General features: G+C 42.6%; 1 protein-coding gene across 3 annotated transcripts; it reads left to right on the top strand.

The window, feature by feature from the left end:
• Window positions 1-14,932: 14,932 nt before the first annotated feature.
• Window positions 14,933-88,402, top strand: SMC3 (structural maintenance of chromosomes 3). 3 transcript variants are annotated; one of them, XM_068357035.1, is made up of 26 exons: window positions 14,933-15,089; window positions 33,675-33,750; window positions 33,942-33,980; window positions 35,542-35,681; window positions 42,234-42,386; window positions 42,511-42,628; window positions 42,802-42,983; window positions 43,130-43,255; window positions 45,857-46,098; window positions 46,224-46,331; window positions 66,465-66,570; window positions 69,607-69,710; window positions 70,599-70,698; window positions 71,230-71,393; window positions 73,768-73,909; window positions 74,114-74,272; window positions 74,539-74,750; window positions 76,006-76,195; window positions 76,815-76,973; window positions 77,204-77,353; window positions 77,563-77,751; window positions 77,853-78,007; window positions 78,902-78,977; window positions 86,656-86,748; window positions 87,126-87,317; window positions 87,471-88,402. In XM_068357035.1, the coding sequence occupies exons 1-26, from the start codon at window positions 15,075-15,077 to the stop codon at window positions 87,681-87,683; spliced, it is 3,603 nt and encodes a 1,200-aa protein (XP_068213136.1). In that variant the 5' UTR covers window positions 14,933-15,074; the 3' UTR covers window positions 87,684-88,402. The 3 variants fall into 3 exon arrangements, with proteins under 3 accessions (XP_068213136.1, XP_068213135.1, XP_068213134.1); XM_068357034.1 differs by lacking the exon at window positions 69,607-69,710 and adding an exon at window positions 68,502-68,605 and having other exon boundaries at window positions 87,471-88,401; XM_068357033.1 differs by lacking the exons at window positions 66,465-66,570; window positions 69,607-69,710 and adding exons at window positions 67,612-67,717; window positions 68,502-68,605 and having other exon boundaries at window positions 87,471-88,400.
• The last annotated feature ends 55,777 nt before the right edge of the window (window positions 88,403-144,179 follow it).

The following is a 144,179-nucleotide window of genomic DNA, read 5'->3' on the forward strand; positions in this document are numbered from 1 at the left end:
GTTACAGGGGCCCTGAATCTCATAGTAGTCACCAAAAGAATATTTTGAAATTTAACTTGAATAAGATGTTTGTAGAAGATAAACGATTAAATCAATTGTTAGTTGAGTAAATAAAGCATGAGGTGAATTCTAGTATGTGCTTTTACTTGTTTCTGGATAAAATATAACCTTCACCTTGAGAAAAAAGCACTAGAATTGCGGCGGAAAGAAATCTTGGTGCTACTATAGTGTGAGGTCTACCGCCATATGTCGCCTACCCAGGTGGAGGGTGAGGTCTACCGCCTGACCAGCGTGAGACGGCCTTGCCCAGAGCCCTGCACCTAACCATCGAACATGTGAACTGCCCAAATCCATAAAAAGCGTGACCTGTCCACGTAACCTGCCCATATAAAAGGAAGCAAATGGAGCTCCTAAATATATTTTTAACAAACAATATTACTCCACCTCCTGCTGGTTGTCAGTATAAAATGTAAACCAAAGCCTGTGTTACATATGGCATCTGCTTTTTCATACCTTTACACCTCCATGATCACTTTAAAAGCAACGTTAACAATAAATACTGTACTTACATTTCAATAAAAAAATAATTCATGACTGTATGCTATAGTATCGGATATTACCTACCTTCGGAAATACCACATAGTCAACAATGGGAGAGCTACTCTGAAAATTTTATATTCACCTATTTTCAATTAGTTTTATACAGTATTTGTTAGAACAGTGATGTTAACATGTCTACTTCATAATTCTAAAATGGTAATGCTGAGGAAACATGCCTTTAAATACATTTTTAGTATCAAATGCATTAAAATACAATTAAATTAATAAACAGTTCCTTTCAATGACAGTTCAGAAATGCTGAATATCACAACAGTCAACCAATTCTTCATTACTTCTATTGCATTAAGAAGCTAACACATTCGCTCACAACCTTATAATTATAATAACATTGAATATTCTCATAACCTTTTAATAAAGAAAAATGAAAAGCATGAGTGTGTTATTCTCACAATATTTAATAAGAAAAATTAAGAGCATGAATGTAAGTTATTCTCACAATAATTAATAAGAAAAATTAAGAGCATGAATTTTAGAAAAATAACACTTAAATAAACCTGAAGAGATCTATGCCTCATATGGAGAACTGCAGTACAAAGAAAATGTGAGCACTAAGGGTTGTCTAGCAATCCTATCATATTATCAGTATATTTAATAAATAAACTTAAAAGTTAATAATAAATAATCTATCTGACTTTGAGTCTGTAGCTATATTATTTGATTTTTCACATATCTGACTAATTCGTATTTCATATCTTTCAGAAAAAGAAAAAAGAATCTGATCTCTGGAAGTACACAATTATTCTCCACTCCCTATTGCCCTAATGTTTAAATTAAGTGTTTATTGCTTAAACAAGTGCATGAAATGTGCTTTATCTATGAGGGACGAATAATTCAGCAGTAGACCTCACGCTATAGTACTAACGGGAGGTAGATCTTGAGTGTGGTAGACCTCACGCTATAGTAGCACCGAAATCTTGATGAGTATAAAGGATAAGGGAAAAAGCAAAAGTATATTTTTCATCGATGTACAGCTTACTCCTACCTACAATCTACTAAGGGTTAATAAAGAACCAATTCCTTCTTATACCGTATATTTTATATATCCCCACAATCTCTCTCTCTCTCTCTCTCTCTCTCTCTCTCTCTCTCTCGCACTGACATTAACTATAACTGAATTCAACTGAAATTAATATTAATGTCAGAATATGACTGTAGTCTATATCTAGAAGAAAAAACATATTCTACGCTCTTCCCCATTACTTTGACTTTGAAAAAAATATATTTTGATATGTAATTCTTCTTGACATTGATATAGAATGATTATTAATTATTTTGTGACTATTATAATGATGGTAATATAGAATGGTTATGACTGTATAGTAATCATCAAGAGAAGATCTATTCAAATCAAAGAATGTGAGGGAAATGCTCATAAAAAAAGTTCCGTCCTTTCCATGAAATATAACAACTGCAGAGTTGAAAGAAATAATATGCAAAAGATGAATGAAGTAATAATTCATCTCATCACTGACCATACTCCCCCCCCTCTCTCTCTCTCTCTCCATATATATATATATATATATATATATATATATATATATATATATATATATATATATATATATATATATATATATATATATATGTGTGTGTGTGTGTACTGAATTATTATTATTATTATTATTATTATTATTATTATTACTTACTAAGCTACAACCCTAGTTGGAAAAGCAGTATGCTATAAGCCCAGGGGCTCCAACAGGGAAAATAGCTCAGTGCGGAAAGGAAAAAAGGAAAATAAAATATTCTAAGAAGAGTAACAACAATAAATATCTCCTATATAAACTATAAAAACTTTAACAAAACAAGAGGAAGAGAAATAAGATAGGAGAGTGTGCTCGAGTGTACCCTCAAGCAAGAGAACTCTAACCCAAGACAGTGAAAGGCCATGGTACAGAGGCTATGGCACTACCCAAGACTAGAGAACAGTGGTTTGATTTTGGAGTGTCCTTCTCCTAGAAGAGCTGCTTACCATAGCTAAAGAGTCTCTTCTACCCTTACCAAGAGGAAAGTGGCACTGAACAATTACAGTGCAGTAACCCCTTGGGTAAAGAAGAATTGTTTGGTAATCTGTGTTGTCAGGTGTATGAGGATAGAGGAGAATATGTAAAGAATATGCCAGACTATTCAGTGTGTATGTAGGCAAAGGGAAAATGAACCGTAACCAGAGAGGAGGATCCAATGTAGTACTGTCTGGCCAGTCAAAAGACCCCATAACTCTCTAGCGGTAGTATCTCAACGGGTGGCTGGTGCCCTGGCCAACCTACTACCTATAAAATTGGCGAAGAAAACTCAATAGAACTGAGCTGATTTCCGCGATGTTGCACTTGAGCATGACAAACTATCCAGAAATTTTCAACAAAGGGCCATTTATGACATTACCCCTAAACACGTAACTTTTATGCATTCGCCACAAATAGTTTATCATTTCAAACTACCTATTGGTCGAGAATAAAAACATGAGGGGAATTTCTTTTTAAAATGGGTATGTATGACAGTATGAGTCAATACAATAAGAAAGTAAGCTTTAATCATTTGTCCATTGTAAGGAATAAGAATTCACATTGACCCTACTCTACATGTTTGTCGAGTTTAACAGTCAAAACTTTGTTTCTTGAAAACCCCAAGTTTACAGTCAAACTTTTTTCTTAAAAAGGAGGTGGTGTGACCTCCGCGACCCGGCCCCATGGATCCGATAGTGAGACTATTCAGTAAATATGTAGGCAAAGGGAAACTTAGCCGTACCTAGGAAGAAGGATTCAATGTAGTGCTGTCTGGCCAGTCAAAGGACCCAATAATTCTCTAGCAAACATAACAACTTCTAGTAGTGTTCGATCTATTGGAATCCTAACATGGATGATTCTATCTTTGATTGTCTTCTTACCATTATGGCTAAGATACAAGCAGAAAGGCCTCCTTTGTCTTTGCTGGTGATTCTAATGCTCACCATAGGGAGTGATTAAATTTTGTTTCTCCTACCGAAAAGTGCTTTAGACTTTGCCTCTAAATCATGCTGCGAGCAAATCATAAGTGAAGCCACTCACAGGTCTGGTGACTGCTTGGACCTGGTATACATAGACTCCCCTGGCGTTATAACAAGAAAGGTTAGGCCTCCAGTTGTGACTTGGGACATCTGATGTGTGTGTAGATTAAGTTTTATATGAAATCTCAAGCAGGCTGGAATGGGATTTTGCATGATCTTTTGGGCCTGAATTGGTCACAATTGTATAGTAGAGTTGATCCTCTAGTCTCTTTGAACGAGAATCTAGTCAACATAATTGACATGCGTACCCCTTCTCATGTACTAGGGTACTGAGTGAAGGACAAACCAAGGTTCAATGATGATTCAGACGTGCTTATTTGGTGAAGCAGGAGGCCTATCATCTTTGGAAGGGTAACAGATGAGATTTGACCCTGAATAACTATAGTCAGCTTACAGCTTTTTCTCTGAGAGTTTATGCTTCAACTGGAAAAGAATACAATTTAACCATAAAAAACCCTTTCTGGTACAACCCAGGAGCATAAGTGATGGACTACCCTTAAATATGCACTCATTGGTGTAGATGCAACAGTTCCTCCTTTACTTAAACTAGATGGCTCTGTCACTCACTGTTCAAAGGAAAAGGCAACCCTTTTGGCAGATGTGTTTGACAGCAAGCAGAGTAATGAGAAACTCGAACTTCCTCATTCCTGTTTTTCCGAGGCTAAAGTAACTAGTTTAGGTTTTCGATATCGTAAAATTAAAGCTCTGTTGATGGACCTTGATGCTAACTGAGATGCAGACCCAAATGGTAATTTCCCTTTTTTTTTTTCTTTTTTCATAAAGACTGCAGATTTCTTAGATCCAAAGTTATCTGTTAATTTGCGCAAGTTAGCAAAAAGGGGAGCTGTTAGGACTTGTTGGAGGATTGGTAATGGATAATGTTACTCCACTATGTAAATGTGCTTGCGGTAGCTCAAGTCCAACTGATAACCACCCACTTTCCACAACTCCCACATTATCTAAAGTTTTTTTAAAGTCTTTTGGCAAAACGTCTTAATAGGTTGGCTGAAGGTAATTATCTATTCCCTAGTTTGCAATTCGGTTTTCGTAAAGGCCTTGGAGCATGTGATTCCCTTCTTACAATCTCCTTGATTGTGGTCAGGAAATTCGTGATCGGCCTTGATTTTAGTGCTGCCTTTGACCGTGTTAATCATGACGCTATTGTTTTCAAACTCAAACAGTTGGGAGTGGGTTGGTCGTTTCTTAGCAACATTATTGAATTTCTAAGTAATAGATCGCAAAGAGTTGTTGTTGATTGGCACCATAGTGAGTATAGGAATGTGGTATCTGGTGTTCCTCAGGGTAGTGTTCTTGGCCCATTACTTTTCATACTATATACACATGACATGTGGTTTAGCCTAGAAAACAAGCTTGTTGCATATGCAGATGATGCTATTCTCTTTGCATCAATTCCATCTCCTGAATGTAGATCTGTGGTTCCTGAATCCCTTAATAGAGATCTAGCTAAAATAAGTGCATGGTGCAAATTATAGGGTATGAAGTTGAATCTTAAGTAAGTCAAGGACTGTGGCTCTTCAATATCTGGATCTCAGCATTGATAATGTTTAAGTTTATATGACTTTTATAATTTTAGGTGTGATTCCCGACAGGAAAATTACGTTTGAGAAATACATTGTCTGTGTCTTCTTCAATTGCACAAAAATTGAGTGTCTTTCAAGATTTCGGTGATCAATCTATTCTGAAGAAGTGTTCTAATTCTTTCATTTTACCTTGTTTCGAGTATTTTTCTCCTGTCTGGTCTTCAGCTGCTGATTCTCATCTTAATTTGTTGGACAGGAACTTACGGTCTATTAAATTTCTTATTCCTGATCTAGATATTAATCTCTGGCACCGTCGTTCAATTAGTTCATTATGCATGTTGCATTAGACTTTTTATAATTCTGACCATACTTTACATTCAGATCTTCCCAAACAGTTCCATCCTGTTTGTAATACTAGGTATGCAGTTAATTCTAATAGTCAGGCCTTCTCCATTATGAGGCTCAATATTACACAATACTCTAGAAGTTTTATTCCAGTTGTGGAATGATCTTCCTAATCGGTTAGTTGAATCAGTAGAACTTCAAAAGTTTAAAGTTGGAGGTAATGCTTTTATGTTGAACAGGCTTACATAAGTCCTTTTATAGTTTATATATCAAATATCTGTTTTAATGCTGTTAATGATTTTGAAATATTTTATTTTAATTTTTCAATACTTCTGATACCATTTATTCATTTACTTATTTCCTTCCCTCACTGGGCTATTTTTCCCTGTTGGAGCACTTGGGCTTATAACATCTTGCTTTTCCAACTAGGGTTGTAGCTTAGCTAATAATAATAATAATAATGAAAAAAAAAATAATATAATAATAATAATAGCAGTAGTATCTCAACGGGTGGCTGGTGCCCTAGCCAACCTACTACCTGTCACGTGCATTGGTTCACTGTTGTTAACAGCACTTATTCTAGTACTTTGGACATAGTTATATTTTGAAAAATTATCTTATACTATGATATATCATCATATCTTATGCCTATTGACGCAAAGGGCCACAGTTAGATTTCGCCAGTCGTCTCTATCTTGAGTTTTTAAATTGATACTTCTCCATTCATAATCTCTTATTTCAAGCTTCATAGTCTTCAGCCATGTAGGACCGAGTCTTCCAACTTTTCTAGTGCCTTGTGAAGGCCAGTTGAAAGTTTGGTGAACTGATCTCTCTTGTTGAGTGTGAAGAGCATGCCCAAACCATCTCCATCTATCCCTCATCAGGATCTCATCTGCATAAGGCACTCGAGTAATCTCTCTTTTAGTTTCATTTCTAATCCTGTCCTGCCATTTAACTCCCTATATTCTTCTGAGGGCTTTGCTCTCAAATCTACTAAATATGTTGGATAATGTTTCATTGTCATACCACAACTCCTGACCATACAGTAACACCGATTTAACTAAACTGATACATAACCTGATTTTTATATGTAATTTCAGGAGATTTGATTTACAAATTTTATTCAACCTAGCCATTGTCTGATTTGCTTTTTCAATCTTTCATTAAACTCAAACTAAATATCCTGTATTGGAGATAATAGTTCCTAAATATTTAAATGTCTCCACCTCATTAATCCTTTCTTCTTCCAATGATACTTAATCTTCCATTGCATATTCTGTTCTCATCATCTATCTTTCTTCTATTTATCTCCTGGCCCAGCCTCATGTGATAATTTTTGCATTGTGGTAAGCAAGCTTTGCAAGTCCTGGTGTGTTCTGCTAACAACGACAGCGTCATTAAAATACTCTAGATATGTTAAATTCCTGTTACTAGTCCAGTCCAGTCATTCTCCACCAACCCCAATTGTTCTATGCATTACAAAATTCACGAGGAGGATAAATAATATAGGTGACCACACATTCTCTTGCTCTACACCACTGTTCACTGGAAATTCATTTGATAGCACTCCACTAACATTAACTTTGCATTTGCTATACTTATAAACAAACTTAAACAAATTTACATATTTTAGAGGAACTCCATAATAAAGCAGGACTTTCCACAAAATTGGCCAGTGCACAATATCAAAGGCTTTTTCATAGTCCGCAAATGCCATCAGAGGGGGATTTCTATATTATACACGAGGAATACAGTTCACTATAAAGGGTAGGACTATAGCATAATAGAAATCTACAGTAGATACAAAACAAAAATATTTGTTAAGAAAAAATTACTAATTTACTAAAAGAAAAACTGTTTATATGTCTCTGAAAATAAATAGTAACGATTTCCATTTGTATTTGGCATATAAACAATGTACAAACGAGCTACAAGCGAGGGGTGTGCTCTACAACGTTCACAGTGTCACACACAGGTGACGTTCATAAGTCATGGTTCTCTATCTCCTCCCAAGTCTTGATCAGCTAGGAAGAGACTGATTAAGTTTGAACAGTAATTAACTGGGTCATTGAGTTTAAAATGGAAAATCTTCACTGAACAGCCTGATAGTTGTGTAAATCATACTGATAAATGAATGTAATGAGGATGGTAATATGACATCTAATCTAATAACAGGTTGATCAAACATTCTTCAAACTAGTCAAGTTACACAAAGCAATAATTACACTGATGAAAGTAATGCAATGTCTGATATAATATCAGGTCGATCGAGCATTCTACGACATTGGACATAGACATGTTAAGCATGAGATGAAAAATCATAGTCTTCATGCCATTTGGGCGTTTTGACAGTCCTGGATGGACGGCCCACGGCGAGACCAATTGGTGGTATGGGATTTGCTAGTCGGGGTGGAGCGGCTGGCGTTGAAGGTCTGACACGACTTGGTGTTGCTGGTGGGGGCAGTGGAGTTTGGTCGTTCGGCGTTGTGTGTATAAGCTGGCGAGTGTGGTTGACCAGCTTTACAGGCGTGAGTGGGGGAGGTTGATCGACTGATGTTGGGTAATGTCGGTCAGCCAGCAGTTGTGGTTGGTCAGCAGGCGGGTCCGGCGGTGTTGATACGTGTCGGTTAGTCTCCTTCGGCTTGGTCGGGGCCGCACTTGCGGGTGGTTGAAGGGGTAACCATAGGTTATATTTTGCGGCTCTGTCGGGGTCGTAACCGGTGTGAACTTTCTCAGGAATTTCCGATTGCGCAGCGATACTCGGCCTGAGCTATCAACCTTTACCACGTACTGGTCTTACTGCCTTACCTCGACGACTGTCCCGGTCCTGTCCCATTTGGTGGGATGTGGGGCAGTTAGATTCTGGATGCGAACATGGTCACCAACCCGTAGGGGTGGCAGACGGCGAGTGTGTTGTGACCAAGTGTCCATCATGCGGACATGGCGCTTGCGTAGGGCTTCTTCCCTGGATGTCAGGGTTTCGCGCCATGTGGTTTGGGGGTTGAACTTCCCAGGAAGGATAGGGATGAGATCGCGGATCGGGTGACCGAAGACGCACATGGCTGGGAGGATTCTTGTGACTGGGTCTGGAGTGTTCCTGTACTGGAGGACTGCTTTCTGAACGGCATCTGTGTCTAGGTCTCCATTTGTCCCCGTGTTGTTAGTAATCAGGCGCTTCATCGTTTTCACTCCGATTTCCGCTCGGCAATTGCTGTGTGGAAATGCTATTGATGACAGTCGGTGGTGGACACCCCAGTCTCTCAAGAACCCACGTGTTTCGGTTGCCGTGAATTCTGGCCCACCATCGCTGGCAAGTTCCTCAGGAATTCCGTACGTGACGAATGCACGGCGCAGGTTGTCAATTAGTCCTTTGGCACCACTGATAGACTTTGATATAAGTGGCCAGTTCGAGTATCGGTCCACAATTACCAGGTAGTGGGCGCCCTTGTGAGTGAAGTAGTCGGCACACATTGACTGGAATGGGTAAACAGGCAAGACGGGTGGGGTGGGGGGGCGGATGGTTGGGAGGGGGCCATGCGGTGGCAATCCTCATAGTTATCTCTAGTCGCCTGTATGTCTGCGGTAATGCCTGGCCAGTACACTGATGCCTCTGCACGAGCAGTCATCATGGAAACACCCTGATGTGCCAAATGTAATGCGGATAGGACACCCTGGCGCAAACACGTCGGGATGATAACACGATCTTTGAACAATGCGACACCGTCGAAGGTGATGAGCTTGTTCCGTAGGTGGTAGTACGCACGGAGGTGTTGTGGCATGTCATCTTTTGATGTCGGGAACCCATGTTCGATGAGCTCTGTGAGCGCGTGAAGGGCGGGATCGCTTGCTGTAGATTCCCGAACACGGTCCCAGGTGACCGCTGGAAGGGAATCTAGGGCTGTGAGGTATGCGGGCTCTTCAATTGTGCATGTGTCACAGTCCCTCATGCGTATGCCGGCAAGGATATCGTGGTGGACCGACGGTATGGAGTGGTTGCAGACTGATGCATTGTCGTCAGGGAGATACAGTTTTTCTGGGTTGGTGTCGCCTCTTGGATGACGTGAAATGGCATCAGCTGCTTTGTTGCGCATCCCTGGCACGTATACGATGAGGAAGCGGTAGCGCAGTGTCTTCTCCTTTAGGTTGCGCAGGCGGGGATTCGGGATGTCATCCAGGGATCGGTTCCCCAACACCTTTAATAGTGGCTTGTGATCTACCGCAATGACCAGGTTTGAGCAGCCGAGGACAAAGTAGCGTGATTTGTCAAGGGCATCGGCTACCGCCAGGGCTTCCCCCTCTATCGCGGCATACCTGGATTCGGCTGGGTGCGTGAAACGACTCCCGACTAGGGTCACCTTCCAACCTTCGCGGCAGCAGAATGGCTTGTCTGTTGGGCATTGGCAATGTTTTTGGAACAGCCAGAACCCGATGCCTTCTTTAGACCAATCGGTCGCAAGGCATGTCGGCTTGGTTTTGTCGAAGATGCGCACCCCGTTGGTAATTTTATCTACAATGGCCTCTTTAGATGCTTGGAATGCGCTTTCAAGATCGTTGGTCCACGTAAATGCCTTGTCGGGTTTCAGTAGCTCACGGAACGGGAGCATGCGCTCGGCCATACTGAAAGCATAAGACACTTGGTTTACTAGGCCAAACCACGATCGAGCGTCGGTAATGTTCTTCGGGCGTGGGAAGTCTGATATTGCCTGCAGGTATTTCGCACAAGGGCGTACACTGTCCATTGAGATGGTGAAGCCGGCGAATTCTACCTCGCGACAGCCAAACAAAAATTTGTCGGGATTGAGGGTGATGCCGTTTCTCCCGCAGACGTCGAGCCAAGTGACTGCCAGGTAGAAGCTTTCCTCAATAGTGTCGGCCCACAGTAATGTGTCATCAACGCATTTCGTCATGTCACGGACGTCGGCTACTATCTCATCAAATCGCCTTGAGTAGCCATCACCTGAAGCGGCATAGCCTTGTGGGGCGACACAGTATCGATATCTGCCCCAGGGTGCGATAAAGGTGGTCATGTGGCAGTCCTCCTTGTGCAGTGGTACACTGTGGTATCCATTCCAGGCATCGAACACTGGTTTTAGTTTCCCCGGTGGGACACAACGGGCCTGATGAAAGGGCGATTGGGTGTGGTGTGTTTCACAAGTGGCATGAGCATTGAGAGCCTGAAGGTCTACCGTCCTTCTAGGCTTCCCCGTCTTCTTGGCGCAGACTACCATTCTGTGGCACCATGTCACCGGCTCTCCTACGGGCACTGGCTCGATAACTCCCATTTTGACGTCTTGGTCCAGACCTGCTTTCACGGTTTCTTGCCAGTGTAACGCTACTGGAATGGGGGTGTGATGGGCAACGGGCTTAGCATCTGAGTCAACCAACAAGCGCATCGGTGGGCCCGCCACCATGGGGAGGGGCTGGTGGATGCACGTGTTGAATGTGCTGGAGGCATAAAGTTCCTTCAGGTATTGTTGAATGGCCTCCCTGTTACCTTCTGTGGCCGGCATGGGGATAGACGTAGGTTTAGGTGGGGGAGCCGTGCGCCGAGGACAATTGCATTGAGATGTCACGCCCTTGTCACATGTATCATTTTGCGGTGTACAATTGTGTGTGGTTGCCGCACTGCACGACATCTTACCCAGTGTGGGGAAATCCTTGGAGATTATGCCAAGATCGACACAGGCGCTGCGTGACAAGAACACTCTGTCGGTCGAATCCGTGACGTACACTATTTGCCGAGATTCGGTTTGCGGATCTCCGGCGTGTGTTCCGCAGAATCGGACGATGGCTGCCCCTAAGATACGGATATCTTGTTTATTCGCCGCCTTCATTCTCATCGAGACCGGGAGCAGGTCCGCGGTCGTCAGGCCCATCTGCTCGATAACGTTGACCCCGACCAGACAACTCTGGCAACCGGTGTCGGCCATGGCAGGGAGTGTTGCAGGTCTTGTGCGCTTGACCGGTCTGAATCCCAGGGCGAGGTAATCGCCTGCATGGATGCTGAGTCGGAGGTTTATGAACGGCTGCGGTTGGGAGTTCCGCCTGAGCCATCTGTCACACATGTTGTCATACAGGTGGTGATCTAGTGCTAGCAACTGTTCACCGTCGATCGTTCGGATATCTGACATGGCACACAACTCTACGAATGCTGCCGTCTGTTCGTCGCATGCGTCTGTGTTGGCAGATTCAGCCGCCGATTTACTCCGGCACATTCGCTCTATGTGGTTATCGCGATTACATTTGCGGCACTTTCTACTGTAAGCCGGGCACTCAGTCTTCCTGATTCGCCAGGGCGCATTCTTGCCATGGCCCTTCTCACCACAGTACCCGCAAACAGCTTGTCTGCCACCGTCACTTGCATCCGTCTGACGTGCATCACCCCTGTTTACTGCGTTTTGGCGTTTGATGCGGCGATAGGAGCTGGTGACAGCCTCCGCGCCATGACTGTAGGTTTCCAGCAATCGGGACGCAGACTGCTTACCAGACTCTTTCGCTTCGATGAACCTGATCGTTTCCTCCAACGACATCTCCTCCCGCTGGTCGCTAAGTAGATCCAGCTGGATGTCCTGGTCAGCGATACCTCCTGCAAGCACATCTTTGATCACGTCGTCCGCAAAGTTTACGCTTAGTCCACATATGCACCTCCTGACGTATTTGCATGTGTTTGCTTGGGCCTTCACGCGGGCGTGAAATGCCTGTATCAGTTCCTCGCGGCCCTGTCGCATGTTTGAGAGAGCCGCCCGCGCCACCATTGCGTTCTCCCCGCGCACCACGAGGGCTTTTATCGCACTAAGCACCGCATCCTCCGATTCGCCTACCAGGCTCCTCCCCGCGGCGCTGGTGATGTCCTTGCGTAGACTCTCCTCACAACATTCAAGGAGCTGTACCACAACATCATCGCCTTTGAGCCCGGTTCCCTTGCGGTATTCGCCCCAACGAGTTAGGAAATAGTCCCACTCCCCACTCATGCCGGCCGCTGATATTGTTGGGCGCTTAAGTTTTTCAACCTTGGTGCTTGGCAGGTGGTATTGAGCTACTGGGCCCTGGGCATGAGTCGTTGTGTGTGCGTTCAGGAGCGCTGCGGTAATGATGGGCTCTGTGGATGCCTCGGTTCGATAGGTGCATCCAGGCACTGGGCAGCCAATGCTTTGTGCGGCCATTTTGCTGCTTATCACTGTGAATTACCTACTAGGGAATTACTGACAGAGTGAATCACTTTAATCACTGTAAACCATTTGGATACTACTGACCTTTTGCGTCCTTTTTGCTGTATTCACGTTCTCCACAGGTTTGCGGGTTTGTTCATATCGTGGTGTAGGGACACACAATCAGGTAGATCTAGTAACAGACTTAACTTTAATACACAGCAACACTGTTCTTGACAATTCCCGGTTGCATTAGATTCAAGTCCGTTCACTTTTGTTATGGCCACGTTTAGCTTACCCTTGGCTGGCACTAGTCACCACATTATCACTCAGCTCGTTGCATCACTTACAATAATGTCTTTTAACAATGACTTCTCCCTCGGATCGTTTGTACATAAATAGGAACGATTTCTATTTGTATTTGGCATGTAAACAATGTACAAACGAGCTACAAGCGAGGGGTGTGCTCTACAACGTTCACAGTGTCACACACAGGTGACGTTCATAAGTCGTAAGTCATATTTTTTTCTTTAATGAAGGAAGAAAAAATAATATTTGATGATGAGCAAGGATGGATATTTTAGAGAATACTATATATAAAATTATGAAAAAACCAGAAGTACGTAATGTGTTGAATGCATGCCGATAACATAATTTTAATTCTTATTTGAGAAGAAAATTCCAAGCTAATAGTAAAATTATCTCTAATATGAAGACTGATTCGTTAATCCTTTGTTAGCCGGAAGGGATAGTTAATCTCCAACAAAATAACGGTGCTAAACTCTTGATCTATTCCCACTGCCATCTGTTCAGAATTAGTACCTTCATTAACAGAAACAATATTTTTGCTATTTGTTATATATTCTGTGTCTTCTCCCAATTTTACTTTACCATCTATCCTGCATTTCATAAATATGAAACCGAATAAAACTACCCTGTTGATTTTAAAGTTTTGTTTTTCTTCTTTTTACCCTTTTTCACTCAAAATTTCCCTAACACAGGGAAATTTTCCTCCATCTGGCCACATTATGACTATCAGGTTTAAGGCCTATCCATACACCAGAGCATTAGTAACCTCATTAACAGAACCAACTTTTTTACTATTTGTCATAGATTTTGTGGCTTATCCCATTTTTCTTTTACCATACATCGTGCTTTTCATAAATGTGAAACCGAATAAAATTTCCTGATCATTTTGAATTTTTGTCCTATTTTCCTAAAACGGGGAAATTTTGTTAGGCTTATAATTGATAGGGACCTATCGATATAGCATCGTCTGTTACTACCTAGCCTTACTACTACTACTAATAATAATAATAAATCGATAAAGTTATTTAATGCTAGCCGAAGATAGGAAGATTTCAGTCCGAACAAGGGAAAGGCCCGTCGCCAACAAGAATTGTTGGCTACAATACAACGCGAACGAAAGAACGAACCTGATTGATCATTTGGTTCCCAGTGACTGAGTCAGATGATAACAGACTGAGGTTAATGAATTAAGAATATATATGACCATCGGTAATGGCGCTGTACGCCTACTTTGTACTGTCATCAGATGGTTCGTTTTTAATTACCTATCCTGGTAAATGTCTAACAGATACTATCTACTGAGGTATTTAGATTGAAATTTACGTTAAACCACACCTAAATATTGGACAAATAAATTTATGTTCAGGTTCTTTTGTCACAAAGCTATTGATCTGCGATTTCCCGCCACTACTGCGCCATGGAACAAAATGGCTTCGAACCTGCATCATCCAGGTTCTCAATGGCAATGTTCTAATGGATTTACGGGGATGACACCATGAAGAAGACGCCCTTAGTGTATAATATAAACGGTTAACTATCCTATACGATATATCGTATTGTGCATTCTTAAAAAAATGATGGACAAAATTCAGGGTCTACATTATTGATCTATAAGAGAGTTGACCTCGTTGAAATTTACCAGCTTTTGGGTATAAAAGGAATCGAAATATATTATCAGCAAGATGAAAACGGCCTTCTGAAATAAGCTATCTCACGTAGAGAATTATCATGGAACGATAAAGATAGGCACCACAACCATTAAATTTCTTATCTTTATAATAATAAACTTTATTGGACTATAACTTTTTATTACCATGCAAGATTCACGTGGAATGAAAATGGATTTGATAGCATCAGTGACGTCAAAGTAATGATGCTCTTTTGTTTATAACAGAAAAAAGTCAGCCATATTGCTTCTCGTTTTCTATCCTTATAGATCGCGAGTGCATTAGAGCCGACCGTCGTAGGTCCGGCTTGTCTCCCAAAAATGTTATATATCACGTAACATTACTTGAATAATGCATCGAGAGTGTGAGAAAATGGTTATTAAATAAGTATAGAATCATCATGTATATCAGACAAGTGAGTATTTGCTGTGTTTTTTGTTTTTTTTCTTGACATTACCCTTGCCCTCTTGGGCTGTGGTCTGATCAGTCATGGAGGGAAAAGGGGTGGTGGGTGGGGTGGGGGTGATCGGAGAAGGCTTGTAGGGTGTTGATGGAAGTCTGAAAACTAGACGATTTCATCATTTCAGACTTTCCGTCATGGCTCACTATTTTGTAATGGGAATTACACGGCTCCAACGTCGTGTGTGAAAATAAACTCAAACTTGTAATCGGTGTACCCGTTAGTACCATTAATATGACATTTCGCTGATTATAATTTAGATATAATTTGAATTTTAGACAAATGATTTGTTTCGGTAATATGATTTTTCAACAAAACAACTCAAGATGACATATGTAAGTCATAATGGTCAGAAATTCAAAATGTACCATAAACCGTTGGGGGAATATGGCGTTCATGTAAGTGGCGGGAAGTTTTAGTGTAATTCTAATCCTTTGTTTTTTTGCAAATTGGATATTTTACTTGTCCTAGTATTTACGTATATATTAAACTAGCATATTTCCTTGTTTCCTGAAGTAAGAGTAATGATTGTCATTCTTAATAAACTAGTTTAAAATACCAAATTATAGAAATGAATATTCACCGACATTTTAAAGATCAAAATTTCATTTTTTCAATATGGTTGCACATTGCGTTTTTTGGTAATATATATATATATATATATATATATATATATATATATATATATATATATATATATATATATATATATATATATATATATATATATATATATATATTATATATATATAATATATATATATATATATATATATATATATATATATATATATATATATATATATATATATATATATATATATATATATATATATATATATATCTATACATACATACATATACCAAGGCACTTCCCCCAATTTTTTTTTGGGGGGGGGTTGGGGGGGTAGCCGACATCAAAAAATGAAACAAAAAAGGGGACCACCTCTCTCCACGTTCCTCCCAGCCTGACAAGAGACTTAACCGAATTCGGCTGGTACTGCTATATACTGTATATCTATATCTATTCTAAAGGTTTTAAAGAAAAAACAAAAGAAATATGCAGTCAAACAAATTTAGTGTTCAACTTGTTGGGAGCTTTGTTGATTGACTTATTATTATTAGAAGCTGGGCTATAACCCTAGTTGGAAAAGCAAAGATGCTATAAGCCTAAGGGCTCCAACAGGGAAAAATAGTCCTGTGATGAAAGGAAACAAGGAAGCAAATAAACTACAAGAGAAGAATAAACAATGGAAATAAAATATTTCAAGAACAGTAACAAAATTTCATAGATCCTTCACATTTAAACTATAAAAACTTCGGAGCCTATGTAGTTTGTTGGGACAGGCATGGGACCGCCAGAAATTAGAGTAAAAAATGTCAAACATTGGCTCTTTCAAGGGAATGATCAGAGAATGAAATTGTATTGAATTAACTTGTTTTGTGAATGCTTGTCCTAACAAACTTCATACTAGGACAGGGTCGCGATCGCTAGAAAATAGAGTAAAAAACGTCGCCAATTTAATTTTCACGAGGAGTTTAACAATGAAATCAATTCACTTTCTGTAAATGCTTGTCCCAACAAACTACATACTAGGACAGGGATGTGATTGCCAGAAAATAGTGGAAAACTTCAGCAATAGACTTTAACAACTAACCCAAACTTTCCCCCCAACCTAACGTTCATGTCATGTCTTTACTTTCTTAATCACCTAACGGGGGTTTAACGTCCCCGTGCGACCTCCCAAACACTGTCGCTATCATACAAACACCACAAACCCACCTAACCTAGTAGTTCCCAGATCACAATCCCTAGCCGGGGCAAGCCCCCAGACCCCCTTCCCAGGTCTCCTACACAATAAAAGCAATGGGCAGCCCTCTTAAGTTATATCTTGACCACTTTGTAATAGTTACTCATGATTACCATAATATTCTTAGTCTCTATAGTTGAAATCCTTGGGTTCTTAGCACCTTCAAGCTCTTCCAGGGTGGAGGATTAGGCGGAGGACTTGAATTTGCCCGACTAGTGGAAGGTCGGGCGTCACTTGCGGAAGAACGGCCGGTGGAGGACCGAATGTTACTGAGAGAGGTTGACTTGTTGAGGGCCGAAGGTTACTAGCGTTAGCGGGAGGACGGATTGTTGAGGGAGGAGATTCAGGAATTGGCAAGTGTGGGTAAATGCGCTTGACGAGCTGTAAAAATGCCCCGAACGGTCATAAGGATTTCTATATATTGCTTGCTGATACAGTAATCTGCGAAATAGCTGTTGCACAACTCTTTCTGGGTACCGAGTCTTGGTAGCAAGCTCCTTGTGAGAACCCGCCAATGTGATTCTATAGTGTTTATGTACGGTTGGGTTATTAGGATCAAACAAAGTTAACACTGATTAACTGTAAAATGAATAAAATCATAGTTTTGGCCTTGGCGTAGCCTTTCCAGCAATCGGAAATGATGGTGATCACTAGAAGAACATGCTTTTGGGGCGCCTAGATTGTTTGCACGCTACATTCCGCAACCACTTGGAAATAGGTCTCGCGTGTTTCCCGGTCAATGCCCCCAAAGACCCAGGTTCCTTCGACTCGCTGCCCTATGTTATACTTCCTCGTGCCGAACTCACTCATCCACTATTACAATGTGCTCTGGTCGGCCTATTTTCTTGTCTAAAATCAAAAACTGTTCACGCTTCTTGGCAAAAGCTATACCAGTCACCAAGAGTGTGAAAAGCAAGCTTTTCCCTCTTCACAGCAACGCTGTCTTGAGCCCAACGTTCAACCCAACATGTAAAGAGAATGACCTCGTGTTCTTCGAGGTGTGAGCTCGAAGATTGAGCCCTGCTTCATTATGGATTTTTTGTGACACTTGCGGTTTATTGGCCAGTGAGCGCATTGCAGCCATCACGTATAAGGGCAACATCAACTACTTTACACTTCACAGGGACCCCTAAAATCACGTAAGAGCCCTTCACGAAATAAAAAATAAAAAATTCTGGGGTAATTCGAGTTTATATCTAAAAATCTTATTGCCCTCAGTGCATGTAGCTGATCTTCATGAGTAATAAACTCAACAACATTGCTCAAAGAAGAAAAACTAAAGGGAACACGTCTGTACGGTAAATATGACACTTAAATTACTAGTGAAACTGGAATTTGCCATAAGTAATGGACTAGTGCTGGCTAGTTTGGTATTTTTGTCTATGATAAAAGGGGCCGAGGGCATAATAACTTATGTATCGGTCTATTAAAATGTGAAGTATTTTTTCACTCGCAAGTCCATTTTTTACATCTGAGAGACTGAAGGGGGCTTATTGCGTATGCTTGGTTTCTGTGTATTTATAATGTCTGTCAGGTGATTTTTTTTAAACCAATTAACAGCTTACAAGTACTTTTTCATAAGTTTTCCCAAATGTTCTACAACATACATTTTTTTTTTCATCTTCCCCTTCAGTTTCAACTTGACCACCATCACGTAAAGACCTCTCTAAGAGGTCTCAATTATGTCGGCAATTGATTATGATGGAAATGCTCTCCGTTCAATATAAAGCTATTGTTACACATACGAAATTAGAAATGTAACAGTGAAATAATGCCTCTAAGGTCCGATTCTGACTTAATTTTTAGGGAAGACCGGCACATTTTCTACTGCAAAGCTTCTGTAAAGACTGCCATGACAAAAAAAAAAAAAAAAAAAAAAAAAAGAAGAAGACTATCATAAGGTAAGGAATTATTTGTGATTTACTTTTTCATAATGTAAGTTTTTTTGTTATTTACTTTATTATAATGTAGAGATTTATTTACGATTTTTAGTTTGCGACCTGAGAAGTTGGGGTCTGGCTAGCGGTTGTGCCCTGGGAAGGGGGTCCCAGGTTGCTTGGGGTTGTAACCTGGGAACTACTAGGTTAGGTTAGATGGGTTTGTTTGTTTCTACACCCTTTTACAAATCTCAAAAGTGTTAAATCACGTTTTGGCCTGTTTTCAGCCACTTACATGAGCCATATATTTTTCCAACTGGTTATCTTGTGCTTATTTTGTATTTCTTATCATTATTATTGCTGCAAATCACACTTTTATGACATTTCCCAACCCCCAAAAAACCCCGGTTTCCCACTGTGTACACCATAATTGTCGATATATAAGGGGGTCCAAAAACTTATGAATGGGTGGTTTGCCCCAATAATCATGGTCAGAAATGCATAAAGCACAAAATAGCAAGTAGGTAAAATATATGGTTCATGTATTAGGCTAGAAATGAAAGTAACATATTTACCGTCCGTTACGGTGGTTCGCTTTGGATAGGCCGACCTCATTCAGGTCAATCTCAGGTCGCGGGGACATTAAAAATTTTGAATTCACGCGGCCAACAAAAGTAGGCCTACAAGCGCACAGAAACGTAAGGTTACTACGGGTGGGTTGTTTGACACTAGCTCAATTTGCCAAAAAAACCTTAACTAGATGTTGGCTAACCTAACCTTTGGTTATACATACATACATATATATATATATATACATACATACATATATATATATATATATATATATATATATATATATATATATATATATATATATATATATATACATATATATATACATATATATATATATGTATACACATATATATATATATATATATATATATATATATATATATATATATATATATATATATATATATATATATATACAGTATATATATATATATATATACATATGTATACGTATACATATGTATATATACACCTATATGTATAGACATGTACAGTATACATATATATATATATATATATATATATATATATATATATATATATATATATATATATATATATATATTTGTTCCAACACAGAGACTTACCTCAAAACACTTTCATAGGAGTTACCTGGAACCTCCTCTCAAACGACCAGTTTTGTGTAGTTTACCCTACTCCCGTTTTTTATAATGATAGGCCTAGCGGAGGAATACATGCCCTGAGGGCAATACCAAGCCAGGCCACGTTTCCTAGGTCGTAGTCTTCAGTAAGTTTTCTGGTCGCGTCGCGTTATCACACGACGCTCCTCTGCTCTCAGTGCGACCCTTTGTGTCTCGTGGCCATGTGGTTACCACATGGTCCGTTGTGCTCTGCCCGCGCGCTTGGTGCTTTTATATATATATATATATAATATATATATACATATATATAGATATATATACATATATATAGATATATATACATATATACATGGATATATATACATATACATAACAAATTAGTGTTCGGCATAATTTCAGGATGTGTCCCAACGAACTACAATCTTAACAAGGGTTTAAGAATGTTGATTGTTGGGATTAGTGAAAACATAAGTCTGAACATCAATAAATGTTCAAGCTTGCACCGCCAACTGATAGGCAAACGGGGCGCCGCTCAACTTTTGTTGTTACAGTCAGGCAGGAAGCAATGCTTGGGGTAACTTTAACGATCAATTAACTTGACAGCTGCTTCAGCGAACGACACATTCCAACAACTTTTCTCCTACCTAACAATTATGATGATTATTACAGCAGTATCAAATGCCTCTGTAAGATGTGTCCCAACCAACTACAAACTTAAATTAGGGGTAAGAATGTATATTGATGGGACAGCATTAAATCATAAAAATGAACGATTCTGAGCCTGGGACGACACGAGCTCCATCTATCGGGAAAGTTTGGATACTAGGCAGGAGCTACCCGTGACTTGCGTTCAGACCGGGCTGAACTTAGAAAATATTGCTGTGGCAAAGGTAAATTATAATATTCAGCTTGATAAAATAACTGAATATTGTGGTATATTGGATCATAGTAAAGAACATTTTCCCCATTAAGAAAATGATTTGACAAATAATAAGAAAGATATCCCCTGTCCTAACAAACTACATTCTACCCAAAACTTAAAAAAAAACAAGAGAACGAGGAACAAGGCAGAACAGCTTGCCTGAGTGTACCCGCAAGCAAGAGAACTCTGATCCATGACCGCGGAAGGTCATGGTACAGAGGCTATGGCGCTACCCAAGACTAGAGAACAATAGTTTGTTTTTGAAGTGTCTTCCTAGAAGAGCTGCTTGCCATACCTGAAGTCTTTTTTCTACCCTTACTAAGAGAAAAGTAACCTCTGAACGATTACAGTTCAGAAGTAAGTTAACTTCTGGAGTGAAGAAGAATTGTTTAGTAATCTTAGTGTTGTCAGGCATATGAGAATTGAGGAGAATATGGAAAGAATTGGCCAGACTATTCATTGTATGTGTAAGCAAAGACAGAAGGAGCTGTAACCAAAGAGAGTGGGATCCAATGTAGTACTGTCTGGCCTGTCAAAAGCCCCAATAACTCTTGCGGTAGTATCTCAACAGGTGGCTGGTGCCCTGGCCAACCTACTATCTATTCTGTATTTAGCACAAGCGCTGCTTTATATATGGAGAGATGAGATGGTAAATACAAACAAGGTTTGAATAATATGAATTTTAAGGATTTTTAATGACATGATTGAAATTACTATAAGGGGAAAGTCTACTTCTTAGGACCTTATAAGAAAAGTTCATTCGGCATTAAATGAAACTAGTAACAAATGTAATGAATTAGAAATATTTGATTGTTTATGCACATATGCAATTGTTGCTAGTCAGCTGCAAGACAAAGGCCTCAGACATGTCAATTCATGTCTGGGGTTTGGCCAGTTTTCATTGCCGCGCTGGCCAGTGCAGATTGGTGATTGTAAGCACAGCAGACAAACCTGTTTATGGGTGGCCCCGACTAGTACAGCCTTGCTGATCATGGCAATACACAAACAATCATCACATTATGGTATCTACACTCAAAATATATATATATATACATTATATATATATATATATATATATATATATATATATATATATTGCATATAAATATTTACTTACAGAAAAGCAAATACTATCAACAGACTTCTAGCGGATGTAAAAAACAGGAACACGGTAAATGAGTTCAAGAATATGTTAGACAAGTTCATAAAAACTAAATGCTCAAAGTAAATTTCTCTACTCAAGAGTAGTCTCCCCGGATGGACTTGAAAGTCTTTGAGGCATCCAAAATCCTTGTAACTCAATATCAGTTAAATAAAGCACTAAATTATTGTAACTCAAGTTTTCAAACCAGTTTCCTTTGGTGACGGATATAATGATGAAGGGAGAAGAGTTATACGACACTTGTGATAAATTTGGATATGTCTCTTATACATCGTGCCAATTGTTGAGCGATTTACTGTACTTGATATGAACATGCAATTTGCCATCTTCTCTCACTGCTTTCTTGTTTCTTGATAAAGTCTACTTTCATTTCCATTGAAGTGGCTTGCCATTTCTTTACTGTCACCACTAATCTTACTCTTCATTGCACTACCAGTAGCAGTCTCCTTATCAGCCTTAGTTAATGTTATTGTAATTTACGGAAATAAGGCAAAAATATGGAAGGTAATACACAGAAGCAGCTAAAATGATCACAATACCACAGACAATTGAAATTGAATAAAGCGAATCAGTGCTGAACGGCCTTGGGTGACGGCGGCAAATTTTGACGTCAGTTGGAAGTGGCGCTAACTTCAAAATTACAACTACTGAGTTTACAAACTTTTTTTTTATATATATATATATATACTTGTGGTAGTGTGCGTTCATAAATTGTATGGTTGTACCTTATGGACTGTCTATACTGTATTAGTTTGCTCGTATAAAAGTTGAAAAGCAAACGAAACAATTGTCTGAACCGGTTCATAACAAATTTGCTGTTTTTCCTTCGCCTGTATGTAGCCGTATGTGTTACTAACGAGACTATCATTCTCCTTTGCTTTATTACCTTACTGGACTCGGTTGGGATTAAAGGTTTAATCTGTCATTTTTAATCATCTGACTTACCCTAGTTATTATATATATATATATAGCTTACTTTCCTGACGTCACGGCAGAAATTTCAAAACTCGCGGCAATCGCCGTTTGGGTAGCCAGGTGTACCACCAGTGCGCCCTCTAGCCAGGTACCTGGAACCATTCCAGTCATTCCTCAGATCTTCCCTGCCGCCACACCGGCGACATCGTTGGACTTTTCACTCGCTGTTTTACTTGCAGTTATCTTGATGTATAATTTGGTTTTGGCTTTCGCTCGTTTGGATTTGCTTTTAGATTTTCTTGAACCACTATTGAATTTAGTTATTTTGACCCTTGCTTGTTTCATCTCTCTTTAAAATATTCAAAATGTCTGACTCTTCTTCAACTTATAGAAAGTGTGTGAGAGGTTGTAAGGCCCGGCTTGCTAAAGCCTCTATTGATCCCCACGCCATTTGTGTAAAATGTTGAGGTAAAGTTTGTGAGTTGGGTGATCGTTGCGATGAATGTGCTATTTTGTCTGAGAGTGAGTGGTTAGAATTTGACCGCTACACTCGTAAACTTGAGAGAGATAGGATTAGACGGAGTTTATCTCGTTCTTCTAGAGATTATTCCCCTTCCCGTGTCAACGAACGTAGTCCTTCCCCTGTAGTGGTAGTTCCAGATCCCACTACTGTTACTGCTGATGAACCAACTCTAAAGGACATGATGGTGGCCATTCAAGCCCTGGGCATGAAAGTTGAATCGCTTGCAGCGGACAGAACCCAGTTAATGTCAGATGTTAAACAATTAACAAGTGCTAGTGTCAGTGCTAAAAGTGCAGTGAATTTAATTAGTGCAGTGGAGGGTGCGTCTGCTCGGACCTGTCGTTCTCCTAGCCTTAGACCTCTTCCAAGCTCCCCAACCCCTGGGAGAAGGAATGTCGAACGGCGAAAGGAAACGAGAGGCGTTAGCGCCTGAGCAGACGTCCCCTTGAGCGTACCTGTTGACGCTTCACAGGGCGCTCACCCTCACCATGGGAAAGGTGAAGTGAAAGTGTTTTCATCATCTTCGGATGACGCAGCGCCCAGATGGAGCTGGTGTCACGCTTCCAGACCTCTGAAGAGGAAGATTGACTCTGTCGCTCAGCGTCGTATCATGACGCCGCAAGCTCCTGGTTGCAGTCATTGGAGCAGTCCGGAGTGTTTTCGTTCTGCTGAAGAAGGCTCTCCTGACAAGCGCCCTGTTTCGTCAGTAGGAGAAGGAAGGATGTCGGAAGCTGTCAAGCGTCCAGCCCAACCAGTTGCAGGACAGTTTTCTGAGACTGGCATGACCTTGGTACATGCTCCTTCACCTTCAGATTGGTTTTTGTCCTCTGGACGCGGAAGGATGTCTGAAGCTGTCAAGCGTCCAGCCCAACCAGTTGCAGGACAGTTTTCTGAAACTGGCATGACCTTGGTACATGCTCCTCCACCTTCAGATTGGTTCTTGTCCTCTGGACGCTCTGCGCGTTCCTTTAGCGACGTTGAAAGCGAGCTTGTGGTAGAAGTAACGTCTCCTGTTTTGCCACAAGAAGTTGACCCCAATTTTAGTATGCTGCAAGATATGCAGCAGAAACTCTCTTCTCTCATGCAAGTCTATCAGCCTGCGGACAACAAGAGAGTGGCTCGCCAAGACCCCGAGCGTCAGGAAGCTTCACACCTTGACGCCAAGCTTCAGAAGGCTATAAGTCGAGAGGTCCTTGACGACGGACAGCTTTCCAAGTGTCGAGAGCCTGGTAGTCATGACGCCGAGCGTCAAGCAGATAACGTGACTCCGAGCGGCGTAGTGAGGTACCTCCGCATTACGCCGAGCTTCAAGCAGTTAGACGCGATGCCGAGGGGCGTGATAAGGACCCTCCTGCTAAGCGTCGAGAGACTAATCCGCACGACACCGAGCGTCAAGCAGCCAGACTTGACGCCGAGCGTCAAGCAGTTAAGCGTGATGCCGAGCATCAAGCAGTGAGACTTACGCCGAGCGTCAAGGCGAGCGAGCGTCGAGATCGCAGACGCCTTAGTTCCGATCGTTATGATCACGAGCGGGTTCCGAGCGTCGAGCGTTGGGACAACGTGTCGCCAGACGTGATGACCTTGGACCCCTTGACGCCAGAAGTCAGGATCTTGAGGAGTTGACTCCTAGTAAACAAGACTTCTCTACCTCGGTTAGAGCCTTGTCTGAGGAAGGGATTGAGGATCATCTTTCCCCTACTGATCTTTTAGAGGTATTCTCGGAAGGAGAAGATCCTAAGGCCCTTCATCCTTCGGTTGACCTAAAGAAACTTATGAAAGTTTTTACTGAAGAGTTTCCGGTTTATTTTGTGCCTGCTGCTCCTCGTTCACCGCCTTCAGAATTTACGCTAGGGAAGGCGTCGAAGGAGTCTCTGTTTACAAAGATGGTTCTGTCTCAATCATCAAAGAGAGCTTTGAGGATGATGGGAGAGTGCATACAGTCCTAGAAGGACCAGGGAAAGACTGTTTTCTCTTTTCCCCCCGGCTAGATTGGCCTCCAGATCTAGTGTTTGGTACGAGACGGGAGGAGTTGTCGGCTTGGGAGTTCCTGCCTCTGCCCAAGGAGACTTTTCAAGTCTGGTAGACTTCTTGTCGGACGGCCATGAGAAGGACCAAAATTCTCTGGTCAACTTCAGAACTTATCATCTTCTCAAAGGCGTTTTCAGAGTCTTCGAGGTATTCATTTTCCTTGACTGGACTCAGGAGCCTTGGGGAAAAAGGTTTCTGCCTTGAAGGATGTTGACACATAGTCTCATCCACATTATGTCGTGCATGTGTTCTTTTCTGTCCATTGGGGTTACAACCTTTCAGAAGTCAGAATTGCTGTACGCACCTCTTTCTTCCTCTTTTTCCTCAAGAGTTGGTTAGAGAGGTTTCTTCTGCATTAACCCAAAAGGCCACACAGGATTTGGTGTTAAAGACAGCAAGGAAGGTTCTACCTACTTCCTTCACTAGCCGAAGGGAGAAGCTCCATTCCCTCAGTTTTCACAGCCCTTTCGAGGGAAAACTTTTAGTAGGGGTAGTTCCAGACCCGAGGGAAGGAGAAGAGGATCTAGACCAGGGCGAAGCAGAGTCCGACTGCATTCGCCTTCAGACAGCAGTAGGAGCCAGACTAAACAACTTCTGGCGAGCTTAGGAGAAAAGGGGAGCAGACCTTTGGTCTGTACAATTACTGAAGGAGGGATACAAAAAGGACCTCACGATGAAGACTATTTTTGGTCAGTCTGGCGACAGCTAAAAGAGTCGGTGAGATTCATGCTTTTAGTTAAAACGTTGGTTTTTCGAGATAACAAAGCTATCGGCTCATTGCAGTTAGGCTTTCTCGCCAAGAACGAACGCCCTTCTCAAGCTTGGCCCAAGGCTTTTGAGTTTCCGAACCTTTAGGACGTGGTTGGCAAGGAGTTGTAGAGGGTCTTGTGCCCAGTAAGACCCCTGAAGTTCTACCTGGACTGAATGAAAGAGTTGCGAGGCAAGGCGGAAGCTCTTTGGTGCTTGTTCCAGAAGCCCTCGTTACAGAGGTCGAAGAATGCACTTTCATTCTTCATCAGGCTCTTAATAAGAGAAACTCATGCACATTGCAGTAAGGCAGACCGCAAGCATTTAAAAGTCAAGACGCATGAAGTTAGAGCTGTAGCAACTTCGGTGGCCTTCAAGCAGAATAGATCGTTGCAGAGCATTATGGAAACCACCTTTTGGAGGAGTAAATCTATGTTCGCTTCACATTATTTAAAACTTGTCCAGACTCTTTATGAGGAATGCTTCACTCTGGGACCATTTGTAGCAGCGAGTGCAGTAGTGGGGGAAGGATCCACCACTGCATTCCCATAATCCTAATACCCTTTTCTTCTCTTGGAACTTTCGTATTTTTATGGTTGTTCGTGGAGATTGTGACAGTCTTCCACAATCATTGATTTTAGTCAGGTGGTCAATTTGTTCCTGGAGAGCGCCCAGAACAAGAGTATTGGAGGAGGTCCAGTCACATAGAGGTTTTTAGACTGATTTGACAGCTCCTAGAGGTCTTCAGCCCCCTGGGTGGATCGCTGGATCTCGTAAGGAAAGCGGACAGTGAAAGAATTTATTGAAGTCAGCTTCCTTATCAGGTACGAACCCTTAAGCTTGTTTTTTTAAATATGTAACTTCCTCGGTAGTTACATATATATACATGTATAGCTTAAATCCCGCGTTTCGTTGCGCGCACGGCAGAAATTCAAATTTCGCGGCAATCGCCGCCATGACAGTAGGTGGTCATACATGAGTGCCATCTCTCATAGGTTACTAGAACCATTCCCAACATTCCTCAGAAATTCCCTGTTGTTGATCGAGTCAACACCTAGGAAATCGTTTCGCTGATATATTACTTTTATTCTACAATTTGGTGAAGTACCTTTTGTCTGATTATTGTTAATGGCTTTCGCTGCCTTTCAACTATCGAAGATATTGGATCTTCCTTTTCACACGGAATAAGATAGTTTTTTGTTGGTCCAACTTGGACAGTTTAATTTAACTTGATTGTCAAGATGGCTCCTCTGTTGTTAAACTTTGTGTGTAGGGCTAGACTGGCTTTCAAGCTGCTACACAGTATGTAGCAGAGGGCATGTGTGTATTTGGTCTCTTTTCTATGTTCGTAAGATTGAAATGGATAGGATCAAGGAATTTTTTCCCCCTACTTTATCAACTATCGAACAACTCTTAAAGATATAATGGAAGGAAAAACATTTAAACATTAAAACATTATGACGTCACAATTATGTGACGTAAACTCTTAGCAGGGCGAGATCTGAATGCCTTGAAGGAAATCAGTCCGCCATCGTGATGACGTCACAATCCTGTAATCTACTTAGTATGACTTGCAAATATGTGAATTATTTTCTTTTTCTTGCAAGAAATGTTTAAAATATTAACTTACTAAGCATAAGTATTTTATTTTTTATAATAAGTATATATTTGTCCTATTAGTATATTTCCTTTAGTTAATTTTTGATTTATATAGATTTCACGAGCATAAGTACTCTTGTCGATCGTTATTGTTTCACAATACTTGTATCGTTATTTGATATTTCGATTTTGAGAATACTAATATTAATCATATAACCTATTGTATTTTCTGGCGAAAGAGTATAATCTCGCAACGGGCAGGTCTATTAAGATCTAATGTGAAATAGTTAAAAAGTGCTAGTGTTCAGTGGCACGTAAAATGACGCAGTGCAGTGGAGGGTGTGTTCGTTTGTGTCCGTCATACTCCTAGCCCGGGACCTTTTCCATGCTCCCCAACCCCTGGGAGAAGGAAAGTCGAAAGGCGAAGGGAGATGTTAGACCTTGATCAGGGAACGAACGTCCCCTCGAGCGATCCTGTTGATGTATCCCAGTACGCTCACCCTCGCCATTGGAAAGGCGAGGTAAAAGTGTTATCCTTGCCGTTGGTTGACGCGAGGCTGGCGTTTTACGTTTTCCCTTCCTGCTAGACAAGAGAGTTGCTCGTCATGGGACCGAGCATCGAGATCGCTCCCTCACAGCGATCTGGACGCGTTTCGGGAGGCGGCATACAGTAGATATTGTCGCTCCCTCACAGCATGCAAGACGCATGCCTGGCGCATACAGCATGCTGGACGCATGCGAGCGGGCCGCTTCCCCGCGTCAGGTTTGCGAACTTCATAGTTCCAAGCCATGATCTAGGGATCGTGGTTAATTAGCAGAAGTCAAGCCTCACGCTAAAGTGAGGATTGGCAATGTATTATCTGGGTACAGGTATGTTGATAGACACGACAATAGCAATAGTCTTCCTGTCAGATAATCACATCAACAGCCTCAGAAAGGTAGCTCAACTGTGCCTGCTTATTCAATAATTTCATGCTTGATAGTTGCAACGTCTTATAGAACCTCTTGTCACTGGAGAAGCTTCTTCCAGTGGTATGAGGCCGCTGACTCCCTGCAGTGTAACAAGAAGTGAGGGATGATCTATGATGGTGGCTAGACTAAAAGAACCTCACCAGGGGAGTCTCGCTTGACTGTTTACGGATACATCCAAAGAGGCATTGGATCGCATTCCTAAAGGACCCTGGCTCCCTCAGGATTCTAGTTCGAAGGCGAAAGGATCCTGCATATCAGTCAGTCTGAAATGTGAAGTGTTCCTAGCACTTCAGACTTTCCAACAGTTTGATAGGGCACTCAGTATCGTTGATGAGCAATGATACGACCATAATCGCCTTTGTCAACAAGCAGTCAGGTACTCTACTGCTACATGGCAAAGGAAGGATGTACATGTGCATACAACACTGCAGTAGAGCTGTCAGCAAAGTACATTCCAAGCAAGAGGAATGGACTAGCAGATTATATCTGCTGTCAGGGTTATGTAGTAGGAATAGAGTGGTCCTTAGATCCCTGCATGGAGGAAAGGCTTCTTGCACTTTGGGGTTCCCAACGATTGATGTTCACCACCTGGAACAAGAAGCTTCTAGTGTTCTGCTCTCCAGTCCCACACCTATTGGCAGCTATGGAGGATGCCATCCTGCATCTCATGGACAACCTAGACCCGACGCCTTTCCTCCCTTCTGCTTGCTACGTTTGATAATCAACTGGCAGTTAACCACCCTGAACATCAGGCTAACCCTGGTTGCCCCCAAGTGGCCACAAGCCAGTGGCTTCCCTGTCACTTCATTGGAGGAGACTATCTAGCATATCCCAGCAAAAGACTTTTCCAAAGGCTGTGCACAGGAGTGGTATGAATACTTGTGTAGATCCTCTGCAACTGTATATCGGGGAAAGTGGGCAGGCTTCTGAGATTAGTGTGGTATACAGGGTACTTTTGGGGTCTGAACCTCTGCAACTGATTGTTGATGTTTTGCTCTATCCTTGCTGATAGAAGCTCCCTAAGTCCCTGAGGTGAAAGATCGCGCGGCCTTGCGTCAAGTCTTCAGATTGACGGGATGAGGTCTCCTCGTAGTGGAAGTTGTCCAGGTTGATGAGGAGCTTCGAGCAGTCCCGTTCTAACCGCAAACTTGGACCCCGAGCTTGGGACATACGGAAGTTCTCTGCTCTTAAACGTGCTCTGTACAACCCTTGAAAAGATCATCAGACATTTGTCTGACAAGACTGGTCTTACTGGCTCTAGCTTGGGCGGCGAGAGTAGGCAAATTTCACGGCATATCATGTGCCATCAGTCATTCCAAGGGATGGAAGAATGTCTTGATGACTTTTTAGGTTTGATTCCTCCTTCATATCCTCTTCTAGATTCGATAAGCAATTGGGATGACCACCACCTCTGTGCTGTAATAGTGCTACCCTAAGAGAGCCTACTTCCTCAGAACAGAGCATATGATGATGTTCCTGAGCACTAATAGAGTGAAGAAGTCTCATCTCCAAGAACACAGTTTCTTTCGGTCTTCGAGAGCCATCAAGCTACCATACTCTGCTTCTTGGGAAGCCTCAAGTGATCCATCTAACATGTGAGCTTACAAAGTCAGGGGAGTTGGCTCCTCCCTTTGCATTCAGCAAGAACCTGTGTGACATGAGCTTAAGTGCTGAAGGCAGCAGCCTAGTCTCAGACAACCTTCACTGCCCACTATTTGAGGGAGTTTACATTCAAGCCCGTGGACAATCTCTTTGTGACGATTGATAGCTCATTAACAGGTGGTGTAGTAATCATAGCTCCCTCATAGCACAGTAAGTTTTTAGTCTTGGAATGGAGATGCAACGCAAGTCCAAGAATTGAAGGTAAGAATATCGGGCTGTTTTTCTTTTCTTCCCCTCCCTTAAGGTTATGGAGCTGGACCAAACGATTGATGACGATCGTTAGAATGTACAGTATACACACCCATTTCTCATATAGGGCATGTAATGCCTATACATTGATACTCATTAGAAGGATGTACAATAGATTCTTCCTAGACCATCCAATAACTTTTAACACCTGTGACATCCCTATGCTCAAGTAGTCAAGGTGGTCAGTGGCCTGCATTTTGCTCCTTTATGTGACCAAAGTACATTGATAATTCCCAGGTCAGTAAAACCAGTTAGTTGTGACATAGAATTCTCTTAATTAAAGGTTGAAGGTTTGTATTTATAGAAACCTCAGATTTTTTAATCTATTTGTTCCAACACGAAGTACTTACCTCGAACTACTTTCTTAAGAGTATCTGGGATCTCCTCCCATCCGACCAGAGTTTTGTGTAGCTTACTCTAAACCCATTTTCTATGAGGGGTAACCTCAGGCGGAGAGATACGCGCCCTGAGGCTAACCCTGGGTCAGAGAGCATGCTTGCTCAGGTCTCTACCTCCAGTAAGTTCTCTGGTCACTTCGCGATATCATCTCGCCGCTCTCCTTAATCCCAGTGTGACTTGTGTGTCCCCGACCCTTTGTGTCCCACGCGGTACCCACGTGGTTCCTTTGTGCTTTCTCTGTGCGTGCTTGTGTCTCGTAGTTCTTCTCCTTCATCATGGAGCATCCTTGCCATTGTCCTGGGCCTATGGCCGGCAAATCGTGTGGAGCGTTCCTCTCGAAACCCGAAGTTGACCCGCACTCCTTGTGTTCTTCGTGTCCGGAGTGCGAGTCGTGGAACGAGGTGCAGTTGGTGCGGTATAGCACCAAAAAGAAGAAGGCGACGAAGAAGTCGCATAAGAAGACCAACATCCCTTCCTCCCTTGCTTAGACGGGCGCCTCGTCGGTCCGAGCTTCTCTCCCAACCTCCCTAACCCAGAGTAGGGGACGAGTTAAGTCCGTTGCGGGGAAGAGGCCCGCGGCCCTTCCCCAAGAGTCTGATCTTCATGACAGTGGGGTTGTGGCGTAAGGGGCGGGAGTGTTTTCGGGAGATGGTGGCCTGGTGCCTGCAGGTCACGTCTCCTCTGATGACCCCATGTGAGGTAATAATGTTGCTAATTTCTCCCCAGCCCCTTGGGCGTGCATTTCAGATGGTTCAACAGCCGAGGGCAACGTCGAGAAGGAGCTTTCCCCGCCGTCGGACCCCACTGCGTGGGTTCCCCCTAAGACGCCCTTCAGGTCCCCGGTGAGGATGGAGGATGACTTTGGGACCTGGTCTCCCACGGGAGAGCCTCCTCGCTCCCCCCCAGCGCCGTCGGCCGTCTTCCCAGAGGTTTTTCTGCAGGCGTCGTTGTCCACGAAGCGTTGCAGGAATCCTCCTACATCACCGCGTGAGGCGAGGCCTTCGAAGAGGGCCTATAAGTTGAGGAAATACTTGAAAAGAACAGCACGACTCCAGTTGGGTTTTTGTTTCCACTGGCCTCGTGAAGAAGCCAGTCTTGAAGAGTACCATCTCCTTCTGGTTGCGGCAGGTCATCATCAGGGCCTACAGTAAGGCGGGAATCCCCCTGCCGGGGAAACCCAAGCCCCATGACATTAGGGGCCTGAGTACTACGTTGGCCTTTGAGAAAAATATGGCAGTGGGCCAGATCCTAAGGGCAGGCACCTGGGCCAACCAGTCTACCTTCACGGCTCACAAATATGAAGGACTATTCAAGAAGATCCCTGGACGGGTTCTCGATAGGTACCGTCGTTTCCGCGCTCCAAACGGTTTAAAGGTATAGCCTCAGTGATAACTGCTGGTAACAAGCACAAGAGACACAGGTTCGTTCCTTAAACCCCCTTGTACTTCTTTCCCCCTTTTTCCGCTTCAAGTGGGCTCTGTGAGAGCCCTGAGCTAGAGACGAGTACCTCAACAAGAGGAAGACATGTCCCCTAGTATTTCTTGCACAGGTGAGTTTCTTAGACACTAAGATGGGTTTTTGTGTAGTTTGCTCTCAATCGTTTTCTATGGGGTCAACACGACCTAGCCACTTTCTAGGTCTCTGGATATTCCTCAGCACGGTCTCAAGAACTTTTTAGGGCCACGCCCACCTCCTAAAGTATAAGTCTCCTAAGAAAGTAGTTCGAGGCAAGTACTTCGTGTTGGAACAAATCACAAATTTTAGGTAATTTGTTTTTTTCCTAACAGTACTTAGCTCGAACTACTTTCGGGTAATGGCCCATCCAGCCTTCCCTGAGTGTCCCCTGGTTTTCTTAGAGACCTTAGCAACCAGGACTTACTGGAGGTCGAGACCTGAGCAAGCATGCTCTCTGACCCGGGATTAGCCTCAGGGCGCGTATCACTCCGCCTGAGGTTACCCCTCATAGAAAAAGGGTTTAGGGTAAACTACACAAAACTGTTCGGATGGGAGGAGATCCCAGATATTCCTAAGAAAGTAGTTCGAGGTAAGTACTGTTAGGAAAAATACAAATTACCTAAAATTTGTGATTTTACTTAATCATACAAACCCCAGACCTTCAAGTTGTACTGCCCCTCCTCATCCACCCTAGAAATCCTAGGTTGAAGGTACAAAGTGAATGTGGTGCTACCTGTCCGGCAGCCAACTATGGTTACCTCGTTACAAGCTTAACAGGCGTTTCAGCAGCGCTGGTCTTATTCCTATTAAATGTTTCGAAGTGCCCTCTGAAAGGTTCAAGAATCCTGAACCTCAATATCTGAGTAGAAAGGTCTCCAGTGGTGTTTCTTTCGAGAATGTTCATTTTTGGGGACGACCATTAACATATGCATGGGAGGTCATATTTAATAAAGATTGTAGATTTTTCTTATGTCTGATATTTTTTGGTATAATTTTGTCAATATTGTTTCACATTGCTAATGTAGAAGTTTTTTTTTTCAGATTATCATTCAGGGATTCAAGAGTTACAGAGAACAGACTGTCATAGAGCCTTTTGATCCTCGCCATAATGTTGTGGGTGAGTACAAGATTTGAAGATTGATATATTGCTCATATTTGCTATTGAAGGTTTAAAGGTTACTTAATAGTTGTCCCAACCTCCTAACTTCTCTTGTCATACCATATGTAGGTTCCCCCCCGGTTGCATTTGGACACTGAATGACCTTCTAGGCCTTATATCAGTTCTTAAAGTTTTCTTGTTTCTTTCAGTTGGCAGGAATGGATCCGGGAAGAGTAACTTCTTTTATGGTGAGTACAGTTTTTATTTCATACATTTCACTTTTTTTTTTTTATTGCTTGTTTATAAACGTCTGATGAAATGGCCATTGATAATGTTTGCAGATTACACCAAAAGGGCCTTATTTTTTGGTTAAATTTGAGGACTGTTGAGGCTATTTTTTTACAAATCTGAAGTTTGGATCCTTGCTCTTTTTTTTGGGGGGGGGGGTGAGAGGGAGCTACATGGGATATGAAGAAAGGGTACTGATAGCCTTCATATATAGTACAATTTTATTTTCTTTTATCAAAGATATGCATGTTCCTACACTGATACGATTATGTCCTTTAAAAGGAGTATGCTTCCAGCAAAGTGTGATATGGCTGTTGAAACTTATAACAAGGTCGCTGGAGGGTAAGCTCAATCCACTCGAGAGGTCACGGAACTCCTACTGTTTTTAGTTATCAGATGATACAGATGTATTTTGGCACCTTCTTCTGATTGTGTTGTCCCCTTGGTTTCTCCCTCCATGGGGTTTGTTCTTGGTTTACATGATACATGGAAGTAAAACTTAAAGTTCCTTCTCGTTCTTTTCCTCATCTCTTGGTGTCTGCTGTAACATCAAGAAGAATAAAAAGTATGTAGAAGACTTCATCGAGAAAGTCAGGGAAGTCTGTTTCTCTCTTGTGGGAGAGATGATGCAGTACCAGGAACCTTCTTGTCTAAAGAGAGACGAGAGTTGTCCCATAGTTCGAAGAAACATTGGCACACATCTCAGGGAGATTTCGTTGCTCAGTATGGGTGTTCACACAACTATTACTGGTGCTCGGTCTCTACAGGGAGGAGTAAGTGCTAAAAGTTGTGCCTAAGCGGGGAGCAGTATAGTCCCTATGACTGATCTTGGACGATATCTCTTCCCCTTTTTCGTAAGAGACGGAAAGTGGTGCATGAAGGAAAGAAACTGGTATGCACATTCTGGGAAGAAATGTTTGCTTTACAACTCCGTCTCATACTGAATGTGATACCTAGATTGAATCTGCAAACATTGTTACTTCTCTGCTGATAAAGGTGTTTTCAAGAAGGATCTATAAGTTGGAGTTGTGTGCCTCTGATTGATTTCTTCTCACTTACTAAATGACTAAACAACTGCTCAAATACATCTTTATTATATGACAAAGTAATTAACTTTATTAGAAAATGAAACCTACTACTATCCAAGGTCACATGACATCCACTCCTCAACAATCAGGCCTACCAGCTTTTTTTTTTTCACCTCACAATATGTATCAAATAACATTGTCCAGTGTTTATACAGCACATTTTTTTTTAACCAATTTGGGAGCTATAGTAGATAGTTTGATTTTTTTTTTTTTTTTTTTTTTAGTATCTGCTTTGCAAAATATATAGATGGTCTGAGGATTTGCTTAGAGGCCCTTTTGTTGTGCACACATTGTTAATGTGTCTTATTAGTGAATATTCTGTGGAAAATTACTTTCTTTGTTAAATGTAACCGTTGCTAGTTTAGGCTAAGAATTTAGTTTATAAATTGTGAATTGTTTTTTCAAGGTATTAAAGAAGAACTTTCCATTCCAGCAATTCAGTTCGTGTTGAGCGATGAGTTCTCTCACTTGCGAGCTGAGCAGCGCCAGGCCCTTCTTCATGAAGGTACTGGACCAAGAGTTATCTCTGCTTTTGTGGAGATCATTTTTGACAACGTTGATGGCAGAATACCGGTAGGTGTTTTAGAACCTCAGTGTGTTTGTTTATGAAATTCATAGTGGTAGACCACCACCTCACTAAATTTTCCTGTTTGACTACTGTAACATGTAATAATAGGTCAAAGGAATATGTTGTTTAGAACTTACCTGGCAGTTATATAAATATAGCTATAGTCTCTGACATCCGGCATAATTTTTCAAAACTCGCGGTAACAGCCGTGTGGTGGTTGTGCGGTTAGGTGGTTAACAACCCTAACAGGGTGGTACCTGGAATCATTCCCGTTTTCTGTTCCTCAGATCATCTCTGCCGGTTGGACTGACAACATCGTTGGTCCGCCATTGGAGTTTTTCGTTTGCTTTTCCCTGTGTCACTGTACTGGACTTCTTTTTTGGTGACGTACATTTATTTGAGGGTTTGTCAATCGCATTTGTTATTCTTTAACTATTTGTTTGTTTATGATGACTGATAAACTTCATTTTCCTGTTTGTGTAAGTGAGGTATGCAAGGTGAGGTTACCGAAAGTTTCGGTAGACCCTCACACTTTGTTTGAAGTGCAGGGTTTTTGATTGTGCGCTTGATAATAGGTGCAAGGAATGTGAGGTTTTGAGCGAGAAAGAATAGTTAAGTATGAAACGCTATTTGTGTAAGTATGAGTTAGATAAAGCCAGGAGGGCTTTGAGATCTAAATCTAAATCTGCTAGTGACCTTAGTTTAGATCTTTCTTTTGATCCCTTAATTATTTCCTCTGTAGAAGTTGAACCTTCTCCTGAGGTAGTAACTCCTGCCCCTTCTATAGGAACTGTATCTACAAATGACCCTCGGTACGCCAGGATGGCGGCTGAGTTGAAGGCTATTTAAGACCAGCTTTCAGCCTTTAAAGGTAAGAGTGAGGGTGTAATTAGTGCTTGTGAAAGTGCAGTGGTGGCGGTGACTCATCGAACCTAGGTCTAGACCTCTACCAAGCTCCCAGGACCAAGGGAGAAGGTACGTCGACGGCCGCAAGGGAGTGAGAGGTACGCATCCTCGGTCAGCCGTCTCCTCAGGCAGTCCTGTTGCGTTTTCCCAGGCTGCTCATGACCGTCACGGAAAAGGCGTGTCGGAAGTGATGGAATCTTCCCCGAGCCCCTCACCTAGACGCAAATGGCAGTATGAAGCTTCGAGACCGACCAAGAGGAGGTGGAAACAAGCTGACCAGACCTGTTCTCGCTCTCCCTTATCGAGTAACCCGGAACCTTTTCCTTCCGAGAATGACTGGGACGCCGTTCCAACGAAGAGGTCAACGCCTAGAGATGGAAGGAAGGAAGATTCTCCTCTTCTTTTAAGTGACGAGAGACCCTTCTCCTGCGACCAGCGCTACTCGGCAGCCATCGCCTTCGGAAACGCAGGATCCAGCAGCAGTCGCAAAGTCTTTTATGAAAGTTATGCAGAAGCAGCTGTCTTCTCTGGTGCAAGCTTTTAGCCGCCCTTCCTCCCAGTCGAGTAGGCGTAAGGACGACATTTTACAGATTAAGAAATCGGCCTCTAAGAGGGAACGGAGTACCTCTCCCTTGCAGGACAAACTGTGTCACTCCTCTCCCTGGGAACTGGGGCGTGATTCATTCAAGTGCGCGGTACCGCGCTTCTTCTTCCTCGACACGCCGCCAGGACGCTTCCGTCTCTCGCTCGCGACGCCAGGACACTTCCAGAATGCCTCTCCAGGACGCTTCCGCTTCACAAAGCCAGGACGCATGTAGCTTTCGTCGCAAGGACACATCCCCGTCCCGCCTTAAGGACGCTTCTATCGCGCGACGGGACGCCTCCAGCGCACGGCGTCAGGACACATTCAGCCCTCTCCAACAGGACGCATCTGACGATTTGCTTTTCTCGGACGCAGACGAGCAATTGGAAACTGATGGGCTTGTTAAAGCAACCTCAGACTTAGTTCCTGCAGCCCAAAGAGAGACTGAGTTGGAAGTAGGGCAATATCTAGAGGATATCTCAGAGGATGAGGATAAGCCTGCTAATGCTCCTGCAGATTATAATGATCTCTCTCGCTCCCTCCTTGAGCTTTATGAGGAGGAGTTTCAACCTGCTGCTCCTCGTTCTCCTCAGTCGCAGTTTAGCAGGAAGAAGGCCAAAAAGTAGTCGGCTCTCATCAAAATGAAGCTGTCCATCTCTGCTAGGAAGGCTCTCGCTAGAGTGGATGACTGGCTGAAGTAGCGTAGGCAAGCGATCAAGACCACCTTCTCGTTTCCACCAGCTAGACTTGCGTCTAAGGCGGGCATGTGGTACGAGACTGGAGAAGCTCTAGGCCTGGGAGTGCCGGCCTGCCTCCCAGTGGGACTTCTCTGGCATTGTTGACTTCCAGAAGACATGCCCTTAACTCGGCGAAGGTAATGTGGTCTATGTCTGACCTTGACCACCTCGTCAAGGGAATTTTCTGAGCCTTCGAAGTCTTCAGTTTTTTGGACTGGTCTCTGGGTACGCTGGCCAGGAAAACAAAACGGTTGGAAGATACAGAAGACCTTACTAGTATTATGGCCTGCATGGACAACGCTCTTAGGGACGGGTGAAATGAGGTAGCTTCCCTGTTTTAAAGGAGAAGGCTCTTTTATGTTCCTTCACTTCTAGAGCAGTTATAGTCGCGCAGAAGGCCGAGCTCTTTTACGCCCCTCTCTCGGAGCACCTTTTTCCTGAGTCCCTTGTCAGGGACATTACCCTTTCGCTAGCGCAAAAGACCTGTCACGCTCTGCAAGGAAGCCTTTACAAGCGGTTCCTTCGTCATTGAAGAGAGAGGAGAGGAAGTTTCAGCAACCCTTTTGGGGTAGAGCTCCGACGAGAACAGACTTCAGGGGAAGAAGGCAGGAGACGGGCGGTAGAATGAATAGGGGTTCATTCAGGTCCCGCTCCAGGAGATGAAGCTCAAGTCCTCCAGACAGCGGTAGGAGCAAGACTGTCACTTTTTTGGCAGGCTTGGAAGAAGAGAGGGGCCAATTCCTGGTCCCCCTCGGTCATCAAGGAGGGATACAAGATCCCCCTCTTGAAGAAGCCTCTGCTTTCTAATACATCTCCATCCTTGGTGGCGCAGTACTCAGACGTCGGGAAACAAGAGGCTCTACTGGAATTGGTGAACCAGATGCTGGAGAAGGGAGCCATAGAGCCAGTTCTGGAACTATCTTCCCCAGGCTTCTGCAATCGCCTGTTTCTGGTATCCAAGAGCTCGGGTGGTTGGAGACCAGTTCTTGATGTCAGCGCTCTGAACTTCTTTGTGGAAAAGACAAAAATTTACCATGGAGACGACTCAGTTGGTGCTGGCAGCGGTACGTTCAGGAGACTGGATGGTGTGTGTGGATTTACAGGACGCTTACTTTCACATCCCCATCCATCTGACTTCGAGGAAGTTCCTAAGATTTATGATTCAGGGCAAGTGTTTCCTGTTCAAGGCTCTTTGTTTGTTTCGGCCTCAAGCACTGCTCCTCAAGTCTTCACCAGGGTAATGGCGAATGTGGCAGGATGGCTTCACCAAGAGGGGATAAGAGTATCTCTATCTCTGGACGACTGGTTGGTAAGATCCCGGTCGAAGGAGAATTGTCTGGAGGACCTACGCAAGACTTTTATGATGGCTCAGGAACTGGGTCTTGTCATCAACAAGAAGTCCCAGACCGAACCGAGTCAGACAATTCTTTATTTGGGGATAGTTCTGGACTCGGTTTGTTTTCGGGCTCCTCCCTCCCAAGAAAGGCAGATCAGGTGCCTCGGGAAGGTTCGGGAATTCTTGGAAAGACAGAAGTGCTCAGCGAGGGATTGGATGAGTTTGCTTGGAACCCTCTCCTCGCTCGAACAGTTTGTCTCTCTGGGAAGACTGCACCTCAGACCTCTTCAACACTTCCTATCAAGGGTGTGGGACCGGAAGATTCAGGAGGAGTCCTTTTCCTTCCTCATTCCAGCAGAAATCAAGTCATCTGATTTGGTGGCTGGATCCAGCTATTTTAGGGGAAGGAATCTCCCTGTTCAGGAAGAACCCAGACCTAGTGTTGTTCTCAGATGCTTCAGAGTCAGGATGGAGAGCAATACTGGGAAACAAGGAGGTCTCAGGCTCTTGGGGAAAGGAGCAAGCCGGGTGGCACATCAACTGGAAGGAGTTGATGGCCATTCTGTTAGGAGTGAAGGCCTTCAAAGACTCTGTGTCAGGGAGGATAGTGGAGGTCAATTCGGACAACACCACGGCTTTGGCTTACATTAGAAAGCAAGGGGGAACTCACTCTCTGTGTCTGTTCGAAACAGCAAAAGAGCTCCTTCTGTGGTCGAAGGAGAACAACGTAGAACTTCTAACAAGATTCGTGCAGGGACAGAAGAATGTAAGAGCAGACATGCTCAGCAGGAAAGGGCAAGTTCTTCCCACGGAGTGGACCCTCAACCGTCAGAGTCCGTGGAAGTTATGGGGGAGGCCTTTAATAGACTTCTTTGCCTCCAACCAAAACAAAAGGATTCCCAACTACTGCTCCCTAGTCCCGGATGAGGAGGCAATAGCAGTAGACGCCTTCTTGGTGGACTGGACGGGGATGGACACCTATGCGTTCCCCCCTTTCAAGATCATCAATCTGGTAGTCAGGAAATTCGCTCTCCTCGAATCAGGAAGAATGATCCTGGTAGCTCCATTCTGGCTAGCAAGAAGGTGTTGGACATGTTAGTGGACTTTCCAAGAAGCTTTCCTCCGAGTCCAAAGCTTCTCAAACAGCCCCACTTCGAGAGGTATCATCAAAACCCCTTTGCTCTACGACTGACTGCCTTCAGACTACCGAGAGGCTTTTCTGCGCAAGCTGCAAGAGCTATCGCCAAAGCGAGGAGGGTCTCTTCCCAGAGTCTACCAATCGAAGTGGGAAACCTTTAGAGCTTGGTGTAAGCAGCATAAAGTTTCCTCAACCACTACCTCTGTGAGCCAAATAGCGGATTTTTTTTTGTCCCTCAGACAAGACTCTAAACTGGCCATATCCACTAATAAAGGGTACAGGAGTATGCTTTCTACTGTCTGTATACACAGAGGCATAGACTTAACTCAGGATAAAGACTTGCAAGATCTCTTGAAGTCTTTTGAGACAACTAAGCAGGCTCAGTTAAGACCCCCAGCTTGGAATTTGGATGTGGTTCTGAGGTTCCTATGCAGCAAGAAATTCGAACCCATCTCACAAGCGTCCCTTAGACATGCTACTAAGAAAACCCTCTTCCTGCTGGCTCTGGCCACAGCAGAAAGGCTCAGCGAGGTTCACGCTATTGAGAAGCAGGTGGGCTTTAACCAGGATGGAGCAGTATGTGCGTTGAGGATCAACTTCCTCGCTAAGAACGAGAATCCATCTAAACCCTGGCCGAGGACGTTTGTGGTTCCTAACCTCACTAATGTAGTGGGTCAAGAGCAGGAGAGGCTCCTCTGCCCAGTTAGAGCCCTAAGGGCTTATTTATCTCGTACTAAGAATGTTAGAGGTGCATCCAATTCTTTTTGGTGCTCAGTGAAAGATCCACTAAAGCCCCTCTCAAAGAATGCATTGTCATTTTTCTTGAGGGAGACAATAAAAGAAGCTCACCTCTTGTGTGAGGAAGAGAACTTCGGTCTATTAAAAGTAAAAGTTCATGAGTTGAGAGCCATTTCTACTTCACTGGCATATCGCAAGAATACGTCGGTTAGATTATGGACGCAACGTTCCGGAGAAGCAACTCTGTATTCGCCTCTCATTACCTCAGAGAGGTAAAAGTTGATTATGAAAGGTGTTATACCTTGGGCCCATACTGCTTTTGTATTGGGCAAAGGAGTTACTACCTCCCCTCAACCTTAACTTTTGTATGCCTGTGTTTGGGTTTTGGTGTTTTTGGTTGTCTGAGGATTGACTGGTGGTACAGTGCCCTCAGTCTAGCTAGATAGTAATATCTATTCTGCAAGGTTAGGTGGTTAGTTTGAGTAAGGTTGCAGTTTTTAAAAAGGGGCAGAGGTAGTCCTGAAGTCTAGTCAAGTTGTTGGTCTCACCCCATTTGACAGACTTGATTGAGTTGTTTCAGCGTGACAGGTCCACACCTGGCTGACACTCCTAAGGGAAAGCGACTCAAGAGGCAGGAACCTTCGAAGTCAGCTACCTTAGCAGGTAAGGAATCAAGGTGTTTTATCCTACAACTTATTGTTGTTTTCCCAACGATGTTATCTGTCTGTCACCCTCCTCAAAATGTGTGAATCAGCTATATATATATAACTGCCAGGTAAGTCTATTCATAAAAATGGAGTTTTTATGATAAAACAGAGTTTTATGAATACTTACCTGGCAGTTATATATATATTTTAAGTCCCACCCTCCTCCCCCCAGGAGACAGGTGAGGCAAAGATGATCTGAGAAACAGAAAACGGGAATGATTCCAGGTACCACCCTGTAAGGGTTGTTAACCACTCAACCCCACAACCACCACATGGCGGTTGCTGCGAGTTTTGAAAAATTCTGCCGGACGTCAGAGACTATAGCTATATATATATATATATAACTTCCAGGTAAGTATTCATAAAACTTTGTTTAATCATAAAAACTCCATTTTTACATTAAAAATTTCAGATTGACAAAAATGAGGTCTGTCTTCGTCGTGTCATCGGTGCAAAGAAGGACCAGTACTTCCTTAACAGGAAGGCGGTCACTAAACTTGACGTGATGAATCTGCTAGAGTCTGCAGGATTTTCTCGATCAAATCCCTATTACATCGTCAAACAGGTAATTTTTAAGTTAGGTGGGGAAAAAAGTATTTACTTTAAAAATATAAATTTTTTGGTTTTCATAATCAGTCATGAATGGTTATGATGTATATTTTGATATTAATAGAATTTTGATCTCACAGGGTAAAATCAATCAAATGGCAACGGCCCCAGATTCTCAAAGACTTAAACTTCTGAGAGAGGTTGCTGGAACTCGTGTGTATGATGAAAGAAGAGAGGAGTCTAAAGTAATTTTAAAAGGTATTTATATTTGTATGATTATTATACATTTTTGGGAGCTAGTTACTTTAGCCCCACAATATCAGAATCACGCTTAAGTAATGCTTGTTGTTGGTTGTGGATCTATAAACAAATAATGCATGGGAATGTCAAATGGCAAAGCTTTTATGCTAATAAGAGGAAACACATTACAGAAACAGAAAGTAAAAGAGAGAAGATCGAAGAATTTTTAAGAACAATAGAAGATAGACTGCAGACTCTAGAAGAAGAAAAAGAAGAGCTTAAAGAATACCAAAAGTATGACAAGATGAGGCGAGCATTGGAATACACCATTCATGACCGGGAGCTGAAAGAAACTAGGAAAAAACTGGAGGATGTAAGTTTCAGTAAATTTTGTCGAGCGGTGTAATTGATGTTTTTTTTTTTTTTTACTTGCACATTACTGGGTTTTGGATAAAGAAATTTTTTGATACTACAAAATTTTTGCTTTTGGGAAAGTCATTGTATGTTGTACCATTACAGATGGATAACCAAAGAAAGAACTCGGGTGCTGAGCAAGAGAAGTTTAGGCAGCAGTTGCAGAAAGCTCAAGAATCAATCAAGACGTTTTCAAAAGAAATGAAAGATGTCAAGTCAAAAGTATCTCAGGTAAGTTTTGTCGTGTAAGCGATAGTTAAGTTGCTGCCATCTAACCAAATTAACTAATGTGTAGTATGCAGCAAAACTGGTGGTACTTTTTGTATTGGACGATCTTTGTTCTTGAGTTGTCACTTAGCATTAAATTTTATATTTTCCTATGTAAATGTGTTTGTATGAGGCAACGTTAGTTACTAATGTAAAATTTTATCATTTAAAAAACCATTTCATGCTAAAATAATATTTCAGAACAAAAAAAACGTTATGTAGTATGAATCCGTTTGCCACCGAGACTCCGTGATACTAGTCTTGGAACTGTCTGGCTAGGAGGAAACTGGGAAAGAGGGCATCAAGATGGAGGAAAAAATCAGCTAGCTCTATAGTGTAGTCATAACAATTTATGCAATTGACATGTAAGTTAATCTCAAGATGAAACTTACTATATAAATAAACCAAGTAATAGATAATGATTATTTGGATAATTGGTAGACCACTATAATTTGATAAAACTGATAGGTATAATTCTTTGAAATTCATTGGCCCATGTAAACAATAAAATACAAATTCCAGTAAAGCAATGAGACTAAAGACAATTTCATCTTTCAAAAGCTGTCATTATTTTCCTGGTAGAATGTTTAGGCAAACTAGGTAAAGAAAGTGAAACCTGTCGAAATATGTAATTGGGGGGGAGAGAGTAATATTTAGTGAGTCTAGGTTTATTCCATCTATAGATGTCAGCCACTCTAGTGCAAATATCTTCCTCACTCATAGACTTCCAAATTAAGCATTGGCTTATGGTGGCTTGTCTATCATTGAGAATGGAAAATTAAGACAATGAATGCTTGGTTATAATGTTATCTTCTGTGGTAGTGCAGCAGGGTTTCCCACCTACTGGGATGGTTTTTCCATCCTTCCCCTTCATTGTATTGTTTTAGCCATATATATAAGACTAGACATACTTTGGGACCAGTGTTGCCAAATGGCGGTATTGTGGGGCTAATGACGGGAAAGTAGGTCTACAGAGGGATCGCCATTATTTTAATTTCCGATTTATGCTTTACTCTGTTAAGCGGAAAATATTTCCACAGTTATCAAGGTTGAAAAACTTTTGGCATATAAATGTTTCATTTTTGTAATATGAAATGTTAATCCGTATTGTATTTGAACAAAACTAACAAAGTATATAAATTGTGGGTATATTTAGTTAATCTGGTAGAAGTTTAGATGATTTTTGCTAGTACAGCATTTAAAGGCCTTTTCCTTACCAGGCGGAATTCTTAGGCAGAACCAGTGGCAACACTGTTTGAGTCAGTGCCACGGCAATACAGAAAGTTGATATGTCTGGTTAGGCTCCACCCACAACTATATCTCAAATACATTCATTATGTACAATACATTACTATGGTGGCTAAAAAGTCAGATTCATTATGTATTAAGGTTTATTTCCTATATAAACTATAAAAAACTAGCAAAACAAGAAGAGAAATTAGATAGAATAGTGTGCCCGAGTGTGCCCTTAAGCAAGAGAACTAACCCAAGACAGTGGAAGACCATGGTACAGAGCCTATGGCATTACCCAACACTAGAGAACAATGGTTTGATTTTGGAGTGTCCTTCTCCTAGAAGAGCTGCTTACCATTGCTAAGGAGTCTCTTCTACCCTTACCAAGAGGAAAGTAGCCACTGAACAATTAGAGTGCAGTAGTTAACCCCTTGGGTGAAGAAGAATTGTTTGGTAATGTCAGTGTTGTCAGGTGTATGAGGACAGAGGAGAATCTGTAAAGAATAGGCCAGACTATTCGGTGTATGTGTAGGCAAAGGAAATGTGAACCGTAATCAGAGAGGAGGATCCAATGAACTACTGTCTGGTCAGTCAAAGGACCCCCATAACTGTAGTGGTAGTATCTCAATGGGTGGCTGGTGTACTCTCACCTTTTCAGACCTCCCTTTTCAAAATTCTTTACCATTATTATGTAATACAGAGCAATTGACATGAATTTATAATAAATAGGTTGTGTCAAGTACAATTTAGATTTGTACTAGAGTATCTTAAGCATTAAAAATACGATAATTGCTACTACTATTCTTCTTCTTTGTCTACATCTTTTCCCACTTTTATGTGGGGTCGATGTTTCTGGTCAGCTTTCTCCATCCACCTCTGTCCCACCATTGTTAATAGATATTGTGATTATCGGAGACCAGATCTCCAAAGTGCCGGATGAGCTTGAGTTGTGAATTTTATTGTTGGGGAAAAATTATGTTAAGGTCATTGCTTGGAGTATGTAATCCTGTAAAGTTTTAGTCAGCTCTAGGAATCATATCCAAAATACAGCATCCCACAATTATCATTCACGTGAATTGGTAAACTTGGGGAAATAATGTAGGAGCACCTGCTAGCTGCTTTAAAGTAACTAAGACTTGTCAATAGATTTTCTTTTTATATACGTGTCCCCTTTTTCTGCTTATCTATTTCTCATGTAAAAACATGATATTCATGCTGTTTAGTTTTTTTTAATAGTATAACTTTTTGTAGTATGCTACATTATCACAGATAGAGAAGCTAATTAATTTATGGGTAAATTAAAATTGGAAAAATAAAATTTCTTTTCCACAGGTGAAAGAGGAAAGGGATACCTATAACATGGAGCAACAACAGCTGCTGAAAGAAAAGAATAAATTGGAGTTCACCATCAAAGATCTCGCTGATGAGGTACTTGGAGACAATAAGTCAAAGGAAAGGGCAGAAAAGGAGTTACAGAAGTTGAGAACTACCATATCCCAGAAAGAAGGAGAATTAGAAGCTATCAAACCACAGTATGAAGAAATGAAGAGTCGAGAAGATGAAGCACAGCGCGAGTAAGTCTTTCTTTTGTAAAAATTTATATATTTTTTTTAACCAATGGTAATAGTAATACTTGGCTATAAGACGACTATTATACACGTATACATAGATACTGATATTGTTTACCATAATTGTTAAGGCTGTCGCTGAAAGATCAAAAGAGAAAGGAGTTGTATGCTAAACAAGGCCGAGGGAGCCAGTTTACCTCCAAAGAGCAGCGTGACCAGTGGATCCAAAAAGAATTGAGGTATGTATGGCTTTTTTTATTCTTTATTTTTTTTTTCATTTGGTAGAAAATTAGTCTATCAGTCATTTTTGTGTTATATATATTTTGAAGAAAAGTTGAAATTTTTGTTTTAAGGATGCAGATAACATAGTAGTACTTACTTTACTTTGAAGTTGTCAAGTTTGATATATTTTATTAGTTTTAAGTATTTTATAAATATCATGATCATCATTCACATCATCCTATAACATCTGTCAGGAAACATTCCCAACCACATGAAATAATGTAGCACCTTACTAACACTTGTTATGAGTTGATAACTAACAGTAGAAACTAGGCATACTGTGTTTGCCAGGTTGGTCATTTTCAGTGTTTTTTAAGTTTTATTTTTCTAAGTAGATTATTTGTTATTTATTTTCTTTAATTTTCCTTTTACTTTCGTGAGTAGATTTTTCTGTAATCTCGACCAATAAATTGTTACAAATGTTTTTTTCTACAATCTGGCAAACAGGTATACATTTTGCAAGTCTAGGTACTCTGCTGCTGCTGCTTTGTGCATTGCATGCTTTCCTTCTTTATCCCTGAGAAAGTCAACCTCTTATGGGATAGTTCTGTCTTTCCATGGCATTGCTCCTACTAGAGATCTTTTTTAAATTGATGTTTTGAAATTCCGTAATAGGTCCATGGGTATGCACAAAATAGTTACTTAAATGGTTTTGTATTTGAATTTTGTTGTAAGACACAGGTTTTGGGTGTTTTATATAGCAGTTGTATGTTGCCATTACATCTGTAGTTGCTTGTTGACATTTTTTCAGGTCTTACTACATTGAGCAGTAATGTTTGCATATGCCATAAATTAACATTGATTACGGTTGAAGTTAGAATTGGTATCAAGTTTGTTCTGTAATAACAAAGGGATTTGTTTTTTAGTAAATTAAAAAAAACATATATGGCTTATGAATTGATTTTCCAACCTTGAATTTATTGCAATTTTCTTATGTATGGATTCTTTGTCTCTCTAATATTTGTTGCCTAAATATTGCATGCTTTACATGTATGAGATGAGCAGCATTTTAATTTTTATAATTAAGGATAATGTACTGTAGGTCAGTTTAGTCGTTCATGTTGCATTAGTCATATATAAACTTCTTGTTCTATTTTCCTTATGCGATCTATTGTTGCCCTCTAATCCTTTCCCAAATCATCAGTTATTTTGTTGTGTATTACGAATGCTTATGTCTGAATGTGGTTATTATAGTCTAGTAACAGTACAAGCAAGTGTGAACATTGTGTAATAGAGGGATACATGGGTCATGTGCTACACTATTGTGTCCCTATTTTTGCAAGGTTGATATACTTTGAGGTCATTGGTTATTCTGGGTCAAGAACATTTTTCTTTGCCATATGTTAAAAAATAATGGAAGTAAATTTGTGATTAGTGAGTTTTATAAGTGTATAATAAAAGATATGCATGCTATCTATTGACCAGTTGTAAGGATAGGTGGTGATTAGTAAAACTGACCTTGGCAAAACAGTAAAAATGTTAACAAATGTAAACGAAGATTAATGCGAAAAGATTTGAGTAGAGAAAAGTTTTATAAATATGTACTGTAAGAGTACAAGTGCTGAAGACTAGTCATTAAGGATTTCTTGAACTCCCCTTCACTCACTCAAAATATTTACAGCATCTGGTCAAAATATGAAGGTGGGAATGTGAGAGCAAAGGTGAATTTAGGAACAATGATGGACAAGTAAAAGTTGAAGGGTTTATTCACTGATATTTGATACCTTAGGGCCTTTTAAGGTTACATTCTGACATTTTACTATGCATTTTAAATCAATTTAGCTTTCGATTTTTAGCAGATTTTTATTGCTAATTTGTTTTCATCATTATGAATTTATTTTTTTTCCTGCACAAACACAACCATCCTTTAATAGGAGTGTTTTCAGCTTGCTTGGAACTTGCTAGAATTTATAACGAGATATCGGTACTTTTGGCACGATGGCCAGGAAATCCTGCCCCCAGCTAGTACTCCGGTTGTACTCGTGGCACTGTCAACCTGATGTTTTTATCTAGTTTATGTTTACCAGTTTGTGCAAGGGAATTTAAGGAAGGCCAAACGTTTTGCGGTTTCCCTGACAACTGGAGCTGACTGATAGTTACTGTGTAACCTGCCAATATACACCTTTTGTTCATGTTAAGTTGCTGTTTACTTCCTCGCTATTGTTTGGGAGTGACAACGATGTCATCGTAACTAAGGAGTGAAACGGCATCATTGCATTATTATTTTTTAAATATCTAACTTCCCTGGTAGTTACATATTTATAGCTTTATCTCGTCGATTGGTCGCGCGCACGGCAGAAATTCCAAATTTGTGGCAATCGCCGATAGGTGGCCAGGTGATCATACCTGTGCTCCCTCTATCCAGATACCTGGAACAATTTCCATTAGTCCTCAGAAATTCCCTGCCTTCGTTCTAGCAACACGTTGGAAATTCGCTCTACTTTGTTTGGGTTTGCTTTAACTACAAATTGGTGAAGTACCCATTGGTGCTGCTCTTGATTCCCACACAGTATGTAGCAATGCAGAGGGCATGTGTGTACTTTTCTTTTTCTTTTGGAATATGATTGCTATGTACGTAAGCTTGAAAGGGATAGGATCAGGAATTTTTCCCCCTACTGTAAAAACTAACGAACCAACTCTTTAAGACATGATGGGGAAGGAAATCATTCCGCCAGCACTATGACGTCAATAATCGTGTGACGTAAACTCTACGAAGAATGACTTGCAAATATGTAAATTCTTTTCTTTTTCTTGCAAGGAATGTAAAGAAAATACTAACTCACAAAGCATAAGTATTTAATTTTTATAATGTAAGCAAAATATATTTTTAAGTAAATATTTGTCCTATTAGTATACTTTCTTTAGTTAATCATCGATCTATTATAGAGATTACACTGGCGTACAGTCAATTTACGCTACGTAGTACTCATGACGATCGTTACAGTTCCACAATACTTTGTATCGTTATTTAATATTTCGATATTGGGAATACTAATATTAATCGTATAGCCTATTGAATTCTCATTCTAGCCCTTGGCGAAAGATTAGAATCTCTCGCAGCGGGCAGGTCTAAATTATGGTCTGATGTGAAAGAGTTAAAAGTGCTAGTTTCAGTGCTTAAATCAGTGCAGTGGAGGGTGCGGCTGCTTGAACCTGTCGTTCTCCTAGCCCTGGACCTCTTCCATGCTTCCCAACCCCTAGGAGAAGGAATGTCGACAGGCGAAGGGAGGCGAGAGGCGTTAGCCCCTGAGCAGTCGTCCCTTCGAGCGTACCTGTTGACACTTCCCAGGACGCTCGCCCTCACCATGGGAAAGGCGAGGTAAAAGTGTTATCTTCGCCGTTGGATGACGCAGCTCACAGACGAGGCTGCCGTCTTACGTTTTTCCCTTCCTGCTAGAGAGGAAGAGAGTTTAGTGTCAAGGAGTTGGACTACTTCACGCCAAGCGTCGAGTAGTTGGTAGTCAGAACTGTGACTAGAAGTAAGAGCCTCAGATGTCATGAAACCGAGCGTCGAGATCGCGAACGTCATAGTCCTGAGCGTCAAGATCGCGAAGGTCCTATTTCCGAGCGTCTAGCGTTGGAACAACGTGACGCCAGGCATCATGATATTGGACTCCTTGTCGCCAGAAGTCAGGATAAGACTGGAGTTAGGACAGCGAGATGCGGACTCGCCGCAAATTGCAACGCTCATAGACGCTCCCTCGCAGCAAGCTGGACGCGTGACGGGAGGTGACAAGGATCGTGACGCTCCCTCGCAGCATGCTGGACGCATGCATGACGCACGCAAGTATGACGCTCCCTTGCAGCATGCTGGACGCATGCATGACGCACGCAAGTAGGACGAGGCTTGTGATTCCCCCACTCGTTCAACATTGGAAATCGCCAAGCCTTTTGAAGAGATCTCAGAGGAGGAGATGCAAGAAACTTCATGAGGCGAATCTGTAAAGATTACTTGTGGTATTGGCGGACTTATTTCCGAATGATTTTCAGCAGGCTGTTCCTCGGAGCCCGCCCTCGCAGTTTATGAAGGGTAGACCCCAGAATTCTTCCTCCTTCAAGAAGACGGTTTTAGCCAGATTTGTGAAGAGGGCTGTTTTCGGTGTTGAACGACTGGATTTTGAAGGAAAGGAACAGGGACGGAGAACCTTTTCCTTCCCCCCAACGAGATTGGCTTCTAGATCTAGCGTGTGGTACGAGACTGGGGAGGCTCTCGGCTTGGGAGTTCCTGCCTCTTCCCAAGGGGACTTTCTCCAGACTCGTAGACGCTCACGTAGAACAGCCATGACTGAGGCTAAAGTTATGTGGCCCACATCGGAAATAACCACTTGCTGAAAGGCGTCTTCAGCTTGATGGACTGGACTCTCAGAGCCCTCGCAGATGTTACGGACGAGAAGAACGAGATGCAAATGCTCCTTTTTGCCTGTCCCGATAAAGCTGTAAGGGACGGGACAGCCGAACTCACGGCCCTTTTCAGAGCAGGTATTAAGAAAAGAGCTATGCTGTTTCTTTCCTGTCATCAGGAGTGACTCTAGCTCTGAGAACAGAGCTCTTGTATGCTCCCTTGACCAAATACCTCTTCCCTTCAGAGCTAGTGAAGGACTTATCGGCAGCTCTTGCACACAAGCAATGAAAGATCTGATTACAAGGACTGCCAGGAAAGTTCTTCCGGCAAACTTTTTAGCCAGGAAGGAGAAGGAAGCTCCTCCCACGCGTCAGTCCTTTCATGGGAGATACCTTTCGAGAGGAAGCCAGAGAATGGCTGCTGGGGGGCAACCTCGTAAAACTTTAAACAGCAACCGAAACCCAAAAAGTGAACTCAACAACTTCCAGACGCAAGTGGGAGCCAGATTATCCCACTACTGGCAAGAGTGGAGCCAAAGGGTAGTAGACGATTGGACAGTCGAAATACTGAAGGAAGGATACAAATCCTCTTCCTAAGAAAGCCTCGTCTTTCGCCAGAGCCGTTAGAGTTGACAGCTACATACTCGGGGAGCAAAGCAGCAGCTCTTCAAGAGCAGGTAAACCAGATGCTGTCTAAAGCAGCAATAGAAGTGGTAGAGGACCCCTCGTCAGAGGGGTTTTACAACAGACTACTTCTGGTACCCAAGAACTCGGGGGATTGGAGACACGTTCTGGACGAAAGTCCACTGAACAAGTACGTGAGCAAAGTCAAGTATGCTATGGAGACATCTGCGTCAGTCCTATCAGGCTCCAGACAAGGAGACTGGATGGTGTCGATAGACCTGCAGGACGCGTATTTTCACGTCCCAATCCACCCGAACTACAGGAAATATCTGAAATTTGTACATCACGCAACAAATTTTCAGTTCAAAGCACTTTGTTTTGGACTAAGCATGGCCCCTTACGTTTTCACACGAGTGGTATCGAACCTAGCTCTCTGGATACATCTGGAAAGGGTACGAATATCGATGCACCTGGACGACTGGCTAATCAGAGCCAGGTTGCTAAAGTGTCTGGAGGATCTACAAGTGACTACATCTACGTCCACTTCAGTTCCATCTGTCAAGTTATTGGACAAGAGACCAAGACCTAGAGACGGGGATTCCGATCCCTCTGGGAATCAGGAATCAGTCAAGTTGGTGGGACGACCCCAACAAGCTACTAGAAGAAATGGCACATAAACGTGAAGGAACTGGTGGCCATTCATCTAGTGCGAATACACTTCCAGGAGGAGGTCCAAAACAAATTAGTACAGGTCAACGCAGACAACACCACAGCGTTGGCCTACATCAGGAAACGGTGGCACTCGTTCGGATTCCCTCCAGAGGCAGCAAAGATCTCCTGCTGTGGGCAAAAGTGAACAATATATCTCTGATAACCCGCTTCATAGAGGGAGAGAAGAATGTCAGAGCGGATTTTCTCAGCAGAGGCAGACAGGTTCTCACGACAGAATGGACCCTACATCACGAGGTGTGCAGCAGGCTTTGGAATCTGTGGGGAGAACCGTCAATAGACCTAGACCCCTTTGCGTCGCAGAGAACAAGAGGTTACCTGTTTACTGCTCTCCAGTCCCAGACCAGGAAGCAGTGGCAGTGGACGCCCCACTCATGGAGTGGGGTGTACTAGACACGTATGCCTTTCGCCCCATTCAGGATCCTAGACAGAGTCTTGAAGAAGTTCAGGGAGTCGAACAACGCCCGCATGACCATGATAGCTCCGTTTTTGGCCCATGAGACCCTGGTTCACAGAAGTGATGGAGTGGCTAGTAGACATCCCCAGATCGTTACCTTGTCGGAACGATCTACTAAGACAGTCACATCTAGAGAGATACCATCAAAATCTCCTCGCTCTCATCTAACTGCCTTTCGTCTATCGGAAAAGCTGGCAAGAGCGAAGGGCTTTTCGAGGGAAGCTACAAGAGCAATCGCGGGAGCGAGGAGGACATCCACAATCAAGGTGTACCAGTCAAAGTGAGGCGTGTTCAGGGAATGGTGCAGAGTTCACAACATTTCCTCTTCCAGTACCTCTCTACCTCAACTGGCAGATTTTCTGTTACACTTAAGAACCCAAGAGAAGCTAGCACTATCAACTATCAGGGGATACCGCAGCATGCTAGCTTCCTGCTTCCGTCACAGAGATATTGACGTGTCGGGAGACAAGGATCTCTCGGACCCCATAAGGTCCTTTGAGACAGTCAAGAGGAAGGTCAACCCGACTCCCTCTTGGAATTTGGATGTAGTCCTGATGTTTTTAACCTCGAGCAGGTTTGAACCTCTCGACAAGGCTTCATGGAAGGATCTCACTAAGAAGCCCCTATTCCTGGTTGCGTTGGCAACAGCCAAGAGGATAGGAGAATTGCAAGCCTTTAGCAAAAATGTAGGCTTCAATGGAGAGAATGCAGTCTGCTCGCTGCAACTAGGGTTTCTCGCCAAGAACGAGAATCCTTCTCAACCATGGCCCAGATCCTTCACCATTCCAGGGTTAACTCATTTAGTAGGACAGGAAAAGGAGAGAGGCCTTTGGCCAGTGAGGGCCCTAAAGTTTTTATCAGCAGAGGACCAAAAACATGAGGGGACAGGCAGACAACCTCTGGTGCTCGGTGAAGAAACCTTCGTTACCCTTGTCAAAAAATGCACTGGCGTTCCTTATCAAGGATTTAATAAGGGAAGCTCACCAGAACTGTAACTAGGAAAGCTTCCCATTCCTCAAAGTCAAAGCACAAGAAGTAAGAGCTGTGGCAATTTCGATGGCTTAGAGACACAAGTCTATGGAAGCGATTTTGGAAGCGACATTCTGGCGAAACAAATCAATCATCGTAGATTGTTACCTAAAGAGGTACAGACCCAATATGAGGATTGTTGTTCCCTGGGTCCGTACGTTGACTCCTGTGCCGTAGTTGGAGAAGGTACTACTGCCTCTAACCTATAACCTTGTTTATACCCTTGCCTTTTCTTGAACTTGTTCTCACAGGTTGTCTGTGAAGGTTGCTGCAACCTTCCATAGCCTGGGATGCAAGTCTATGTTAGGTTTTATGGAGTGTGTTTTTGGCAAGGGTGGTGGTCTAGTCATGTTAAGGTCAAGGACCGTGTGACAGCCCCCCAGAGACTTTACAGTCCCCTGGGTGGATCGCTGGGTCTCTCAAGGAATGCAGACAAATGAGGCAGGAAAACTATGAAGCCAGCTTCCTTATCAGGTATGCCAGGATAGCAAGGGTGGTGGTCTAGTCATGTTAAGGTCGAGGACCGTGTGACAGCCCCACAGAGACTTTCTACAGTCCCCTGGGTGGATCGCTGGGTCTCTCAAGGAATGCAGGCAAATGAGGCAGGAAAACTGAACCCAGCTTCCTTATCAGGTAGGAACCAGATTATTGGTACAGCTAATTTGTAGCGATTAATAATTCTACGAATTCCCAACGGTGTTGCGGTTTTCTAACCCACCACCAATGGTGTCAATCAGCTATATATATGTAACTACCGGGGAAGTTAGATATTTAAAAATAGTATTTTCATTTTAAATTAAATTTTTAAATATACTTAACTGGTATTTACATATTGTATAAAAGGTCCCTCCCTCCCCTCTGAAAACGGGCATGGAATTTCTGTGGACTAATGGGAATGGTTCCAGGTACCTAGATAGAGGGAGCACAGGTATGATCACCTGGCCACCTATCGGCGATTGCCGCGAATTTTGAATTTCTGCCGTGCGCGCGACGAAACGGCGGGATAAAGCTATATATATGTAACTACCAGATAAGTATATTTAAAAATTTATTTTAAATGAAAATTCCATATTTGCTAAGTTACAACCCTAGTTGGAAAAACAAGATGCCATAAGCCCAGGGACCCCAATAGGGAAAATAGCCCAGTGAGGCAAGGAAAGGGGGGGGGGAATATTTCAAGAACGGTATTAACATTAGAATAAATATTTTCTATATAACTATAAAAACTAACAAAACAAGAGGAAGAGAAATTCAATAGAATAGTGTGCTGGAGTGTACCCTCAAGCAAGAGAACTCTAACCCAAGACAGTGGAAGACCATGGTATAGAGGCTATGGCACTACCCAAGACTAGAGAACAATGATTTGATTTTGGAGTGTCCTCCTAGAAGAGTCACTTTTACTCTTACCAAGAGGAAAGTACCCACTGAACAATTATAGTGCAGTAGTGAACCCCTTGGGTGAAGAAGAATTGTTTGGTAATCTCAGTGTTGTCAGGTGTAGGAGGACTGAGGAGAATCTGCAAAGAATAGGCCAGACTATTCGGTGTATGTGTAGGCAAAGTGAAAAAACCGTAACCAGAGAGAAGGATCCAGTGTAGTACTGTCTGGCGTGTCAAAGGACCCCATAACTGTCGATAGAAGAACTTCAATTTATTCCTTCGTCTCCTATCACCAACAGTGGATCCATTTATTCATTGGACTTGGAGCACACTGCCAGTTAGAAGTAAAAATGCCGCCTTTCGAGGGGAGTGCCATCTTGCCTCTTTAAGAGCTCATAAAAAATTCAATTATGTGCTCATAAGAGTGCTCTATCTCATCTTTTCGCTATCACGCATTCACCATCTCACCTCTGTGACGGGCGTTCCTAGGAGCAATCCCATCTTTTCGCGATTCTGTGCTCCTACTTGACCCTGACCGCATCTGATCACGCGCTGCTCCTAACCTGTTCTCGTAAAGGAGTGCCACCTCAGCTTGTTCGCAATTCCTCACCGACACATCTGCATGTGATCATTTTTTTCTACATGGAGCGCCACTTACCATGTACACGCTAGCATGCTCATTCATTAGGCTTATAGCGTTTGCATGCTTGCACACGTTTACTCGCCTGTAAACATGAAGATCGTGAGGACTATGCCACTCTTGTGCTTCCTCAAATGACCCACTTATCAGATCTTGGTGTCACATCAGTCTACACACTACTGGTGGCTTGCGATCCTCAGATGAGAAGGCTATACTGTTCATATGCATCCTAGAAAGCTACGTTCATCTAACAAAAGCTCACATTCACTTTGTATTAATGAAAGAAACTTTATGGTTCTATGTTTGCATGTGAATTGTTAGATGCGAGAGTATTTAATTGGAACATTCCTTCCCCATAAGATGCATGTCGGTATGCGATACAAGTGCTTACACACCCAGACGCAATCACATGAAACCTGGATATCGGATCTACCCTTGCTTCCAGGAAGAACATATGTCTAGCACTTGAGGTATGATTTTATTGTGACCTGTGGTCGCTGCTCTGCAGGTGTTTGGGCTCACCCAGCTCCTTATGCGACAATAAACATCTCATACAAGTTATCGGTCATGACGTTAGTCTAGGATTTTAAGTGGCTGGTCTTTTTCCTTCCCCGCTAATGGGGTGTAGTGGTTGTTCCATTACTTGCTAGATCGGACATTGATGCGAGCCAGTTTCCATACTGAGCAGCTGTTCTATTTGAGTCAGCTATAGAAGTATCGCTCATGGATAGACTAATGTAGGGTACATTATGCCTAATTGGTCATACATTGACATATCCCTCCAAGGGTATAGAATCTTCCTTGACCATTTGTCAGCAACAAACCTAGCCCAAGCTATGAATATATACAGTATTCTCAAGTGTTTGAAGGTGATAACTATCAGGTTTGAGCAATTTGACTTCCCTATGATTTAAATGTCTTTATGGTTATATGGGCTTCCTCCCCCCTAAAGATGAGTCTCCGATTAAAGGATGTTTTTTTTTATCCTTGTGTGAACAAATTCCAGATGTTGAAAGCTATTTGTAATTTTCTTAACTATTCAAACCTGATTCCGTTAGCTTTCAGTTCATGCCTCACCAACCCGGTAATCTGTAGGTGAAGGTCAATATTGGCTACTACTGTAGGTGTAACTAGCCATACCTCGTTATAAATTTTGACTGCCAAAGTTCCAGCCAAGCTAAAATGTACTCTTATTATAGGACTCAGGTTTGTTTAGTTAGGAAAAATACAAATGTCTTAAAATTTGGATTATTTATTGTATTCCCTCTAGAGCCCTGCGCTTTGAGAGAGAGGCTGGATAATCTCCTCCCCACCCCTTTTGATAATAATCACTGCCATTCAGTAGGTAACAGTAAATGAATTATAGATTATAAATTCTTTAAACTATTTGAGGTGCTGGATAGCATTATCCCCAATAGACTGTATTTCTAGTACAGAACAAGTAGATATAGTACCTCTATTAATAAGTTTCTATTGGATGTACTATACAGTAATGCCTCTAGATTTGAAATTAATTGGGTCTGGAGAGGCTTTCGTATCGTGAATTTTTCTTATGTGTCATGTTTTACATTTAAATCGCCTAATTCGTTCCAAGCCCTACAAAAACACCACATTAAATATTATAGTAAAGCTATAACTGCAATGAAATATAGCCAAATACATTTGAATCATTCAATATAACTAAGCTAACTCTTGATACCTATAAATAAAAGTTATTAGAACATAATGCAATTATAAATGGGAAATAATACAGTAGAATACTCTACATATACAAAATCCCTACATATACAAAATTTACAGTATGCATGTAGGGTACTTTTATTTAAGTTGACCTTACTGTAAAGGTATATTTTCTATCATGCATAACCAGACCGTTTTCTCCAACTCATTTTTAACGGTAGCTATTTCATTGTTCAGTAATACAATTGGTATTCATTGATGATACATCAATAAATAACCTACACATATTTTTAAGCTATTTTATTGTAATACAAGCAAGATTCATTGTTATTATGTACATGAACTTAGTAGAATGAATGAACCTTAAGTTCAGTAAATAATTTTTTCAACTTATTTATTTACCCAAATGAAAAATCTATCGCTAATGTTTTGATATGCATTGTAGCATTGTCCGTACATACAGTACATACTGTACATACACAATACATTACTGTTCATTTTTCTTTTTTTATTGATATGAAATAAATTGTAAATGGATAACCAGGACATTAAAAGGAAAAAATGTTATGATCAGTTATTTACTGAAATGAAAGAAAAAAATATTGCTGTGTTTGATATTCGTAGTAGCATCGTGCGTTCGTTTATACAAAACAGTTCTGTTCATTGTGTTTTTTCATATAAATATAATTTATATAAAATTAAATTCATGACGTTTGAAGGAAAAAAATGTTGCAATCTTATTGATTTACCAAAGTGAAATTGAATTATATCGCTAATGTTTTGATATACATAATAGCAATGTGCGTACATACATATTGTACATATACAATACAGTATCGTTCATTGTGTTTAACATGAAAATTTACTTATTTATATAAAATAGAGCTGGATCTTACAGCGGTATGTAGCATCAAGGTAGGGAGATAACTAATGGGGGAGCAGAGGCAATTGTGGAGAGTTTACAGCTTGGCGGAAAGTAAATTTTAAAATTGTTCTTGGCGGGTGACGAATTTCGTACTGTATCTTGAGTTAGCAGCTAGAGTGGATATGAATGTGTTGAGGTGGTTTGGCCATATTGAGAGAATGGAAAATGGCTGTCTGCTAAAGAAGCTGATGAATGCAAGAGTTGATGGGAGAAGTACAAGAGGAAGGCCAAGGGTTGGGTGGATGGATGGAGTGAAGGAAGCTCTGGGTGATAGGAGGATAGATGTGAGAGAGGCAAGAGAGCGTGCTAGAAATAGGAATGAATGGCGAGCAATTGTGACGCAGTTCCGGTAGGCCCTGCTGCTTCCTCCGGTGCCTTGGATGACCGCGGAGGTAGCAGCAGTAGGGGATTCAGCATTATAAAGCTTCATCTGTGGTGGATAATGTGGGAGGGTGGGCTGTGGCACCCTAGCAGTACCAGCCGAACTCAGTCGAGTCCCTTGTCAGGCTGGGAGGAACATAGAGAGGAGATGTCCCCTTTTTTGTCGGCTACCCCCAAAATTGGGGGAAGTGCTTTGATATATATATGTATGTATCTTCTTTCATATGATGAAAATTTTTTCCTAATAGGTGAAAAAAATCTTTGCAACTTGTCTCGTGTCAAGGGGTTTCACTGTACTGTAAACAGTATAAAGGAAAAGGTCAAGCTCACACCAAAAGGTTACATACATACACTTACCAGATTTGAAATTTCTTTATTTCTGTCCAAAGCTATATAGGTGAATTGTAAGAGTTTTGTACCCATTCCAAATCGAAAACTTCTGCTATTTAGTCTTGTCCTGTGATGCAGTCAGAAAAATTGACTTGTATAGTTAAAATTGTCTTAGAATGTTATGTTTTCAGAAATGTATATTCACAATTTGATGAATAATGTAATTGTATTTATCATAACCTGCCCATTTGATTAGCTTTTATATAACGTTCCAGAGAGAGAACTGGATAAGGTTTGCGACCACAATTTTTCAATGTACTAGTGACTAAAAGCTAACAATGTACCTTGTGCTTACAACTTACTAGGCTGGATTTGTGGTGTGGAATGACTTGTCTTGTATTTCCTTTGATCAGAATTTTGGTAGTGGAAGTAATTAGGTTACTTAATATGAGTTGAATTAAAGCCATGAATGTATCAAAAGTCAAAAAGGGATCCTTGTAAACAAGACCTCGTTTTCTGGCAGCATCCCTTACAAACTCATTAACCAAAGTAATTTTTTTTTATAAAGGGAATTCAGTTGATGCATTCCACACGTTCATAAATACACACATACATTGATTTTTATAGCGTTATAATGTTTAAAAAATTTTGATGCATATCATTATATAAGTTGATTCACTGTATTGTTCTGTAAAAAAAGGAGAAATATTGACATTAACCTTTGAGGAGAGTCGTAACCAATGCACCAGGGTTTGGAGGATCTCTCCATAAGAATGTTGGGTTTAATATTGGGAGTTACTCTCAGGAACCATTTTTTTAACTGGTCACGTGAATTATGCTTTATGGACACGGTCACTTTTACACGTACATGAAATTTTTGACAGTGTCTTATTTAGAAACTACTGCTTTTCTTTTATAATTATGTAAAAATCACATGAACAAGCTTTGAACACTGCTTATGTTGCGTAGGGCACTGCTTGACACCTTGTACTGGTTCACAAAAAGTCCACATGCGAAGGGAAAGTTATGCTCCCAGACTCATTTAATACTCGCATACCGATATAATTTTTCATGCTCCTATTCCAAGTTACTCGTAACCTGAGGTATTAGTATTACTGTGTTTTCTAAGTGAGAAAAATTAAGCCTTGGCAATTGAAGATGGCAGGATGATTGGGTAATGCAAAGGAATAGTAACTGATAATTTGCCAGAGCAATTTGCTTGTGCAAGAACTGGAGGAACAGGCACCAAGCGTGCTACTAGACACTGCATTGAAATATTCATACGTTGTAAAATGGCATAATTATAGCGACATCCGGGCGAAAAGTTTATTCTAATACAAAAATGCAAGCATGTGGCATTAATGCTATTTTTAAGTAATAAAAATTTGGTTTTGGCAGCTTGGCATATATTTTGTCCATGAAAAAGAAAACACTGTTAAGTAAGGCCTTGTATTATCAAATATACAAAATTCTTATTTACATAGAAATAATTAGCTTAAAAATATAAAGCTATTTTTGCATGAATGCTGAACATTATATGAAGATACTGTATAGTGTTAGTTTTGTATTGATTATTATTACTACTGGCCAGGCTACATCCATGGTTGAAAAAGCTCCAACAGGGAAAGTTATCCAGTGATAACAGGATATAAGGGAATTGGAAATAAGCCATATATTATGAGTTAGTTAAAAAGTTAGTTAGTGAGGAGTGTAAAATATAAGAGATTTAAGTTTAACAGCAATGTTAAAATGGATGTCATGTAAAAACAACAAAACAAGACTAACACCAGCCTTTACATCTAAAGATTTTACAAAAATGTTGAACTTCTGAAGTTCCACATTTTCAGGTTAAAGTGAAAATAGAATTTCTTGTTAGATTTCTTAAAAATACAGTTTTCTGTTGCTAGTTTTCTTTCGTGTAGCTGAAAATAGTTTCTTGCTGCTAGTTTTGTTTTGTGTTGCTATTTTAGTCAATATGTATATGTAGTTCTTCAATGACAATAGTTTCTTCCAAGACAATCCTTGGTAATTGGAGTACAGTACTTACTTCAAGATACTGAAATTATGTTCATTTCCTTTATGTTGGTAAATAGTAATAATAAAGTGCTATCATTGGCAAAAATATTAGGATTTATTTGATTGTATTATGATTTAATTTTTCCAGTTCTAATGAAGTAAATTTTGTAGTTTGGTTCAATTTAGGATTCTTAAGATCTGTTGGTAGGACATTAGGTTATAGGCTGAATAGCTTTTGTCTTTTAAATAATTATTTTAGTAGAAACAGCCCAAGTCCCATCAATTAGGAATGTAGTCCAAATGTCATACTTTCAGATACATATAGAAAAGGAGGGTTTTTTTCCTCAGTTATAAATACAATTAAGAAGTTAGAAATTCATATTGACAATCCATTGTTCACCAATTACTGATAGCTAGAATGGGGAAAATTATCATTCAAATTGTAAGTCTAAAGGTTTTATGAAACATTGAAGTAATTCAGTCATCATTTTGTGTTTAGGAATTAAATTTTTTTAATATGAATTATATTTATGTATCGATTTTTTTTTTTCAAGAAAAACCTTGTAAAATAACACCTGATGTCCAAATATTATTACTGTACAGGTAAAAAATTGCCATTTTTTCCACTGTTTCAAGTCCTTCACAATTTGAGAGAGGATGATATAAAGTTGAGACCTTTTGATATTGTCTAGTTAATATGATACAGCTTGGATAAGTAGAGTAGCAAGTTATACTTTCCGAGGACATGCTCAAAGTACTAGATTTTGGATGGGAAGAAATTTAGAAAACATGTTATTCCATGCCACCCTTGATATAGGTGGACAATCATTAAGCCTCCTTTTCTTAAGTGTGTGGAATCAAAGGCTGTGGGGATCACTATAAGAGTATTGTGCAGTTTATGCAGATAGGCTAAAAGGTGTTTTAGTAGGGTCTGTTCTGTTAACTATGTAAAAATGCTAGTTTCCATTGCCCAACAGTTTCATAATTTCACTGCAGAATCGGCCATTTTGATTGCAGTAAGTAGGTTATAAAAGTGAGCCATAGCAGAAATGTTGTAACGTGTAGTGTAGTTCTTAAAAATAACTACAAAGTTTTGTATCTTAACCCATAATCGTGAACAATGGTGTTATTCTAGCCAAGGCCAATAGAATAACAGGTCAACCCACGGCCGCTTGAAATTTTGAAGTTTGCGCATCCGTGGTGTCAACAGGTTCAAAAAGGTCCCACGCTGAACCTATGGTTAGTCTTTAATGAGCAGCCCAGGTCAGACATCCATCTCTCTCCGACTCAATTTGTCTCACAGCCTTGCTCTGTCTCAAATCCCAAATATGATTATAGAGAGGTCACCATTGTATAATTATAAATCGCCTCCATCATATATGATAACGGTAATCATTAATAATAATAATAATACTAAAAATAATGATAACCATAATAATAAAAACAATATAATAATATAAGGAGTATAATTATAATAATAGTAATAATGGTATCAAGAGTCAAAGAATAATAATCATAGCAATTTATTATTATTATTATTATTATTATTATTATTATTACTATTATTATCATTATTATTATTATTATTATTATTATTATTATTATCATTATTATTGTAATAATACTGATATTATTGTTGTTGTTGTTGTTGGTGGTGGTGGCTGCTGTTATTATTATATTTATTCTATATTAATATCAAAAGTATAATAATAATAATAATAATAATAATAATAATAATAATAATAATAAATCATAATAATAATAATAATGATAATAATAACAATATAATTAAATGAGATTATGGACAAGCAGTCAGAGAGAGACAGAGGAAAGAAAAAAATGTGAGAAAGAGGACACGTGCTCCTCTTTAGATTGCCTGGAGCTTCTCTCCGGACAAGGGCTTTCGATTGCCTTGGGGGATTTTTGACGGTGCGTCTAGTCACGTGACTCAGGTGTCGAACCTGCTGACGTCACATTAATAATGGCCATCCGAGCGAAAGCTGCGCGTGGGTCGACCTGTTTATTCTATTGGCCTTGATTCTAGCAATGACCTTAATCATGCAATAGAGGAAGCTAGATGTACTTGAAAAAGCTAATCCATTCTCAAATAAATCTGCCTCTAAGATGAGGCAATGCGTGTGCCCTATGATTTGAATTTTGGGAAGAGCTGCCATGAGCCACAGCAAATATTTACACTGTAATAAACATTTTGTCTAAGCTTCAACTACAAACAATGTCAGAAGTTTTGGAAACGTCTATAATGGAATTATTCAGAATTTTCATTGACAGTTTGTCCTATTAGCTTTTGAATAATTGTGCTTTAATTATGTTCACGAGTCCATGTTGTTGAGAACAAGTGCTATGCAAAGCAGTTGAGATTAAATGTCATAAGGTGGAAGTTTTCTAACTAGCAGTCGAGGAAACGCTAAGTATTTTGTGGAAGTTTTCTAACTAGTGGTCAAGTAAACACAGTACCGGTAGTTTATACGTGGAAATATGTTTATGGAAGAAAGGCAAAGCTTTAGAGTAATTGTGTCGCAGAATAGAAGCAAAAATGTCAAGGAATTAAAAGTGACACCATTATACAGTAGTTTCTGTTACAAGCTAAGCTCTAACCCTATTTGTAAATGCAGAATATTACAAGCTTAGGGGTCCCATAGGGAAAGCAAAGCCATAAATGAATGATGAATTGTAATATAGAATTATATGATAACTTTTTGATGGATAGAATTTGAATATGTATGTCAACAAGCTCAGTAAACAAAACCAATGAACAAGAATATGTCTTGAGTCATTTGCACCTGGTATGAACAACTAAAGCTCCATTTATTCAAATACTTGATTTTGAAGGGTGTCCTACAATATTGTGGAAAGAAAATGCAAGACCTGGAGTTAATGGTATAACCAGTACAGTATTTGCATCATGGATGAAGTAGTCAGAAGATTTTGATGCCAAGAGTGGCTAGAGTTATCAGAATTATACATGTACAAAGAGCTCATTTAATAACTTTGCCTGAGATCCATATCTAGAATAGGGATAAGGATTTTAACCTGTTTGGGATCCTGGCCGGGAGAGCTGTTATCTGAACAGGTGATGCCAAAGTACAAAAATTGCATTAGAAAGCTAAATAAATTATCTGTATATCACCTGCGGTTACCCAAACAGTTGATGTCAAATTTCGTCATTGGATCCTCAGGAGGTCTATTCATATCAAGATTTTGTCCAACTGTTTAAGATCCGAATTCATAAAGGATTGTAACTAGTTTTTCTTAACCAGTGTAGTTATAAATGACAGAAGATGGGGCAAGAAACAGTTCAAAGAAAATGTGTAATTAATCTGCCTAAAGTTTACACTATTAATACAAACAAAAAAACTTCTGTTGAAGTCAAGTATCAAATTAGTGAAAGCATGTCTTTTTTCTCCTCAAACATTTTTTTTTCCCCTCCAGAAACTGAGTTCATTCATGCATAATGATCATGATATATAGAAAATTTGGGTTAATCAAATACTCTAAATGTATGTAGGGACTATGTATATTGACTCTGCCTATCATTGAGATTCCTGCCAAGTGACTAAATACTCGAGGTGTGGCTGTGTATTGAATGGCTGAAAGGTTGATCATTCTTCATTATGGTTGGATTAAAAGATTTTTGGTATTGTACGGTATCTAGCATTTCGCAATATGTTTTGAGTGTGTGAAAGGTTACTTAGTCTTCACCATAGGTGCATTGATATCCAAATGAAACGTTACCCTTTATATCCGAAAGAATGTATTTTCTTGAAGAATGCTTAATGACATTTTTAACGAAATGTTTTCATGTAATTCCTGATTTCAGCTAACAGTAAATCAATTGAATATTAATCCTATGGCTTTTTTCTTTTTTTTCATTGAACATTTCTCTGTATCCAATTGAAGTTCTTCCATAATTGGTTTTAATTAATTAAATACAAGAAATAAATTTGCATATCAGTTATTTAGTTGAAAATGCAGAAGTATGTACAGTATACTGTTATAATATTTCTGGGTAACATAAGAGCAACATTACTGTTTAGCTGTTAGAAGTGGATGCTATGACCAAGAGGAAAATGTTTGTTGGTGCTTTAACTTCTTGTTTAATCAATTTAAGTAATAAGTGTGTTGCTGTTTTCTTTACTTTATAAGGTTCTGATGCAAATGCTTTATCCAATACAAAGGGTTTACCTGTACTGTAAATGTGATCTTCCCTATTCTGTTTTATAGATTATTCTTCACTGTGCACTATGTACAGTATGCAACATTGACTCTAATTTTAAGATATGTAAGCACTTCTGGTATGTCAATACCCTTGGTTGGCCCGAGTAAGCGATCAAGAGTAGAGGTAGGTTACGGAAGGGATTTCGATAATTAAAAACAGATAAAGAGAAACCAGGATTAAAAGTATTGCAACGTAAGACCTTCGCTGCAGTCCCACCTGCCAAGTACCATCTCCACAAGAAAGAGCAGGTAAGTTTGTTGACCTTTGGGAGATGCTAGTCTGTTTAGCAATTCAGTTTAGTATCCTGTGGCTTGCTAATAATTTTGCATGGCTGATTGCATGTGCTTTTCTGCTTTGGCCTAAATGACAAGGATTTCTCGTAGACGTAACTTTGTCGTGTACCTGACTTGCTCCTTGTCGTTTAGGCTTGTGCTTTGTCCATTCCCAATTTTTTCAGCCCTTTCAGCAACAAATGATAGAGCAAGGATACTTGATTTATTTGTTGCGAGAAAAATCTAGACTTTTGTTGCATTTTATGGGAAAGTCGTATTAATAGCCTTTTGGGGGTTTTGTTTATTTCATACCTAAATGTTTTAACTATTAAAGATGGCAGTTATGTTCGTATTTAGACCAACTTGGAATGTGGTGAATGCGATTTCAATTATTTTTGGCCGTTGAGAATTAGAGATCACAGGACTTTCGCCTACAAGGAAGTTATCCTGTAGTTTGCATCGATGACACATGGAAGAACTTCCCACATTTCTTTAACCCAGAAAAGTACACCACAAAATATGGTAACCTTTGAATTTGTCATGTGCTGTGTTATTTCCACTAATGGATATGTTTGCCATCATTATCAATACAGTACATGTAGTGTCTTGGTATGTTTTCATTGTTACGATGGCACTCTTGCTGGGCATAGCACATTATAATTCAAAGTATCCTTGGATTGTGACCGTTCGTCAAGCAGCAGCTTATTAAAATGATGAAATTGTGCTTTGCACAGTAGATCAGAACATTATGGGAGTGTCCTGTAAGGTTCAGCTTTTGTTCTGTCACTGAAATAACCTTACCCCCAATAGGTAGTTAAAAGCAATTAGTCATAAATTGAATATTCACCCGTGGTCTGAAAGGGTTGGAGAAAGGGACTTATACGTTGATACGTACGTTAACAAAGAAAAAAAAAATACAGATATTTCTATTAACTTCTTAAGAGAAATTTATCACCACCCCATAGTTGGGGTTTGGTGCGAGAGAAAGAAAGATGCAAGGCCCATAGAAGAGGCAGTGTATTCTAGTCCCTTTCTTCTTCCCTGTTGCAGATCGATAGAACGTGCGATGGGTGAAAAAAAGGACCAAATCAGGCGGCTTGATGAGGAGATAAAACGAGATGGGGAACGGAACAAAGAATTAGAGAAACATTTACAGGTTGGTATTTTCCTGTAGTAACACTAGGGAGAAGATACCAGGGCATGTTGCCAGTGGTGTTTTCAGCATGCTTCCAACGTACTCTTGTGTATGTTGCTGTTTGCCAAACTACTGGTTTTAGTTAGGTGTGCTGCTTGAGAACACTTTGCTGCTTTCATGTTCTTGCCTTCTTAAAATTGTTCATTTCAATGGTATGTATCTGACAAAATTTGTTTTACGGTTTGAAGGATCACTGTACTTTGCAGTGACTAAGTGGTTGAATGAATGTGTATAAAGTTGTTGCTTTGCATGAAAAGAGATGGCTAGTCCTTCATTCAATAATTGAGACTCCTTGAACTTTTCAACGAAAAGGTAGGTAGGTTAGTAAGTGCTCAAATAATTTTGTATAAACATTGCATTTAGTAGGTACATTTTATGATATCCTGGAACTGCACTAAACCCAGTGTGTTTATGGCTTTCATTTTCTTCATTCTTCCTGTATTTCTTTTGATAATTTTTACGCATTGTTAGGAGATAAATCAGCAGAAGTATGCATCCTTTACTAATGACTTGTTAATCTGTTTCCATGCTTGAAAATTGCAAAATTATCAGCAGTTTTTTCCTAATATTGTGGGGTGCTGCATGCATACAATAATCTCTCTCTCTCTCTCTCTCTCTCTCTCTCTCTCTCTCTCTCTCTCTCTCTCTCTCTCTCTCTCTCTCTAATATCTCTCTCTCTCTCTCTCTCTCTTTAATCTTTCTTCTCTCTCTGTGCTTGCTTGTGGCCCTTGAGGCTTGTCTTTTAAGATAGGAAGCTTTTGGGAAAACCAAACAAAAGCTTCAATATCTATATGGATGCAGCAGCATTTGGAAATGTTGCTTTTCAAGCTACCCACTAAATCCCTTAGACAAACCATTATATCACCATTTCACGCATCTCATTATCAACATCATCATCATCTCGGTCATGATTTTGAATCGGCTTTGCATCATTAACATTCATTGTTGTCTCCTCCGTGGCCCATCTCCTTCCTATTCCGCCCCCGTTGTCCTTCTGCTCAGGTCTCTCACCAAGGCTGTCAAGTCGAAGCAGGATCAAATTCAGCGGTTGGAAGATGAAATTGTTCGCGATGTTGATCGGAAAAAACAGCTCGAAGTGAAAACTGAGGTAGGAAATGCATGGCAAACTGACCGGCAAGGAATCTTAAATCATTGATGGAAAATACAAAAACCTGTAATTGTGAAGAGGATGGAATGCTTGGCCTCAAGTTCCCAATTCTTAGTTTCATTAAACTTTCTTCCAAATTTTGTGGTACTGTTAATGATGGGCTGTTTAGCGCATGGTCCTGCATGATAAGAATCCAATTTTCTATTGTAATGGGTAGTAAACACACACTCACTCTCTCTCGCTCTCTCTCTCTCTCTCTCTCTCGCTCTCGCTCTCTCTCTCTCTCTCTCTCTCTCTCTCTCTCTCTCTCGCTCTCGCTCTCTCTCTCTCTCTCTCTCTCTCTCTCTCTCTCTCTCTCTCTCTCTCTCTCTCTCTCTCATGTATTCAATATTGAAAAAATTAAATTATTGCCTTCCATCCTCTTATTTGTTGCCTTTTTATTCTATATCATATTGAAAGTTATCAAAGTTCATTTATTTGTTAAAAAAAAAGAAATACACAGGAAGGAGATTCTCAGACTTATTTTGGAAATGAAGCATTTGAAAAGTGAAATGGATAAAAACCTCAGCTTTTCACTAATGTTAACTTGAGTAAATAAAATTAAATTCCCTGTTAGTCTGTCATTTTGACCTAGTTCAAGTTGAAAAGTCATTGAGGTAGGTTTGATTTAAAGATGTTTTAATTAGAAATTAGGTTTATTTACAAGAATAGAATTTTTTTTGTTATTTAGTGATTGTCTAAATATTTTATTTATTGCTAAATGTTTGTTTGTGGTATTTTACAGGAGCTGTCAACTGACACAGATAACTACAGACAAAGTATTGATGAACATAATAAAGTCTTTTATGAGATGAAGAAAAGAAAAGACCAGTTGCAAAGCGAAAGAAAGTAAGGATTTGAAACCTTAATAATGAGCTTTAAGTCACGTGCTTGCTTCTGCTTTTAATCTGGAATCCAGCTTGCTTTTCGCTTCTACAATACTCTACTTGATGCTTCGCCTAACTGTTTAGCTTGATATGAAAACTTTATTTTTCAGCATGATTGATTTATTGGCTTGGTTTTAATGTAGACATTAAACATCCTTTATTTTCCTCCAGGACAGGTAGAGCATTTATAGCTCTTAGTGTTCCAGTCTTAAAAATATTGAGGAATATTGAAATGGTAGTTAGCTGAATTTTAATGGGGTTTTAAGTTTCTTTCATATGTGAGCAAAGTTGTTTTGATAGTTTGTATCTTTAAAAATGACTGGTTTATATTTGCTCAGTTTATGAATTGATTTCTACGAGTCATTTTTTGTAGTTATTTAATATTCTGATCTTTTATTGACTTTTTATTTACCATTTCATTGGTAGAAGGATCAGGAAATTCAAAGTACAGTATTATAACCCAGAAGGACGAATATTCTATGCTTAAGGGAAAAGTATAGTAAGGGTATATAGAAAGAACTTTGACGAGGCGCATTTACACTGACTCGCAGCGGTGGCCTTTTAGCTTGGAAAAGTTTCCTGCTAGCTGATTGGTTAGAATTATCTCTCCAACCTATCAGCGATCAGGAATTTTTTACGAGCTAAAAGGGCCCCGCTGCGAGTCTGCCTCGCTAATAAGAATTGACTGTATAGTATGTTTGAGATACTACTGTATTGCCTGATGCTATTGTAATGTAAGCTGTATTTTGAACTTGTATATTCCTACTGTACACTTTATACAGCATTATGTGCTTATGTATCCTGGGTTTTGTGCATGTTTCTAAATGGTTGGTTTTTATGAATCTTACGTTTGCCTAATGGTTAATTTACTGTTAAAGTTTGGTTTCTGAATCCTGCTGCTGCCTCTTTTATTTTTTTTGTTTTATTTGTGCATGATTTTAGTCACTGAAATTTATTTTATAGGATAGTACCAGAGATGAAAAATTGGCTGCTGATGTGATTGAAAATACAAGTAAAACATTGTGCGCAAGTGAAACTACACAGCGGAAACTTAATTACGAAATCAGGTTTTTTATAAATAATGCTGACGATTTGAATGTTTGTGTGTGAAGGTTTTGTTGTGTTACTGTCATATTTGCTTGTACAGTTTTGCCTTGCTGCTTGATATTTTTTAGTGTAGTTTTGTTTTGTTACGTGTGAAGTTTTGCTTTAATGTTTTATTGCGTGTCCAAATTCATTAATGTTGTAGTGTAGATATTTCTCCAATTTGTTTTAATATAAAATCTTTGGAAATATGGCCAGTGCCTTTGGTGAAAAAACTTTTATGTTCAAGATATCGGCAAAAATATTAGTTAAATGACAAATAAAAAAATGCATTTGCTTTGGATAGATTGTTTTTGTGTCTATACTGAGTCACATTTGTTCTGTCTGTTACGTGAACCATACTCTGTCAAAGCCCTTTGGACTCCATCAAATGGTATTTTATGAATTTTAAAACAACTGACTGCTAATAACCAGCAGATAATTTTTTTCAATTTCATAGTTTTTAAACCCTTATATATGCCTTTGGAAGTTTTATTTTATAATTGAGTATTGAATTTAGAGGTAACTTTCCTCAAATAAGTTCTCTAACCAGGTTGTTCAGAGGGCGAAAGATAGTACTGCACTGTACAAAATACAGTACAATACATGTATCCTAATGGCTTCAAGGCACTTGTAAATTTAACGAAAATGAATTTCATAAAATTTGACAAGTAGTTAGTTTTTATGTTTAGTAAAATGTAATTATAGTGCTTTATATTAATTTTGTTTATATTTTCTTGATCTATGAACTAAATTTAACTTTAACATGAAAGTAAATTGTAAATGGAAATACATTTCCTTGGTTTCAGAGGCAATTGTTGAGTATTGATTTTAAATGTATTATTCAATGACAAATATCTCCTCCCTTACAGTGAACTTTGGCGCAAGGAGAATAATCTGCAACAGAATGTAAGTTCCTTGAAAGAAGAGTTATCTCGAGCTGATCAGTCACTACGGTCTATGGCGGGAAAGGTGAGAAATTCATGTTGATTTTATGCTTAGATTCTTCTCCTAATCTCCTATTATAACCATCTATAAGTTGAAAACTTTTTTACTGTAATTTTTTTCCTATGTATTCTCATTTTTATTAAATAAACTATAATTAAAATGAAAAAAATGACATTTCCTAGAAATGAAATGCATATATTTAAGATGAAACTTGGGATCAAGTTTGGGAACAGTCCTTTGGGAGAAATATCAGTCTTATCAGAATCTAGTTATTACATTTTTAAAGATTTTGTAACATAAAATAAATGTACTGTATTTGTAAACAGTTTCTTTTGGCCTAGAGCTTCACGAGTGTTAGACAATCTGGTTAGAATATGAATTGGTGTAGTCTTTCTTTGTTAACTTTATATTGAACTCAAAGCACTTTGCTTTCAATAAACAACCTGAAGTATTTTTTAATGAACTTTTATAAAGGCAATCAATGAACAGTGAACACGATGTTAAATGATTGCAGTGTCTCTTCCCCCTAGAAATCTGATTATTTTCGTCTTGCAGCCAATCCTCAATGGACGTGATAGCGTACAAAAAGTCCTGGATACCTTCCGTGACCGTGGAGGGCATCTTGGAGAAATTGCCACCCAATACTACGGTCTTCTCATTGAAAATTTTGAATGTGAGAGGTCAATTTATACAGCTGTTGAAGTCACAGCTGGTAACAAGTATGTATCCTCAGGACCTTCCCTATATATTTGGAACAGAATTTTCACTCAAATTTAAATTTAGATGTGAATATATTTGCTTCTGTCAAAGGATTCTTTTTAAGGTTTTGATTAAATGGTCTTTCTTGACTGAACTGGAAAACACTTGTACAGAATTTTGTTACTAATGTTTTCAAGGTGTAAACCTGTAATTTTACATTTTATGTAGTTCTATGAATCAAGAAATCGGTCTTAATAGTTTTGTAAACTTAGCTTTATATTTGAGATACCTCCACTGCAAAGGGAAAAAGTGCATTTTGTTATGTTAACTTTATTATTATCAAATATCTGTACCATAACATCATACTTTATATAACCACATCACTATTAGATATATACAGTATAGTAATTTGATCTTTGTCCATTTGTCATTTATGTGAACTTTGCTAACTGGCATGGACAAGATTGGTAAAATTTGTGGTAGATGATGGAGAAGGAAGAGTTCTCTTCCAGTAATGACATGGGCCTTACTTCAATTCCAAAGAGAAAATGTGAATTTTGTAACAATGGAAAAAACATTTAATTTGTTAGAATTAAAAATGATGAGTTGATTACTGATCACAAAGAACTATATACGAAAACTAAACATCCAAATGAAGTTAACTACGCCATGAAGATTATACAGTAGTACTGTACAGAAGCTGGAGCACAAATACCAATGAAAATAATTGCAAACATCCAGGGAATGAGAAAAGATGGGTAAAATTTCCATTATGCCGGCTCACTACTAGATAAATTATTATTGATAGAAATTAGCAGACTTGCAATTAAGGGGACTGTCCGTCATGGTGTTTTGACAGACCAACTTTCAGAAAACAAAAATTCGTTTTATTGTTTCCATGTATGGAGAAACATATCGTACATACTCTCCAGAAGTTTCAACCCATTATTTTTTTTTTTTACAAATAATGAAGATATAGCGGTCTTTAAATGATGACGTCATCCTTACTGTGTTGTCTGCATGACTGAGTTTGACAGAATGGTCTTTATTTTTGCATTTAGCGATTTTTTTCACTTTAGAAATCTTGTACGTCTGGCAGAAATTGAAGGCATTGGGAGAGGGTAGGTAAACAAAAACTACAAGCTACGAGAACAGAAGCCAGAGTTTCCAATGACGTATAGAAGTTATAATGCATCTGTTTGTTTACTTGCATTTCGTACGTACATTATCTTTTCACAATGTCCTCGGGAACTAAAGCAAGGTCAATGTTACCTAAGGTCATAAAAAGAACAAAAAGTAAGCAGAGAGCAAGAAAAAAGAATCAAGAAGAGATGGAAACATGAATAAATACAAAGCTGGAACATGCTAACTAAAACTCTGGCAACAATGAGAGGCCGCGGGCAACTCGTGACATCCTTATGCCAAGTGTATTAGTAAACTCTATGGTTTAAATACCTTGTTTAGTGTGCGTTTATATAAGAATTAACAATATAAGTACAAAGTAAGGTTATCATAGTAATGTTATCTTGATTTTTTTAAAGAAAAGCAAAGAATTGTTGCAAATCTCTGGGAGCTAGTAACTCAAAAACATAGTTATTCACACTTGTTTATTGTTCGAGGAATAAAAATCCCACAATTTTGTGACCAGAATCTTGATTTTCCTTTTTTTCATGAATATTTTACATCTAGATGAAGAAAATTAAGAAAAAAATCATTAAAAAGAACAAGGAAAATCAGAAATCTGTCACACAAATATTCAATTTATAAAGAAGTTTTGATGGCATGATTTTCAAAACAATTGATATCATATTAGTGGAGAAAATTGTACCTGAATATTTTTTTAAAATCATGATTTTTTGCTAATATATATAAAAAATTTTTTGATCAAATGTCTTGAAATTTTTATATGATGAAGGTCTCCTATGTGTCTAAAACATATATAGAAATTGTGTATTTTGAATAGATAGAAAAAAAATTCATGGCATCGCGGTCGGTCCCCGTAATGTAAAATGTAGAGAAAAATAAAGTAACACTTAGATGAAATAGTGAATGCATTGCAAGAAGTTTTTTGGAAGTGTTACTAGGAAAATTAATGAAAATTATTTCATGACATTCTTGCAGAAAGAGTAAAGCAGGGCTTCACATTCAGGGCATGGGAAGCACAGTAGAGGGCTCAATCTAAATTTCCTTGAAACCAGACATTATATAAGGCTGTTTTCTTTTAAACAAGAGGCAAGCTTTGCACATAATTCCTTAAATAGAATAATGCCAATTTTCTCTTCTCTTACTCTTGTTTGAGTTTACAAAGTTGTTACTTCATTATACCATTCTGGGAGTGAGTATACAGTAGATAATTACCGAAACCAATTAGTAGCCACATTTTTATTCCACCAGGTTGTTTCATCATATTGTAGAGTCTGATAAAATAGGAACACAGATCTTGAAAGAAATGAATAAGCAAAAACTGCCCGGTGAAGTGACATTTATGCCACTGAATCGACTGACGGTGAAAGATATTGATTATCCACAGACAAATGTAAGTAGTAAATCTTCTTATTTAAAAAATAATTCAAAGATTGTATTTTGTACTTTAAAATCTTATGTTTATCGGGAATAATCGGTTGATGCTTGTAGTTTTAACTAGACTATATACTTGATATTAGTGTCAGGAGTGATCTTTTGGTAATTGATTATATTTTTGCTCAATAATTAGTCTAATATTTGTTTATATCCTTTACAGGATGCCATTCCTATGGTTAGTAAGCTAACTTACTCAGATCGGTATCACAAAGCGTTGAAGTACATTTTTGGAAGAACTTTGATATGTCGAAACTTGGAGGTAGCAACACACCTTGCTAGATCTACGCGTTTAGATTGTGTCACTCTTGACGGTGATCAGGTAATATTTATGATTGTATAGAATGTAATTTAATGAGTTTTATTACTCTTTTTCCCGGCCGTGTTATAATTGCGGTCGGGCTCCTGCCTTTTTACCAGGGATCAATGACTTCGTGTTGGTTTCCTGTTGACGTTTCATAGCAAAACTAACAATGGAGGATAAAAAGTGAAAATTTCTTTAGAAACTAATTAATTTTTACATACCGCATGGTTACATTTATTGTAATCTCGGAGGGTTGATATGTTGAAATACTTTTCTGTTTTCAGGTTTCCAGTAAAGGGTCGTTGACAGGAGGATACTTCAATACGTCTCGATCTCGCTTAGAAATTCAGAAAACTCGTTCCGAGCTCCGTGATCAGATTACAACAGCAGAAACTGAACTAAGAACTCTACAAGACACTTTAAGAAATACTGAGCAGGAAATCAACAAGATTGTGTCAGAAATGCAGAAGACGGAAATTAAGAATAGTAAAGCTAAGTAAGTATGGAATACTTACCCTGATGAATAAAAACTAGGCATTTGCGTATAACAAAAGCTTGTAAGTAAAAGCAAAAGGTAGGAAATGTTTAGGCAAAAAGCTATTGCTTAACATCATATGAATAATTATTTTCACCGTTAGCTTGATGTAGTTGTAGCTTTTGGTTAGGGACCCAGCCACATCATGCCCCTTATGCGCTACGGTTTATTAATTTCCAACGGATCCAGCTTTAAGCATTTCTGTGAATTCTTTCCTTTTCACCTAAGTGTCTGTTTAGTATCTGACCTGATGCATATGCACAACAGTTGCTCAACGTTATCATTTATTGCTCTTCAAACAGAAACTCTTCATCCCCCCAGAATTTAGCTATGTTAGGGGTAAAATTACATATGCAATTATTATTCTTGGAATTTTTGCAATAATTATCCATACTTCATATTGCAAAATTGGAAGTCTAGCTGCCTAGAACACCTTTCACTAGTCACACGTTCTCAACAGAATTATTTTATTTTAGTGAATACTTTCATGAATGTTTCCATTTCTCATAGGATACCAATCGCCCCCAAGCAAAAGAAGGTTATTACTATTATCATTGATATTCCTCATTATTATACGGATCTTGAGTTCTTCAAAATCTAACTCATATACAGTACACTCCCTGGCCATTAAACATTTATGCTAGGGAACACTTCAGAATTGAAAGTGGACTGGACTTAGCCTGCTGCTTGTAAATACTTTCCTACCGGTATTTATACGTTTATCACCATGGTTTTGAAATTTTCTAATACGTTTATGAGTTCAATCCATTGCTCCAATTGCGTATGGAAACCGATAGTTTTCAGACTATATCTCTTAAGCATATTTTCCTATTTTATTCTCTGATTGGGGTAATTTCATCCATATATGGGCCTTTCCAGCAACTTTCTTAGAAATGCTGCCATCAGGTCCAGTTCACAAGAATTTCAAGCATTCATTGAGCTGCCTTAAACTTTTCTAAGCAATAGCTGTTTTATTCATAGGAAATTAAGAAATTGCTGATAAACTTTTAAGCATTTGCTTGTGCTAGAGCAAAAGCAATTACTGTTTTTATTCATTGGAACTGAAGCAGTTACTTTAAAATCCAAGAACAAGCACTTGCTGTAAGTTTTATTCATCAGGTTGATTGTACCCTCTTTTGTCATGTTACCAAAAGCATTTTCTTGAAATTAAGATGCAAGAAATGTTCCAGAAAATTTAATTAATATTTTATTATAGAAACCTCTTCGAAAAAGTCAAGACTGATATCCGGTTGATGAAGGAAGAATTGTCCAGTTTAGAAAGAACGAAGCAGCCTAAAGAAAGGTCTCTCTCCCAGCTTAAAGCCAACCTTGAAGCAATGATGGCAACCAAGGAAGGTCTGGAATCTGAACTTCACCAGGATCTTATGGCTACACTTAGTGTCCAGGTATGCAATACTTTATTTAGGTATTACCTATGAAGTCAGCTGTCATTAGGTGTGCCGTTACATTGGAAACACTGATTTATTCGGACTACTTATGAAGCCAGGCTATGTAGAATTGTGTAGGTGTAATATTTCATTTTTTTATTGTGTACTTTGGTAAATAAAAAGACTACATACATAATTTATTTTCTTGTCAGGGTTTCTTGTTTTGGATTTTGGATTAACATTTTCTCAGGCATCTGTTCCAATGCGATATAATGCAGTAGCTATGTATGTGATTGGGGTGTCCATGAAAGTGTGTAGTTGAGAGAATTTTTTTGATGAAAACTTGCTGGAGCTCATAAAACTATTCCAAATAAAGCAATAACATTTAAATTTTGACTATTTAACTATTTATTTTCTTTTGAAATAACAAGCGCTTTAGGCCAGCCAGTGTAAATAAATATTGTAGATCTGCAGTCTTGTTGGCCAAATTTTTTTTTCTATAACCAGATATTCTCTCTCCTTTACCATTAGAGGTTAAATACTCCGCCTCTAGGATTTAAAAAAAAAAAAAAAGTTTCCTTGTCAACTATTAAGTTTTGATAAGAAATGTTTATTAATGTAATGTTTTTGTTCTTAGGACCAGCATGAAGTAGATCAGTTGAATGATGACATTAGAAGACTGACACAAGAAAATAAGGAAGCTTTTACGCGTCGTATGAAGTTAGAAGCTGACAAAAATAAGTTAGAGAATCTTTTGACTAACAATCTTCACAGAAGAAAAGATGAGCTTATGCAGGTATGGTATTCCTCTAGATTGCATTGAAGAAATTTCTATGGTTGTTTTTGACTTGATACATCTTTAATGTAAACTTTCGACTTAATACATCTTTTATGTAAACTTTCAAAATTATGAAAACTTTCCTATTACAGTCATTGAGTGTGTTCTGTTACAGTGAAGAAATTATTTTTGAAAAGGATGCAGTGTTTAAGAAATTTTTTTGATTATATGACATTCTTGTTTTACAGGCTTTACAAGAAATATCGGTTGAAGACAGAAAACGGCATTTAGAACATAGCCAGAGTGAAATTCAGCGTGTTGATAGTCGTATTGATGAGGTAGCTGTTCAATATAAGGAAGTGGAAAAGAAACTTGTTGAGCACCAGAAAAAGGAGAAGGTATGATAAGATTTTTGATGGCCACATGACTTTCTTTGTAAACAAATCCAAGTAGCATCATCCCATTTTATTAGGTAATAAACTTCTCTTGCATGCCCCTATGCCCTCAACTAACTGTCATTTCACGGTTTTGTGTGAATTTATAGCATTCATTCTCTCTCTCCCTCCTGCTCTGATCAGTGTTGTTAACGCTATATTTTATTTTCCAGAGTTTGAAATCGGAACTAGAAAAGATGAAAAACAAGGAAAAAGAAGTTATGGAAAGAATGGAAGAGGACGCAAAAGACCTTGAAAAGATGGCATCGAAACAAAATCTTTTGCATCAGAAGATCGATGAATGTACAAAGAAAATTTGTGATTTGGGTTCTCTCCCTTCTGAGGCTTTTGATAAATACCAGGTTTGTTTTCCTTTCTGGACATTTTTATTTCCAAAATTTTTTTGAAATTCATCGATAGATTAATTTTGTTTCATATTATAACTTATTTAAAAATTTTCTAGAATTTGCCAACGAAACAACTCTTCAAGAAATTGGAAGGAGCCAATGTTGAACTGAAGAAGTATTCTCATGTCAACAAAAAAGCTTTAGACCAGTTTATATCCTTCTCAGAGCAGAAAGAGAAACTTATGGCCAGAAAGGAGGAATTGGATAGAGGGTATGTCTTCAAACTTGTTTTTAGAAGCATAGACAATTATTTGTATGAAACTCCCCTGATCTTTATATTGCTTTTCTCTTTAAGCTTGGAATGTTGATGTTACTCCTTGAAATAAGAAATTTTCTCATTTTCTGTATAATACACACGACTCATATCCAAGAATGTAGTACAGGGTAATTGGGTCCAATTCTACGGAAAGATTTGAAAATTATTGTGTGTAATATGGAAATACAGCTCTACCTAAAAGTAAGTTATTCAAAGGCAATATAGGGTATTTAATGGATCAGGAATACTAAATACCCTCTCTCTCTTTAACTGGTTACCCACCACCTCTTTGAGTCATCAGTGTGAACATCAGAGGATGATTATGTAAATAAACAATTGAATATAGATTTTTTTCATATTTTGTACACATATATATACATATATATATTATTATATATATATATATATATATATTATATATATATATATATATATATATATATATATATATATATATATATATATATATATATATATATATATGTATGTAGAGAGAGAGAGACACACACACACATATGATGTTCATGTACGTAACCACTTTCCTCTTCACTGGTTAGTGGCGTCAAGGAGGTAAGCTATTAGCTGATATTGTTAGAGGTTGGTCTCATTGATTTACTTGAGGCATTTCTGTATTGGAAATAAAGGAAATGGGAAATATTTTAATTTTATGGGGGTAATGCCGACATCCCAAGCTTTTAGAGACTAAAGCAGTTTAAATAAAAGGATTTTAATGTAAAACTATTCTGTTGATATACAAATGCAGACTTCGTAGTCACTATTATAAATTGAAAATATTACGTCATAAATTTTCACGTAGTGCATAAGTATTTAAAACCATTTCTTTTTCAGCTATGACAAAATCAAAGAACTCATGAATGTATTAGAACACCGGAAATATGAGGCTATACAGTTTACATTTAAACAGGTAAGAAATAATTTGTTGAAAATTTAATAGATTTTAGAAATTTTTTTTGTTCCGACACATACAAACCTTACGCTATTTATTAGGGTATTACTTTCGGCGCAGCTGTAAGACGAGCCATGATAATTTTATTGAGGGATAACTACCCCATCCACTAGTTGGGGGGGGGGTTTAGTCTGGCTACCCCCTCTCACTCACACCTCTCGGCTGAGTAACCACTTAACTTTTTGGCTAGGTAGAGGACGGACATGCTGCCCTTCTCTCCCGCTAAGGCTTGCCTTGATGTGGTTTTTTTTTTTCTTGTGCGTTTTCATTTATCTTAAATATATGAGTGTATATATGTATAAATGGAAATATATGTTGTTAGATACGTGTAACTTTAATTGCTGTTGACATTGTATCCAACTGCCTCCGAGAGTTTGGAGAAAGCGCTCTTCCCTGCGACTGATGGTTGGCAGGTTCTCAACACTGCTGTGTGTTTGTTTCATTACAGAATTAAAGTGTATTACAGTTCAGGTCCCTTTCGAGGAATTATCTTACAAGGAAGGAGACATGTTTCCAAAAGTATTTTGTGCAACGGAGCATGAATTGTAATTGATAACAACTTTCTTTTTTCACAGGTAACAGCGACGTAGAACACAAGGCCGAGTGCTATGGCCGCCCTGGTCATAATCCTCCGCTCCAGGTGGTAGCTCGTGAGCTGCCTTTATTACGAGGTAGCATTCGCTGTCAACTTACAACTTTATGTTCCTCCTTCGAGGGGAACTTCTATCTCTCTCGCGAGAAAGAGAGAGAGCGTGATTTTTTTTTTACGCCTATGCTTTTTTCCCATAGAGCTGGGAGAAAGCTTGCCTTTGGGGATGTCCACCTTTGGGAGGACTTCTCCCTCGTTCGCGAGAGAGAGTTTCTTACGCCTACGCTTTTTTCCCATAGAGCTGGGAGAAAGCTTGTTTTAGGCGATGTCCTTCCTCGGGAGGACTTCACTCGTTCGCGAGAGAGAGATTATTAAGCCTACACTTTTTTCCCCTAGAGCTGGGAGAAAGCTTATCTTTGACGATGTCCTCCTTCGGGAGGACTTCTCCCTCATTCGTGAGAGATATTTTACGCCTACACTTTATTCCCATAGAGCTGGGAGAAAGCTTGTCTTAGGCAATCTCCTTCGGGAGAACTTCCCTCTTGTTCGAGAGAAATAACTTGTAGGAGCTTTTGATCCACCAGGGACAGTGGCAGAGCTTTCTCCTAAGCAGGTTATCCCTTCGGGGGAACGAGTCTCTCGTCCTCGAGAGAAAACTGCCCCTGGGCATTGGCGGTCCCCCGTTACGCTTATGGTTCTCCTTCAGGGGTGGAGCAAGAGCCTTCTCTTAAGCGACATTCTCCTTCGGGAGAACAAACCTCTTATGCGGAGGTGTTATCTTGTACCCGCTGGTTCTCCTTGATCCTTCGGGGTCTCGTTCGATCACCCTTTGGGGCTGGCGTGATCGTTGAACTTTCGGGCTCTCGTCATGTTGATCCTGCGGGTTCTCATGACAGTAGGAGTCCTTCGGGACTCTGCTCGAGACCTTTGGGTTTCAGTTACGAGGAACTTGTACCATCAATCACGCTGACTTTTCGGAGTCTCGTGACAAAGGAACCTCGGTTCCTTGTTACGCTGATCCTTCGGGGTCTCGTAACATTAGTAATGCAGAACCCTTGGGCTCTCGTAATTTTAGTCACTCTTAACACTCCGGTGTGTTGTGACAGGGAAACTGCGGTTTCTCGTTACGCTGATCCTTCGGGGTCTTGTAACATAAGGTACGCTGAACCCTTGGGCTCTCGTAACTTTAGTCACCCTTAACACTCCGGTGTGTTGTGACAGGGAAACTGTGGTTTCTCGTTACGCTGACTCTTCGGGTTCTCGTAAAATTAGTTACGGTGAACCCTAGGGCTCGCGTAACTAGTCACTCCGACACTTCAGTGTTTAGTGTCAGGGAAACTTTGGTTTCTTGTTGCGCTGACCCTTCGGGTTCGCGCAACACAGTTCACGCTGAACTTTCGGGTTCTCGTGACCAGTCATTCTTTTTATGACAAGTTTTTAAACTCTCGTTGTGTTGATCGTTCGTGCTCACACAACACGAGCTGTCGTGAACCTTTGGGTGAGCGTAACAGTGAGTTCTCTCACCAACCTGAGAGCTCTCGCTTGCACGACCAAGTTGGCGCGCACGGCCAAATTGGCGTGCACGACCGACTTGGCGCGCACTACCAAATCGGCGTGCACGACCGTCTTGGCGCACGCAAGCAAAATGGCGCGCCATTTGCGTGAACATCCTGTTGCTCGCCATGCGCTCGAACATCCTGTGGCGTGCCGCGCAAGCAAAATGGCGATAAGGGGGTGCTGGTTCATCCTATGGCGCACCATATGCGCGAACATCCTGATGCTCGCTATGCGCTCGAACCTCCTGTGGCGCGCGAGCAACCTTATGCGTGCCAGGTGCGCGAACAACCTCATGCGCGCCAAGTGCGTGAACAACCTCATGCTCTCCACTAGCGCAAAAAAGGTGCGCGCAATTGGGTAGGGCGCGCGCACAAGCTCCCTTCCACCTACCAACAGTTCGGCGCACGACCATATTGGCGCACACGAACGGATAGGAGCGCACGCAATTGATTGAGGTGCACGAACAACTCTTTTGACCCTTCGGGGTCTCACAACGCAGTTCACGCTGAACCTTTGGGTTCTCGTGATCATAGCCATACTTTTGTGACAGAGTTTTCGGACTCGTTGCGCGGTGTTGACGAGTGCACAAGAGGCTTACTCTCATGACAAGAGTTTTCAAACTCTCGTCCCGTGAATTGTTCGCGCGCGCCCATCGTCATCAAGAGTTTTACTCTGATGACAGAGGGATGCCTGCTGCCCAAGGGTTTACACAGGTAACTATGACACAGTTCCTTTGGGTCCTGGTCACGTAACATGATTCCTGGAAATTCCATCAGGAATCAGCGACAGAGTTCCGGCGGGTTCTCGGCACAACATCCCTTGAGGTCGTGAGAAAGGAATTCACAAATAGATTCTGAACCCCTAGGTTCTCATCCGAATCTCTCTGTTTCTGCGATCTAGAGTTTTCTGAAAACTCTTTGGTCGACCGCCCCCCTCCTCTACGGGATGGGTCTTCCAAAGGTGTGACTTGATACGTCACTCTACACTCTCAGCTGATTACTATGTCAGCTAGTCTGGTTTCACCAGCACCGATCCTTTCGTTTTCAAACGAACCACCGTCATCTCTCCTCCACCTTCCCACTTCAAGTGGTTTGGTTAGCAGATGGATATGAGCGGGCAATGAAAAATTCTTTACTTTGCAGTTCATTTCCCCTGGCAGGCCTAGCGAGAAAGCGTTCGATGGCAACCCCTTTGGGTAAGCGGTCGATGGCAATTATGTCTGGCCTTCTTGAAGCAAACCCCCACAAACGAGACTTGACCCTTTTTTGGGAGACTCCTTCCTGAGAAGTTTTTACAAAACTTCAATGGGTGTTAAAACTTTGTGAAGGTCGTAAGCCTTCCCGGAGCATGCACTTTAGCCAAGACAAAACCGTGAGGTTATTTTCTTAAACTCGGTTCTACCGTTTGATGGAGGCAGCCTCCCCCGTCATTGTACCCTGGGTATAACGACTTGCTGTTTTACACGATAGTCTTTCGAGACTTTATTCTATCCTTACAGGGTTATTGTTTCAAAGAATTAGTCCCGAAGGAACATTATTAGCTGACGTTAAAGAACAATAGCAACAGCATGGGCATCATTACTTTACGAACGTTTCAAACCCCGGCCACAGGTAAACAGACATCCGTTTCTGTATAAGGAACACTGGCTAGCCCCTCACATAAAGAGGAGGGGTAAACCAATGGGGAAATGATCGCTTCTATAACTGTATATTTTGTTTGAGAACATGCTCGCTCTCATTCAAGAAAATATTTCAGTTAGTCAACGATCAAAATTCTTTCGGCAATAATGTTGCGATTCGTCGCACATACATTATTCCCGCAACCGGATTCGTTGCAAACGTTTCCTGTAGGCAGAGAATACGCATGGGCTAATTCAAATGGACAAATACATATATGCGTACAAGCGATCTTTTTGCCAATAAGGGCTATATACATCTTCCAATTAGAACTCTGTTCTGTTAAGTTGTATATTTATATCCCCTACTGAAACCAGGTTATTCAGTACATTACTTGGCTACTTTTCTGTAGCCAAACATACAGCATTTACGTTCTGCCTCCTTATAGGCATTTTTTCCTTTTCCCTGATCGGAAGTCTTAGTCTCCTACAAAGGCTTTGGCTGGAAACTTCTCATAAGCATTTCTGTTCCTTAATAGGGAACATTTAATATAAATGGTAGTTTCCCGATTGGAGACGGAGAAGTACGAACGTTTTTTGTCCTAAGAAGGAGAAACCTCCGTTACGAACGTTTCCAACAGAGTTCCGGACACGACTTTTAAATCGAACTACGCATGTATACTTGTCATGCGCACAGTTCGGGGTTACTACGCCGTAGTAGACTTATGCTCTTTACCCACCCAACAATAGATTGAAGATACGTCTCAATCCCCTCTTGGGTTTGGTTGGATGTGTCCGGTGATTACCGTACAGTCTCTTCTCCGGAAAGCGATCTCTATGGAGATTCGCTATTATAACATAAGCTGTACTGGTTAACTGGTTTACCGTTTGGTATCGGTCTTATTCGGCCAACCACAGTTAAGGATTAGTGGCAGTTGGAGGGAGAACAGGCTGTTCCCCTTCGTTGCAAGAGTGTGCAATTAATTATACGTCTCGACATCATCTTGAGGTGTGTGTATTGCTATGCACTCCCCCTCCCCCCTCACCGCTGGACAATCCCCGGATGATGGGTGACAGACGAGAGCTTCCGCAAAGAGGCCTGTCTTCTCGTTTTCCCTCTGGACCTGATGCTCTATAATGCATCAAAGAGGGGGGGGGGGGGCCTATGCCATACCATTCCATCCTTTGGCCGATTCAGAAAGGTACCAGCATTCACCTCTCTTAGAGAACCATCTAGCCGTTCAAAGCCTCAGATGGACAGAGGACAAGAAGTTGCCCCATCTGCTCGCGGCATTCCTGTTATAGGAATGTGCTTGCAAAACCACCCAGGTAGTGGGCTCCTAGTGTCTTGGAATCATCTTGTATCCAAGAAAGTCTAAACTTTGTGGGGTTCCCGAATGTGGTTATGCTCGTAGCGGCCCTGATCTTTAGGCTCCCACTCGACCGTTTCCCCAGGCCCTCAAACAAGATGTATTCCAAGACCGGTGGGGCGACCTAGAGGTGTGCCTTGTGCCGCCCCCCCCCCCCCCCATTTGGTCAGGTGATAAAGTCCTCAGCCAAGTCAGAATAAGCAGGATCTTACCAATGACTCCAATAGCTTCGCTATGGCATCCCACGGAATGGTTCCCAGACCTAATGCAGCCCCTGACGGAACTCCAATATCTTCGCTATGGCAACCCGCAGAATGGTTCCCGGACCTTCTACAGCTCCTGACGGAGTTCCGAGGGATCTTCCTCTAGGCACGATCTTCCAAGCAGCCACATGCTAACACTTTCCTAAGCCGTAGCTTTGCTTCGACTTCTCACCTGGGACGATCCTACACCACCCCTCTGAGAGAGGCCTTTTGCAACAGGTTACTGATGTCGTGGAAGGGGATTCACTCCCATCGATGCCTTTACTTATGCAAGTGTGAGATAACTTGTCCCCCGTCGGATCTCAACCTCCTCCTGGGAACGCGGTTCGGGTCCTTCAGTCTCTGAAGGCCCCTCTCTACGAACTTTAGGCCCAGCAGCAGTTCGCTTCCTTACACGGAAGATACTTTTTCTACTCACTTGGGCTTTTGACCAAGAGAGTTAGTGTGTTGTATGATCCAACCTGTGTTGTCTCCAACCCTAGGAGACGGGGAGAAGTAACCCTCAGTGGCGTTCCTGAGTGGATTGCCAAGACTCAAATCCGAGTTTGCTGTACCCTAGGTGCAGCCCATTTCGAATGAAGAGTCTTTGTTTGGTAACCGGAAACCCATGAACTGGGGTTTTACCCAGTGAGGAGTCTGTGGGGTTACCTTAAAAGAACAATACCAGCTCGCCCCCATGTGTCGGCAGTGTTGACCAGCACGGGGAAGGTCAAGAGGAGGACCTCAAGGATTTCCTTCCCCTCTGGGATCTGAAGGCAATCGAGGTTACTCTTCATCTAGACTCTCCTCCATCCCAAGACCCAGAGCTCGCAACGTCACTGGCATTGCTACGTCCCTGGCGTTCAAGAAACTAATCTGTGGTGCTGATACTTTAAGTGGGCTTGTGGAAGCGTCAATCGACCTTCACGGCCCACTACCTGCAAAGACGTAACCCACAAGAATATGGAGACCTTTTCCATTGGTCCTGTGGTGGTTGCACAACAAATGGTCTAAACACCTCAGGCTCCTTGATGGACAAGTAGCAGAGGGTTGAGGGCTGAAGCTACCCGTATTAGTCTGGGGTGAATGAGTAAGAATGCCTGGCTCCTTTCTTCCTTTCACCTTCTCCCCTCTGGGGAAAACAGCTCCGCAAGCCTCAGCATAGCTGACCTCACCTCGCTGCAGGTAAGACCCATTTCCCTTGTGCCTCCTAAGTATAGAAGAATACTTTGTTACGTCCACAATACCTTTTAGAGGGAGGGTATTGGCTAAGTCTTTAAGAACAATAGGTTCTGTACTAGAGTTCCTATGTTAAAGACAAGCCACACTTAGTTCCACTCACACACAAGCTTCTGCAGGCCGCTGTCAGTGCATTTCCTCATACCGGCACTTGATTTTAGTGAGGGTAGGGTTCCTTCTACTATTGATCACAGATCAAAATAGAGAGGACCCCGGGTCATGACCAAGGCCAGTTGGTGAGGACTTCCTCCCTCCTAAGAGTAAGTCACCTTAATAAATAGTGAAGGTTTGTATCTGTGTCGGAACAAATAACAAATTTGGATATAATTTATATTTTTCCTAACATACAAACCTGGTGCTATTTATACAAATTGGCCCGAGAGGTGTGAGCGAGCGGGGTAGCCAGTCTACCCCACCCCCGATCCGCTAACTAGCGGATGGGGTAGTTATCCCTCACTAAAATTATCATGGCTCGTCTTTCAGCTGCGCCGAAAGTACCCTAATAAATAGCTCCAGGTTTGTATGTTAGAGGAAAAATACAAATTATTTCCAAATTTGTTATATCACATATGTTGTTGCCAATGTAAATTATGATTGACTTCGGCTAATTCCTTTGATAAAGAGTTTTGTAAAATTAGTGCATGGGTCGTTATTGTAGTGGAGAAAGGTGAACCCTAACAAGACTCCTTGTAAAGTAGGTAAAGTACAGTGGCTCTTCAACATCCCTAGTTTGCATTGAAATGTTCTTTCTTAACTCTATGCTGTACAAGTCATTTAAGGTTGTAGGTATAATTCATCCTCTTCCATTTACATAATTGGGACATGTGATATTACTTATCATGCCCTAACTCCGTCTTGACTTGATTATATTTAGCTTTGGATGAATACATTCTAGGCCTAATTATTAGCATTGGTTGGCCTTTAATTTTATATTGCCATTTTATGAATTTACAGTAATTAAAGTGGAAAATTTGAGGGGTTCAGTGATTTTGAAATTTTCTTCAATTGCTTTTCCTTTCCATAGGTATCAAAATATTTTAGTGAAGTTTTCAAAAAGCTGGCACCCCAAGGTCATGCACAACTAGTGATGAAAACTGATCGAGAAGAGGAAAGTGAGGTAATTATGTTTTAGTTTAGTTTTCTGAGAGTAAGTTGGCTTTGTTATCTTCATTTTTGTGATAGAATTGTTGATAGTTTTAAAGTTTGTAAACAATTGATTGCTTAATATTTTGTGTAGGATATTTACCAGTTGTAAATATATTTGTTGCCTCAGCACCCACATAATCAGTACTTAAATCTTAAGCTAGTCTCTAGCAAACATAATGGCTAGAACTTCAAGTCATACCTGTTGCACACTCACTTGATGTTGAAGTCCAGATGAAATTAAATGTGGCATCGTAAAAATTGTCAAATCAAAATATCATTTGACGTATTAAAACTTGTAGTATGTAGACTTGGTGAGTAATATTCATCATAACCCTTCTCTCCTGAAAGCATGAAGAACAAGGCACTGTTGATAACTTTACGGGAGTTGGGATCAGAGTTTCCTTCACTGGTCGCAATGCTGAAATGAGAGAGATGAACCAGTTATCTGGTGGTCAAAAATCGTTGGTCGCGCTGGGTCTTATATTTGCCATTCAGAAATGTGATCCAGCTCCTTTCTATCTTTTTGATGAAATTGATCAGGTAAGAAATTTATCTTGAAGTATCATTCATATTTCAACAAAGAATGTGAGTAACACTAGTTAATGCAAAAATGACAATGAATGTGAGTAACACTAGTTAATGCAAAAATTACACCTGTTTATATTCGCTATTCATTTTATATATATTTTACAGGCTTTAGATGCTCAACACAGAAAGGCTGTAGCAGATATGATTCACGAACTAAGTTCGGATGCCCAGTTCATTACGACAACTTTCAGACCCGAATTATTAGAACATGCCAACAAGTTTTATGGTGTCAAATTCAGAAACAAAGTGTCTCATGTGGAATGTGTAGCACGAGAAGAAGCTTATGACTTTGTGGAAGATGACACAACACATGGTTAATAGACAAGTGAACATTTACTGGACTTTTGAATGTGGCCATGAAATATGGGCCTTGAGCCAGTGGAGTTGTTACACATTGTATTTAAGTATATTGAAGTTCAAAAAGATTTGTACAGAAATTTTTATACTTTCAGAAGTGCATTTTTGTACATTGAATTACAAAAAGTATCAGTAAGTAGAGCTTGTATATATAAATTTCTCTTACTGTTACCAAAACTATGTTTTGTATAAAGGATAGGATAATAGCCTATTTTTGTGCATAAAAGAGGGACCTGAGGTAAAGATAACTTTTTTTTTGCTAAACGTCAATTGCCAAGTTTTCTTAAAGGAAAGCCAATTTAAATTCAATTTTCTTTTATAAATTTTTAATCAATTTTCTCACATGCTATTTGAAGCCTAGCACTGTTGATATTCTTTTACAATTGGAAGTTTTTAAATCATTTTAAGAGTTAATTTTTTGTTTTATATTGAGAATTTCTAAGAATTCATTTTTTTATTTCAACTTTTTGATAAATAATATTTTCTTTTGTCATATGGAAACAAATGTCTTGGAATATTTTTTTTTCTATACCAAACAATTACAAAAATACTTTGTATGTACCTTAACAAATTCAATTATAATTTCTAGTTACAGTATTTGATTTTTGTTAAGCGATACTATGAAAGGAAATTTTTAAAGGCAGTTGAGTTAAGATATGGTGGAAAGTCCACCTTGTAAACAAAGCTATTTTTATTTTCTTTTTTAATAAAAGTATATTATAATGGTAGTTTTTTATTCCTTCTCCTCGTTGATAGTTGTTGATCAGTACACCTCGAGGTTACCAGTTCGGTGATCCTCTTGGGTGTGAACCCAGAAGCTGACTTTAGCCTGTATTTGCAGTGAGCGACAACGTGTCTGTTGACGATGCTTCATAGTGAGCATGACAGGTCATCTGGTTGTAATCGCACTCTCCTGGTCACACCTGTGAAGGAAATGAAACACTCCTGCAGAGCTATAGCGAGCGTGCCTTCATTCTTGAAGGATGCCTTTTGATTCTTGGAACTAGTTAGAGCATTTCAGCTGTCATTTCCTGCACCGGCCCAGTAGGTATTCTTTTTTCCCCTTTTGAGGTTTCAAAGTCCTCTGGAAGGGCACTCCACCATTAAACCGGAGATGCATGCATTAGCATTACTGCGATGCAGGCTCCTCCTGTGGTACCTTGCCCTCCACCTCGACAGCACCAGCTTTGAACCTTAGTGGTAGAGATTGGGTATTATTCTGATCAAACCACAGAAAAGAAACAGTAACGGCAGCCAACCCTCCCCCAAGGGATTCCATTCACCCAAGAACTAGCTGGGGCTCAAGCTCAAATAACCGACTCTTGCTGCCAAGAGATTGTCGAGTACGAACCTCCCTCTGAGGGAGCGGTTCCTCCCATTCCACCGAAGGTTTCAACCCAAGAAGGCTATGTTGAAGGAAGTATCTTCTCTCCTTGCGGCATTCACAACCCAGCCCCGAGAGTGGAAAGACACGAAAAATCTTCCAAAGAACAACCCTCGAACACCCAAGGATCCAGATCCTTAAAAGAGCTTTCCTGGTTTGACACCAGCCTCAACAAGACGAACGTGGGTTATCTCCCAAGTCTCGACTTTGACCAAACCCAGGATGTGAGTTCAGGGATGGATGACCCCTTTGATGATGACTTAGACCATTCTGATACCATGCTGCCTGTGACTGCCAGTTGTAAGATCTTGCCCTTAGAATAGAAAGAGTCTGATCATGTCTTCCTGCAGGTCCTTCTGGCATAAGGAAAATTAATTCCTTAGATCAAGCTCATGTTTCCCCCAAGGGAAAGGATACTGTTCTGGACCTCATCTATGACACCCCTAGACCCACCAACACTAGAGAGGTTAAGGGAGTCGAGAAGAAAGCCTATAATCAGATAGGAGGAGTGTCCCAGTCCATCAGGTCAGTGAACACGTCTCATTAATTTCCTGCACCGTATGTACTACAGGAACTACTACGATATAATTGACGACGATCCTTCTCCTCAGCCGTTTGATCCAGCTTTTCTGGCTCTGATGCAGGATACATACATACATACATACATACATATACCAAGGCACTTCTCCCAATTTTGGGGGGTAGCCGACATCAACAAATTAAATAAAAACAAAAAGGGGACCTCTACTCTACTTTCCTCCCAGCCTAACAAGGGACTCAACCGAGTTCAGCTGGTACTGCTAGGGTGCCACAGCCCACCTTCCCACATTATCCACCACAGACGAAGCTTCATAATGCTGAATCCCCTACTGCTGCTACCTCAGCGGTCATCTAAGGCATCGGAGGCAGCAGCAGGACCTATCGGAACTGCGTCACACTCGCTCTCCATTCATTCCTATTACTAGCACCCTCTCTTGCCTCTCACATCTATCCTATCACCCAGAGCTTCCTTCACTCCATCCATCCACCCAAACCTTGCCCTTCCTCTTGTACTTCTCCCATCAACTCTTGCATTCACCACCTTCTTTAGCAGACAGCCATTTTCCATTCTCTCAACATGGCCAAACCACCTCAACACATTCATATCCACTCTAGCTGCTAACTCATTTCTTACACCCGTTCTCACTCTCACCACTTCGTTCCTAACTCTATCTACTCGAGATACACCAGCCATACTCCTTAGACACTTCATCTCAAACACATTCAATTTCTGTCTCTCCATTACTTTCATTCCCCACAACTCCGATCCATACATCACAGTTGGTACAATCACTTTCTCATATAGAACTCTCTTTACATTCATGCCCAACCCTCTATTTTTTACTACTCCCTTAACTGCCCCCAACACTTTGCAACCTTCATTCACTCTCTGACGTACATCTGCTTCCACTCCACCATTTGCTGCAACAACAGACTCCAAGTACTTAAACTGTGATCCACCTCCTCAAGTAACTCTCCATTCAACATGACATTCAACCTTTCACCACCTTCCCTTCTTGTACATCTCATAACCTTACTCTTACCCACATTAACTCTCAACTTCCTTCTCTCACACACTTCCAAATTCTGTCACTAATCGGCCAAGCTTCTCTTCTGTGTCTGCAACCAGTACAGTATCATCCGCAAACAACCGATTTACCTTCCATTTATGGTCATTCTCGTCTACCGTTTTAATCCTCGTCCAAGCACTCGAGCATTCACCTCTCTCACCACTCCATCAACATACAAGTTAAACAACCACGGCGACATCACACATCCCTGTCTCAGCCCCGCTCTCACCGGAAACCAATCACTCACTTCATTTCCTATCCTAACACATGCTTTACTACCTTTTTAGAAACTTTTCACTGCTTGCAACAACTTTCCACCAACTCCATATAACCTCATCACATTCCACATTGCTTCCCTATCAACTCTATCATACGCTTTCTCCAGATCCATAAACGCAACATACACCTCCTTACCTTTTGCTAAATATTTCTTGCATATCTGCCTAACTGTAAAAATCTGATTCGTACAACCCCTACCTCTTCTAAAACCACCCTGTATTTCTAAGATTGCATTCTGTTTTATCCTTGATCCTATTAATCATTTCTCTACCATACACTTTTCCAACTACGCTTAACAAACTAATACCTCTTGAATTACAACACTCGTGCACATCTCCCTTACCCTTATATAGTGGTACAATACATGCACAAACCCAATCTACTGGTACCATTGACAACACAAAACACATATTAAACAATCTCACCAACCATTCAAGTACAGTCACACCCCCTTCCTTCAACATCTCGGCTCTCACACCATCCATACCAGACGCTTTTCCTACTCTCGTTTCATCTAGTGCTCTCCTCCCTTATCTATTGTAATCTCTCTCTCATTCTCATCTCCCATCACTGGCACCTCAATACCTGCAACAGAAATTATATCTGCCTCCCTATTATCCTCAACATTCAGTAAACTTTCAAAATACAAAAACAAAAGATTGGTAACAACCAGTGACTTTCTCAGCGAGAGATGCTGCAAACATGGAGCGGGTTGTGAAGTGTTCTTTGCAATCTATTTCATGGTTGGACTACTGATTGGGTTCAGTGGCATATCTTCTCAGGAATGAAGATTTTTCCTATGAACAGAAAAGGGTGGCAATGTCCACACTTGCTCTCCTGTGGCAGGCAGTAAAGTTCCTGACTCACAATGAAGTTAATCACTGGACTGTTATTGGTGACTCATAGCCACAGCACCACCTGGGGTCAGTCATACATACAGTGATGTTGAGGCTATCAAGAAGCCAGCCATGACCTAACACTCCTGGATGATAAAGTATGAAGCATCCTTTCAGAGCAAATGCTGGAAATGGGTATACAGTCATACCTCTTGACATGAAAGCATCTGCTTACGAAATTTTCACTCTGAGAAACGTGATGCGTATAATTTTACAACTTGCATCACGAAAAATGTTTCGTCTAATGAAAGGAGCTACGGTACGAGAGCCCGACTGTGTCCAAGACTGATTTTAAAATTTGGCCCACCAGCCTGTAAACTAGCCACAATCCTCCCATGTTCCCGTTGGTTATCTCCCTACTCAGATGGTAGTTACCACCATAAGAACCTGCTCTCCTATTGGTCAGCATCTACTGCACTGTATCCCATCATGCAACTACATATTGGCATTCTTATTTCTTTTATTTCTTTAGATTTGCTAATTGCAGAATAACAATTTCAGGATAAAGAAGACTACAGAAAAGATGAAAATTATTCCTTGGATGAGGTCTTGTTAAAATGACCATTAACAATTTCAAGACAACAGATTTTTTTAATCTTGTTATTTTGAAGCTGGTCATACTACATGTTTACTCAGCTAGCTCAAGGCTAGGGAAGTAAGGTTCTAGATGGGTCCCCTTGCTCAGTATAAAATAAAGGGGTGGTGCACAGTTCATCCTTGAATGTTTACCTTTTACCCAGATTTATGAGTATTCCACTGTTTTATCTTTTTGTGTAGTGAACGTTGGAGTGTGGTTGGTATTTAGACTATGCAGTTTGGGTGCTACATCTGGCCACTCTGTAAACCACTACAACATTACGTTATTTGCCATAGGTCCCAAGAAAGTTGCTGATGTACATGGAAAGAAGAGGATGATGCTTTCTATGGAGACGAAGATGGAAATAATCAAGAAATACAAGGCTGGCATGCAGTTAAGTGTAATTGCGGAGGAATATGGCCGAAATCCGTCTACGATAGGATTTTGTAGGAGAGAGACACCCAGAAGAAATTATTACAGGTAGTGCGCTTTTATATGTAAATGACATTTGCCTGAGTCATTTCAGTTAAATTTTAAGAAGCGGGCGGAAATGACAAATTCATAGATAATTTGTATTTTTCCTAACGATACAAACCTTAGCTATTATTTTGGGGTATTTTGATGGAGTGGTGAGAGAGATGAATGCTCGAGTGCTTGGACGAGGATTAAAACTGGTAGACGAGAATGACCATGAATGAGAGTTAATTAGTTGTTTGCGGATGATACTGTACTGGTTGCAGACGCGGAAGAGAAGCTTGGCCAATTAGTGACAGAATTTGGAAGGGTGTGTGAGAGAAGGAAGTTGAGAGTTAATGTGGGTAAGAGTAAGGTTATGAGATATACGAGAAGGGAAGGTGGTTCGAGGTTGAATGGAGAGTTACTTGAGGAGGTGGATCAGCTTAAGTACTTGGGGTCTGTTGTTGCAGCAAATGATGGAGTGGAAGCAGATGTACGTCAGGGAGTGAATGACGTGTGTTGGGGGCAGTTAAGGGAGTAGTAAAAAACTATAGAGTTGAGCATGAATGTAAAGAGTTCTGTATGAGAAAGTGATTGTACCAACTGTGATGTATGGATCGCAGTTGTGGGGAATGAAAGTGACGGTGAGACAGAAATTGAATGTTTGAGATGAAATGTCTAAGGAGTATGACAGGTGTATCTCGAGTAGATACGTTTAGGAATGAAGTAGTGAGGATGAGAACGGGTGTAAGAAATGAGTTGGATGAGAACGGGTGTAAGAAATGAGTTGGCAGCTAGAGTGGATATGAATGTGTTGAGGTGGTTTGGCCATGTTGAGAGAATGGAAAATGGCTGTCTGCTAAAGAAGGTGATGAATGCAAGAGATGATGGAAGAAGTACAAGAGGAAGGGCAAGGTTTGGGTGGGTGGAGTGAAGAAAGCTCTGGGTGATAGGATAGGTGTGAGAGAGGCAAGAGAGAGTGCTAGAAATAGGAATGAATGGCGAGGGATTGTGACGCAGTTCCGGAAGGCCCTGCTGCTTCCTCCGGTGCCTTGGATGACCGCGGAGGTAGCAGCAGTAGGGGATTCAGCGTTATGAAGCTTCATCTGTGGTGGATAACGGGGGAGGGTGGGCTGTGGCACCCTAGCAGTACTAGCCTAACTCGGTTGTCCCTTGTCAGGCTGGGAGGAATGTAGAGTGAAGATGTCCCCCTTTTTTTTTTATTTGTTTGATGTCGGCTATCCCCCAAAATTGGGGTAAGTGCCTTGGTATATGTATATATGTATTACTTTCTGTGATGTTGAAATGACGAGCCATTAATATTTAGCGAGGGTTAACTACCCACACCGCAAGTTGGGGGGGGGGAGCTTGCTACTGCTCCCACTCACACACCGGTGATTTAGCTCACTTGGAGGTAGGACCTCAAGGGAGATAAGGCTGGCGGGCAAGTTTGGTTAAATAGCTAAGGTTTGTATCATTAGGAAAAATACAAATCTAAGAAATTGTCATTTGTTCCGTAACTGGAATACAAACCTAAGCTATTTATTTAGGGGTGATACCCATTAGGAAGGATGGATGTCCCTGCCAATCTGGCTTTTGACTTTACCTAGGGGCTCTTTATCTGAGTGTTACTCAAAATAAGGAGTCCCTATGCCTTGCTAAAACCTTGCTACGCAAGGTCCGCGGCCTAAGCAAGCTGTGTGTTGAGATATCTAGAAGTGTGACTGTCTAGGTAAAGTTATTACGAGTCTTTTTGTAGGAAAAACTGTTGTAACAAAGACTTTACCAATACCACCTTGCCAGGGTATGTGGACGCAACAGTATTAGCTTAATACTAGGTACACAAGGGAGCACGGTTTACCTGCAGTGGTTTGAAGTCAGCTTATGCAGAGAACCCAGAATGCTGCTTTCTCCAAGAGAAGGGAGTATGAAGAAAAGAATAAGAGCCAGTCAAATCTTTTCATTCACGCAGACTAAAACCGGGTAACAGTGCCCTCAACCTTCTGCTACTTGTCCAATAAGGAGCTTGAGGTATACAACCAGCTGTTGTGCAGCCACCACAGGACCAATAGAGATCGTATTGAGTTCCTGTGGGTCACGTCTTGCAGGAGAAAGGTTGTGAGTCACCTGGAGCATTCACACCCTTGCTTGTAAAAGAAGCTGCGTCGCAGAGTAAACTGCTTGGAAGGGCTAGGGGCATAGCTATGCCCAACATTGTGAGTCGACATGATGGATGAGGATCTAGATTCAGGGCGTAATTGATGACTGTGAATCTAGCTGAGATGATGTTTTGGTGATCTCCTCTTGTCTCTCCTAGTGCTAATGACAAGAAAAGGGACCCGGGTGGGCTGTTGCCGTTCTCTTGAGGTAGAGGCTCGTACCTTACCCTGGGTACAGTAACAGATGATCTGGATCGTCAGTTACCGAGTGGTTTGTCTAGGATCCGTCACCTCTGGAGACTGTCTGGCAATATACTCGGGGGACGAAACTGAACGTTGCCTTTCACCATTCTCATTAATGGGTGATGTCGAAAGAGAGACCATTTAGTTCCTTGACTCGGTTGGCCGCTGTCAATGTGTCTCGGAACACTGTCTTCTGAACCTGATGAAAATTTGTTGCCTGGTGAAGTGGAACGTAAGGATGTCTCTTTAGAGACTGCAGAACTTGAACCACGTTCCAAGAGAGTCTCAATTCCGACTGGGAAAAGGCAAGTTGTAAGTCCCCACGAGTTAGGAAAGAACTAGCGATGAGGGATGTCCCTTTCTTTCAGTTTGAATGCGAGGTTCAAGGTTGACTGATTGTCTGTACCAGTTGAAATTGTTGCTGGAATAGAGGTATCGAGTGGAGAGATACACTTTCCCATGACACCAACCACAGAAGATGTTATACTTTGCCTGGTAGACTGTTGCTGAGGAATTCCTTAGATATTTAGACATCCTCTTTGCAACTTATTGCGAAAAGCCTCTGTGAGAGAGGAGGTACTGGGTAGTCTCCAGGTGTACAATCGTAGCAAAGCTATAGCTTGCAGTAGATGTCAAAGTGTGGTTGTCTGTGACGTGGAGAGGGTTCTCTTGGAGGCTCTATCAGGAGCTGCAGAAGGTTTGGAAACCTTTCTGCGTAATGCCATAGTGGAGCTATGAGCGCCCTTGAGAGGCTGATCGATGTTCTAGCCTTCTTGAGTACCCTTCTCCAGACAAAACAGGGATGAGACGTAAACGTCGTTGTTGTACCCACCGTTGTTGGCATGCTTCTTGCCAGAGAGCCTTGGGGTCTAGGACTGGGGAGCAGCAGAAGCCTGAGGTTCAGGGGCGTTGCGAACAGATCCCTAGTTGGAGGACTCCGTAAAGTCGAGACTTTGTCGGGTACTTGGTGATCCAAAGACCATTTGGTACACCTTATCTGAGATGCTGTGCACAGATTGTCGGCGAGCACATTCCTCTAGTCCGGAATGAAGCAGGTACTGAACGGACTTTGGCCCATCTTAGTATTTATACTGTTAGATGGGAAGAGGCTGGAAGCAAGGTCTTTCTTGCTTGTTGATGTGAGCCTCTGTGGTGTGTGGTGTTGTTGCTCATCACATCACTGAGTGGCCCATTAGGAACTGATGAGGCTGTTGAAGGACTAGAAAGTTGGCCTTCATCTCTTAAGAGATTTAAGTGAAGGTACTTTCGGACTCTGTCCAGAGGCCTGAAGTCATGTGGTGCAGCACTATTGTTCCTCCTCCCTTCTTTGGATGTGTCTAAGCACAGCATCAAGTCTGAGGGGTGGGGGAGGATGTGAAGGAATTGTCGAGTGCTGTCGTTTTGGCGAATAATGGCGAGCTGGTGAACAAAGGCTGGTTGACGAACGCTTAGGAACCTGTGAGTGGCGAGTCACAGGAGAGTGACGAATAGTTGTTGATTGACGAACTGCTGGTGAACGGCGCATAGCAGGAGAATGCCAAGAGGCTGGTGAATGGCAAGCAGAAGGAGAATGCCAGTTAACTACCAATCGCCGAGTCTTAGGAGATCGGCGAGTTGTTGGCGAACGACGAGCTATTGGAGACTGATGAGCAGATGGCGATTAATGGTGAGTTGGTGATCGGCCAGAGAATGGAGAACAGCCTGATGAGTCACTGGTGCATGACAAGAGGCTGGGGGACTGTGGACAGTCGGAAAATCACGAGCTGCAGGAGCTTGACGAGCAGTCGGAGAATCTGGTGATTCAATGGTAGCTGGCGAACCACAAACAGCTATTCGGTGGCGAGAGGTCGGAGTGACGGGCTAGCGAACGCTGCAAGGCTGGCAAACGCTGCAAGGCTGGCGAACGGTGAGTCCGAGAAGGCAGGCGAGGGTTGGGAATCAGCAGGCTGACGAGACTCATCAAGCTGATGATCTCTCGGTGAGAGCTGTACCCAAGGTGACAAGGGCTGAGGAGTGGGCGAGTGGTGAGGTCTTGGAGTGTGTCGATCCTCCAAAGGGGATCAACCGGCTGACGAATGAGGAGAGCCGAAGAGACGTCTCTTAGCCAGAGGCGCAGTGGAATAATTAATGGTTTGTGTATAAAAAAACATTTTGGTTTGGCTGTTATGAGACACACACTTACATTTTATTTTTTAGCCCTCAAGTGCCCCCCGAAAAGGTGCCTTAATCCGTTATTATTTCTTTTAACAGGTACTGACAGCAGGCCCTACACCCAGTAGGAAGAGAAGTTTAGGTTATTCTTCTAAGTACATAGAGAAGATGAAGTTGCTTATTGCCTCTTACCGTTGTGTTTAGTGGTCGGTGTTGCTGCTTTGTATTCATATTATTTTGCCTGTTAACTGGAAATACTGTACTTTACTTTGTTGTTAGACTAACACAAAAACGAGTGGTTTTTATTTCAAATAAGTATAAACAGTTTATGGAGGGGATGTAAACAAAGGCCTTATAAGGCCGTTGTCTATTGCTCGTGTTTGGCAGTCAATGCCGTAGAGTTGATGACTATTTTGTTTTGGTGTACGAAGTATAACGAGGAACAATCTCGTTATATGAGATTGTGTCATAAACATTAATAGTTCACAGGAGCTATTGAAACGGAATACAGTATCTGTTTGTTGGTCCAGGAAGTGAATTCAGATGCTAGGAGAAGAGGGACTATGTTCCGAGTTTAGTCTGGTCGTTCCAGAATTATCAAAACCCCTTCCAAGAATGAGAGATTTAGACACTATTGCTGTTGGTCAGAAAAGCTTCGATGACAACAAAACCTTATTACAGTGCAGGTTTACAATTGGAGATTTTCTACACATTGCTATCATAAGCCCACAGAGACCTGCACAGCGCTGTATGCGGCGATACTATTCAGACACTAAGAAGTTTTAAGTAACTTTGCAGCCTAATGGTAGACTGGATATTGATAAGGACAGTATTGCTTTAGGAAAAACTATTGCAGTACATTATTTTCAGTTTTATAATTTCTTTCTAGACGGTTGATTTGATATTAATTGTTCAGGTTTATTACTGGTCATTACAGATGTCATAAAACCATAGTGTTGCGGGTTCTCCTTTAAGCTTAATGTAGGAGTAGTGTTGTTTGTTAAGATAGTTGGACCACCCAGGCAATACACACGGTTGCGTTTATGATGTACTAAAACATGTCAATGTTTGTAGCATAGTGTTAGGAACATCTCTGGAATGATATAGATTTTTTTGGGCTCAAGCCATGTCGTCCTGATGGAAGTTCCTAAAGGGTAGCTTCCTTGGGTATATTATAACTACGGCGATATTCCCAGAGAATTTACCTTAAGGTACCCAGAATTCTAACTCCTGGAGCGAATATCCCTAATAAAGAACCAGGGATATCGCGAAATATCAGAGGACGTATTCTTGACACGCCACATAGCAATCTGCACCCCGAACAGAGTTAACACTTCGAAGGGGTCAATTGGCAAGAAAACGAAAACGAGAAAGAAAGGAGAGCCGCTCGCAAGGTATCTCTCTTCCGTTTCGTAAGCGTGCATTGCGCCGCTCACGGCGCCATCTGTATTCCTTTTTGCGTAGCTCAACAACTCGGTGTTTTTTCCCTGTGTTTCTCGCAATTCTTGGATTATTTCAACTTATAATGCTTTCTCCAACTTCTTCTGCTTCTGATAAGTTGAGTATTATTTCTTTTATGTATAAATGTAAGCTCTTGTTAATTTTAAAAGTGATTTGATAGTGATATCGTTGTTACAAGAGCTGTTGCCTACCGGAGGCGTCCTGGACGCTGTCGCTCGCTAGGTATGAGTTATTTAGTTAGCCATAGTGACGTTCCCGGCTGTTTTGCTTTAATAATTTTAGCTGTTTAGCGTTACATAGGATTTCTTTATATGATGCTTTTAGTATTTTTGTTTTGGCGAAGGATTTGCCGATTCTGGCCTACGCTAGACCTTGTAGCCTAGTCGTTTGGCCCTAGTACTTTCCTGCATGATATTCAGATTTCCGAGTGTTTTAAAATTTTATTGAAGCTTTAGGCAGTTTTATACATTTAAGATTATGTTGATTTCTTCCAAGATAGTATACGAGTGAGTTTCGGTGATTTAGGTAATCGATTCTCTTTGGGCCTAGGCTAGTTGTCTATGGGGCCTTAGTATACTTTCTCACACTCCCCGGTTGCTCTCTTCTCTTCGGAGAAGGTGTGCAATCCCTTTCCCTCTGTTTAAGCCTTGGGCCTAACCCTAATGTTTTATCTGAATTGACTTTAGATACGACTATATTAGGGTGTTTCTGTTCCTTCCTGTTTCCAGTAAGTCTGGCTTCAGGGAGGGGGCAGGACATCAGAGTTCTTAGTCTGAGTCTGTTTATGTCTAGCTGGTGGTTGAGATTCCCTCGCTAGACTGACAACAGACATAGGAGGCTTAGCCTCCTTAGTTCACTTTTGAAGGTTTCTGTACGAGATGATTCCTTCTTCTTGTGATCTAGCAGACTAGTCCTGTGTTGTTGTTCTCGGTGTGGAGGATGAGATCCTCTTTTCTGTGAATAACAACGCCTTCCTTGCTTTGGTTCCGAGGGAGTTGGCAAGTATTGCTGGCCTCCCTCCTCGGATCTTCCCTAGGCTAAGATGAGTTTTCTTGGCTGCGGGTGATTCATTATTAGAGCAAGGTTAGCAGGACCCTCTTCTCCCTTTCCCCCTCTTTCCTTTGTGATGGCCTAGCCATTGCATTCCTGCCCGTCATTCTACATCTGTACCTAGCATAGGTTAGGATGTAGGGTTGACTCAGTCCCTTGCCGGCCGGCACGGCAAGGGTCTTCTGCTTTGAGTGCTGCCCAGACCTCCCTTGGTCTCTCATCCATGTTTGTCTGTAGAGCCAGATGGCATTGGTCAGGAAGCCTGAAGTTATATTCTCCCCTTCCTTATGTGCACTCTTTCGGGTTGCCGGGTTATGAGGTAGTACAGTCTCTTATCCCGGCATCCATTCTGTTTTTCTTCTAGTGTTGTACTCTAGCCCGGCTGCCGGCCTGAGTGGCCGGCAGCCGGGCAGTCGGAGTTCTCTGGTTCTGTTGCTGCCGGCCTGCATTGGTTGTATACCTTTGCCGGCCGGCTATATATCACACCATTGTCTGCTGGCCGCTACGATTGGTGGCCGGCAGCCGGGTGCTATCTTGTGTAGTTGCCGGCCGGCACATGCATTTGAACCAGCGTTCTTCCACCTTATAGTTCTTAAGTAGTATACTTTGGAACTAGTTAAGGTGTGTGCCGGCCGGCACATTACCTTCTATACTGTAGCCAGTATTTTTCAGTATAGTATATACTGTAGGGAGAAAACTATAGTATAGTATTTGTTATAACACTAAGTTTTTCTAACACTTTTGTGTTGTCTCACACAACCCTTTGGTGTAACCTTACAGATAAAGAAAGTGAGTTCTTTCTTGTCTACTATCCAGCATTTTAAAATCATTTTTTGGGTGTGAGCTACACCTGTTTCCTCTGGAAAGTATTCATTGGTTGCTCTAGAATAGATTATCCATACGATTTTATTATCTGGAAGGTTGCAGCAATTGACTGTGCGGGAAATACAAGTGTGTGTCTTTCCTTTCTAGTTTAGTTGTGCTAAGCTATGTATATCCAGTGATACGTAGTTCACTTGATACTCCTGGAATTTTCTTCTCTTTACAGGAGGACCATCCGAAGTGTGGAAGCGTTTTCTGCAACGTCCGCAGCAAGAACTTCTGCGGACATGATTTGTGTAGGAGGCACGCAGCATGCGCAGTCTCCAAAGGTGATCTCCAGTATTGGGACCCGCAGGTATGTACCGTGTGCACTAACCTGATTACTGAGGCTTTTGATTCCCCTAAGACGGCGGAGTCAAGGGACGCAGCAAGGGAGAAGCTTCGTACCTGGGTAAGGGGCTTTCAGAAGAACACTTCTGGGCCCTATCTTCCAAGTGAGAAGATGAGGGCTTACCTTTTCCCCAGGGCGTCAGCTGATGCAGTGATTCCCCAGCCTCAAGTGGAGATACCAGTGGTTCAGATCCCTGTGGATTATGAAGTCGCGGACGCCCTGCAGGACATCCAATTGGACGATAGGATGTCGGAGGTGTCCGAGCGTCTGGAAGATGACCTTCTGGCAGAAGACCAGGATGAAGAGCAGGCTCCAGACAATGAAGAGGAAGAGGTCGACTAGGTGTCGGCTACTCCGGTTCAGGCCACTGAACCTATTCCCTCAACATAGTCCTCTCTCCCAGAGGAGCTGGGAAAGACCCTTTCCTCCATCGTTGGAATGATCCAACAGATGCAGAGGGAGAATAATGAGAAGGCGGCTGCAATGGAGCTGGAGATGCGGAGACTTGCAGCATCACGTGGGCCCCAGAAGAGGCTCAGCGTGAAAGACCTTCCCTTGTGCTCAGATGTTAACCCTTGGAAGTATGCTGAGCACATGCCTATGATGACGGGAAAAATCGTCATTTCGGAGAAGCTGGGCTCAGTTCCCCTTGAGGAGGTGGAATTCTGGCCCAGCAAGGAGTCGTATCCGGACTGTTATGTCCGTCTAAGGAAGGAACCGGCCTCAAAGGAAGAAACAGAGCCGAAGGAGGTCATAGTTTTGGACCACGCTAAGGCTCAAGTTTTATTGTCAAGCTCGATGAAAGAGAGGGGCTTCTCAAACTCGAAGGTACCTGCTTTGAGTAAGAAGCACCCTTCCTTTGTGTCCTCTCCTTCAAGAGCCTTCCCCTTTATGCAGAAAGGGTTTACGGCTGTGCTGAAAGCAGTCGAGGCAGGTAAGCCATGCCCCTCCTTGGAGGAGTGTAAACCTCTGTCTTTGGCCCTACCCATGGACCACAAGGACTGGAAGGACGTCCATCTTACCTTCTCAGTCGGGAAGTTGGAGGCTGATATTGCCAGACGTCAGTTCGGTGAGAACCTCCCCAAGCTGTCTGACTTTCTTTTGCGAAGGGAGGTTGAGACAAAAGAAAGACTTGCTGCCTCAATGTCTCATCAAACAACTCTGGAGACAATGGCAAGTGACCCCAAGGTCCATGAGATGTTCATGGTAGTGGCTAAGACACACCTAGTCACAGTGATGAAGGACCTTTATAGCTTTGTCAAAGCTAGGAGGGCTTGTAGGGAGTTTGTGTTCGCCTCGGCTGCGGTGAGGCACAAGCCAAGGACGCTAATCTCCTCCAACATTTGGGGCAAAGACCTCTTCCCTGGTGAAGCGGTCAAGGAGGTTGTAGATAAGGCCGCCACGGAGAATAGAAACCTTCTCCAGAAGTGGGGCCTATCCCTCAAGAGAGTCTTCCCCGGATGAGGGTCCCCAACCAAAGAGGAAGACTAAGAAGACTAGGCTACCCTCTCGGCCAGCCAAGCCATTCAGACAGCAGCAGCAACAGCAATTTCCTATGCCTACAGTGCCCCAGATGGTGGTACAAACCCCGACCACGTACCAGTGGGTACCCCAAGCCGTGTTGACGCAGTCTCCGGCATTTAACCCAGCTTTCGAAGGGCAGTCAACTACCTTTCGAGCGAAGCCTAGAGGAGCAGCCAGAGGTTCTTCTAGACGCCCCTCAAGGGGGAGGGGATTCAGGGGTGGTCGCGGTCAAGGAGGCAAGGCCTCAGGGCAACAGCAGTCAAAGTGAGATGATACCGGTAGGAGGGAGACTTCAGAATTTTCGGGATCGGTGGACCTTCAATCCCTGGGCCCACAGCCTACTCAAGAATGGACTGGGTTGGAGCTGGTACAGCACTCCACCCCCGTGCCCTCGATTTTTCCAACACTCCACCCCCGTTTTGGAGGAGTACATTCAAGAACTGTTGGAGAAAAGGGTAATCCGAAGGGTAAAGTCCATCAAATTCCAAGGGAGGCTGTTTTGTGTTCCCAAGAAGGACTCAGAAAAACTCAGAGTCATTCTGGACTTGTCGCCACTCAACAAGTTCATTGTGAACTGCAAGTTCAAGATGCTAACACTGCAACACATAAGGACCTTACTGCCCAAGAGGGCATTTACCGTCTCCATAGATTTGTCAGACGCCTATTGGCACGTTCCAATCAATCGTCAACTCTCCCCCTACCTAGGGTTCAAGCTACATCGAAGACTCTACGCCTTCAGAGCCATGCCATTCGGGCTAAACATAGCCCCAAGGATCTTCACAAAGCTTGTGAGCGTAGCTCTCAAACAATTACGCCTAAAGGGAATCCAGGTGGTAGCCTACCTGGACGACCGGCTAGTGTGGGCAGCATCCAAGACAGAATGTTTGCAAGCTTCCCTACAGGTGATCTAGTTCCTAGAGTATCTAGGCTTCAAGATCAACAGAAAAAAGTCTCGACTTTCTCCATCTCAAAAGTTCCAGTGGTTGGGAATCCACTGGGACCTAGTGTCACACCAACTCTCCATCCCGGCGAAGAAGAGGAAGGAGATAGCTGGTTCTGTCAAGAGACTTCTGGATTCCGAAAGGATATCAAGACGCGAGCAGGAGAGAGTGCTGGGTTCTCTCCAGTTTGCCTCAGTAACAGACCCGGTGCTAAGAGCACAGCTAAAGGATGCAACCGGAGTTTGGAGAAGTTATGCATCAAACGCGCGAAGAGATCTGATAAGACCAGTTCCGCTTCGTCTACGTACGCTTCTCAGGCCTTGGTCCCAAGTCAGGCAACTAAAGAAGTCGGTACTTCTTCAGCCACCTCCCCCATCGTTGACTATTCACACAGACGCCTCGAAGGAGGGATGGGGAGGTCATTCTCATCGGAAGAAGGCCCAAGGGACTTGGTCCAATCTATTCAAGACATTTCACATAAACTTTCTGGAAGCTATGGCAGTACTCCTTACCTTGAAGAAAGTCTCCCCTCGTTGCTCGATCCACATAAGGTTGGTGCTGGACAGCGAGGTGATTGTGAGATGCTTGAATCGACAAGGATCGAGGTCACCACCACTCAACCAGGTGATGTTGGCCATCTTTCGACTGGCGGAAAAGAAGAAGTGGTACCTGTCGGCAGTTCACCTTCAAGGAGTCCGCAACGTGACAGCGGACGCTGTATCCAGGTTCACACCGATAGAGTCGGAATGGTCCCTAGACGCATGATCATTCTCCTTCATCTTGAGTCAAGTCCCAGAACTGCAGATAGACCTCTTTGCGACGAAAGACAACAAGAAGTTACCCCTTTACGTGTCCCCGTACGAGGATCCCTTGGCGGAAGCAGTGGACGTGATGTCCCTCGACTGGAACAGATGGTCCAGGATTTACCTGTTCCCTCCTCACAACCTTCTGTTGAGGGTCCTCAACAAACTGAGATCTTTCAAGGGAGTAGCGGCAATAGTGGCTCACAAGTGGCCGAACAGCGTGTGGTTCCCTCTGGCATTGGAACTACGGCTGAAGTGTCTACCGTTACCTGATCCATTTCTGACCCAGCGAGTTCAGAAGTCGACTGTCTGCGCTTCATCACAGAAAACCCGGAACCTGCAGCTCATGAATTTCTCTCCCTAGCGGTGAGAAAACGTTTCTGGATTTCGAAAGACAGTATAGACTTCCTAGAGGAATATAAGTGCAAATCTACTAGAAGGCAATATGAGTCATCTTGGAGGAAATGGGTGGCCTTTGTCAAGGCGAAGAATCCGCAAAAGATCTCGACGGACTTCTGCTTATCTTTCTTCATACACCTCCATGGTCAAGGGTTAGCAGCCAACACAATATCAACGTGTAAATCTGCTTTGACAAGACCCATATATGCCTTCCAGGTCGACCTCGCTAACGATATTTTTAATAAAATTCCGAAAGCCTGTGCTAGGCTCAGACCATCAGCACCTCCAAAGCCCATTTCATGGTCTTTAGATAAAGTTCTTCATTTCGCTTCGCTGTTGAACAATGAGGAGTGTGCTTTAAAGGATTTGACCCAAAAAGTTATTTTCCTGTTTGCACTCGCGTCGGGGGCCAGGGTGAGTGAAATTGTAGCCCTCTCGAGAGAGGAGGGTCGTGTTTAGTTCTTGGATGGGGGAGAAATGAACCTGTTTCCGGATCCTACGTTTCTCGCCAAGAACGAGTTACCCACCAACAGGTGGGATCCCTGGAGAATCTGCCCTCTGAAAGAAGATGCATCTCTATGTCCAGTGGAATGCCTAAAGGTCTATCTTCGTAGAACTTCAGACTTCAGGGGTGGTTAACTATTCAGGGGAGAAACACCAGGCTCAAATTTATCACTGAAACAACTTAGGGCGAAAATCACCTATTTTATTCGCAGAGCGGATCCAGACAGTACACCCGCAGGTCACGATCCGAGGAAAGTTGCCTCATCCTTAAATTTCTTTAATTATATGGATTTTGAACATCTTCGTTCATACACTGTCTGGAAGTCTTCCAGAGTGTTCTTTCGTCACTATGCGAAGCAAGTGGAGCAACTAAAGAGGCCTGTGGTAGCAGTGGGTTGTGTCGTTAACCCTGCTGTTTAACTCTGCGAGGAACAGTGGATTTAATTGGGACGATTAATTCCGGGGTGAGTGTGTAGTTACGAACTGTTCTACAAACTAAGTGTTAGGGCACTGGGTTGCCCACATTGACTGTTCCACTTTCAAAGGTGAACCTAGCATAAGTGCAGACATGTGTGCCGAGCATTTCCAACGCTAATGTAACTGATTAGTAATACAGACTTTTATAATTTTGATACCTCGGTATGTTAAAAGTGGCGCTAATGTTTTTCTTTCAGATAAACACGTTTCTGTTTACTATCATGCTTATGCTTATTTGTTGGTTATCCTCCTCTTATATATATATAATGGTTGTTTAACCTGTTTTATTTATTGTTTGTCAATAAACTAGTTCTTGTGAACCTTGCGTCTCCTTCACCTGTGTCAATTTATTTGATATAATTTTGCATTACGTTCTATGTATATTTATCTGGGATAATTCTCATAGATTGTTCCTTTATGCAAGCATTCTTTGCATTGGTTTATGCTTTCCCTTGGCGGGAGGACTCCATGCCCTGAGGGGACGGTGGCGGATATGCAAGTTTTCCACCTACTCGGATATACAGTAAACCTTTGTCCAATCCAGTAGTGAACAGAGAACTGGTCGAGATTTCATATTGACTCAGTGGTTCTTTACAAACTATGCTTTACATGATATAGGGTGAGACTACTATATTGGCTTGTCTGTTATTCATACATAGATATATGTACTCTTCGAGACTTTTCCAGAGTCTAGTAGGACTCTTCCCTGTAGGGGGCAGGAAGCACTAACATGGTCTATGGTTAGTTGAAAAGATGTATGACGGTAACATCTTAGGTCTCTAGGTCTAGTTGGCCGGGAAATACCTTCGGGGAGTACGGCACGTTTTGAGAATCCACAGATACAGTAATGCTCTGGTATACTTCCATCAGGACGACATGGCTTGAGCCCAAAAAACGGATTTTGAGCGAAGCTAAAAATCTATTTTTGGGTGAGATGGCCATGTCGTCCTGATGGACCCCGCCCTTCCCTTTCTTTTAAAGGGCTGTAGGTCCCCTCCCTACATACAGTATCTGTAGCACCTCGTGTATCGCTACAAGGAATACAGATGGCGCCGTGAGCGGCGCAATGGACGCTTACGAAACGGGAGAAGAGAGATACCATGCGAGCGGCTCTCCTTTCTTTCTCGTTTTCGTTTTCTTGCCAATTGACCCCTTCGAAGTGTTAACTCTGTTCGGGGTGCAGATTGCTATGGGGTGTGTCAAGAATACGTTCTCTGATATTTCGCGATATCCCTGGTTCTTTATTAGGGATATTCGCTCCAGGAGTTAGAATTCTGGGTACCTTAAGGTAAATTCTCTGGGAATATCGCCGTAGTTATAATATACCCAAGGAAGCTACCCTTTAGGAACTTCCATCAGGACGACATGGTCATCTCACCCAAAAATAGATTTTTCGCTTCGCTCAAAATCCGTTTTTTTGTTCCATTTACAAATAAATATTTTTCCTGTTTTTAAGAAGACAGCATTTCATTTCAGTTCCTTTCACCATTTTGTCCCCTTCACAGCTACTATTTTTTTTTTTTTTTCATTTTAATGAACCTGAAAATGATATCTCTGAAAAAATATACAGTAATGCAATTACATTTTTTAGCTGGGTCCCCTTGCCCATTCTCTTGACCTGTTATTCAGATTTTTGGTTCCGTTTTATCTTTCTGTGTAGTGAACGTTGGGGTGTGGTCGGCATTCGGACACTAGGCAGTTTGGGTGCTATCTCTGGCCACAGTCTGCTAACTACTACAGCAGGAAAGCATCTGAGGCCAAGAGGAGGACCACAAACTCTGCGAGCTCACCCATGACGAAGACGATCCTCTGCAGGGGAGGACTTCTCAGCAGGAGGATCTCTGGAAGATCCCCGGAAGGGTGTCTCTAGGGGGGATCTCACTCTAGGGGGAGAGAGATGCCCACCCGCAGGAGACTTGCCTCGGACTTTGCTCCACCCCAGAAGGAAGAGTTGGTTCAGCAAGGGTGGGAAGCAGTCTTCGGCGATGGTGACAGCAGCAGCAGAAGAGGCAGGCCGGGAAATATCGGCAAACACTCCAGACGACACCTCAGGATCGCGAACGCTGACACTCAGAAGAGACAAGGGATCCACCTCGAAGAATGACGATAATCGCTTCCTCTCCGCACCAAGCTGAAGGAGATGGAAAAGCACCCTCTTCAAAGGGGTCCCGGTCCAGCCAAGGGATCGCCACACATGAAACACATCAGAAAAAGAGCAGGTCTCCCCTGGGGAGAAGGTAGGGGCCGCTTCGCTAGGGGGAAACAGCGCCGTTCCTCGAGGACCGGTGTTGACATATAGTTAAACGGTTTACGGTTCTGTTCGACCGTTCCCCGAGGAAAACCGACCAAACAGGAGCTCCCAGAAGAGATTGGGGTTTGGAAGAAGAAGCCTTGGTTTTCTTCAACTTAGAGGAAGACCCCAAAGGCGAAGAATCCTTTTTAGCCTTCTTCTGCCAGCACCTAAACTTCTCCCACTGGGAGGCAGACCAATCCTGGCAGGGCAGTTGCTGTCCTTTTCACACCGCCGCTCTCTGCTTAGAGGAAGACCCCAAAGGCGAAGAATCCTTTTTAGCCTTCTTCTGCCCGCACCTAAACTTCTCCCACTGGGAGGTAGACCAATCCTGGCAGGGCAGTTGCTGTCCTTGTCACACTGCCGCCCTCTGCAAGCGGGACATAACCGATGCGGGTCCATTCCAAAGGACGATATAAACGTCTTGCAGGAGCGGCCCTCAGCTGCTGGGCAGGTCCGCATTAAGACGACCAAGAAGAGAGCACACACACACTGAAAAGAAAAAGCAAAACAAAAGATAAGTAGGTAATGGCAAGTCAACAAAGGTGAGGAAGAGCGGTAACGTCTGTTCTCCACCAGAGCTATAAGCAAAGAGGAGTCTCAACCCAGGTGTGTGAGTGAGAGGGGTAGCTATTAACCTCTGCCTACCCCCCCCCCCCCCCCGCTAACTAGTGGGCAGGTGGTTAACAAATAGAAAATTTAACAGTTCGTCTTTCACCTTCAATGAAAGTAATATCTCCCTATAAATTGCGTTGGTTTGTATCTAGTGACGGAATAAATATTTTTTAGGGAAGGAGCTGTGATTCCAGAAGGATTTACTGTGAAGGCTAGAATATGGACTCCCATTTGACATAATTTACCAAAGAAATATGGTCTTTCCTGTCCAAGGGCCAGTGTACCAGCATGCAAGCTCACTCCATGTGCATATGGGAAACCCATAGGTTTAGGCTCTATTAAACCTGGCACAGTACCTCTTATGCCGAATTCATCATCTAAGTGATGCCACTAATAGTGAGGACAATGCTTAACCCAACACCATCTTCCAACCAAGCAGTATATTTGAGTTATGTCTCACTTTCCTTCATAAGTCTAGGGATGGGGAGAAGGTCCTGGGGACACATCACCTACCCAAAAATATCAGATTCTTAGTAATTTGTATTTTTCTTAGCATACTTATCACGGACTACTCTCTCAGGAGTTACTCTTTAGTTTAAACTTGCGACCAGAACATTTTTCCCCCAACCAGGACTCCATTCCAGGAGAGAGGCATAAAGCCTCAGGCAGGTAATATACCCCAGGGTATGTTCCCTGTGCAAAGCAATCTTCCACTGTCTTTGACCCACAATGCACCAAGAAGAAGGCCATGTTAGGCCTGGTAAGGACAGGGCAAAGGTCGCCATTTCGTACTCTGGTCGTTGCCCAGTGTAGACCTATAGTTTTCGCTCGTGACTTAAACTGTGACCTGCGTTTGTGTTTTTAACTTATTGTGTGTGTAAAGAGTTTGTGTTGAGATGGATAACACTCGTGTTCAACGTCATTCTCCGGGTGTGAATGGGAAAGCCTGTTCGACTTTCCTTTCACATTTGGAAATTGATCCCCATTCTTTGTGTACCTCGTATCGTGGTCGTGCCTGTACTCAGAGCAATACATGTAGTGAGTGTATTGAGTGGTCTTAAACCCAATGGGCTCTTATGGCCATGAAGAGGAAAAAGAAAGGAAAAATGGGACGTTCTTCCTCGAAGAAAGACAGTGGTTCGAGACCTTCGTCGAGCTGTTCTTCGGTAATTCCTTCCCTTCCGTTGATATCGCCATCGCTAAAACAAATCAATGAGAGAGAAGGGACTACGCCTATTTGACCGGACTCCCCGATGTTATCCCCCCCCTGCCTTCCCCTTCAGTGAGTTCGGCGCTCATATCCCTTCTCGGGAGATTGGAGGAAAAGATCGACAGGCTGAGTGGGTCGACCGCCTAAACGTATCTCACTTGTGGTGCACTCCGACCGGCCGCCAGAGCCGCCATCTTGGCCTGCCCACATGTGCGCACAGCCTCCCCTTACCGTATGGCAGTCTCGGGGATACCGGGCACCCCCTAAGCCACCAGCGCCATCTATTAGAGCTGCCTCACAGGCCTCCTCATCAGCTCACGCCGCTGCGCCACCATCTTGGCCTGCCGCCTCCGCATCGGCTCGCGCCGCTGTGCCGCCATCTTGGCCTGCCGCCTCCTCATCGGCTCATGCCGCTGCGCTGCCATCTTCGCCTACCGCCTCCGCATCGGCTCACAAAGCTGCGCCACCATCTTGGCCTGCCGCCTTCTCCAACCCAGCGGCCCCCGCCTCCACCAAACCGGTGACTGCCACCCCATCATCGGAAGCCAGCCCTCACCTGCATTGGGGCGACCTGTTCTCGGATCCTTCCCCTTGGGATCAGGAGCACTGGGGAGACACTCCAAGGACCCCGTTCAGGTCCCCTACGAAGGATCCTTTGCCGCCTTGGGAAGAGTAAACCCTTCAGGGGATGCCCTTGTCGTCATTCCAGCCTCCCTCGCAGGACTATAGGCGAGGGAGAGAAGAAGAGAAGGGGGGAGGAACACACTCTACGAGGACCCTGACAGGTTCTCCCCCTCCCGCATCGGTAATGGTGGACACCCCCCCCCCCAAGAAAAGAAGGTTAGAGGATGCGGCAGGCAGTCGCCAGTCATCGAATTCTTCAAGGGGCTCCCAAGGTTATAGAGGTCCCCTAGACCATCAATGCCTCATCAAGTGGGTGTAAAGTAGAGGCTCTGCCTGGAGGCTTCGCCTAGGGCTCATCCTCCCCTTCGTGGACAGGACCTACAGAGGGGAGACACTTCGGAGACGATGCCCACCAGTCATCGGAAGGTCTGGCAGAAGAGGACCCTTCGGTGGAGGAGTCCTCCTCCTTCTCCAGGGTGTTGGGGCTCATCAGGCACTTCAATAACTTGCCGGAGCCAGCCCCTGTTGTTCCTCCTGGGGAAGTTTCTTTGTTGGAGGAGCAGTTTGGCATCCTTCGAGAAGCTCGTCCCCCTATGTCTCTCCCCTTGGCCCTATCTTTGGGCAGAAAGCTGGGGAAGATTAGTGCGGCCGTCGCCAACCCCAAGAATTATCTGAAGGCCTCGGGGTCAATGAAGTTGTTGCCTTACCCGAGGGGAAGGCACTGAAGATTCTACACCCCTGAGGATTTCCCACAGACGGCCAGACCCGTAGAGGGGAACTTGGCATCCCTGTCCCCAGGATTATCGGAGGATAAGGTTACCGGGGGTTCGGTGGCCTTCTCTATCCAGGAGATCGTCGCCCTCGAGTCACCACTGTTGTCTTCATTCTGTCTCCTCGTGGTTGGACCTGTGGTCCAACGCCATGGGTTCCTTGGCTCTGCAACAGCCGGGTTGGTCGGACCAGGCCAAGGAACAGTTTATGGAACTTGCAGTGTCAGGAGGGAGGGCCATCTCCTTCCTAGCGGAACAGTCCCTGGTAGCCGCTTCTAACATCGTCCTTCGTAGGAGGGACACAATTCTTCACAGCATGCCGAGGAGGCTTCCCTCGAAGGAAATAAGAAACCTACGAAACTCACTGTTTTCAAACGAGGCGCTGTTTGATGACAGGTTAATTGAAGAAGCCCTCGATAAGTGGAGGAGGGACAACAGAGATGCCGTTCTCCACAGGGCCTCCAGCTCCTCTTCCAGACATCATAATCATGGGAATAGGGGGGCTCCCAGACCAAGGCCTCCTACAGCAGTTAACAGGCCTCCTCCTCACTCTCAACAGGCTCCCGCCACTCCAGGCTGGTCCAGACACCCGCAGCCCTCTTCCGCCCCAGGCAGAAGAGCCCCTCCTAACGGTAGGCAGGGGTTCGGACAGAACCGACGACCACGCAGCAACAAGTTCCCTAAGAGGAAGTAGGAAGTGAGGTCCCCCTCTTCCATGCTCCCTTCAGTGGGAGGATGTCTCAATTATCGATTGGAAGCATAGGCTGCACAGGGCGCGGACCTATGGACTATTCAAGTCCTTCGCGATGGGTACAGATTGCTCTTCAAGGACGACCTAACCCCCGTTAATAACGGGCGCACAAGCCCAGAATACTACCCCCATGGACAAGGCCAGGAGATTTGCCTAAGGAGAGGAGATCTGCGCGTTACTACAGAAAGGCGCTGTCCAACGAGCACCCCTACAAGAATTGGGGTTCTTCAGTCGGCTCTTCCAGGTAAAGAAAGCCACAGGAGGTTGGAGACCGGTGATAGACCTTTTTTCCCACAAATAATTCATCAGGAAGAAGCCTTTCAAGATGGAAACCCCTCGCACTGTCCTGGCTGCAATCAGGCAGGGCGACTTCATGCTGTCCATAGACCTAAAGGACGCTTATTTCCAAATCTCAGTACACCCCTCCAGCAGGAAGTTACTCAAGTTCAAGTGGGGAGAAGAGGTCTTCCAGTTCTGCACCCTCTGCTTTGGTCTCTCCACAGCGCCCCAAGTGTTCACGAAGGTCTTTACCCTGGTATCGTGTAGGACCCACGAGAGGGGTATCAGGCTCTTGAGGTACTTAGACGACTGCTCCTTCTCTCAGGATCGAAGGACGACCTCATCAAGCAGAGGGACAAGTTGGTAGAATTATGAGACGAGTTGGGGATTGTCATGAACTGGGAGAAGTCCCAACTATCTCCCTCCACAAGGACAGTGTACCTGGGAATGGATTTATGTTCGGTCCAAGCCAAGGGCTTTCCCACATCAGAGAGGCTCAAACGCCTGGAAGAAGTCAGTTAACCGTTCCTCAGGGGGGAAACGGCCAACCTTCGTCAGTGGCAGAGGCTCGTGGCAGAGGCTCGTGGCAGAGGCTCGTGGGTCACCTGGTGTCCTTGGAAAAGTTGGTCCCTCTGGGCAGGATACGACTACGTCCAATCCAGTGGGACATGAAAAGACTGTTAGCTCCTCAGACCAGGGATCGTCCAAAGGAGCTCTCCCTATCGCAGGCATTCATGGAGGCTCTCCAGTGGTGGCTGGACAAGAAGAATACATGGCGGGGGTATCCCTCCTGGACTCTCCTCCGGAGGTATTACTATTCACGGACGCATCGAAGAAGGGCTGGAGAGCCCACCTGCAGGACAACTCAGTATCGGGTCTGTGGAGCAAGGAGGAGAAGACCCTCCACATAAACGAGCTAGAACTCCTGGCAGCGCAGAGGGCCCTACTGTCCCTGGTGGATGAAGTCAGCGGCAGAAAAATCTCCCTAATATCGGACTACTCCACGGTGGTCGCCTATATCAAGAAGCAGGGCGGTCTGAGGTCTCGTCTTCTACAGGACCTGACGGAGGAGATTCGAACCTGGGCCGAGGGAAATGGGACTACCCTGACGGCGAGATTCATTCCGGGAAAAAGAAACGTGGTGGCAGACGGCTTGAGCAGGAGAGGCAAGTCCTAGGCACCGAGTGGTCCCTTCATCCAGAAGTAACAAGGAGTGTCATAGCAAGATGGGGGTCTCCCTCCCTGGACCTCTTTGCAACCAGGCTGAACGCCAAACTACCAGTGTTTTGCTCCCCAGTCCCAGATCCAACAGCAGTCATGGAAGACGCCTTTCAACATCCGTGAGACGGCCTGGATGCCTACGCGTTCCCTCCGTTCGGGCTCCTGCGGCAGACTCTAAACATACTAAGGACTTCCAAAGGGGCTCGGGTGACTCTAATCGGCCCCTGGTGGCCAGAAAAGGAGTGGTTCCCCGACCTATGAAACCTAGCAGTGGCCCAGCTGTGGCCCCTTCCCATCAGAGGAGATCTTCTCAGGCAGCCTCTCTTTCTGAAGTTTCACGAGGGGCTCGGAAACCTATCCCTTCATGTGTGGAGGTTATTGAGCGCCTCCTGACGAGGGAAGGATTCTCCACAAGGGCGGCCTCCCAGATGACAGGCTGCCGTCGCTCCTCCTCGAGGGCCATATACCAAGCTAAATGGCTAAGGTTCTACAAGAGGTGCTGGAAGAACAACCGTAAGCCCATAGGAGCCTCCATCCCGACAATAGCAGATAACTTGGTTCACCTACGCCTAGATAGGAACATGTCGATGCCATCCATCAAAGGGGTTCAGAGCTGCCTTGGGACAGATCGCATGGTTAAAAGGAATAGACCTGGGTGGTTCCAGGCAACCGTCCATGCTTATCAAGAGTTTTAAGCAGTCCTGCCCTCCTCACTCCATAATGGCTCTGGAGTGGGATGTCCTCTTGGTCTTGGACTCCCTCAACAAACCACTGTTCGAGCCCTTGCGGCAGGCCCTGGACAGAGAATTGACCCTAAAGACTGTGTTCCCCCTCGCCCTGGTCTCTTCCAAAAGGGTGGGCGAATTGCATGGGCTGGCAGCCAACGTTAGTCACTCCATCGGCTGGAAGGAGGCAATCCTAACCTTTGTGCCCTCCTTCGTAGCCAAGACCCAGAAGCCAGCGGTCTCAGATCCAAGGTTCTCGGAGGTGGTGATCCAAGCTATCCCTAAGTCAGATGACTCAGAGGACCTTCTGCTGTGTCCGGTTAGGGCTCTCCGAAAGTACCTGGCATCGACGTCCCGCTTAAGGCCCGCCATGAAACACCTGTTTGTCTCCATGGGCAAAGTGAGGAAGGCGATTTTGAAGAACACGATTTCCTATGGCTCAGGGAAGTAATTCGAAGGGCGTATGTAGCGAAGGGCAAGCCGGCACCCTCGTCTGCCAGGTCCCATGATATCAGGTCCATCAGTACATCGATGGCCTTTTCAAAGAATATGTCAGTGGCACAAGTTCTTAAAGCAGGTATGTGGAACAGAAAGACTGCTCCTTAGTGTCTCGTGATGAGTACAGACTCGGCCCCATTGTGGTGGCACAACAGGGGATTTAATGCCACGACTTGCACACACTGTTAACATCCGGGGTGGGCGACATGGGGAGTTTCATAACCCCCTCTCCTGCTACATGGAACGTATGACAGTTCTACGTCGATGGATGTGCCTCAACTTGGGTGAGTGTTATTGCAGGTTTCTTGAAGTTTTTCCCCAACAGGCCTTCCATATCACCTTGTCTTCCGCCCCTTCCTCGTTTCAGTTCCCACCTCCTAAGCGGAAGTCTCCTGAGAGAGTAGTCTGTGGTTACAATGCATTGGAACAAATATCAAATTCTTAGTAATTCGGGTCAAGCCATGTCCTCCTGATGGAAGGTTCCTATTGATAGCTTTCTAAGGGATATTTGGCTACAGTGATATTCCCAGAGAATTGACCTTTGGGTCTCCAGAATTCTAACTCCTGGTGCAAATATCCTTAAAATTTCTCTTAAGGATATCGCATAATATTAGGGGACGTATATCTTGATACGACACATAGCAATTTTCACCCCGAATAGCGTTTTCGTTTCAAGGGGGAAGAGTGGCAAAAACAGAAGGGGAGCTTTTATCAAGGTTACCCTTCCTCCCGTACTATTATGAGTATCCAAGATGGCGCTTATTCCTATTTTCGTAGCGATCTCGCACGGTGGTTTTCCCTGTTAACCTAACGTTTGTGATCGTTATTTTGAGGATTTATAATGCAATCTCCATCTTCTTCTGCCTCTGGAAAGTTGAGTATTTATTCTTTACAGTGTATAATTTTTAGCTCCTGCTTCACAGAGAAATTAGAGTAATTTTATTAGTTCGGAGCTTGGCCGTTCATGACGCATGTGTTATTTAGTTAGCAGAACGGCATTCCCGGTTGTACAGTAATAGCATTAATAAATTATGAAAGCTATTTAGGCACAATTATACTAGTAAATATATATATAATTATGCATATATTTTCCTCTTCCTTATGTCGATCGTATACATTAGAGTTTCGGCGATTTAGGTAACTGAGATCTCGCCCCGCGCTAGGCTACCTAGCCTATGCGCTTTAGTATACTTTCATACATGATCCCAGTTTACCCTCGTGTATCATTTTATCAATTCAACGGGAGATAGTATATATCCTAGAATTATTTATATAACTCGATACTTGTCTCCTGTGGAGATTTAAGGGTAATCCCTCCTTCCCTCTGAGTGCTGCCATAGGCGACAACCCTATCTTGGTCTTGCCATAGAGTAGTCCACTCCGGCTTGACTAGGCTAGTGTTTTCTGTCTCCCACCCTCACCGGCGAGTATCCCGGCTTTGGTTTTCGACAGAACCTCAGAGTATTCAGTCTTTCTGCCGGCGGCCGAGCAGCAAGGCGAATAGCCACTCCCCTGCCGGGATAGGAGGCTATGCATCCCTAGGCCACACCTGAAGTGGTAGTATGATGCCGCCACCTTCTCCCCTGCGGTCTAGAAGACTAGTCCTGTTTCGGCAGACCCTAGGCTGAAGAAAAGATATTCTTCTGCCGCCTAGGATGGCGCCGATACTGAAACAGAGTTTCTCCCTTGTGTTGTAGTGGCGGCAACCCTTCCGCCTTCTTCCACACTTGATCCAGGACCCTTTCCCTGCCCTTCTCTGTCCTTTAGCGATAGCCTAGCCATCGCAACCCTGTGGCCGTCGTCCTACAATCTCACCGCTTGTCGGGTAGGTTGTGGTGCTGGCCGGCTCCTACATAACGGATTTTGAGCGAAGCAAAAAATCTATTTTTGGGTAAGATCGCCATGTCGTCCTGATGGAAGTTCCTAAGGTAGCTTCAAAAGGGATATATTATACTACAGTGATATTCCCGAGAATTAACCTTCAGGTTCCAGAATTCTAACTCCTGGAGCGAATATCCTTAAAATTTTCTCAAGGATATCGCATAATATCAGAGGATGCATTCTTGACACGCCACATAGCAATCTGCACCCCTAATAGCGTTTATGCTTCGAGGGGGACGTGGCAAAAGAATAGAAGGGGGCCGTAACAAGGTTACCCCCGTTCCCGTACTACTATTGACCACCACCATTCCCAAGATGGCGGACATTCCTTGTAGCATTGAGCGTGGTGCTACAGATACAGTACGTCAGGGAGGGAACTGTGAAGATCTTTTCTTTTAAGAAAGAAGGGTGGGTCCATCAGGACGACATGGCGATCTCACCCAAAAATAGATTTTTCGCTTCGCTCAAAATCCGTTTTTTGGGCTCAAGCCATGTCGTCCTGATGGAAGTATACCAGAGCATTAATGTATCTGTGGACAACCTTTCTATGATCATTTGGATCAATCGAGACAATTGACGTTACCGTTATCCGTCATTATCACTAATCATCTCCGATGTTAGTGCTTCCTGCCCCCTACAGGGAAGAATCATTCTAGACAGTAGAAAAAAGGGGGTCTCAAGGTAAGCATATATTGTATGGACAAACATAAGAATACACCAGATGAACAAACCGTCTCATAGTTTGTGAAAATTACCAAATACTTAAGTGTTTCTTAAATCCATTGTTTGTGAGCATACAAATATATAAAAGTACATACTCTGGACTTTTAATCATGCAATTGGCGGGCGAGATAGGATGCAATTACATTCTAATAGACGTTTATTAGTAAGTAAAATGAATGTAGCATGATAACGGAACTATACATGTAACCTGTACAGAGATTATCTTTCTTTCTTGGAAAGCAAGAAATGATAAGTGCCACTCTCAGATTGAAGAAAATTTATAAAACAAATGCTCTTCATAATTCCTGTACTGGTTACTTTCATCGGCACTGTGTACTACATACGCCGGCACTAGTGCTATCTGTATAATTCCACACCTGGGATTTTGAACAGAGCTAGTGTCACCATGGTAACACTTAATCAAAGTAGGTCACACCCTAAGAGGGATGACCCCTTCTCTCTTTAATTGACAGTCCCAGTCCATTAGCTGTTCATCGTAGAATTAAGACGGCGGGTTAAGTACTCTACCTGATGTCACCACATACTGCTTCAGATCGTGGACTTGCTTAGCATAGTGTTTGTAGAACACTCTGGATGATTCTCACCTAGTATATGTGCGAGGACATTTGAAGTCCCAAACCACTGACTGTTTATAACAGAAATTAGGGGGCAGGTTTTAATACACTACCTGCCGCCACTACATAGTGTTTCAGTTCATGTACCTGTTTTGCATAGTGTTTGTAAAACACTCTGGATGATTTCCATCCAGTGTATGAACGAAGACGCTCAAAGTCCATATACTGAAAGAAGTTCAGTGATGAAGCAATATTTCTCGGATCATGACCTGCGAGAGTACTGTCAGGATCCGCTCTACTAATAAAATAGGTGAGCTTCGCCCTCAGTTGTTTTAGGGATAAGTTTGATCCAGAGGTTTCTCCTTTAAAGAGCTGTCCTCCCCTGAAGTCTGAAGTTCTACGAAGATAGACCTTTAGACACTCTACCGGACATAGAGAGACATCTTCCTTCAGAGGGCAGATTCTCCAGGGACCCCACCTTTTAGTGGGTAGCTCATTCTTAGCGAGAAAGGATGGATCAGGGAAGAGATTCAGTTCTCCTGTTTCTGAGAACTGAATGTGGCCCTCATCCCAAGAAAGGGCTACTATTTCACTAACTCTAGCCCCTGAGGCTATAGCGAACAGAAAAATAACCATTTGGGTTAGATCCTTAAGTGAACAATCTTCATTGTTCAAGGATGAGGCATAATGCAGGACCTTGTCCAAAGACCAAGAGACGGACTTTGGTGGTGCAGCAGGCCTAAGCCTCGCACATGCCTTCGGGATCTTATTAAAGATCTCATTCGCCAAGTCTACTTGAAAGGCATATAGAAGTGGTCTAGTCAAGGCTGACTTGCACGTAGTTATCGTGTTGGCCGCCAAACCCTGGTTATGAAGATAGATAAAGAAAGACATGCAGAAGTTCATTGAAATCTCTCTCAGTCCTTTTGCTTTTACGAAAGCAACCCACTTTTTCAATGATGACTCATATTGTCTTCTAGTTGACTTAGACTTGTATTTTTCTAAGAATTCTATGTTGCCTTTTGAGATCCCAAATCTTTTCTTAACCGCTAGGGCAAGAAAATCATGCAATGAAGGGTTTGGGTTCTCTGTAATAAATCGAAGGCAATTAATCTCTGAACCTTCTGGAGTTGTACCGGGTTCAGAATAAAGGACAGCCTCAGCCTCTGTTCCTTCCTCAAGGAGGATAGATTGCTCTTGGGCTACCTGGGAGCCAACAGAGCTACTCCCACCTGGAAGGATCTCAGCATGTTGAGGACTCTCAGCAGGTAATTGGACGGGATGAACTGGAAATCCTAAGTCTATCCCTTCCATTTCAGAGACATGATGTCTATCATTTAAATTAGAGGATCCTCATATAGGGCTACATATCAAGGTAGTTCCTTGATGGCGCTCGTAATGAAGAGGTCGGATTGCAGTTCGGGGACTTGTTCCCATCTGGGACAGAATAGGTCTGCGTCCGTGGACCATTCTAACTCTATCGGCCTGAGCCTGAGTAGAGCATCCACTGTCACATTGCGGATTGGTTGTATGTGAACTGCTGACAGATGCCATCCCTTTAGGTAAGGGATGACTAACTACACCTAGACTGTATGAGACATTCCTTAGCATCGTCGATTGCAGCATCTCATTATCGCTTCGGAGTCCCAGATCAGCCGTAGACAATCTGATCTGCTTGGAGAGAGTTTCCCTACTCATGACTGGACCAACATGGTCTTGGGATTTTCGGGCTTTGACCTTTGTTAGGGAAGCGATTAAGGAAGGACCGCTATCGGTCTTTTTAGGCCTTTTCGAGCATTTGATGCTTGTCTTCTCCAGGCTCCCAACATATCTTGCAGCAGTGCTCTTAGCACAGGGCCTGCCTCTATTGCGAACTGGAGAGAGACCAGGGTTCCTCCCTGTTCTCGTTTTGGGAATCTGACTGATTACCAGAGTCTCTTGACAGACCTTGCCATCTCCTTTTACCTTCCCAAAGGAAAGGAGAGTTGGAGTGACAACAGGCTTCAATGGCTTTTCAGTCATTGAAACCTTTGAGCCGGAGAGAATCGAGACTTCTTGAAGTTTATCTTTCATCCACGATGTTCCGGGGACCAGATAATTTTTTCGGATGTTCATAGACCAGCCACCTTGGGTGCTGCCCACCCCAGCCTCTTGTCCAGGAACATTGTTGCCTGAACCTTTCTTAGGCTTAAATATTGCATGACTGTGTCTGCCAATTTTATGAAGGCAGCTAGGACTCTGTCTAGTCTGACGAGTATCTTTCCTAGGAAGTGCGTTACTTTGTGTAACTTGAGTCCTAGATAGGAGGGGAAAGGGTGATTGACTGGAAGTAGCCGATAGACGACTTTCAGGTCTGGTAAGACTATAGGCACCCTTTTTTGCAGCGAAGTCCTTATGTTCAGGAGGATGAACATCCTGAACTCGTTGTTTCATTTGGACTTGTTGAGTGGCGATAAGTCCTGAATGACTCTGAATTTTCTTGAGTCCTTCTCGTAAACACACAATGGCCTTCCCTGGAATTCGGTGGACTAAAGTTTCCTTACCACCTGTATGCTCTAGAGCTCTCAGGTAAACTCCTCCAGGAGGGTTTTGGATTAACGGAGGAGTTGAGGAAATGGTGGTAGAGATATCTCCACCTCTCATCTTAGTCCCATCTTGATAAGGCCATGGACCCAAGGATCGAAGGTCCAGAGATCCTAAAGGAATCTCCCTCCTACTAGAAGCATTTCTATGCTTCGACTGATCAGTAGGAATATCTTTTCGACCATCTGTCTGTGACATCTCGGTCACTACAACTGTGGATTGCTGTTGAACCACTCGAAATGGATTTCCAGACCTCTCCATCTTCCTTTTAGGTTGGGGACCCACAACCTTAGAAGATTCTCTTTTTGAAAGGATGCCCCACTTTTGGAGAAGTCCTACTTTCTCCGTGGAGGCGTTCTTAATCACTTTCTTGACTACCTCATCTGGAAAGAGGTCTTTACCCCAGATGTTGGAAGATATTAGCTTTCTTGTATCGTGTTTCGCTGTTGCGTTAGCTAACACAAACTCCCTACATGTTCTTCTAGCCTTTATAAAGGCATAAAGGTCTTTTACCAAAGTAGCCATATGTATTTTGGCTAAGACCTTGAGCATGTCTGGGGCATCTTGATAAGCCGAACAGAACTCTATGTAGTTCTGTAGAGATAAGGAGGCTGCAAGACTCTCCTTTGTTTCTTGTTCATCCAGTAAGAGAAACTCAGATAATTTTGGAAGATTTTCCTTAAATTGTCGACTGGCGACATCTGCCTCAAGTCTTCCTACTGAAAAGGTGAAATGGGCCTCCTTCCAGTTCTTCTCCTGTCTGGGAAATGCTAGTGACAGAGGCTCGCACTCCTTGAGTGTAGGACACGGTTTACCTGTCTCTATTGCCTCAGTGATATATTTGAAAGCCTTCTCCGTAAAGGGGAATGAAATTGAAACAGGAGCAAGAAAGGAAGAGTGCTTGTTACCTGGTGTGGATACCTTCGACACCGAGTAACCCGCCTTTTCTATGCTGCTTGATAGGATAGCCTGTGCTTTATCATTGTCGAGAATCATAACCACCTTTGATTCCGTTCCTTTTCCTGATGTTGGTTCATCCTTCAGTCTAATGAAACAGTTCGGGAAAGCGTCAAAGCTTGGCCAGAACTGGATTTTGTCCAAAGGAACAGCACCCATCTTCTCCGAGATGTAGAGTTTGCCGTTTAAAATCGGCATTAGCTCCGCAAACCTCCAGGGATTGGTTGTGGAGCATGTCGGAAGGTCTTGATCTACGAGTTGTTTGTACGACCCTTTAGGAGCGACAAGTGGAGCTTTACCAAGCTCTACCTTGCATTTCGCTTCCTGCTTTGTGCTCTGTTTGCACAAATTTTCTACTAGATTCTTGACTTGGGCCCATAACTGGTTCATTCCATCTAAAAGAGGGATAGAAGGCGGAGATATCGATGTCGTTGGCTCATGAGCCTGTTGGGACGGAGACAATTCCAACCCGACATTCTCCCCTTCTTCCCGTGGGCGTGTTTTGCCTTCCTTCCCGAAGGTTATCTGGCCATCGGGAAATGTACCTCGTGTCTGGGGTACCACTATTTCCTTACTCGCTGTTGGAAATAGTAACCTACGCGTCTTGTCATTAGGCAGGTAAGGTCCCGGAGAGATTTTCTGAAAGCCTCTCACCCAGTTGCGTAGTTTGAAACGAGCTGCATCCCTAGTCTCTACCGACTTGGGATTCTTGAAACCTTCGGACAATAGGGCCTGACATACTTTGCAGGCCTACGGGTTCCAATACTGCAGGTGTTCGAAAATAATATTGCAGGGGGCATGAAACCTGCATGCATTATGTCCGTAAAAACACTTACTCTTAGTTTTGCAGAAGACTGCAACACATGAAATCTGGCGTTCCTCCTGTAAAGAAAGGAAAACAAAATGAGTATACGATTGATTATCTCACTGATAACCAATATATCAAAGGTCATATCCTAACAGAATAGCTTAGGATAGAAGGTAGGAGACACATACTTGTGTATCCTTTGCAAGCAAATGCTGGTACCTCCCCTCAGTATTAAATGATAGGAATTTCCTTTTCGAAGGAATTCCAACTGAAAAAGGGGGTTTTCTAACCCCTAGGGATAGGGAAGTGTATACTTCACTGTCCCTTTCATACTAAATACTGTGGGGTACGGAAGACTGATTTCTCAATCAGCTTAACGAAGAAACACTATTCCTTCAATGTAAGAGCGGCTGCAGCATAAGCTCACATGAGGATACCCAAGATATGCTAGAAATAGTTACTGTATAATCATACTGCAGATTTCTATTTGCAGTATGCACTATATTGCAATATACTACTGGCTACTGTATAATTATATATAGTATGATCCAGCCAATGTGTTGCCTTTCTAGTAAGCAACTGACTGTACGGTCCAGCTGGCATGATGCCAACTGGACTGGGGAAAGGAAAGACATATATTTGTATACGTATATCCCACCCAACTTATTTGCTGTGACCCCCCTTACAAAATCAAAACATAGAGTTTCCTAATCATGGAGACTCGAGGATAAGGGCTCTGCCCTTTAAGGGTTAGGAGTGTAATCTCCAGTCCTTAAAATTTTAATATTGCAGGGTAATCTGAAGACTGATTTCTAATCAGAATATTGAAGAATTAAATTCTTTCAATATGAGATTGGGTTCCACAAATATTTGGGTAGGATTTTCAAATATATTGGAAAACACTACTAGCATAAAATATACAGAAGCTTTCTATTTGCAGGACATCCTATACTGCAAAAATACTAACTACCTACATAAACATATACTGTAGTTCAGCCAGCATGTCGTCGGCATAGCTAGCTAATGCTAGCACATCTATCCTGCTAGCTAAAAGAAAGAGAGATAGCATGGAGAACAGGCTACCTAATACTGTATATATATACAGTAAAAGGGATGTAAAAGTCTACTATCACTACCTTCTCCAGAAAGAAGGTTCAAATGGAAGGGGAGAATATAAAATTCAAGCTTCCATCCAGCTACAGTACTGTCGCCGGCAAGGATCTGTCTAAACCTTGCTGGCCGGCACTGCTGGCCAGTACTGCTGGCTGGCAGTATCAGTACAGTCGGCGTGCTGCCGGTTGAGCAGACACCATTCTGTGCCGGATTGGTAGGCAGCACCCCGCCAGTAGCCACTGTTGCTAGCAGTTCAAGAAAGAACTGAAGAACCTTTGGTAACAGAAGGGACTTCCCACTCACAGCCAACATGGCTAGCAGCTGCCCTGGTTGCCTGCCAGCAGTCACCATGACTGCCAGCCAGCAGCAGCCATGACTGCCAGCCAGCAGCAGCCATGACTGCCAGCCGGCAGCAGCCATGACTGCCGGCCGGCAGTAGCCATGACTGCCAGCCGGCAGTAGTCTTACTGCCGGCCGGCAACTAATATGGCCTGCAGCTCACAGCTGTCATTATTGCCGGCTGGCAGATGTTAAGACTGCCGGCCGACAGCTATCAACTGTAAGAGGGGGAGTCTGCTTGATCCCGGCAACCCACTGGCAACAGTAAGGTTGCCGGGATTCGCCAACATAAAGGGATAGAAGGGAAGGGAAAATAGGGTCCTGTGATAGGTACAGCAGGAGCCAGCTGGAGCCTGTCCTGCCCCACCTAAGAAACTCCGTTCCTGTATTAGAACTATCCCAGGTGGCTAAAGAATTCTATTCCTTAGCCTAGGGTTAGATTAATACGATTAAGAGATTGGTAGCACCCTCGCCACCACCTCTGATGGTAAGGAAACGGGGTTGTAGTGCCAGTGTCCCCTAAGCATTGGAAGAATTCTATTCCTCAGCCTAGGGTCCACTAACACAGGACTAGTCTGCTAGGTCACAGGAATAAGGGTCATATCGTACAGACCCTTCAGGAGTGGCCTAGGGAGGTCTAGCCTAACGTAGCAAAAGAATTCTATTCATCTTGCCAGGTAGCTACCGACCACAGACTAAATACTCTGAGATTCTGGCCAAAACCCCAAAAACCTGCATCTGCAGTTACAGGGGAAGGGCAGAAAAAACCGTAGGAAGGTCATGCCTGAATTAAAAATTCGAGGCCGACCCACTAAGGTTGTAGCCTGAGGCTACACTCAGAGGGAAGAGGGATTACCCTTAAATCTCCCTTTTTTGAGAGGTGTAAAGTTTCATCCAATTCAAAGAGATACCTATCTCTGCATAATTGAAATCACCATACACAAGGGTAACCGGGGAATGTTTAACGTATAATAACACGCCTAGGTTAGGTACCTAGGCGAGACGAGATCTCGGTTACCTCACTCTCCGAGACTCTAACTATACGATCGACATGGAAAGGAAAAAAATATGCACAATGTAAATATCTTTACAAGAATATATTGCCTAAATAGCTAACATAAATAAATAATTAATGATATATGATGCTATTTAAAAACCGGGAAGTCGTTCTGCTAACTAAATAACATGCCCAACGAACGACAGCGCTCATAGCGCCTCCGGTACAGGATAGCTCTAAACACAATAAATTACCCAAATTTCACTGTGAAAAGGGAGCTAAAAATTATTCATTTTAAAGACTCAATACTCAACTTTCCGAAGGCAAAAGAAGTTGGAGAATGCATAATAAATCCTTGAAAATCGATCGAAAAGTTAGATCAACAGGGAACACCACTGAGCAAAATCGCTACAAAATTAGGAATGGCGCTGGGGTGGTGGTCAATAGTAGTACGGGAACGGGGGTAACCTTGTTACGGCCCCCTTCTATTCTTTTGCCACGTCCCCCTCGAAGCGTACACGCCATTAGGGGCGCAAATTGCTATATGGCGTGTCAAGAATGCGTCCTCTGATATTATGCGATATCCTTGAGAAAATTTTAAGGATATTTGCTCCAGGAGTTAGAATTCTGGAACCTGAAGGTTAATTCTCTGGGAATATCACTGTAGTATGATATATCCCTTTTGAAGCTACCTTAGGAACTTCCATCAGGACGACATGGCTTGAGCCCGAAAAAGCAGCTGTACAGTCACTCAGTCTTTCCCTTACGGACGCAAGGCTCCGGGAAAGGTTGTGCCGGCTGTGACGGCTGCCGGTGGGAGCCACTCTTCTGTCGAGTATTCTTCAGTCCTCTCTTGGATTGCCATCCACATCCCCGAAGCCGGCAGTGACCGGCAACGGATTTTGTGGCTGGATGGAAGCTTGAATGATGCATTCTCCCCTTCCATTTGAACCCTCATTCTGGAGGAAGGCAGTAAGGTTAAGTACTTACACCCTTATTTATTGTTAACAAACATTTAATAAGGTAGCCCTTCCCTCCATGCTTTCTCTCTCTGTCAGCTAGTGCCACCAGGTACTAACCCAGCCGGCATCATGCCGACTGGACCGGTGCCGTCAGGTACTAACCCAGCTGGCGACATGCCGGCTGGGCCGGTGCCGCCAGGTGTCGCCGGCTGGACTATGCCGCCAGGTGCTAGCCTAGCCGGCAATATGCTGGCTGAACTACAGTATATGATTATACAGTAGCCAGTATATTTGCAGTATAGTATATACTGCAGACAGAAAACTATAGTATATATTATACAGTAGTTATTTTCCAACATACAATGTGCTTCCTGGCACAGTCTATTGTTGAGACCAACCCTATATTGAAAGGAAATATTTCCTTCAATATACTGATAGTTAATCTGTTAACAACGTACCCCACAATATTGAAGAACTTAAGAAGGGTCAGTATTAAGATACACTTATCTACCCCGAGGGATTAGAACCCTTCTCTTGAGTTTGCCTGAGTAGGGAAACTCTATGGCTTTAATTTTGGGGGAGGTCACAGCAATTGGCTGGACAGGAAACAGAAGGATGTGTCTTTCCTAGTTCCTTTCTAGCTTGACTATCCTATGCTATAATGGTTAAATATATTAATATTAATATTTTGCATAATTTGCTTATCATGTGAGATAAACAACCACATACTCATTTAATTTTCCTCTCTTTACAGGAGGACCAAATGAAGTGCGATGTCATCTTTTGCAACCACAGGAGTAAGGACTTCTGTGGCCACAAAGCGTGCAGGTCTCATGCCCCCTGCACTGCGACTACTGAAACCCTGTAGTACTGGGACCCCCAAGACTGCAACATATGCCAGACCTTGGTGACCGAAGGTTTCGACGACCCCAAGTCAGTGGAGTTGAGGGATGCAGCACGAGCAAAGCTGTGCAGATGGGTACGAGGGTTCCAAAAGAACTCTACGGGACCGTACCTTCCTAATGAAAGGATGCGCGACTTGCTGTTCCCGAAAGCGGGTATTGAAGCTGTCGTACCCCAGGCATGACCTGAACTCCCCTGTGTCCAGATTGCCATCGAGACAGATGTCAGTGACGCATTACAAGGCATGGACATCCACCAGGAAAAGATGTCTTTAGTGTCCACGGACACTGAAAAGGATCTTCTCAAGGATGATCCCGAGGAGGAGTCTACTCTACCTCCTGATGAAGATGATGAAGTCGAGTCGGAGTCCCTTCCGTCGGTGGCGGCACTGGAGCCGTTACCTTCAACATCTTCTGCCCCTCCATCAGACGACATGAGACAGGCACTGGCCAATCTTATGGCTCTAATGGAGAGCATTTGCAAGCAAGGCAAAGCTAGGGAAGCGAAACTTGAGAGAGAGCTCCCTGAAGCTCGACTCTCCGCCTCCCGAGGGTCATACAAGAGACTCAGAGTCCAAGACCTCCCACCCTGCTCCGAAACTAATCTCTGGAGGTATGCGGAGTTTACGCCGATTACCAACGGCAAACTCTACGTATCGGAGAAGATGGGAGCCGTCCCCCTAGATGACATTCAGTTCTGGCCAAGCTTCAATGCTTACGCAGACTGCTTCATTCGACTGAAGCAGGAGCCAGCGTCGAAGGAAGAGACGGAACACAAGGAGGTCATAGTATTCGTTCACGACAAGGCACAGGCTCTCTTGTCGAGCAGCCTAAAGAAGGTGGGCTACACAAACTCTAAGGTGTCTGCCCTGAGCAAGAAACGTCCTACCTTTCTTGCTCCAGCTTCAATAGCCTTCCCCTTAAGACCGAAGGCTTTTAAAGCCGTTGCCAAGGCAGTAGAGGCAGGCAAACCTTGTCCTACACTGGAAGAGTGTAGACCCCTGTCGTTAGCCCTGCCCATGGAGGATAAGGATTGGAAAGAAGTCCACCTAACCTTCTCCACCTAACCTTCTCGGTAGGGAAGCTGGATGCAGATATTGCTGGACGTCAGTTCAACGAGAATCTCCCAAAGCTGTCAGACTTTCTCTTGCGTAGGGAGCAAGAGACGAAGGAGAGACTAGCGGTATCCCTATCCCTACAGAACTGTATGGAGATGTGCGCAGGCTTAAAGAGCACCCCAGACATGAACATGGTCATGGCCAAAATGCACATGGCCACCTTAGTAAAGGACCTGTACGGCTTTATGAAAGCCAAGAGAGCATGCAGAGTTCGTGTTTGCTACAACAACTGTAAAACACAAACCCAGGAAGCTGATAGCTTCCAATATCTGGGGTAAAGACCTCTTCCCAAATGAAGTGGTCAAGGAGGTAGTTGACAAAGCCGCCACGGAGAATAAAAATCTTCTCCAGAAGTGGGGCACGTCATCCAAACGAAAGTCTTCCTAGGATGCGGGTCCCCAACCTAATAGGAAGACCAAGAGACCTAGACTACCCTCTTGGCCTGCCCAGCAACAACATCCCACAGTCACCATGACCGCAGTGCCCCAAGTAGTTACTCAACCGCAAACCACATTCCAGATGGTGCCTCAACAGCTGGTTGCCCAGTCACCAGCATTCAACCCTGGGTTTGAGAGGCAGACCACTACCTTTCGTCCCAAAGGCAGATGCTCCCGACGGGGCTCCTCAAAACACCCCTCACGAGGTAATTGAGGACGCGGTCAGGGAGATAAATCCTGCGGACAACCGAAGCAATGAGATGCTTCAGGTAGGAGGGAGGTTCCAACAATTTCAGGATTGTTGGACCTTCGATCCTTGGGCCCACAAACTAATCAAGAACGGACTTGGATGGAGCTGGAGCAAGGCTCCACCATCATTTCCTCAATTCTTCCACCACTCCACCCCCGCACTGGAAGACTATACCCTAGAACTATTGAGCAAACGGGTAATGAGGAGGGCAAAGTCCATCAAATAACTGGGAAGGCTGTTTTGTGTTCCCAAGAAGGACTCAGACAAACTCAGAGTCATTCTCGACTTGTCGCCACTCAACAAGTTCATCGAGAACAGCAAGTTCAGGATGATAACTCTTCAGCACATAAGGACCCTGTTAACAAAAGGGGCGTACACAGTCTCAATAGACCTGGCAGATGCTTACTGGCATATTCCAGTCAACCGCCCTCTCTCCTCCTACCTAGGATTCAAGCTACAAAAGAAAAAGTACGTCTTCAGAGCTATGCCCTTCGGACTAAACATAGCCCCAAGGATCTTCACGAAACTTGCAGATGCAGTCGTTCAACAACTACGCCTAGAAGGTGTTCAGGTAGCAGCGTACCTGGACGACTGGCTGGTGTGGGCAGCATCCAAGAAAGTGATCCAGTTCCTGGAACATGTGAGATTCAAGATCAACTTCAATAAATCTCGACTTTCTCCAGCTCAGGAGTTTCAATGGCTGGGAATCCATTGGAACTTGAAGTCACACCGCCTCTCCATTCCCCCAGGGAAGAGGAGAGAGATTGTAGGATCTGTAAATAGACTACTGAAACCTCACAGGATCTCAAGACGCCAACAGGAAAGAGTACTGGGCTCTCTCCAGTTCGCAGCAGTGACAGACCCAGTGCTAAGAGCATAGCTGAAAGATGCGTCAGGAGTCTGGAGAAGATACGCATCAAACGCTCGAAGATATAAAAAAAGACCGATACCAACCTTACTACGATCACTTCTCAAGCCATGGTCGAAGGCCAAGAACCTAAAGAGGACTGTGCCCTTACAACCACCTCCGCCATCAATAACCATCCACACGGATGCCTCGACGGAAGGATGGGGAGGTCACTCCCATCAAAGGAAAGTCCAAGGGACTTGGTCTTCTCTGTTCAAGACCTTTCACATCAACATTTTGGAGGCCTTGGAAGTCCTTTTGACGTTGAAAAAACTCTCTCCTCGCAGATCAGCCCACGTCAGGCTGATCCTGGACAGCGAAGTGATAATGAGATGTCTGAACCGACAAGGCTCGAGATTGCCCCATATCAACCATGTGATATTAGCCATCGTCCGTCTGGCGGAAAAGAAAATGGCACCTATCAGCAGTTCACCTTCAAGGGTTCCGCAATGTGACGGCGGACGCTCTATCCAGGCTCAAGCCGATAGAGTCAGAATGGTCCCTAAACGCAGACTCATTCTCCTTCATCTTACAACAAGTCCCGGAACTGCAGATCGACCTCTTCGTGACGAGCGACAACAAGAAACTACCTCGATATGTAGCCCCATACAAGGACCCTCTAGCGGAGGCGACGGACGCCATGTCCCTTGATTGGAACAAATGGAACCGGATTTACCTGTTCCCTCCGACCAATCTCCTACTGAAGGTCCCAAACAGGCTGAGATCCTTCCGAGGAACGGCAGCTCTAGTGGCTCCCAAGTGGCCCAAGAGCAACTGGTTCCCTCTGATAATAGAACTGAAGCTGAGGCTGGTCCCTCTACCGAACCCAGCACTATCTCAACGGGTTCAGAAGTCGACTGTCTTCGCTTCATCACAGAGAACCCAATACCTTCCTCTCATGATTTTCTCACCCTAGCAGTTAAGAAAAGATTAGGGATCTCAAAAGGCAGTATAGACTTCTTAGAAAAATACAAGTACAAGTCAACCAGAAGACAATATGAATCGTCTTTGAAAAAGTGGGTTGCTTTCGTCAAAGCAAAAGGAATGAAAGAAATCTCAATAGACTTTGGTCTGTCCTTCTTTATCCACCTTCATGAACAAGGCCTGGCAGCCAACACGATAACTACGTTAAGTCGGCTCTGACTAGACCTCTTCTATACGCTTTCCAAGTAGACCTGTCGAACGAAATCTTTAACAAGATCCTAAAAGCATGTGCTAGAATCAGGCCTGCAGCTCCTCCGAAGCCCATTTCATGGTCCTTGGACAAGGTCCTACATTATGACTCAACAGTGAACAATGAAGATTGCTCTCTCAAGGATCTAAGTCAAAAAGTTATTTTCCTGTTCGCTATAGCCTCAGGGGCTAGAGTTAGTAAGATAGTGGCTCTATCCAGAAACGAGGGCCATATTCAGTTCACAGAAGTGGGAGAACTGAATCTCTTTCCTGATCCAACCTTTCACGCCAAAAATGAGCTACCCACTAAGAGATGGGGTCCCTGGAGAATCTGCCCTCTGAAGAAAGATGTCTCTCTGTGTCCAGTAGAATGTCTAAAGGTCTATCTTCGAAGAACTTCTGACTTCAGGGGAGGACAGCTCTTTAAAGGAGAAACTTCAGGATCAAACTTATCCCTAAAAACAACTGAGGGCGAAGCTCACCTACTTTATTCGCAGAGTGGATCCTGACAGTACACCCGCAGGTCATGATCCAAGAAAAATTGCTTCATCACTGAACTTTTTTCAGTATATGGACTTTGAGCGTCTTCGCTCATACACTGGATGGAAGTCATCCAGAGTGTTCTACAAACATTATGCAAAGAAAGTGCATGAGTTGAAGCATTATGTGGTGGTGACAGGTAGTGTATTAAAACCTGTCGTCTAGTTCTGCGATGAACAGTGAATTGATTGTGACTCAATTACGGTGAAAAGGTGTTGACACCTTCCAGTGCAATACGTTTTAAGTGAAAGTCACCATGGTGACACTAAAGACTTAAAAAATCTCAGGTGTAGAATTATACAGATAACACTTGTGCCGTGTTTACTTTACACAGTGTTGATAATTTCCAACAATTAAAGAAAACTATATTAGAAAATTTTATTAAATTTTCAAATTTCATAGTGGCACTAATCATTTCTTCCCTTTCAGGTAGAAAAATTTTCTGTATTAAGTTGTATATATGTATGATTCTCCTAATATATATTAATATATATTACACATGTTATGCTATCTTTAGTCATTTTTCGTGAATAAAGGCCTCCTCTTTCGTCAGAACCCTTAGAGTTGACAGCAACATACTCGGGGAGCAAGGCAGCAGCTCTTCAAGAGCAGGTCAACCAGATGCTGTCAAAAGCAGCGATAGAAGTAGTAGAGGACCCCTCTTCGGAGGGTTTTTACAACAGACTTTTTCTAGTTCCAAAGAACTCGGGGGGGTTGGAGACCTGTTCTGGACGTAAATCCTCTGAACAAGTTTGTAAGCAAAGTCAAGTTTGCCATGGAGACATCTGCGTCAGTCCTGGCAGGCACCAGACAAGGAGACTGGATGGTGTCGATAGATCTGCAGGACGCGTATTTTCATGTCCCAATTCACCCAAACTGCAGCAAATTTCTGAGATTCGTTTACCAAGAAACTACTTATCAGTTCAAAGCACTTTGTTTTGGACTGAGCACGGCTCCCTACGTTTTCACTCGAGTGGTTTCCAACGTGGCTCGCTGGCTACATCTGAAAGGGGTACGGATATCAATGTACCTAGACGACTGGCTAATCAGAGCCAGGTCTCAAGAAAAGTGTCTGGAGGATCTACAAGTTACATTGTCTTTGACGCAACAGCTAGGTCTGGTTGTAAATCTGGCCAAATCACAACTGACACCCTCACAAAACATCATCTACCTGCGGATGAGGATTCAGTCAGTGGCTTTTCGGGCTTTTCCAGCCCCGAAACGCATTCTAGAATGCCTAAGAAAGGTGGAGCACTTCCTAGACAAATGGACCTGCTCGGTGAGAGAATGGATGAGTCTGCTGGGTACCCTCTCCTTGATCGAGCAATTTGTATCCCTGGGAAGACTTCATTTACGGCCTCTACAATTCCATCTATCAAAATATTGGACAAGAGACCAAGGCCTGGCGACATGGATTCCGATTCCTCTGGGGATCAGGAATCAGTTGAGTTGGTGGGACGATACCAACAAACTCCTAGAAGGCCTCGAACTTCAACAGAAGAACCCCGACCTAGTGTTGTATTCAGACGCATCAGACATGGGGTGGGGTGCAACACTGGGGAAGGGCGAGATCTTGGCTCTGTGGAAAGAGTTTCACAAGGAATGGCATATAAACATCAAGGAGCTAGAGGCCATTCATCTAGCACTAATGCACTTCCAGGAGGAAGTCCAGGGCAAATTAGTTCAGGTCAACGCAGACAACACCACAGCGTTGGCCTACATCAGGAAACAGGGAGGCACTCGTTCAGATTCCCTTTACGAGGCAGCAAAAGATTTCCTACTGTGGGCGAAAGCGAGGAATATAACCCTGATAACACGCTTCATAGAAGGGGAGAAGAATGTCAGGGCGGATCTTCTCAGCAGAGGAAGACAAGTTCTCACAACAGAGTGGACCCTACATCACGAGGTGTACACCAGCCTTTGGATGCTGTGAGGAGAACCCTCAGTAGACCTCTTCGCTACCCAGAAGACAAAGAGGTTACCAGTTTATTGCTCTCCAGTCCCAGACCAGGAAGCAGTGGCAGTGGACGCCTTTCTCATGGAGTGGGAAGGACTAGACGTGTATGCTTTTCCACCGTTCAAGATCCTGGACAGTCTTGAAAAAGTTCAGGAAGTCGAACAACGCCCGCATGACCCTGATAGCTCCGTTTTTGCCCATGAGACCTTGGATTGCAGAAGTGATGGAGTGGCTGGTAGATACCCCCAGAGCGTTACCAAGTCGGAACGATCTACTCAGACAGCCACACATAGAGAGGTACCATCAAAATCTCCCCGCTCTCAATCTAACTGCCTTTAGACTATTGAAAAGCTGGGAAGAGCGAAGGGTTTTTCAAGGGAAACTGCAAGAGCTATCGCGAGAGCTAGGAGGACATCCACAATTAAGGTATACCAATCTAAGTGGGACGTGTTTAGAGAATGGTGCAGGATTAGCAAATTTTCCTCTTCCAGTACCTCTCTAACCCAAATAGATTTTCTGTTGCATTTGCGAACGAAAGAAAAGTTGGCTGTATCGACCATCAAGGGATACCGCAGCATGCTAGCCTCCGTCTTCCGTCACAGACATATCGAGATGTCAGGAAACAAGGATCTCTCGGACCTCATTAGATCTTTTGAGACAGCTAAGAGAAAGGACAACCCAACCCCATCTTGGAACCTGGATGTAGTCCTGGCTTTTTTTACCTCGAGCAGGTTTGAACCTCTCGACAAGGCTTCTTGGAAGGATCTTACTAAAAAGACTCTATTCCTGGTTGCGTTGGCTACACCCAAAAGAGTAGGAGAGTTGCAAGCCATCAGCAAGAAGGTGGGCTTCAATGGAGACAATGCAATTTGCTCCCTTCAGATAGGTTTTCTCGCCAAGAACGAGAATCCTTCGCGACTTTGACCCAGATCCTTTACCATTCCAGGGTTATCCCACTTAGTAAGACGGGAAAAGGAGAGAGGCCTTTGTTCAGTGAGAGCTCTAAAATTTTATCTTCAGGCAACCAAAAACCTGAGCGGACAAGCAAATAACCTCTGGTGCTCAGTTAAAAAGCCCTCTTTACCTTTATCAAAGAATGCTCTGGCATTTTTTATCAAGGATTTGATAAGGGAAGCTCACCAGAGCTGTGAGGAGAGAAGCTTTCCAATCCTTAAGGTCAAACCACATGAGGTAAGAGCTGTGGCGACTTCTATGGCGTATAGACACAATAAGTCAATGAAGTTAATTTTGGAGGCGACATTCTGGCGAAGTAAATCAATCTTCGCAGATTGCTACCTTAAAGAAGTACAGACCCAATATGAAGATTGTTGCTCCTTGGGTCCGTATGTTGCCTACAGCGTCGTAGGTGGAGAAGGTACTACTGCCTCTACCCTATAACCTTTTATTATATACCCTTGCCTTTTTCTTGAACTTGGTATCACAGGTTGTCTGTGAAGGTTGTTGCAGCCTTCCACAGTCTGGGATGCAAGTCAAGTTAGTTTTTATGGTGTGTGGTTTTTAGTTTATTTTTGAGTTAGGTGGTCAGAATCATTGTCCATGGCTATGCCAGGATAGCAAGGGTGGAGGTCTAGCCATGTTAAGGTCGAGGACCTTGAGACAACCCCACAGAGACTTTTACAGCCCCCTGGGTGGATCGCTGAGTCTCTTAAGGAATGCAGGCAAATGAGGCAGGATAACTATGAAGCCAGCTTCCTTATCAGGTAAGAACCAGATTATTGGTACAGCTAATTTGTAGCTATTAATGATTATACGAATTCCCGACGGGGTTAAGGTTTTCTAACCCGCCACCAATGGTGTCAATCAGCTATATATATGTAACTACCAGGGAAATTACATATTTAAAAATGGTATTTTTATTTTGAAATAAATTTTTAAATATACTTACCTGGTAGTTACATATATAAAAGGTCCCTCCCTCCTCCCCTCTGAAAACAGGGGCATGGAATTTCTGAGGAATGTTGGGAATGGTTCCAGTTACCTAGTTAGAGGGCGCACAGGTATGACCACCTGCTCACCAGGCGGTGTTTGCCACGAAATTTGAATTTCTGCTGTGCGCGCGACGAATCGACGGGATTAAGCTATATATATATGTAACTACCAGGTAAGTATATTCAAAAATTTATCTTAAAATAAAAATGATATTTTAATTATAAAATAAATTTTTGAATATACTTACCCGGTGAATATATAGCTGCAACTCTGTTGCTCGACAGACAAACTCTACGGAAAAAACTCGCCAGCGATCGCTACACAGGTTGCGGGTGTGCCCAACAGCGCCATCTGTCGACCAGATACCCAGCTCTTATGTAAACAAAGACTCAATTTTCTCCTCGTCCCACTGCGTCTCTATTGGGGAGGAAGGGAGGGTCATTTAATTTATATATTCACCGGGTAAGTATATTCAAAAATTTATTTTATAATTAAAATATCATTTTTAAATATTTGACTTAGCCGGTGAATATATAGCTGATTCACACCCAGGATGGTGGGTAGAGACCAGTAATATATGTTTACATTTTATGAGCTAAGAGTTTTTTATTTCATTTTAGAAGTTATCAAAATAACAAAAACAAAATAAATAGGTACCTGGTAAGGAAGTCGACTTGAACAATTACTCTGCCTTTTAAGTACGTCTTCCTTACGGAGCCTCGCGATCCTCTTAGGATGCTGATCGACCCCTAGGAGCTGAAGTATCAAGGGTTGCAACCCATACAACAGGACCTCATCAAACCCCTAATCTAGGCGCTCTCAAGAAATGACTTTGACCACCCGCCAAATCAACCAGGATGCGAAAGGCTTCTTAGCCTTCCGGACAACCCATAAAAAACAACATTTCAAGAGACAGATTAAAAGGATAAGGAATTAGGGAATTGTAGTGGTTGAGCCCTCACCCACTACTGCACTCGCTGCTACGAATGGTCCCAGTGTGTAGCAGTTCTCGTAAAGAGACTGGACATCTTTCAAGTAAAATGACGCGAACACTGACTTGCTTCTCCAATAGGTTGCGTCCATTATACTTTGCAGAGATATATTTTGCTTAAAGGCCACGGAAGTTGTTACAGCTCTAACTTCGTGCGTCTTCACCTTAAGCAAAGTTCGGTCTTCCTCACTCAGATGTGAATGAGCTTCTCGTATTAACAATCTGATAAAGTCTGACCAAGCATTCTTTGACATAGGCAAGGATGGTTTCTTAACTGAACACCATAAAGCTTCAGATTGGCCTCGTAAAGGTTTAGTACGCTTTAAATAGAACTTAAGAGCTCTAACAGGGCATAAGACTCTTTCTAGTTCATTGCCTACGATCTCCGATAAGCTGGGAATATCGAAAGATTTAGGCCAAGGCCGAGAAGGCAGCTCATTTTTGGCTAGAAAACCAAGTTGCAGCGAACAAGTGGCTTTTTCCGACGAAAATCCGATGTTCTTGCTGAAGGCATGAATCTCACTGACTCTTTTAGCCGAGGCTAAGCTTACCAGGAAAAGAGTCTTAAGAGTGAGATCTTTCAGGGAGGCTGATTGTAACGGCTCCAACCTGTCTGACATGAGGAATCTTAGTACCACGTCTAAATTCCATCCAGGGGTAGCCAAACGACGCTCCTAGGTGGTCTCAAAAGACTTAAGGAGGTCTTGCAGATCTTTATGTTTGGAAAGATCTAAGCCTCTATGCCGGAAGACCGATGCCAACATGCTTCTGTAGCCCTTGATAGTGGGAGCTGAAAGGGATCGTCCTTTTCTCAGGTATAAGAGAAAATCAGCTATTTGAGCTACAGAGGTACTGGTCGAGGATACAGAAACTGACTTGCACCAGTCTCGGAAGACTTCCCACTTCGATTGGTAGACTCTAATGGAAGACGCTCTCCTTGCTCTAGCAATCGCACTGGCTGCTTCCTTCGAAAAGCCTCTAGCTCTCGAGAGTCTTTCGATAGTCTGAAGGCAGTCAGACGAAGAGCGTGGAGGCTTTGGAGTACCTTCTTTACGTGTGGCTGACGTAGAAGGTCTACCCTTAGAGGAAGACTTCTGGGAACGTCTACTAACCATCGAAGTATCTCGGTGAACCATTCTCTCGCGGGCCAGAGGGAAGCAACTAACGTCAACCTTGTCCCTTCGTGAGAGGCGAACTTCTGCAGTACCTTGTTGACAATCTTGAACGGTGGGAATGCGTAGAGATCCAGATGTGACCAATCTAGGAGGAAAGCATCTATATGTATTGCTGCTGGGTCCGGGACTGGAGAGCAATAGATTGGAAGCCTCTTGGTCAGCGAGGTTGCAAAGAGATCTATGGATGGTTTACCCCAAGTGGCCCAAAGTCTCTTGCACACATCCTTGTGGAGGGTCCATTCGGTTGGAATTACTTGCCCTTTCCGACTGAGACAATCTGCTATGACGTTCAAGTCGCCTTGGATGAACCTCGTTACTAGGGAGATGTCTTGACCTTTTGACTAGATGAGCAGGTCCCTTGCGATCTCGTACAATGTCAGTGAGTGGGTACCTCCTTGTTTGGAGATGTACGCCAAGGCCGTGGTGTTGTCCGAGTTAACTTCCACCACTTTGCCTCGAATTATTATTATTATTACTATCCAAGCTACAACCCTAGTTGGAAAAGCAAGATGCTATAAGCCCAGGGGCTCCAACAGGGAAAAATAGCCCAGTGAGGAAAGGAAATAAGGAAATAAATAAATGAAGAGAACAAATTAACAATAAATCATTCTAAAATAAGAAACAACGTCAAAACAGACATGTCATATAATAAACTATCAAAAACATCAAATACAAATATGTCAAATAAACTATAAAAAGACTATGTCCGCCTGGTCAACAAAAAAGCATTTGCTCCAACTTTGAACTTTTGAAGTTCTACTGATTCAACCACCCGATTAGGAAGATCATTCCACAACTTGGTCACAGCTGGAATAAAACTTCTAGAGTACTGCGTAGTATTGAGCCTCGTGATGGAGAAGGCCTGGCTATTAGAATTAGCTGCCTGCCTAGTATTACGAACAGGATAGAATTGTCCAGGGAGATCTGAATTTAAAGGATGGTCAGAGTTGTGAAAAATCTTATGCAACATACATAATGAACTAATTGAACGACGGTGCCAGAGATTAATATCTAGATCAGGAATAAGAAATTTAATAGACCGTAAGTTTCTGTCCAACAAATTAAGATGAGAATCAGCAGCTGAAGACCAGACAGGAGAACAATACTCAAAACAAGGTAGAATGAAAGAATTAAAACACTTCTTCAGAATAGATTGATCACCGAAAATCTTGAAAGACTTTCTCAATAAGCCTATTTTTTGTGAAATTGAAGAAGACACAGACCTTATATGTTTCTCAAAAGTAAATTTACTGTCGAGAAACACACCTAAAATTTTGAAAGAGTCATACATATCTAAAGAAACATTATCAATACTGAGATCCGGATGTTGAGGAACCACCGTCCTTGACCTACTTACAATCATACTTTGAGTTTTGTTAGGATTCAACTTCATACCCCATAATTTGCACCATGCACTAATTCTAGCTAAATCTCTATTAAGGGATTCACCAACCCTAGATCTACATTCAGGGGATGGAATTGATGCAAAGAGAGTAGCATCATCTGCATATGCAACAAGCTTGTTTTCTAGGCCAAACCACATGTCATGTGTATATAGTATGAAAAGTAATGGGCCAAGAACACTACCCTGTGGAACACCGGATATCACATTCCTATACTCACTATGGTGCCCATCAACAACAACTCTTTGAGATCTATTACTTAAAAAATCAGTAATAATGCTAAGAAACGACCCACCCACTCCCAACTGTTTCAGTTTGAAAACAAGGGCCTCATGATTAACACGGTCAAAGGCAGCACTAAAATCAAGGCCAATCATACGAACTTCCCGACCACAATCAAGGGATTTCTGTACAGCATTGGAGATTGTAAGAAGGGCATCACATGCTCCAAGGCCTTTACGAAAACCAAATTGCAAACTAGGGAGTAGATGATTACCTTCAGCAAACCTATTAAGACGTTTTGCCAGAAGACGTTCAAAAACTTTAGATAATATGGGAGTTATGGAAATTGGGCGGTAATCAGTGGGACTTGAGCTACCACAAACACATTTACATAGAGGAGTAACGTTACCAATTCTCCAACTAGTGCTAAAAGCTCCTCTTCTTGCTAACTTGCGCAAAATAACAGATAACTTTGGAGCTAAGAAATCTGCTGTCTTTATAAAAAACAAAGGAAAAATACCATTTGGGTCTACACCTCCATAAGCATCAAGGTCCATCAACAGAGCTTTAATCTCACGAGATCGAAAAGCTAAACTAGTTAGTTTAGCCTCAGGAAAACAGGAATGAGGAAGTTCAAGTTTTTCATTACTCATTACTTTTCAAGGCCAGATGTACTGCCAACAGCTCCTTGCAGTTGATATGCATGCTCCTCTGACTCGAGTTCCACAGTCCTGAGCATTCCCGACCGTCTAGTGTCGCGCCCCAGCCCACGTCCGATGCGTCCGTGAAGAGAACGTGGTTGGGAGTCTGAACAGCCAGGGGAAGACCCTCTCTTAGGTTGATATTGTCCTTCCACCAAGTCAGACAAGACTTTATCTTTTCGGAAACCGGGATCGAGACCGCTTCTAGCGTCTTGTCCTTTTTCCAGTGAAAAGCTAGATGGTATTGAAGAGGACGGAGGTGTAGTCTTCCTAGTGACACAAATTGTTCCACGGATGACAGCGTCCCTACCAGACTCATCCACAGCCTGACTGAACAGCGTTCCTTCTTCAGCATCTTCTGGATGGATAGCAGGGCTTGATCTATTCTGGGGGCTGATCGTCTTGTTGTTCAGCAACGTCCTCATCAGAGGGTTCCTCATCCGAAAACTGATGAGGAAACGGCAACGGAGTGGGCAACGTCTGGCTCGCTGAGTCCGGTCGCACTGGTGCATGCGTGACGGAGCCGGACGCATCATCATGGAACTGCTGCACAGTCTGTGAACTGTCAACAACCATGGGTGCGCGAGGAAGCACAGCGTCCACCCGAGACTGTCTAGACCGTCAGGGTTGTGCAGTCAACACCATACCGGGTTGCTGAGGTTGACGCACTGCGTCAAAACAAGTCACCTCTGCTGGTTGTTGAACGTCCTGAACGTCAACAACCACCTCCGAGCGTCGCTTAACGTCAACGTGCGGCTGGCAACCCACACTGGGTCGCATTGGTGGAGGAACCACCTCAACTGGCAGACGCGAGAAGGTTACCTCAGCGTCAACAGGGCGCACAACCGACCGGTTGGAAGGTTGTTGGCCAGAAGGTTCGGCAGCAACCTTCTCCGCATTAAAGTCCTCTATCAAGGACGCAAGCTTGGACTGCATGTCTTGCAGCAAAGCCCATTTAGGGTCTATGGGAGCAGGTGCGGCAACAGACGGGGTTAGCGACTGAGGCGGTACCGCTTTCCATCCCTGAAAGCCTTGTTTATGCATGACATAATTGTACAGCAAAACTTCAAAGGCTCGAAAACAGCTGTGAAGTTGACCTGTAAAAAACTTGGAGCGTCTCCTGGCCAGGCGCCAGGGAGAGTCTACGAGATTTGAGAAGTCTATCTGGGCAGAGGCATGAACTCCCAAGCCGAGAACTTCTCTCGTGTCATATCAGACTCTCGCTCTATAAGCCAGTTTAAAAGAAGGGAAAGCAAAGGCTGTATCCCCCAAACTCCTCCTGGTGATAAACCAGTCGCCTAGCCAACGTAAAGCTCTCTAGGAGAGCGAGAGAGCACTAGCTTAAAAACAACGGCTTCGAAGTAGCTAGGCCTAGTGTAAGCTCTGACGTTTAGGCGAACGAGGAGCAGCAGTTACAAAAAGATCCGGACAAAGATCCTTAAAAAAAAATCATCATGATTTAATTAAAGTCCATAGAGGGCTAAGCAGCTTTAGGCTCCTCTCCATCTGACAGAGTCCTCAAGGGAATATCAGTAGGAGGGGGAACAGCAACTTCCTCATCTACAGGAACCTTGTCCGATAAAAGCTGAGTCTCAAGCAAGGGAGAGACCTACCGTGGTGGCAATGCTTTACAAGCAGAGTCCACACTCACTGGTGCATTAGTAGCGGACCAGAACGCAACGTCATGTAACTGCTTGACAGTCTGTGAACTGTCAACAACTGAACTGTCAACCACAACAGGTGCGTGAGGACGCACAGCGTCCACTCGAGACTGCTTTGACTGCCTAGACTGAGCAGTCAAAACAACTCTAGAATGCGGAGGTTGACGCACAGCGTCAAAACAAGTCAACTCCGATTGTTAGCGAACGTCTTGAACGTCAACAGGAGCATCAGCAAGTGGCCTAACGTCCAAATGCGGCTGAAAATCCACACGAGACCGCATCGAGTGTGGTTCTAAACAACCTGACTGACGTGACTTAGCTACGCCAACGTCAACAGGAAGCACAAAGGAACGTTAGGTTGGTTGAAAGCCAGGATATCGATGAGATAAACGGCTAGACTCAACGGACTAATCGGCAGAATAGTCTTCCATAAGGGAGGCAAGCATATTCTGCATGTCTTGCCATACAACCCATTAAGGATCAACGGAAATGGTTGTGGTAAGAGACGAGGGTAACGTCTGTGACCGCAACACTTTGCCAACAAAAAAGACTCTCGGAGTCTGTGTTACGCTTTTGTTAGGCGGCGAGCAGTTATCCGATGACTGCATAGGGTCAGGGCTGTCCTAATGGCTGTAACCAGGACGCTGGACCTGTCCTGAAAGGACTGACTTTCGCTTAAGGGCTTCGAAACCTTGTGACAGGTTTCTTATGCGAAAAGCCTTCGGATGACGAGGAGAAAATTCGTCTCTCTCGTCTTATGGTAGGGGAAATCTTGGTAAGATACACCCGATACCATAGAGGGAAACGTCTGTTCGTTGATCAAGGCCTCTCGAACCCAAAAGTCGTTCGACATTACTTCTCCCCTGGGCTTGGGAGCTTGCAAGAGGTCCCGGACTAGGTGAACGACAGGCACGAACAGACGAACCCTCGGAAGCAACACTGTAACACTTTGCGCATATCACTTTATCACTTCGATTTTCTGTTTTGCACTTATTTCACTGAAATTGAAACTTTTACTGATTTCTACCTGAAACACGCAATTCTACCCTTCATTAAAAGGTAGTAATTGCGAAATCAGTCGTATAATGCAAGCTCATTAATACCAGCAAAAAACAGAAAACATATTTTAAGATAAAAAAATTCAGTGGCTGGGAAAGAGACTAAACACTAGTTCATATAAACTACGTTTTCAATCTCTCACCGCACATAGCCTGGGGACGAGAATAAAAAACTAAAAACGTTTTATCCTTCCTCCCCGTACAGAGACTAGGGACGAGAGTAACTCGAGAACAACGTTACCCGCTTGAACGGAACGTTTTCTCTCCTCTCTCTCCCTCCGTCTCTCTCTCTCTCTCTCTCTCTTTCTCTCTTGATTCCGCACCTAAGAGAAGAGCCCAATTATATTTCGTCAAAAAAACATGTTATTTGACTAAAGGAAAAAACTGAAAGGTTTTTCAAATAAAAAGTTCCTTTAAAATAGAATTTAAAACATTTAAGCTAAGAAAGAATGAACAAAACGTCAGAATCGATTTACTCTTACTGCAAAGTGAAACCGTGATACACTCTCTCTCTATCGTAACGATAGAGCGCATGTTGAACGTCCTGAACGTCAACAACTGCGCAGCATAAATAAACTAAACGTTAGTTCATCTTTGAAAACAGTACGAAGACTATCAAAGAAATTCTTTCATAAAATATTACATTTAAAAAGTTTTAAATCCTTAGCTCTTTAAAAGCTATTTACGATATAAAGGGCTCAACGTTGATTAACTTCGGTTTCCAAGTTAGGACCGCCTACTCTCAGGAAAGGTCGCATATAAACAAAACATTAAAATTTATTTTTATATGTTTATAATAAATGGAAAGTTAATCGAAGAGGCCTAATAAAGGCGGAGAGATATAAAATATATAGAGGAAAATCTATAAATAATTTATAACGTGATAAGATAATTACTAAAAGCCTAAACACACTTCCGTCTAAGGGAAGGGTCGGCCATTTAAAAGTGAAAGAAAGTCCATACTCTCTTTGTCACCATAATTAAATCTATCCAAAACGAGTTCAAGATTTAAGATGAAGATAAAACACCTGCATTGCGAAAGCTCAAAACCAGAATATAGTACTTCACCAATATGATGTGAAAAACTCCAGTTTAGCAACAGCGAGTAAAGTACGTCTTGTCGACACGTCGACAGAGAGAAAATTGAGTCTTTGTTTACATAAGAGCTGGGTATCTGGTCGACAGATGGCGCTGTTGGGCACACCCGCAACCTGTGTAGCGATCGCTGGCGAGTTTTTTCCGTAGAGTTTGTCTGTCGAGCAACAGAGTTGCAGCTATATATTCACCGGCTAAGTTAAATATTTAAAAATACCATTTTAAGGATATTCGCGCCAGGAGTTAGAATTCTGGAGACCTAAAGGTCAATTCTCTGGGAATATCACTGTAGCCAAATATCCCTTAGAAAGCTACCAATAGGAACCTTCCATCAGGACGACATGGCTATCTCACCCAAAAATAGATTTTACCGTTTTTTCCTAGCATACTTACCACGGACTACGCTCGAAGGTATGTCCCACCATACCTACCCCGCTAGTTCTCGGAAGTAGCTGGCACCTGGATCGAGTACGAATGGCGACTCTGAACTAGACTGTGTTGACAGAGAAACTGAAAGGACAAAGAGACTCTGGTGTATCAGTTCTGTGTTTGTTACCAATTCCCATAGAATCTTCCATTCCTTTATTAAATGCCTGTGTTTATTGAAGGAAAAAAAATGGAAAAATTTAGAAATTTTGAAAAAGGTTACACGTAAATTTCAATTAAACTGAGCTACAGAAGCAATATGAATATTAGTGGAGGTTCATAAATATACAGTAAAGACAGTATGGTTGTCTGTGCTATTAAAGAAAACCTACCAAACTACCATTGCTATGATTTTCTTTTCATCACGTTATAGGCCCTACAGTATATCAACGTGTTGGGTCATCAAGGGGGAGGTAGTAATTCTCGTTATCCTCTATACCCTA

The sequence above is a fragment of the Palaemon carinicauda genome, chromosome 33 (assembly GCF_036898095.1).
Source record: "Palaemon carinicauda isolate YSFRI2023 chromosome 33, ASM3689809v2, whole genome shotgun sequence".
NCBI lineage: Eukaryota > Metazoa > Arthropoda > Malacostraca > Decapoda > Palaemonidae > Palaemon > Palaemon carinicauda.

Excerpts from the sequence above, each read along its gene's own strand:
- SMC3 (XM_068357035.1), top strand. Across the intron at positions 76,974-77,203 it reads GAAAAGATGAGCTTATGCAG|GCTTTACAAGAAATATCGGT; the intron begins GTATGGTATTCC and ends CTTGTTTTACAG. Across the intron at positions 77,354-77,562 it reads AGCACCAGAAAAAGGAGAAG|AGTTTGAAATCGGAACTAGA; the intron begins GTATGATAAGAT and ends TTTATTTTCCAG.